The sequence below is a fragment of the Channa argus genome, chromosome 5 (genome assembly GCF_033026475.1).
Source record: "Channa argus isolate prfri chromosome 5, Channa argus male v1.0, whole genome shotgun sequence".
Lineage (NCBI taxonomy): Eukaryota > Metazoa > Chordata > Actinopteri > Anabantiformes > Channidae > Channa > Channa argus.
In genome coordinates, this window is record NC_090201.1 from 6,710,898 (window position 1) to 6,849,889 (window position 138,992).

The 138,992-nt window shown below is 39.1% G+C and overlaps 14 protein-coding genes across 21 annotated transcripts in view; 1 reads left to right on the top strand and 13 right to left on the bottom strand.

Moving 5' to 3' along the window:
• Positions 1-7,904: 7,904 nt before the first annotated feature.
• mst1rb (macrophage stimulating 1 receptor b) lies at positions 7,905-22,651 on the bottom strand. The gene is made up of 21 exons (XM_067506075.1): positions 22,486-22,651; positions 18,882-20,188; positions 16,584-16,760; positions 16,328-16,450; positions 15,716-15,886; positions 15,446-15,606; positions 14,700-14,835; positions 14,463-14,599; positions 13,956-14,135; positions 13,720-13,819; positions 13,414-13,632; positions 13,175-13,321; positions 12,221-12,374; positions 11,999-12,079; positions 11,668-11,880; positions 11,465-11,545; positions 11,125-11,306; positions 10,905-11,014; positions 10,593-10,758; positions 10,186-10,322; positions 7,905-9,037 (listed from the first exon to the last, which is right to left on the bottom strand). Exons 2-21 carry the CDS (start codon positions 20,085-20,087, stop codon positions 8,824-8,826), a joined length of 4,095 nt encoding a protein of 1,364 aa, XP_067362176.1. The 5' UTR covers positions 20,088-20,188; positions 22,486-22,651; the 3' UTR covers positions 7,905-8,823.
• Positions 22,652-23,088: 437 nt separating this feature from the next.
• On the bottom strand, positions 23,089-28,144 carry mon1a (MON1 secretory trafficking family member A). Its single transcript, XM_067505623.1, has 6 exons — positions 28,041-28,144; positions 27,443-27,593; positions 25,384-25,764; positions 24,524-25,289; positions 24,237-24,384; positions 23,089-24,016 (listed from the first exon to the last, which is right to left on the bottom strand). Exons 2-6 carry the CDS (start codon positions 27,564-27,566, stop codon positions 23,876-23,878), a joined length of 1,560 nt encoding a protein of 519 aa, XP_067361724.1. The 5' UTR covers positions 27,567-27,593; positions 28,041-28,144; the 3' UTR covers positions 23,089-23,875.
• Positions 28,145-28,659: 515 nt separating this feature from the next.
• On the top strand, positions 28,660-33,745 carry traip (TRAF-interacting protein). The gene is made up of 16 exons (XM_067505972.1): positions 28,660-28,828; positions 29,075-29,193; positions 29,283-29,340; positions 29,430-29,510; positions 29,733-29,772; positions 29,861-29,988; positions 30,422-30,516; positions 30,746-30,859; positions 31,354-31,441; positions 31,532-31,621; positions 31,701-31,789; positions 31,909-32,064; positions 32,215-32,257; positions 32,359-32,463; positions 32,558-32,608; positions 33,115-33,745. Exons 2-16 carry the CDS (start codon positions 29,096-29,098, stop codon positions 33,220-33,222), a joined length of 1,344 nt encoding a protein of 447 aa, XP_067362073.1. The 5' UTR covers positions 28,660-28,828; positions 29,075-29,095; the 3' UTR covers positions 33,223-33,745.
• Positions 33,746-34,010: 265 nt separating this feature from the next.
• grm6b (glutamate receptor, metabotropic 6b) lies at positions 34,011-49,229 on the bottom strand. Its single transcript, XM_067506053.1, has 11 exons — positions 48,721-49,229; positions 47,033-47,624; positions 44,166-44,382; positions 42,964-43,099; positions 42,680-42,834; positions 42,248-42,388; positions 41,943-42,143; positions 41,068-41,207; positions 40,125-40,748; positions 37,273-37,584; positions 34,011-35,243 (listed from the first exon to the last, which is right to left on the bottom strand). The coding sequence occupies exons 2-11, from the start codon at positions 47,567-47,569 to the stop codon at positions 35,004-35,006; spliced, it is 2,703 nt and encodes a 900-aa protein (XP_067362154.1). The 5' UTR covers positions 47,570-47,624; positions 48,721-49,229; the 3' UTR covers positions 34,011-35,003.
• Positions 49,230-49,777: 548 nt separating this feature from the next.
• On the bottom strand, positions 49,778-53,706 carry comtb (catechol-O-methyltransferase b). The gene is made up of 6 exons (XM_067505792.1): positions 53,575-53,706; positions 52,366-52,537; positions 50,625-50,742; positions 50,325-50,518; positions 50,112-50,243; positions 49,778-50,033 (listed from the first exon to the last, which is right to left on the bottom strand). Coding segments are annotated over exons 1-6 (798 nt in total). The 5' UTR covers positions 53,577-53,706; the 3' UTR covers positions 49,778-49,853.
• Positions 53,707-54,396: 690 nt separating this feature from the next.
• LOC137128093 (SRSF protein kinase 3-like) lies at positions 54,397-59,910 on the bottom strand. Of its 2 annotated transcripts, none has more exons than XM_067505791.1 (15): positions 59,771-59,910; positions 58,524-58,818; positions 58,332-58,440; positions 57,948-58,035; positions 57,735-57,822; positions 57,433-57,539; positions 57,151-57,316; positions 56,987-57,012; positions 56,841-56,897; positions 56,139-56,505; positions 55,907-56,004; positions 55,217-55,324; positions 55,025-55,094; positions 54,851-54,943; positions 54,397-54,581 (listed from the first exon to the last, which is right to left on the bottom strand). In XM_067505791.1, the coding sequence occupies exons 2-15, from the start codon at positions 58,741-58,743 to the stop codon at positions 54,397-54,399; spliced, it is 1,782 nt and encodes a 593-aa protein (XP_067361892.1). In that variant the 5' UTR covers positions 58,744-58,818; positions 59,771-59,910. The 2 variants fall into 2 exon arrangements, with proteins under 2 accessions (XP_067361892.1, XP_067361891.1); XM_067505790.1 differs by having other exon boundaries at positions 56,987-57,024.
• Positions 59,911-60,629: 719 nt separating this feature from the next.
• Positions 60,630-75,749, bottom strand: ccdc120b (coiled-coil domain containing 120b). 2 transcript variants are annotated; one of them, XM_067504077.1, is made up of 11 exons: positions 75,330-75,749; positions 68,164-68,320; positions 67,981-68,078; positions 66,736-66,866; positions 66,111-66,212; positions 65,895-66,015; positions 65,676-65,735; positions 65,098-65,251; positions 64,918-65,019; positions 63,550-64,584; positions 60,630-62,971 (listed from the first exon to the last, which is right to left on the bottom strand). In XM_067504077.1, the coding sequence occupies exons 3-11, from the start codon at positions 68,027-68,029 to the stop codon at positions 62,875-62,877; spliced, it is 1,851 nt and encodes a 616-aa protein (XP_067360178.1). In that variant the 5' UTR covers positions 68,030-68,078; positions 68,164-68,320; positions 75,330-75,749; the 3' UTR covers positions 60,630-62,874. The 2 variants fall into 2 exon arrangements, with proteins under 2 accessions (XP_067360178.1, XP_067360179.1); XM_067504078.1 differs by lacking the exon at positions 64,918-65,019.
• Positions 75,750-77,591: 1,842 nt separating this feature from the next.
• Positions 77,592-89,767, bottom strand: mbd1b (methyl-CpG binding domain protein 1b). 5 transcript variants are annotated; one of them, XM_067504072.1, is made up of 16 exons: positions 89,569-89,767; positions 88,380-88,930; positions 87,898-88,038; positions 86,495-86,636; positions 86,125-86,411; positions 85,945-86,027; positions 85,785-85,828; positions 85,403-85,543; positions 85,220-85,303; positions 84,967-84,987; positions 84,784-84,876; positions 81,417-81,854; positions 81,185-81,265; positions 80,989-81,069; positions 78,590-78,727; positions 77,592-78,501 (listed from the first exon to the last, which is right to left on the bottom strand). In XM_067504072.1, exons 2-16 carry the CDS (start codon positions 88,739-88,741, stop codon positions 78,028-78,030), a joined length of 2,610 nt encoding a protein of 869 aa, XP_067360173.1. In that variant the 5' UTR covers positions 88,742-88,930; positions 89,569-89,767; the 3' UTR covers positions 77,592-78,027. The 5 variants fall into 5 exon arrangements, with proteins under 5 accessions (XP_067360173.1, XP_067360174.1, XP_067360177.1 ...); XM_067504073.1 differs by lacking the exon at positions 89,569-89,767 and adding an exon at positions 89,363-89,494; XM_067504076.1 differs by lacking the exon at positions 89,569-89,767 and having other exon boundaries at positions 81,417-81,593; positions 81,693-81,854; positions 88,380-89,479.
• A 637-nt stretch (positions 89,768-90,404) lies between these two features.
• cxxc1b (CXXC finger protein 1b) lies at positions 90,405-96,094 on the bottom strand. The gene is made up of 14 exons (XM_067504079.1): positions 95,949-96,094; positions 95,106-95,221; positions 94,904-95,004; positions 94,683-94,819; positions 93,864-94,019; positions 93,514-93,660; positions 93,304-93,411; positions 92,992-93,170; positions 92,258-92,465; positions 91,978-92,088; positions 91,830-91,879; positions 91,656-91,752; positions 91,400-91,552; positions 90,405-90,824 (listed from the first exon to the last, which is right to left on the bottom strand). The coding sequence occupies exons 1-14, from the start codon at positions 95,949-95,951 to the stop codon at positions 90,678-90,680; spliced, it is 1,713 nt and encodes a 570-aa protein (XP_067360180.1). The 5' UTR covers positions 95,952-96,094; the 3' UTR covers positions 90,405-90,677.
• A 3,699-nt stretch (positions 96,095-99,793) lies between these two features.
• tfe3b (transcription factor binding to IGHM enhancer 3b) lies at positions 99,794-108,031 on the bottom strand. The gene is made up of 9 exons (XM_067505109.1): positions 107,872-108,031; positions 105,801-106,026; positions 105,479-105,703; positions 104,894-104,989; positions 103,433-103,544; positions 103,279-103,335; positions 102,940-103,015; positions 102,632-102,779; positions 99,794-102,058 (listed from the first exon to the last, which is right to left on the bottom strand). The coding sequence occupies exons 2-9, from the start codon at positions 105,990-105,992 to the stop codon at positions 101,612-101,614; spliced, it is 1,353 nt and encodes a 450-aa protein (XP_067361210.1). The 5' UTR covers positions 105,993-106,026; positions 107,872-108,031; the 3' UTR covers positions 99,794-101,611.
• Positions 108,032-108,310: 279 nt separating this feature from the next.
• Positions 108,311-115,067, bottom strand: gnl3l (G protein nucleolar 3 like). Of its 2 annotated transcripts, none has more exons than XM_067505759.1 (15): positions 114,977-115,067; positions 114,839-114,882; positions 112,722-112,832; positions 112,498-112,614; positions 112,316-112,399; positions 112,048-112,183; positions 110,806-110,909; positions 110,536-110,680; positions 110,363-110,450; positions 110,105-110,282; positions 109,876-110,018; positions 109,651-109,787; positions 109,114-109,280; positions 108,815-108,989; positions 108,311-108,431 (listed from the first exon to the last, which is right to left on the bottom strand). In XM_067505759.1, exons 1-15 carry the CDS (start codon positions 114,987-114,989, stop codon positions 108,364-108,366), a joined length of 1,710 nt encoding a protein of 569 aa, XP_067361860.1. In that variant the 5' UTR covers positions 114,990-115,067; the 3' UTR covers positions 108,311-108,363. The 2 variants fall into 2 exon arrangements, with proteins under 2 accessions (XP_067361860.1, XP_067361859.1); XM_067505758.1 differs by having other exon boundaries at positions 110,536-110,710.
• A 1,901-nt stretch (positions 115,068-116,968) lies between these two features.
• On the bottom strand, positions 116,969-118,736 carry LOC137128089 (red-sensitive opsin-like). Its single transcript, XM_067505781.1, has 6 exons — positions 118,634-118,736; positions 118,058-118,354; positions 117,787-117,955; positions 117,491-117,656; positions 117,165-117,404; positions 116,969-117,067 (listed from the first exon to the last, which is right to left on the bottom strand). Exons 1-6 carry the CDS (start codon positions 118,734-118,736, stop codon positions 116,969-116,971), a joined length of 1,074 nt encoding a protein of 357 aa, XP_067361882.1.
• A 5,787-nt stretch (positions 118,737-124,523) lies between these two features.
• opn1lw1 (opsin 1 (cone pigments), long-wave-sensitive, 1) lies at positions 124,524-127,543 on the bottom strand. The gene is made up of 6 exons (XM_067505776.1): positions 127,413-127,543; positions 126,369-126,665; positions 126,103-126,271; positions 125,046-125,211; positions 124,720-124,959; positions 124,524-124,622 (listed from the first exon to the last, which is right to left on the bottom strand). The coding sequence occupies exons 1-6, from the start codon at positions 127,513-127,515 to the stop codon at positions 124,524-124,526; spliced, it is 1,074 nt and encodes a 357-aa protein (XP_067361877.1). The 5' UTR covers positions 127,516-127,543.
• Positions 127,544-136,460: 8,917 nt separating this feature from the next.
• LOC137127927 (blue-sensitive opsin-like) overlaps positions 136,461-138,992 on the bottom strand; it is a 2,626-nt gene continuing 94 nt past the window's right edge. Inside the window, exons 1-5 of the mRNA XM_067505497.1 lie at positions 138,562-138,992; positions 137,758-137,926; positions 137,514-137,679; positions 137,139-137,378; positions 136,461-136,852 (exon numbers count right to left, since the gene is read on the bottom strand). The exon at positions 138,562-138,992 is cut by the window's right edge and continues 94 nt beyond it. Of these exons, the coding sequence (XP_067361598.1) occupies positions 136,745-136,852; positions 137,139-137,378; positions 137,514-137,679; positions 137,758-137,926; positions 138,562-138,943 (1,065 nt within the window). The 5' untranslated portion in view covers positions 138,944-138,992 and the 3' untranslated portion in view covers positions 136,461-136,744. The remainder of the gene's footprint in view (positions 136,853-137,138; positions 137,379-137,513; positions 137,680-137,757; positions 137,927-138,561) is intronic.

Below are 138,992 nucleotides of genomic sequence, written 5' to 3' on the forward strand. Positions count from 1 at the left end.
GCTTAGTAAAGAAAGGACATCTTTTACATTGTGCTGTTTTTACTCGTGTTAAGTAGTGATATGCAGCTAAACCAGGTGGAGACATCAACCTGGGACACGGCTGGATCCACAAAACCCTGAAGTGCTGAGGCCTCTTGTCGGCCTTGCTCATAACAGTTGACACCTTTGTGGAATGAGTCAGATCTTGGTCATTGTTGAAACACCACAAGTCTTGTTTGTCCCACATCGGGAAATCATGGGGAACAGCTCAGACAAACAAGAATCCAGCTCTGCACCTCACTTTTAGTTGGAACAAGCAGATACCTGTACATGTAAGAGGCCTAAAATGGAACAAACCTTTAAAAAATTAACACAAATTAATTTTAACCATGCAGCACATCAGCAGAAAAAGTTTTGAATATTTTCAAACTGCAAGTCATGCAAAAGTGAATTGGGACTCACAGATAAAACCAAAAGGGATTTGGGGATCTTAACATATGAAGTGTGAACATTTATTAAAAGACTCTAATTTGGATTTTTTGGGGGGGTTTTTTTGTTTTTTTTTTAGCTCTGAGTGAGCTGCTTAAACTCCAATTTCCCCAAAAATATGATGTTATGTGGTTATAGGTGTTACAGGAGAAAAAGATCAGGTCGTGTGGAAAAGGTGGGGTACTGGTCTACACCAGAAATAAATTTAAAGACTCTGTGATTAAACTGGACTGTATTGGTTTAATATACATAATTTTAAATGTAGGGCTTTCAACTAAAATGTATTAAAATTTTCCAAAATATAAATTACAGCAAGTGCTAAAAGATCCAACTAGAATGACTTGAAATAGTAAAAAAAAGATTTTTCAAATAAACCAAAATGTACAATAAGTGAACAGGTCTGACTGATCATCACATGTCAAAGAAAGATTACAGATCTTATTTGTTTTGGACCCAGAGTCAATAGGCAACAAACAGGAATAACCATACAGAAAATGTCCCATTTTCAAAATGAGTCACCAAGCATGAATCTGGGGAATGTATTTAAAAACAAATCATTTAAATGTAAATAAGTAATGGTACTTTTTGATTAACACACCTGTGAATAAAATCCAGAAATGTACATGTCCTTCAAAAATAATAGGAGAAAACCACATTTACCCTGGATTCATCGTGATATTCGTCAGTTAATGAAAAAAGGGATCTTACATTAAAATAAGTCCATATTAACAAAAATGCAAACAGACTTATCTTTAAAGGATTAAGGAATTAAGTGGTTAATTACTTAAGAAAAGCAAAGTCAGCTTACTTCATGCATATGTTTGCTGACTCACAAGGTAATAGCTCACTTTTTTGGAAACATGTGAAAACACTAACCAATCACAAATTGCCAATCAGAAAGTAAAGTAATAATAAAATGAAATATGAATGGAAAGGTCAGTACTGGTGCTGTGGAAATTGCCAAAGAATTTAACACTTTCTCTGTTCAGTTATTAGAGAACCTTGCAGAAAATTTTTATTCTCATGTGATCTAGTGGGAGACTCAACTTCATATTTTCACATTACACACAAAATTGTTAAATTGGTGATCAACTAAATAGTTCAAAAGCTAGAGAAATATTTGGTTTGTTAACTTCCTTTAAAAAAAATGATTGGATTGTAGTCAACGGTGTTTGTTTTAACTGTGTAAAATCACCATTTTGAAAATGTAAACTGACATAATCATTAATGTCAAAGCAAAAACTCTTTTCAAAGACTTTTTCTTATCAGGCTGCAGAGCTGTATAGGTAGCTGGTTAATGCATCCAAAAGCTGACTGCGGACTTTCTGTGTGGAGACGTGCATGTTAGGTTAATTGGTGACTCTAAACTGCCTTTAGGTGTGAATGTGAGTGTGAATGGTTATACGTCTGTATATGTCTCTGCATTGGCCCTGAGATATAGTAAACTGGCGACCTATTAAGGATAAGTGGTTAAAGATGGTGGATTGGTGAATTAATGCCCTGCCCCTGATGTAATCTGTCAGTTGATACAAAGATGTGGAGGTGTAAAAACCAGAGGAGCAATAAGTGGAAACTGTAGAGTTCAAAGGTGCAGAACTACATTAGCTCAGGCATCTTTTTCAGTAAGGTTAGCTTTCTTGCTATATTGCTTTGTGTTTCAGTGTGTTTGTATGCGGCCTGTACACGTCATCAGTTGTTTAGTTGTAACTGGTTGGTTGTTGTATTGTCCCTAAAAGACTAATTAAATAAACTAAATAAATAAATTTGTGCAATTGAAAAAAAAGGGCAAACAAATTCCTCAGCCTCACTACTAATGAAAAAAATTCTAATAAAATTTTTACATATCTGTGCTGTGTTGTGTTCATGATAAATGCGATGAAAAGTTCCAAGTATTAAACCAAAATGAAGGTGCTACAACTACTCTTCATAACAACTCAGTATCATTTATCCAATATATTATGAAGGTTGTTATGTATTATGCAAAAACAAAACTCAATAATTATTTGCTAAGGTGAGATTTACTGTAGATGTTTGTTTTGTTTTTTTAAGCAATTCTTTGCATTTCACAACTTTAGCCTCACTGGCGCACAGGGTGGCGTCAGGTCCATCTGCAATACCTCAACTGATATTATTACTATTTTCCTGATTCTCAGAGTGCACTGAAGTCCACTAACCTTGATTTACACTAAATAGAAGTTAGTCTTGCCTTCAGAAAAACCTGAATTATTGAAAACCTGGATTCAAGGAAGTGCTAGAAACCAACCACAGGGATTTTTAGTTTATTCAAACATGATGATTTTGTTGCTGCTGCAGATGTTTTTTCATGGCACGTTGATTACTGCAAACATTCTGCTCCATTTCCTCCCAAATGGGTCCTGCAGATCAAGACCTAGGGGAGATGAGTTCCTCTACCAGTATACAGACTTCTGCCAGTCTTCCTACACTAATCCTTAAGATAATTTTGACTTCAACCTTGCCTTTTTGAATATTACATAAAGTAAGAGGAGGAGACTCTGATCAAGATCACAGTCAAATAATGTTATGTTTGCAGCTATGAATTATTCAAACAATACCTATTCTCATGTGGTCTTTGTCACGCTTTGCTTTCACTGTATTGCAGTTAATTTTTTTCACACATATCACACACAGTTCTAAAAGGTGCTAAAAAATAGATAGATTATTTCCATGCTGTTGTTCTAAGAACTATTTTCTGTTATCACATATAGCTTGGTTTGGAAGTGGAGATGCTGTAGATCCTCGAGTGCAGACAGCTCTACAGGTTGTGTGACTCAGAGAGCAAGTCAGACCAAGAGTCAACACAGTACACACTAAAGGGTTGGAGTTCACAATGATACAATAATATACTGTATTGCTCTGGATATCCGCCTATTTGAAACATTTTCCATTAATAAATGTGTTAATTTAAGTGTTTCCATGTTGTTAAATCATTCTTTATGTAATATTAACCCAGTTCCTAAATATGAGTTGCAGAGCTTGTTTCAGATGTAGCTATGGGTAACAAGATCAGAATGTAAATTGGGCTGCGTAAATTGTGGCGCAGGAAGGTAGAACGGTTGTCCGCCAATCTCACAGTTCAATCCCTCGCTCCTCCGGTCACATGTCAAAGTGTCCTTGAGCAAGACACTGAGCCCCAACTTAGTTGCTCCCGGTGAGTGTTGGCCAGCTGCATAGCAGCTCCCCCATCGGTGTATGAATGTGTGTGTGATTGTGAGTGTGAATGGGTAAATAAGAAGCAGTGTGAGTGCCAATAGGTAGAAAAGCGCTATATAAGTGCAGACCATTTAAATTATTGGTAAATTACTCAATTATTATTAGTTCAGCAGATATTTGAATTGTTGATTATGTCAATGTTCTTAACTATATGTTGATTATTACGTATGAAACATCAGGTTATCACCAGTTACAGCAGTTTATTCAGTGGAAAACATGTAGGTTTCCTATTGATGCCTCTGACAGCTGTTTAAATATTTAACTCACCTCATCATAACACACTATGGATTATCCTTACATTATCTGGAAACCATGAATGTCTAAATTTTCTGTCAATCCATGAAGCAAATGTGGCTACAGCTTTACAGGACGCGAAGTAAAAACTTTTCTGAAGTCACCATCCGCAAGGCCATGAATATCTGACACACATTTTATGACAATCCAGTCTTTGACTGAAGTAGTTGACCTACTGAGTGAACAACATTACCTGGAGTGACCCTCTAACATTACTAAAACATTTCCTGAGCTGTTTAAATAACATGTAAACATATCACACTGAGGCTGAAGGTCAGCATTTCAAGCTCATAGTCATTTTTGTGAAGTCAGTATTTTTATTTTTTTCTATCTGTGCAGCTACAGCAGGAGTTCGGCGGATTTTATTACACAGTTCAAACTGCTCTCCTGTTTACAATTTACTACTATGTGGGGGCAACTTAGAAGTCTGTCACAGCTTGATAAAGATTAATGGTGACAGGAAATCATTAATCTCTTTCTCCATTTTCAATCATGACATCTCAGCGAGTCCCACACAAAATGCCTTGGAGATGAGAACCAGGGGGGGGCGATCCAATCTTAATTTTAATTATTTTGATACGTAATGAAAAATAAGAGATGAGTTGAAAACTGCAGTGGGACCTTGTAAAATAAGTGCTTGTAAAATAAACTGATGACTGACTGATGACGAGACATGATATCTGACTGATAAGATATGATTTAATGAAATCAAGTTTAGACTAAATTTACTTGGATTTACATTTTTCATTTTGATGAGATACAAAAAGTGTATATGAAAATATCTGGAGATAGAAGGTTTTTTTTTTTTTACACTTTTCCCACTTTCTCTATTCAGTTTCTCCACAATCTATGCAAACTCCCTCCAGATGAAAAATAAAATAAGATAAAACATCAGCAGTATGCCTTGACTTGATACTCTACTTCCTGGGTATGAAAGTAAGACATGATGCTGTAAAATCAATAGCTTCTAACATCACTGTATTTCAGGCTCAGGTACTAGACCAATATGAGTTTGGCAGAGTGCATCTCCTCTCTGTTGTCAACATGGGCTGTGGAGAAGAAGTTTGATTTTTCTTCTCTGTGTAAAATAAAGATAAAAAAGATGTGTAAATTTTTAATGGCCTATATTAAAGATGCAGGCCAGATCTCTCAAGGGAGTCTCAAGTTTTTCCTCCCAGTACAGAACTGACATCGGCCTAACAACAGTTTGCACTCTTCAGTCTGCTGCAGCGTGTAGGCCTTCATTCAGCAAAGTCAGGCATAACTTCTCAGACACCAAGGTGCTAATGGATCCCCCATATCCATGGTACAATATTCCCTTAAGCAGAGTTGTTGTTGCACAGCACCATAACAAACCGGTCAGCATGAAAGGTCAGTTTCTAATGGCCAAAAGGTTTCAGGTTCAGACAAAACAACATATTTTCTATTTTAACGTTGAAATACAGTTTTTTGTTTTTTGTTTTTTTAATAAATAGGAAGATAGAGGCAGGTTTTGAATAGCCAGTGCATTCAATACGATGTTCCAAAGGGATCTATACTTAGTCCACTCTTTTTTTAAGTATGTGCCCCCGCTCAGCCACACAATGTGTACTTTCATCGCTATGTGGACAACACACAACTATTCATATTAATAGCACCCAGTGACCACAGCAGATGTTCAGGAAATTGGAAAGAAAAGTGGACCAAGCTAAAGATAAAATAACTAATGCCAATTCCAAAAAAAAACCAGGTGAACTTGGCAAAGCAGACTCAGTCTGAGGCAGAAGGCTGGGAGAGCATTTTTTTCATCATTCCTTAGATAATTATATAAGTCAGAGAATTAAAAGCATTGATTATGATAATAAAACTGCATTTCCCCACTTGAGAATTCACAAATGTTTTATTCTCATGAATGAACTATGGCGAAGCATTGGATGACCATAAAACGAAAAATGTGAAAAATTAAAACAGTCAATTAAATCAAATCATATATGTTTTAGCACATTGCACTGGCTTCCTATCTGTTTTGAGAAACTAGTTTAGAAACCTGTAAATGGTTCAGTACCATTGCTAATTTCTATCTTTATACTCTTTGCCATTACCTCAGGTCAATGAATGTGATAATGTACCAATGCCAAGGGTTAAAATTGTCATTGTTTTATCATAAAGAAGGACATTAATTTGATATTGGAATAGGACTTTGAACTAAACATTTGGGCTGCAAGCAAGATAAGTTGCCGTACCTAGTTCCTGCAACATACTTTAACCTGCAGTGTATGTTCAGAGGAAATCCTTAAGCACACAGGAAGCAACAATATGAAATATAGCAGTAAGAACTGAGGGCAGGCAGAGCTGGATGCACCAATAATGGTTGGTACTACAAAGATATTTTCTTTTATGTTTGCTGCTGAACCTAACAAAGACCATTAGGGCCCTTGGAAGGTGGAGTTTAACTTTGATAAATGATTTCTCTACAGCTCTTTTACTGTACTTGCCACTTATCACAGTTGTTTGTGGCTTAAAGTGCAGACTTTACTTTTTCGGGTGTGTTTAAGAGACTAAACAAGAACAATGTTGATTCTCAGCTGAAGTGTTTATGAATCTACCTATAATGTCACATTGACATTTTTATGAAAACATAAAAAAGACTGGGTTTCTAGTTTTCATGAAGTTGATCTTGCAGTCATAAAATAATCTGATTTGAATGAAGAAATAAAGACCTTTTTATAAATAAAGGTCTTTTTTGCTGTTTCTGGTGATAATCTTGCCTCGTTCCATAGGTTTTCTCACAGGACCAATTTTATGCCAGCTTCCAATGGAACAGAAAGAGCTCCCAGATTGGCTTTAGCACTTAGTTGTGAGAGTCTGCCATCATCACATAGCAATGACAATAATTAGCCTACCACTTTCAGAAAGTCTTGTTCAGATGGTCAAACTCACAGATTGCTTCCTCTCTCTCCAAACCTTTCACAGCACTTGAGCGCCAGTTATTTGCGTTCGCTCTGATGATGCTGACATTCAAAACATGCAGTAATGTATTTAAAGATAAATACACTTGTTTCATTATGATCATCCAGTATCAAATGCCAATATATTTATCATGGCACAAAATATAATATAATATAATATAAATTATAAGCAACACACAAAAAAAAAACAAAAAAAAAACACAGGGCTTAAACCATTAGTAGGGGAAGAGACCATCAGCGAGGGGATCATGGATGTCACACACACACACACACATTTTGACATCGTAAAGTTCTTTTGTTCTTGGCAACATGGAAAAAGAGAACATTTTAAGTTCCCTCTGGTTTTATTTCACTCGAGTTTTATTGTGGGGGAAAGTGTGCTTGTGGTGCATGTGCTGTATGTCTGTTTACAGCACAAGAACTTGCTACTGTATGTTGGTGAGACATTGGGTTTATTTTTTGGCCATTTTTCTAGCCCATTTGATAAAAATGCATTCATTTGATCCAGCCAAAGGAGCGAAGGCAGAACAAATGAAAAACGGAAAACACGCCTGCTTGATCTGTTGTGGTTGTGGTGATAGCCTATGTGGCGAGGGCTTACTGGTTCGTTTACCGAGATGAGAAAACAAGCTGGGTCATTCATGTGGCTGCTGCTACTGCAAAAATGATGAAGCCACCACACATAAAGACCACTGCATCTTTGTTTTCAGGAACATCTTCAGGAGCTAAACAGCGTGACACAGAGAACTTATGACAGAACGCTGACCTCTAGTGGAGAAGACCAACAAAACACTGTCAATTTAGACAGCAGCAGTAGAGACTTATGTTTCATTATGACATAAATGAAGTGCAAAGAGCAGTTTGCATATACTCTCATGTTTACTCAAAGTCCATAAGAACAAATCTATAAACAAATATGATAAACAACTATAAACAAACATTAAAACTTGAATTTGACTGAAATATGAATCAAAATATACAAAACAATGACTGCAAGGCAAAATAATTAACAAGCAAATGTAGGAATGTTGTACAAAAATAAATGTACAATGTACGGTAACAGTACAGTTTGCTGTATCTTGTAACAGAGAGCTGATGCTTTGCCTCTGTTGCAGAGATTATATAGATTTTCCTCCCATCAGACCTCTGTGTTCTGTGACTCCTCCTCAGTACCAAGGCAAACACTGTTAGATGTGTGAGTAAATGAAACGGACTAGATTTATGACCGCTGAGCGAGACAAAAGGGACCTCTAAGAAAGCCTGCCACAGTGTGACAACGCAAAAAGCGGGATAAAGGAATGGTTTGGAAATTAGTCAGATACAGATGATTATACAGTATGTAAAGACCATGACAGAGGGTTTTGGTCACCACAGTTTTTCTGTCTCATGACCAGGATGTAAGAAATGGGGGACAAGACAATGAGGGACTTCAACAGTCCCATTGTAAGTGAGCCGAGTCAGTGTCTTTCAAAAATATTTCGAATTTATATTCTAGTCACATATAAGCTTGTGGTTTTAACCCTGGCTGATTCAGCATAAACACTGTAATCTAATTAAGTGATAAGTGTTAAGAACAGGACTTATTTAACTTGCAAAACAAACTAGGGCTACAAACTAGATCAGATGTCTCCTGTTATCACTGAAATATAACACAAAATTTAATGTTGTGAGCAGTTTTAGTTTTGATGGCCAAATGCTGTTTCGAGCTAAATATTACCATAGAAACATAACTCCAATATGGCTGCAAACTATAAGAAGTATCTCTGTTTGTTTGTGGTAAAAGACACTGGTGTCACCTGGCTGAGGTTCCTTTGTGTTCTTGCTATTAGCACCAATACCAGTTTACAGATGAGAGAGTAGAAGATGTGAATCAGGAAGAAAACTAGTCTTCAGCATCTGTGGAGTCGTATTCGTCAGCAGATTCGGTGAGAGCAGGGTAGGGCTGTGGCTGATCCAGGTTGACATAAGTGACATTCAGACTGATGTAGTGCTCTCCTTCCAAGCCCGATAGAATAGTAGAGACGGCCGAAACCAATGTAGCAAAGCCGGGTCTCAACTCTGGATCAGGGTCCCAACACTGGAGCATGATGCTATACCTGGAAAACATGGATAAGTAAAGGGTTATTGTTTCATAGGTAATTCATGCAACATTATAATAATCTGTAATGATTTTTCATTTATGTGACGTTCTTGACTTTTACAAATAAAACATTTTTGCTCCCTTTAAGAAGTGGCAAGTAGGAGCTCGCGAGCCGGGGCGTGTTCGATCTGACTGAACATTACTCAGGAATAACTAACAGATAACCCGGGAACTAACTGGGAGTTATTAAGAAACAGTCGAACATATAATCACTGTCAAAACAACACAATTCTCATGTTTTTACACCAGCTTTTATACACATCACAAGTAATAGCATGTTTTAGAAGTGCACTTTATTATCTGTGTGTGATTGTGAGTGTGAATGGGTGAATGAGAAGCAATAGATATAGATATACATAAAAAAACGCCACATATGTGCAGACCATTTCCCAGTTACCATATCTTTGGACAGAGTCAGGGTAACTATATCCCTGTGTTTTAAAGTATTTATGCTCAGCTAAGCTAACCATCTGCTATTTTCAGTTTCATATCAAATGGAAAGCTCTGACTGTATCATCTTCTCATCCATCTTTTATTGAAACGTTTTTTTGTTTTTTTGTTTCTTCAAATGCCATTTTGTCCCTTCAAAGCCTAGAGTTGGCATTCTACATGGGTCCCTGGGTAACAATTTTCCATCAGCCCTTAACCCACATCGGATGTGGGCAGCGGGCCTTTGTGGAAAAGGTATAAATGGTTGATTTATTCTCCATCCTTCTTTAAGGCGGTGCGCTAAAGGGATTTGTTATTAAAGCAGTGAACATTTTTTGTCTTGTCCCTATTTGTGTGTGAGACGTACACATTAACTGCTAAACAACATTGCCTAACCGTGTTCGAACACCAAGTTGTGGACTATTTACACTTGTCACTCTACTAAGTGACAAATGGAAGTCTTTATTACTACTTGGATTTGATTTATAGTACTGTTTTTTTTCTGAGGCTAAATCTGTGTCAGTATTGATAAAATAGTTGTTCCATTAAAGCCCTTTATTCTGTCAACTTACACAATGGATTGACTGAATACAAAGTAAAAAAAAAAACACCACACTTTCAAAGTATTCTTTTCTCAAAGGGATCAATGTAATGCTGTTTATTCTGGCTACTTACAAGGGGTCGGGGCAGTACTGTGGCTGAGGGAGCCTTCGCCCCCTCAACAAGTAATGTGTTATGTCATAAGGATCCACTTCTGGGTAGGGGCTTGCTCCTCTGGTCAACATTTCCCACATCAGAACACCAAAGGACCACTGCATCAGGAGGGACACATAGTGAAACAATTGCTGTTAACTAGTGTGTTGTGGTAAAATCTAATTATTTTGTAAAATGGGTTCCAGTGTAAAAATGCCAAGCTAATTGAAAAATATAGGTTTGTAGCATATTGTGTAGTGTAATTTGCTTTTTGTTAAAATGGATTTTATAAGAGTTTTTAAAATGTGATTATTTTACCCGAAAAAGTTTTATTTTGTTATTTTGTGATTCACATTTATTCAGTAAGTAAATTAGTTTGATATGCTCACCACATCTGACTTGGAAGTGAATTTCTGTGTCTGCAGACTCTCAATGGCCATCCACTTGACAGGAAGCTTAGCCTTTCTGTGGTCCTGAACACTGTAATATTCCTTATCAAAAACATCTCTGGCCATGCCAAAGTCTGCTACCTTCACTGTATATGACTCATCCAGCCTAAAGACAGAAAATAAATATATATTTGTTGCATAACATTATATCTGAGTACTATGATATAATCATTTTAAACCCTGTCACAGAAGAACCCAGCACCGAGGGCAGTGAATAAATTAGTAAATTGTCTGAATAATTCGGTGACTCACATGCAGTTGCGCGCTGCAAGATCTCTGTGCACAAACTTCTTCTGGGCCAAATACTCCATCCCCTTGGCAACCTGCAGGCCGAAGCCAATCAGATCCTTAACGGTAGGATTCTAAACAAATCCCAAAAAACACTGAATTAAAGCGGTTGGTTAGTTAGTTAACAAATAGTTGTGCATAAATCAGCTTGTTAATTTCCGCTGTTTTAAAGCAGCTGCCGCACTCTTTTCTCGCATCGTATGAAGTGTCGCAGGTCCCCGTGTTTCATGTACGGCAGAACCACAAGAGGGAGTCCTTCCTGTGGCAGGAGGATGCCCAGCAAAGACAGCACATTGCTGTGGTGGAAACCCTTCATTATGATGCCTTCCTTCAGAAACTGCTCCACCTCCTCGACATCTGTTATTCCTGATCACACATATGCACATCAACACTATTTAACATAGACTTTAACAAGACATAAATTATGCACATAACATAAAGATGATGTATCTTGGATTCTTGTGCGGTTCTGATGCTCTTCTACAACAGGTTCAATTCGTATTCAAGAAGCTGATATTACTCACTATTCAAAGACTTGACAGCACAGTGTATTTCTCTGTTGTTGTGGTCTGTGAAGTAGCCATGATAGACAGTGCCAAAATGACCTTCAGCAAAAAGAAAGAAAAGAAAAAAGGAGAATGAGTGTGAGCTACTGCTGTTTCCTAAAAACATAACATTACATGCGACATTACCAGTTTTTTATTTCAAAGACAGTGGGGTTCATCACCTTTCCCTATAATCCGATGGTGCTGCACAATAAGCATCTCAGCAGGAATAAGAACATCCTTCACCTCCTCCAGCAACTCTGGCCTAAAACTGGAGATGGCAATATTTTCTGGAGGCATGAGGGGGGCAAGGGTAGATTCTATGCCACCTGCAGCATAGGTCAGACTGGGGAACATCACTGGACCTGCCAGGGGGGTGGGAGGACTCAGGGATACTACAAGCACAAGTGTAGAGAATATGGTTTATGGTAGTCCCAAAGGTATGTGTGTCACAAGCAAATGAGCAATACTGTATTAACGTGCAATATGATAAGTGCTTAGCTACGCAGCTACCTCTTCTGTAGTCCCCAGCGGGCGAGAGCTCCACGTTATTAATGCCAGCACTGTGAGCCAAACGGGTCTCTATCATGGAGGCTGAAAAGCATTTCACAACACTTTTTATTAATCATCAACCACAGAACAAGAAATGCATATCCCATGCAACACCAGAGATGTTCTAGTTGAAAGATTTGTGCAATTCATCCCAAACTGCTAACATAACAGAGGAGAGCCCACCTTTCTTCTTCTTCCTCAAGTGTTTCATGACAACAAAGGCAAGCACTGCTCCGGCTACCAGAGCCGCCAAGATCCCCAGAACAATCCCCATCATGTAGTGGTTGTTGACTCTCTTGACTGTGCCAACATTGTGGACCTGCCCGTTTATGGAGATCTGGAGAATAGAGTCCATAATACACAGCCACTAGCATTACTGCGTTGCTATGAGTCCTTTTCTTGTAACTGCCCCACCGTGAAAGCATAGGCTTAAACACTTTAAGCTGTTTACACAAGGCTGCCTGTATTTCTGTTGCACACCAGTGGCTTTAAATCTCTGATTCCTGTGTGTGAAAGCATACGGCAAACTGCCAAAAAATTTCAACATTTGCATGAGCTCCAACTGTATGATTTAAACCGAAGAAATTGCTCAAAAGAATAATTTGCTTTAAATGACTCAAACTTCTTCAAACACAGCACCCAAATCCATCGCGAACCAGTGTGACATATTTTTATCAGCTGTGGGCTGGTTGCACTTCTCAATTCAGTAAGGTTGACAATTTGCTACTGATTAACCTGAAAGATAACTAGATTTTGACACAGTATTTAAAGACTGTTTGACAGGTTGAGAAACAGGAAACAGCTAGCTTAGCTTAGCATGAGTAGAAGTAGGACTGCATTGACTGTGTGGAGACTGAGTGCAGATCTTACTGGAAAAACTCACTATTTAATAACTTGTATTCTATTTGTGCAACCTGCACAGAAACTGCAGTGTAAAAAGTTTTATTTATTTATTTTTTGATATTTCACCTTTAATATAAAAAGCCATTTTTGCTGTTATATGCTTATCCTCTAAAATGACTGCTGGTATTGATAATTTGCCAGACTGGGCCTACATACAAAATGTGTGATCTGGGGCCCCACATTGAATTTAAGTACATCAGTCAGTTCATCATCTTAATATGCAGACTGACTAACCTTCACTGGAAGCCCTTCACTGGGGATGGTCATGTTTTTGGGGATCCTGCAAGTGATTTCATTATCCAGGACTTTAGCATCGCAATCAACACCTGCTACAGTCATGATGATGGTCATACAGGAGCTCACCAGGTTCAGCTTTTGGTGCTAGACAGATGGGACATATAACAATTATTTTAAAAATCTAATCAAAATTTATAATTAATTCAAATGTCAATACCCTCGAAAGCAACCCTTACATGAAGTGACACTTCGTCAAACCTAGAGTACAAACTCAGCACATGTCCCTCTGTTTCAAATGGTATGGGTTCACCGTAAGGGTGATAGGAGAATTCTTTGTTCCAAAGTCCCAAAGCCCCGTCCATGTCAAAAGAGAGCTCTCCTTCCTCTGTCTCATCCCTGGAGAACACAGGGGTGATACACTCCATCCTGGTGGGCAAAGACTTGCCTATGCACTCCTGTACCAAAATAGTCAGGCACAACTGATTTAAATAGATTATTGTAAGAAATTACATATTTAATTTACATTATGTCAGATAATGTACCCTTGTCACAGGTTTCAGGTGGCTTTCGTTGGGTTTGAAGCGGACGATGGTGCGATAAACAGAATCAAGGTTCTCCCCTTCAATCACGATCTTTGACCCCCTACAGTTCAAATGGCAGAGATAGTTACATTTCCATCGTTGCTGGACAAAGACTATTATTTCCTCTTATAAATTTGTAATACCAATTTTTAACAATGAAAGACAGAAAGAGTGTGCTGGAGGTCTCACTGACCCACCTGTCAAAGCTACAGTCAGGCTGGACAGCTGTAACCTTTGGATTTTCTTTGTAGTAAAACACCTTTGTCGTGAGGACAGGAGACTTGTCAATAAAAACACTCAGAGGTACGTCCCTCACCTCTGACATGGGCTGAGACAGACAAATGATGGAGGAAACATTGCCCTTGGATTTTGTGACTCTGCAGAGACATTGAGATTTTTGAATCACATGCAAGGTGAAGATTATTAGATCGAAAACATGGTTTTATCATCTTCATTTTTATTTTCTGTGTTCAATAACATCTACACTGGCACCGTTTGCTTCTGATTTAGTCTTTGAATGCCAAAACATCTCAGCCAGTAGTTTCCCAAGGGCAGTTTTAAACACAAGTCAGAACAAGTTTGCCTAAAATGTCATGGTGAGAACTTGATCCGCTTAGAGCCGTCCTTGGAGTATCAAAAAAAGAAAAAAATTCCATGGCAATACAGATACGGAAATAATACAAAACTGAAAGGCAAACACTGACCTCTTTATAGGACAGGGCACGTCATTAAGAGTGACTCTCCTGGTCTTCCCAGCATCCAAGTAAGGTCCAGTCACTGTGATGAGTGTTCCCCCAACACGAGGCCCATAGTTTGGCTGAATTTCTGTGATGTTGGGAATCTGGAGGGATACAAGTGTTTCAATACTTAATGCATTAAATAGAGAGTAGTTTCAGCTTGTTTCAGTATGTTGCTGTGAGCATGACAATAGCTAAGGTTACCACAAATGTGAACCCTGGCACTTGTGCTTTCCCATCAATGGAGTAGCGTCCGTCCACCTTGCCCTCATGCACTTCCACCATAATGTTGAGGGGTTTGGACAGCTCACTGGTGCCGGAGCGAATCTTACACACCAAGCTAAAGACCAGCAAACAACAAAAACTAATACAGTTGCTGCAACCACATTGTCACTTTAATTTAATGTTGGATTAAAGTTGTTGGACTTCCATTCGTTCTATTCTCTCTGTGTTCCATCTGTGCTGCTAAAACAGGGCTGCTATGTTAAATCAGGCCACTGATTGGGAATGAGATTACCACTGTAGAATAAGTTTGTTGGTGAATCTACTAAGAGAAAAAAAAGCTCCTAAATGTGTTTGCACTTTTTAACCATGGTAATGCATTACTTCGCTTTTAGTTCAAGTCCTTTGTGCTAGTTTGCTCTATGTAACTGTAAAAGTAGAGATATTTTGACACCATCCACAAAAGCCATCACAGGGCACATAGAACATTTCAGGGTCACTTACTAAATATATATTATATTTCACCCATGTTCAACAGTACAGCATTTGAAAAGAGATTAAAAATCAGTAAAATCAGCCTCAGTCCTGAAGCTTCCAGGGAAAAAAATATAACCTTTTATATATTTTTTACAGCACATGATGATCCTAAGGTTGGAACTTTCCACATAATGAGTATAGCATGAACAGATTGTATGTGGAACCACATTGTCCCTTGCCTGCTCACTCACTGCGTGTTGTTGCTTTTGACTGGAAGTACAGTGCAGGCAGTTTGTCCCAGTCGGACTTGGTGGGTTCTGGACGTGATGGCAGGTCTTTGAGGTGACTGGAACTCCCAGCCACAGACCGTTAGCTCTGTTTGACCATCAGGTGGGGCAGTCCGTGGAAAGAACTGCATCAATAAAGCAGAATATGAATTGTCGTATGACCTTAACATAAAATGTTTCTATTAGTTGCACAGAGATTTTTATTTTTATTTTAAATTTCAGAACAAACCTCACCCCAGTGATCCCAGGCGGACAAGACTCATTCCTCCAGTAACTGTGACACTCGCTTTCCCATGAGCAGACACCAGAGCACCAGCCACAACCCATGAACTTAGGGGCTGTGAGACACATGGCGCAGGTCAGGAAGTGCTGACAGCCCGGCCCTTTCTGGGGCACCTGAATCATCTGACACAGACACAGGAGTTTCATTTTTTTCAATTGTGCACTTCAGTCTCAGCCACATAAGGTAACAGTCCTGCAATTCTTATGGGGGTGGGGTGGGGGGGGGGGTGGGGGGGGGTATGTAATTACTGGATTACCAGATTGGCTCAAACTACATAGACATATCAATACTGAATTTCTTTAGCAACGTATTCATTCATGGATCAGCAGGGTCAACCACATCACGGCATGCATTGGGCAGAAAGCAGGTCACCAGAGCATCAGGGGGGACATAAAGGGACACTCTCAACTCACTTGTAATGTCTCTGACCTACATTTCTTTGAAGTGCAGGGGAGAACAGGCAACCACAGAATGCTTCCACCATCAGATGGCAGTAGCATTATGCAACCGTATTAAAAGATTGTTTTATTCTTAATTAAAGACACTATAGACTATTTCTGTACCTTGTCTCCAACCACAAAGAGAAGATACTCTGATGAGTACACAGCAGCAATGGCCGAGACCCTCTTGTTCTCTACCAAGGAGTAATTGGCGAAGATGACAGGGCTAGATCTAGTCAACACAAGCTGCCACAACACAGACACAACATATGGTTATTAGGAGTGGATCATTTACATTGGTAAAAATGATGATCGTATCTAAATAATTGCATTATAATTTCTGATTAAAATAAAAAATATCTCTACGTGTGCTTCATACCTGTAGTAAGCGTCCAGTTGAGGTGCCAATATGAGCCACCGTCTTGTTCTCTATGGTTGTTACCAGCAGAGAGGTGAGCAGGACATTGGTCATCCGCCTGTTGAACAGGTCCACTCTGTAGTAGGGCTTTGACACCATGGTAGGATGGTCTCTGCAAGTAGCATTGTTCTCCATGCTCTAGCACCAAGGCCACGGGCAGCAGACAACACAGGAAAAAAAAAACTGGTTTATAAACTGGTTTATTAAACAATTTCTACTCAAGGTCAAGTATTGGAGAAAACAATCTCAACTAAAATTGATTCACTGGGTTTTTTTTTTTTCAAATGTTCTCATTATGATGAATGTGTAGGAAAGAGCTTGAGTTTTGTCGACCCATCATTATGTATTCCATTCTACACCAGATGACATCAACTGAATACATTCTTTAGTTCAGATGATGTCATCTGGAGGAGTTTAGAAGGAGCAGGTTGAACAAGACTATGACTTAAACAGTATGAGCAACAAAATCACAACATTGAAAAAGTAAATAACTTCTCCAGATTATGTGTCTAGGAGTTTTTCCAATAGAGGAAGAGACTTATTTTAACACATTAATTGCTGTATACACGCACTGACTAAACTAGAAGGATGCAAGGTGAACATTTGCGAAGTTCCCTTCTCTTCACCATATTCTATGACATTAAATATATATATATATATATATATATATATATATATATATATATATATATATAGAGAGAGAGAGAGAGAGAGAGAGAGAGAGAGAGAGGTCTATATATATATATATATATATATATATATATATATCCAGTTTTACACTGTGACCTTTCAGGTGGCAATTTTTCTTTGAATAGCAGTGTAAAGGTTTAAGAAACATTTTTTTCCTGTCTGAGCTGTATGATAATAGCTATAACCTCATTCCCCCTTAGCGTTTGTCAAATTTTTATACCACCAGTTGTCTTTTGAACAATTGTAACCATGTCGGCTCAACTTACCCAAATTTTGTTTTAAATGTTTTACGTATTTTCTCTTTTTTCGAGAAGATCTGACATGTTGTGAAGAGGATATGAATCCTTAATGAATGTTCATTAAAAGTTAAAAAGGACTGTTTTTTCACTAAATCACCACTAATTAAATCCACTCACTTTGATACCACAATCATGTCCGCAGCCTAAATAAGAAAAAGCCCCAACAGGTAGCCAGTAGCATCAATAATGAAAGCAGCTAGGAACAGTTACTGTAGCTGTAGCTCTGTCTAAAGGTACAAAATCCATCTACCAACACATCAACACATCTGTTCACTTATTAACATGTTTTATTTTGTTTTTTTAATATGTTTCCGCTCATTGCCGACTAAACTACAGGAAGTCACTGATCTCAGTCAAATCATTACACTGTAATGGCTGTAATTTTTTAATTCTGTTTTTAAATCAAACACAATATAACATGTGCAGCTAGGATCAAGAGGTGCTATTAGGCAGATATTATTTACTAGGAACAGAGCAAGTTTACTTGTTTTTAATCTTCAGCTAAGCTGAGCAACAATTTGCTTATCTCTCTGCAAGAAAACAATGAGTATATGCCAAAATGTTAAACTACTTCTTTTTATTTCAACATAAAAATAATTTTTAAACTCAACAATGAGGCACACAGATATATAACATGCGAGTATGGTGGTCTCTTTTCTGATGACACTGATTTCACTGCCTTTTATCTGACACTATAATCTGCAGACAGATTTATGTTGGTAAGAACACAATATTCACAAACTCTGAGGCATGATCAAACCTTTTGTGCATTTCACTGATAACTAGTGTTTGACTCAGTCTGCTTACTCCTGTCACTAAGTGTTGTTTTATTTAGTAAGTGTTTGAATAAGTGCTTAAACCGAAATAACGTAGCTACATAGAAAAGCACATGGCTAAGGTATATTACTTAAATAGTCATTATTATTTATTACCAGAACAAATATTCCAATGAGTCCCCTTTTACTTTACTCATTTGACGCTCCCCTATTAGTGATTCAGTGCAGAAAGGTAGATTTTCCATTCTCTATTTTTAGTCTGAGTCTAACAGGGAGTCATCCATTTCTGGAAATACATGTATGACACAGCATGTAAATCCACATATTGTATCTTTATGCTTTTCAGTCCTCCATGGATACATGTGCTTCTGTTCCTAACCTATTGGTTCTTTAAATAGTATTTGATATCAACCTGGGATTTGTTCCGTTAAATAAAAGCGGACATGAGAAGTAACAACTGTAATTCCTGTGTGTCACTGAAGTGTTATGCTCACCTCATGTGGACAGCTCTCACATGGCTGGAAATGGCAGAGTCCTCTGGAGAGCTGCTCGGGTCCAGACTCGCAGCAGTCATCCACCCCGTCAGCAATTGCTTTGTTTACATTGTCCATGGGGAAGGCACACAGGGCCGAATCATGCTCCGTGACCCCATTATCATCAGTGACAGCAAAAACCCCATAGAGGATGTCATCCTCCTCCTCCGCTCCTAACTCCTCTGCCAATTCCCTGCCTGCCTTGCCAAAGTGGGCTGCCTGGACCACGTTGTACACCACATCCTTGTAAGGCTCACTGGCTACATTCCTCCTCCGGCGTTTTGGTTCAAACCGACACTCGAGGATCAACTCACGGTACCTCTTCATTTCCCACTCATTCCGTGGAAGACGTCCCAGACGAGTCTGAAATGGAGATGAGTCCTGGTCAGGGCTTTCTCTCTGAACTGAGAGGAAGTAGACAAACTCCTGAGTGAAAAAGCTGTATACATATTCTATATGGTAGGTCCTACGTAGGCCAGGAAGGACAGTTAGGCTACGTACATCACTGTAGAAACCATCTTCAGTGGCCAGTGGTCGGCGAACTGATATAGACTTCCTACCATAACGCTGGGCCACGCTGTCATTGACAGTGGTTGCAACAAAGAAGTAAACTGTTTGACCCTCTTCCACCATAGTGACCTTGGTTCCAAGAGGGCTGGCCACACAGTCTGGACAGTAGGCCGCAGAGTTTGAATCCTTTCTAAACAAACACTTAGAGTGAGAGGGCGGCTCTCCATTTGAGTTCAGCTGGTGGAAATAGCACACACCATACTGAGAACTTCCACATGAATATAAATACATAAAAAGAGTATCCAACAATAAGATTTGATTGTTTGTGTCCTCCAGGAAGTTGGGATCCTTGTCAATGTGGCACAAATCACAGATGTGACACTTGGGGCTTCCCACAGGCCCAGTGTGGAGCTCCCACACCTTCTCCAAGCTTCTGTTCACAGCCTCAATCACATTCTGGGAGGCTACATACACCTCCTGGTAAAACGTGTTGTTGACAATGTTCTGAATGGAGCCCCGGGCCTGAAAGAAGGGCATAGTGTAAACCACAGAGTAGTTGACAGGACTCTGGACCAGGGATGGACAGTTGCCGAAGGCAAAGGCCAGCAGACTCTGGAACCAGATACATGTCCCCAACCATGTGGTCCAGTTGATCATCTCCACTCAGGGGTGCAAAAAGGACCACAAAAGAGATGATGTGGGGTTACCTCCAGATTTGATGTTGGTGCCAAAGCATCCTTGACACTAACGAATGGTACCTGAATGAAGGAAAATGGCAGTGTTAGAAGGGAAGTCCAGTAGCTCTGTCATGTCTGTTTGTGCAATACGAAGCTGAAGCCAGTAAATGGTTCACTTAGTATAAAGACTGGAAACAGTGACCATGATACAGCCAGACAACAGCAGAGAATCCAGAGAGTCACAATGCACCATTTATTGTATTGATTAAACACAGTGATATTTCAGTCATATTTCACAAACAGATATTTTGTAAAGTATGGGTGGAGATACCACTGCCCCTGATGACCTTTTAAGTGACCTCCATCCACAGAGGCTGATGGTGAGATGCAGCTGACAGCTTCAGAAAGAAATGTTGCTAGTAACATAGGTGAAGAAAGTAAATATCGCAATATCTGTCTATGTCCTGTTCTGAATCCTACATGATCCCAGATAAATATTGTGGTCTTTGTTTAGCCAAATGATAATAAATGATGTCATAAAGATAGAAATTTCCTCTGACTCACCACAAGCACTGACGGGAAACATTATACATAAACATAAACATAATGAAACTAATAGTTACGTTGGTAGTGCACAGAAGAGTAGATAGTGGATAAAACAATGTTTACTGTTCCTTCCTGCACAGGTCGTTCATATCTGGTCTTGTTTATTCTGCTTAATCTACTATCTCACTTTCTTTTCTCCAAGTATCACTCCAGATCCAAGTTAATGGCCTCAGTTTACCTTTATATGCACCAGTTTTCTGCAATAAGCATTTTTGTGAGTGTAGGTCATCTTTATCAATCTCTGCACACCAACCAAACAAACTGAACCATTTTTTAAAGTCTGAGCCTCGTCTTCCATCCTGGACAGACATTTGTTAGGTTGATCATTAACTAGACAAATCGGAATAAGGCTGTATTCAAGAGCCGCTGGCCTCTATACTTTGCATTCCTGTCACAACCACTACGTGCCTCCCACGGGGAAAGATGTGCACGGGCTGATGGTCATAAGACAACGTGTGCCTTTTTAGGTCCCAGGTGAAGAAGAAACTGCTCGCCTACTCGTGTCAGAGAATTTCCTCAACTCTGATTTTCTTATTTTGCAGCTGACAAACTCCATTTGTACCACAGGCAGCAACAATTTTTGCAATGCACAGTCATATGGAAACGTTGTATTTACATCAATAATTCATAGATGATGTGTTACATTTTAACATTCGCAGATCCATGTGAAACTGAGGTTAACATTAGCGAACATGGTTATACATAGTAATGGCACTGATTTACTTTTTTCATGTTCAGGGTAATAAAGCAAATGGTTGAAATTGACTTTCCATTCATTGTGGTATTTACAGGCCAGTCAGCATGCAGCTTTCTTATCAAAGGCAGCATACATTTATTCCCGGCTCTCTTGATTTATAACATTATGTAGTATTCTAAATGATTTAACCCCAAATTTACCCGGTGTTTAAGTTTATTTTTAACTTGGTGTGAATATGAATTGGCCTTCCTCACACAGCACAAAATTACTTAATTTAAACTTCATTTCTTACCCACAATGACCAGCTGTACCACTGTGAAAGGAATGCAGACATTATACTGGCTGCACTATGCAACCACTGGACACATGGTGCTGTGCAAGGAATCAACAGTCAAAACCCTAAGGACGCATGTGTGGACACAGTGGCAGGAAATAGAGCTCAAACCAGTAAAGAATTACCAGAGTCCACCAATGTGGAAAGATGTGAGGCCTGCTGTTACCTTATTTTGAAAAGTCTCTATTTACATGGGGAGGATTTCTTAGATTATTTGGAAATAATCTAAGATGAGCTCAAGCAGTCGGGGCAACATGGTTCAAGACCCAGGACAGTTCTATAATTTCTACTGTGTTTATGTTCTTTTTTATCTTTTCATTTAATCTTTTCTTTACATCCATATCTTTTTTTTTTTTTATCTTATCCTCAGTTTAGATTGTTTAGGTCGTTTGATTTAAGTTTCGTGGAGTCATACTAGCTTCAGTGCAAATGTAAAATGTGGAATTTGATTCCAACAGCTGTACAAAAGCTAAAATGTTAGTTATTTTTTCTCACTAGACGGAGTATTATTCCCTTGTATCATCAGTGTTCCACAAAGATTAAATTTATTTATTCGGATATAGATCATACAGATTACTTACATAATTTGTATTATTATAATCTCACAGCACATTTTTGTGCTGAGCAATAGCTGTTTATCTGTTGCTGCATGTTTTGCTATGTATATTTGCTATGTTTGCTAATCTGATGAAAGCATATGTGGGACATGCAGCTACTGATATTAATAAAAAAAAACCTTACCTGTACAGGTTAGTTACGGTCTTCGCCAGTAGTCACTGCCAGGTTCGCTCCTTGTAAAAGTAGCGCAGTGACTGATAATCTTTCCTTGGGCAGAAAGTAGATTAATTTCTGATAAAGTTATAGCCTGGGTGAACTCAGAAAGCGATGTAAAGTGTGTTAGTTTCCGATGTAACTAGTACTCGCTGTATGAATGTTTTTTTCCTGCCTTAGCGGTGTCCCAGCTCGCTCCTCCCCTCTCCGTTTTCATTCATCCGCGCAAAAAAATAAAAAAATTAAATAAAGCGTCGTCACGGTGCACTACATGATACTGGCTGATGCTGAAGTTTTCGTTCTGGCAAACTATTTAAAGCTCCCACTGTGGTAGGAACTAGAGACCTTGGAACTTTTTCAATCATGCCCCAAGTGCTGAGGTAACAAGCCACGATGTCTCCTGATGTCACAAACATAGAGCCTTGACAAACATACTATGGAAATTTTAAAAACTAAAGCAAATAAACAATGATTTATTTGTACTACAGTAAGAGGCAAATCCTTCCAGCAAAATCATATGCAAACGAACAGCAGTAAGCAAACATTAATGGTCAAATCAGGACCGACACAAAATCTGTTTTATAATTAGTTATTTATTTCTAATTTAATTATAAGGCATAAGGCATAATTAGAAGAGGCAGACAGTGGCATCAATGGATTCTGTATACAAATCCTATAAAATACAAAAAATCTTTATGATTGGACAAAAGCTGAAAAAAAAAACAATTTTCTTGTCATTAATATGCATTTTATGGTGAATGGACACTTGAAGATGGACATAACATTTAACAATTCATGTTAATACAAATAACTGAAAGCAGTAAACATGGTCCAGGCTCATGACCAAATTTCTAAGAGTGCAAATGCACAAATCAAACGCACGAGGTAAACTGATAACGGTTCATACAGTTTTTGGTCATTGCTTCGTAGTGAAAACAACTTGAATGTGGTTAGAGATTAGATAATTCATTCTTCTGCAGGTCTTAAGACATTTCCAGTATTTAAATGTTGGCAAAGTGGGTTTGTTACAGTAAAATGATCGTTTATGAAACAACATCGACAGCATGCAGACACCACTGTTTGTGTAGTTGTTATGTCACCAGTGGTGCTTTTGCTGCTTCCATTTGTTGCTGCTATCTAAATTAAAAGTTATAAAAATCGGGCCAGCTAAAATGCAGCTGGAGCATAATATGAATCCGTGAATTAGATCAGAGGACTGAGAAGCAAGAAATGCATAGCTTTGACATTAATACAGACTGTTTTTACAGCTTTTCCCACAAATGTGTCACCTAGCAGCACCAGGCCAGTTTGTGATCACAGTGACGCATTCTGTTTCAGCAGGTCATGCGACAGCGAGGACTCAGTATGTGAGAGGACTCAGGATGAAGAGGCGATCTTCTTCCTTCCTGATCCACTTCATCAATTTGTTGACAGCAGAGACTGCCAAGGCCTTGGTCCCCAACGGACTGAAGCAGAGGTAGAGCTCGAAGCCACTTGTCACCTGCAGCAAGGAAGGGAGAACAAGTCGAACGGCATGACATGAAACTAATGATGAAATTAATGATGAAAACTACATGTTGAGAGGCTCTAATAAGTGCAGAGTGTAACTTAACAACTTCATGCTGTGTGGTTTTTAGGGCAAATACGATGCACACTCTTTTGTGGTTAGGGTTTCGAAAGCAATGAAAATTGGGAAGTATGCCCTGCACTGCCAGACCCACCCATGCCAGCAGGTTTTCAGTTTCACTACAGCGGTAGAAGGAGCGGAGAGGTCTGGTTGGGTGGTGCAAGTGGCTGTGAAGATCCTGATATAACCCCATCAGCCTTTCCTGCTCTTCATCAGACTGATACAAGGCAGGAAACTCTGGACTGGAAGAAGAGAACATTTTTAAAAAGTTAATGTCAAAAAATATGAAGTGTTTGCCTTGTCAATGTTTTTGCAATGTTTGGCTTATGTCTTGATGCAAAAATAAATAAAGTTCAACACTTCAAATGACATGCTACCCACCTGGTGTATAGCCCTGAGCTCTTTGATTTATAGAGAAAGTGCCTGAGCTCCGGAATGCCGACTTGTGCTACAGAATAACTAGGACATTTAAGCGCATCCTTCAAGGCCTGGTAGGCACTTCGTTTACTCAGCCTCTCCAGGAACCGCTGTTTGCATTCAGACATGTTAAAAAAGTCCTCTCTGTCAGTTGAGACCAGGATGAGGCAGAGCTCAGATGTTGGCTCCAGGTAAGAAATGTGAGCGTGAAAAAATCCTGCAGTGTTGAACTTTGGCAGACAGATCGGTGTCCAGCCTTCACCCTCCCGAAAGGACGAGGAGGAGCCGACGAGGTTGAACACCAGGTGCAAGTCAATGTGGTGCAGGAACTGATCCTTTTTCCTCACCAGACAAACGAGGCGGTCCCCAGCCAGCAGAATGGAGAATACCAGGTTTTTTGCTTTGGCAGCCTGTAGGCTCACTGACACCACGTCCCTGGCAGAGCTTGCCAGAGGCAGGCAGGTGACAGCGCTGAGCAGCAGACCGGGGTCTCGGTCCAGACGATGCAGCAGGTTGTCGGTGAGGTACTCGGAGCCAGCCAGCAGGCGGCGCAGGTCGTAGTTCTGTTTGTGCTGGAAGATGTGGTTGAGCTGTGTGAGGGTGAGCAGGCTTACGATCTGGTAGTAGATGTAATGCAGCTCCCGCAGCAGCTCCTTGTCCGATTGACAGGTCTTAGACACACCCACCAAGACAAGAGGGCTCTTGGTAAGGAAAATTACCTTACAGCCATCTGACACAAAACATATTAACAGAGATACAATCAAATGCGCATTTTGTCCATTTCCTTTTAATTACAGTATATCAAAGCCAAAGAATATTCTGACCTGCATGAATAGAGCGGATGATGTTCTTGTCTGCTTCAACAACAGACACAAGGGCCATCATCACCCCCATAGTGCTGGACAGAGCCTCCTCTGTGCCGTAGCGGGTGTAGATTGGCTTTCCAGCCTCGCTCAGCACAAACACATGTTTTCTGTGACTCCTCCATGCATCACTTGACACATCCTCCTCCTTACACCTGCTCTCTGATGAAATGTTGCATTGCTCCTCAATGGATTTCTCCCCCACCAGCACTTTCAGCTCCTCTGCACATTCTCCTTCTGATTTGGCCAGTTCAGTGTCCCTCTCAGCTTCTTCCCCAGCTTCTCCAGCCAGATCCTCAAAGGACTGTGCATGGACGAACATAGCACTCCTCTGACCAGCACCTATATTAATGTCAGAATGAGGAAGTATACAATAAGGTCTGTTAGAGGATGTTTTTCTTTTTGGGATTGTTTTTCATCTGATGGGGGCAATCAGTGGTTCACCTCCCCTTAACCATGGGCAACACGCTGAACCCCAAGTTGCCTTTAGTGTGAGCTACTGACTTGTACGTCGCTTTGAATAAAAGCATCTGCTAAATGACTAATTATAAACAGAAAAGCACCACAGAGGAGAGATTTCGATGTTAATGTGCATTCCACAATACTTTTGGGTTTACAGAAGAAAAGGACTATCTGGCCTCGTTAGCAGACATTTTATTAACTTTCCCACCGCACAACCGCTTCCCTGACGTCCTTCTTAAGGGAACCATACAGAACCTTCTCCCATGGAATGAATAAGACAGTCCGGAATGACACTACATTAACATGGGCCAAAAAGAAAGAGGTAAAAAGCTTGCAAAGTATTCAGTATTGAGATGGACTTGTGAGTGTTTAGGTTTTGACGTTCAAATGTGCCAGACATGATTGCACACAGACATAAATTACCCCCTGACCAGAATAAGCTGTAATAACAGAGGTTTTATTTTTTCTATAAATGACCCTTTTATTAGTGACAAAAACAAGTTTAATTCTATTCTAGGCTGCCAATTTTCAGAGCAGCCACAGCAAGGGAAATTACCAGCCTCCGGCCACAGCTTATCAAATTTAGGGAGAGAGAATGCAGGAGAAGAATAGGACACATCTGGTAATGAGTCAGTTAGATAACACTGCAAATGTCCTGTTTATCTGCAGATTAGGAAGAGCAAACCCATGCAAAGTTGCATAATTTCTCCAGTCGGAGTGGGATTTGTTCAAGCTGAAAAAGACACGAGCTGGTGCCAGTGCATCTATAGAAGACTAAAAAAATCATATGATAAGGTTTTCTTTTTATTCTGCTGGTATGGCAAGGTATTGTTAATATTTTTTAACCATGCCAGCTATGAGGGACCATTACTGTACAGCCTACTCATACAGAAACCAAACTTAAATTGTATTCAGGTGCTCCTTGTCAAATTATTAGAATTTCTTATAACAAAAAACTGCCCTGAAATCAACAACAAAGAGGCACGCAAATTAAAAAATAAATACTGTATAATACTTACTGTTGGTATGTTCAGTATTTCTTCACAAACAGGATGTGCATGTTCATGCCATCTCATAACTAAAGACTTATAACTTCTTCCTTCTAGTTTTGTGTCCACATGTTGGCTCACAGCCATTGGTCAGCAGGAAGATAATATCAAGAAGCAGTCTTGACCCAAAAGAGTAGTTAGGTTTTAAAAAAGTTGTTCATTCCTTAAAATTAGAGTGTGCAACATTTCACATATATTTTGATAGAAATATGCTCCAAAGCTTTTCTTAATGACTACCTGGAGGGCAGTGCAGAGTGTTGAGCAGAACAGCAGTAAAGTTGTTTCAGCAGCACGGAGGAGGACTGGAGAAAGCACAGAGGACTGAGATTCAAATTAGAGCTAGCTTACGTTTTACTCTGGGAAATGACTATTGACGCTGTTCAATGGTTGCTTGATTTATGCAAATATAAAGACCACCGTGGATCAAACTGCTTTTAAAATGACACTGTAGGTCTGCCAGACTGACTCCTGACAATCTGCAGAAAGTGGAGAGTGTGGACCAGACTCACCTGGTTCAGTTCCCTCCACCAGACCTGGTGTGGGACTGTCTGCCCTCTCTGAGCGAAGGTGATCAGGAGGAGCCAGAGTGCCATTGTCCCATGATGCAGTTGCCCTCTGGGCCTCTGCGTCCATACTGCTACTGATGGCAGAAACATACACCTGACACGACAGACAGACAGACAGTTATGGGCCCAAAAGTCAAGAGATTTTGACTGGGACTATGACTGAATTATTCTGTTCCTGATATTGAGGGAATCCACATTGAGGTGAGTTTTTTTTTGAGAGAGAAGCTTCAGAGCTAAATATTTGTCTCACAACATGTAATGGCTGGTGTGAAATTTAATCAAGAAAACAAAACAAAAGACACTTTTGAAAGACTAACGTTTGTCCTTCGTGTTTACAACCTCATTCTTTATATAAATTAAGCCACATCTGTTTTCTTGTTCCCACCCTCCAAACACAAACATGACATGCTGATGAATTACACAGGCTACTGTGAATACTGACTTTAGCGGATAACTAATAAACAGTGTCTCAAGCTACCTGGCTCTGGTTTTACTACAGTTATTTTTACAAACAATCGTCAAATAGTTACACAATCATTACCTTTAATTTCCGGAGCTGTCTGCATTTGATCTTGGTCCTTCACGAGCTTGTCAACTTGCTGCAGACGGCAGAAGTAGCTACTTCTTCTTGCTAACCAACATTCCCGGAAATAGGAATTGTGGGATATGAAGTTCTATATCAGAAGACGGCTCTTTACCAACCGGTCTAAAACTGCTTCTATCATCATTATACATAGAAAATAATTTTATACATAATTTGAAACATTAGTAATTTACTGTGGTAGATTCATGACACATATTATATTATCTAATTTATGCTGTTATTAATAATCGACGGGATGCAGGCAATTACACGCGGTGCATTCGTGGTTCAAGCAACTATAATTGTTATTAAGATATTACTCCAAGATGATTACTGAAAATTCCAAATGTCCATTCTGAAAGTGCTGATTACTGATTATTATTATTTTTGTCATTTTTATCATCACATTATTCACATTTTGATATATGGATATATGAATGGAAATTAATTACTGAATTTAGCTTGTCAACAAAAGCTATGTCTTCACTTTTGGAAAACGTAATACTATCAAAAGTAACCACACTAGATACATTTAAAAGAACAAGAGTTACGTGAATGCAGCATAAGGGGCGGGATTCTACGTTTGAAAGTACAGCGGGGGAAACCGCAGTAATGGAGTGGTGTTTGTGATAGCTAGGGACGTCTGCTAATTCCACCACTGGTGGGTTAAAATGTCATTTTGTAGATGAGATTAGGGATGTTTGCTTTCATTACGAAGGACGGTACAGTAGCAACGTATTCATTTGGTATGTAATGACATCAAACACGTAGCTAGCTTTAACTGTTAATTTGGCGAAGCTAAATGTGAACGCGAAGGGCCAGTACGTGTTAGCTAACAATAACGTTAACGTTACGGCTTTAGCCAGGAGTTGTTAGCGTTACAAAAAGTTACATTTACATAAGTTCTATGAACACATGAAAACGTAGGCAAAATATAAGACTATTTGTACGTTAGGTGAATTGTTTAATACGGTTTATTATGTTAACAATAGGGTGATCCCTGTGATACTGAGATGCCTATACGAGCATATTGTACAATTTGCTCCGATTTCTTCGATCACTCCAAAGATGTTGCTGCCATCCACTGCGGACACACATTCCACTATGAATGGTAACTAGATACATCAAGTCAAATCAGTAACTCGTATCTTTCTGAGACATTTTGAAAGGCTAACTCTTCCCCTTCCACTCTCTTCTTAGTCTTCTTCAGTGGTTTCAGACAGCCCCGACAAAAACCTGTCCACAATGTAGGAAACAGGTATTTTGGCAAACAAACGCCACCAATCAGCTACAAACCGACTACAATCGCTCATTTAAAACACTGTTGTAACATAATTCTGTGTGTAGGTCAGCACTAGACACATCATCACCAAGCTGTACTTCGACATCGGTGGAGAGGAGGTAACTGCAGACCCGGAAAGCTTGCAGGTAACCTACAGCATCTGAACTGTTGGTCAGTATTAGTTTTTAAGTAGAGTAAGTAAAAACCTTGTTGAAATAGAGAGAGAGAGAGAGAGTTCACTCACTTATAACAATTGTGCCTTATAAGAAATATTTATGCTCAGATGTTAGTCCCTTTTATTAATATATTGGCCAGACTTGATTTGCAGTCATGTTTTTTGTTCTTGATGTGTTTCTGTCTTTTCTTAGAATGAGCTCGATCGAATGAAGGCCCTCTTAAGCTCTAAAGGTAATAAATAGAACTATGTTGTGATAATGGATGACCCTTGATTGTGAAATTTATGCAGCATTACGTCACCGTTTTGTTAAATTTATAGAGCGAGAATGGCGGGACAAACAGATGGTGATGGACAATATAAGCAACACTGTGGACAAGCAGAAGAGGGACCTGGACAGCATGAAGAAAGAGCTTAAGGAAAGGGACATGTTGTGCTCTGCTCTCCGAGTAAGCTGGCTGTTTTTCATTGATTAGACCTAAATAGTTAATGGTTGCTTATGTAGCGCTTTTATCTAAAGCACTTTACAATGTTGCTTCTCATTTACCCATTAACTCACACATTTACCCACCGATGACGGCTGCCTTGCAAGCTGTTCATCTGACCCAATTAGGGACCGGGAGTCAAACCACTGACCCTATGGTCTGGACAGCTGCCTTACCCACTGATCTATAGCTGTCCTAACCTACTGTCAATACTGACTCATCATATTAGGGATCTGGAAGTTGTGAAAGTCCATGTGAAATTATTCAACTTCAGTTCATAAAAATCTCAGAACATTTCACCAACCTACTTTTGTGTCTTTGTGTATATTACACAAAGGGATGAAGTTGTGTAATGTAATTATTTATTTATTGGATGTACTGTATAAACCACTGACAGAAACAAATGACATACCTGGAGACACAACAGAATGAACTCCAGACTGTCAAAGACGATGTCCGCAGACTCAGGACCAAAATGAAAACCTTTGAGAGGTAATGATTTTTAATTAGTGATGCATTTTATTGATCATGACATTGACTGTGCTCAACTGTGAAAATGTCAGATTAAGTAAATATAACCATTTATTTCAGCATTATTAACAATACATAGGCTAGTATGACAATATTCATATATTCTTAGTCCTGTTTTACTATTGTGTCTTCTTACATTCTTAAGGAAAGTCATAACCATGCTGCAATAACATTGCCTGTTTTTTCCCAGCCTGGACGTGCTGTTGCAGGGTCAGAGAGGAGAGGTGGAGTCCATGATCACAGATATGGGTGTCAGCCAGTCCGCTGTGGAGCAGCTCTCCATCTACTGCATCTCTCTGAAAAAGTAAGGAGCTAATGCATGTTTGTGTGTCACTAAGACTAAGGCTGGGCCATTCCAGCTTCGTGCTGACCTCCACTACATATAAGTTCGTTGACCACCAGTGTGAGCTTACCAGAGCTACACAGCAGTATGTAAAGTCATTCACATTACAATGATTTCATTCCACATATGACCATCGTAATAATACCTATTGATGTGAAATTATGACATTTTGCATTAGGAGCACTTTTACTACTTTAAGTACCTTTTACACGTCTGGACTTTTACATAAGTAACATATTGAATGCATAACTTTTAACAAAATATTTCTTCAGGTTCAGTGTAGTATTGATTATCTTACTTAAACTTACGTAAATGACCTTAATACTTCTTAGACCACTGGTGTAAGAAAGTGGTCTGAATGTAGGGGTGGCACAGAAAATATGTACAGGTGTTTGCAGTTTTTTTTAATGAATGCATTTATCCATTTTGTTTGTTTGTTTTTGTTTTTTGTACAGAGAGTACGACAATCTAAAAGGAAGCCTGAAATCTTCAAATGACATGTGTGAGAAGCTGAAGAGAGAAGTGCTCTCTTCAAACAACAAGGTACTGTAACTATGCTGTTAAGCCGCAAATCAACATCCAAACAAACTGAGTCACAAATTTGAAAACTGGAGTTTTTGTGTGTCATTTTAGTTACAAAAGGCCACTATGGAGGTGAATCAGACCAAAGAGGACATGAAGTCTCTCCAGAATGATCTGACCCATGCTGACAAAGAGATCTCTGTAAGATAGATTAATTACAAAAACATGCTTTGACTGCTGATATCAGAGAAATCCACAGTAATTTCTTTCCTCGCCACAGAGTCTGAAAAAGAAAGTGGAGTTTCTTCAAAAGACTCTAAGCACACCGACACGGACAAACGAAGCTCTTAGTCGGCTCGTCTTTGAAAGGTGTGTGAGAGAGTGGGTCTCTCCCACAGCCAGTCATTGGACTGAAATCTCCTCACACTTTAATGCATTTATGAAAACATAAGTCGCTTGCATTTACGGTTATGTCGCCTGCCTGACAGCCCAGCCCCGGTGGAGCTGAAGCAGCCTTGCCTCCGGCGGCCTGCAGAAAGTGAGGACATTGACCTCAACATGACTTATGACATCACTACACCAGACGACGTGGCCAAGAAACCAATGCACGCCCCGTCGAAGAAGATGCGTCTTGACCCTCTAGTGTGAGTTTTATGTGGCTCGGTTTGGAAAAGTCCATAATGTAATTGGATATAAGAAGGTTGTGGAGTTATGAGCCATGTCTTATTAATAGTGAGTGCATAAATTGTCTTAATCTGCTAATTTTTTTTTTTTGTAAAATTATTTGTTTTCAGAACTTCAAACTCCAAACACAATGATAAAAGTACTTTTAACAAGGTCAGTTTTAAACGTTGCTTCACAAGTTTTATTTTAAAATCTGTGGTCATTAATTTTTAGTTGTTTATTTTACTCTTTATTTTTATTTTTCTATACCTCAGGCTCGAGATGAGGATGGATCTATGGATCCTTTTTTAAGGAACTCCCTTCTCTTCAGAAAGAAGACTTTTGGTAGCATGTTGGATCCCCAGAGGAAGCCTGGAGTTGTATGTACAATACAATAATCTGCTGAAATCTTTTATTCAAATACATCATTTCTTCTTTTATTGTTTTGATGAAAGAAATATCTTCTCGTTTCAGGTGAAAACTGGTTATGACGGATTAGGAGGACGAACTAAATTCATCCAACCTGTATCCTTTTTGTTATTGTGAATATCTGTGTCAAAAGGTGTTAATTTGAATAAGTTAATCATTAAATTAGCTATTGGTGGTAGAGCTTTTTAAAGAGGGAAAGTGCTTACTGTCCACCTTAACGTGTCTGGATTTATTGGCCTAAATAAGAAGCCTCTTTGTTCTGTATTGCCACAGAGCCATTAAAAATTCAAGGTAAATATGAGAAACTCAAACTTTAAATTCAACAAAAAAAAACAATCTCTAAATAAATGTCATTAAATTACTTGACTTTGAATGAATGAATTTGTCGTCTTTGTTCTGGTGTGTGACCTTCATCCATGTGATGTGAAAGACGGCACCCAGGTCGAGATTGAACTGTCAAGCTCAAAATCAATGTCAGGATTGGCCACTTTTGTGTGTCAAATAAAGCCAAAATAAGTCCATCAACAAATTTTTACAGGAGTAAAATTACTAGACTAGAAATGTATTTATTCATTTATCCTTGACGGAGTTCTTCCCTCCAGTCTCCTTTATCCGAGATTCGCCCACTGATGAAAGCTAAAAAGAAAAAGGTGACCAGGCCTCCAGCCAAGATTGCCACTTGCCTGACCCTGGACAACTTCCTCCAGTAAATTTCATCTTCTCCTTCCTCAAAGGTCAAGATGCTTTATGTAAGGTAGCAAGTTGGTGCTGCTCTGATACAAAGAACCAGCCTGGCAGTATTTCTGCGTAGCACCAAACAGAACTTTTTGATCCAACTTTATTTAAAAGCAACAACTGAGCAGATACTCTGTGTTTTGTTTTTTTGTTTGTTTTTGTTGTTTTTTTTCAGGAAATCTGTCAACCTGATACATTTGTTTTTTGTATGATGATGTAAATTTGTGTAAAGACAATATATGTCCGTTTCTTTCGAAACTACTCTTTTAGTCATTGTGTGGGTGACACTCAAATGGCATTACTCTGTATTATGTCATTGATTGTCACTCAGGTCTAGGATGTAGGCCGCAAAATAGTTGTCTTTTTTTTGTGTGTGTGTGCATTTTGTTTTCCCTCAAAAATCTACAGGTGAATATACTATAGTTTTTTTAAAAATTATTTTTAACAGTCCTTCCAGGCTTAAAACCACCTCAAACAATAAACTATTTTTTTTATTAAGGTTTGTGTGGGTGTATTTTTTTTTTTTTTTTTTAATTCACAAATAATTAAGTTTGCTGTCCTCTAGAGGGCACTGAAACTTGTTTTCTCAAGTCATAACATGAATCTCACAGCCATAGAGCAATGTGTGGGGAAAATCCACTGCACATATTAACTGCTGAATACATTTGTGTTGAAAAGGCTGCACCAAGTATAGAAGGCAATCTTCAAGAAAAATGATAGTCCAAACACCTTTACTGACACCTGAGTTGCACATTGTGATCAAGTAAAACCAGCACACTGCAAATACGAGTGATACGTCATGCTAAATGAGTTTGTTGTGAAAGAGGAGCTTTTGTGGCACTAAATCAAATACAGCTATGAGTGATGCTTCCTGACAAAGTTGCCATGCATTAACATAACAGTAGCTTTTCTAAAATGTAGGCATGGTTCTGTAAAAGCAGACATTTGAGATGATGGCCTTTGTTTGACAAATAGAGGGAAATGCCATGAATTTTGCACTGTCCAGATGTTAAGAGTCCCAGTTGGATAATAAATATCCTCACTTTTTCTAATTTGAATACATAAATTAAGATGAAATCCAGCTCATACCATAATGATTGCATACATTAAGTAAACTCCTTTCTCTATTAGTGATTCGATGATGAACTTATCTGATATTAGTGATTACAGTTTAGTGATTATTCATACAAGTACCATCTCAGGGGTCCAATTTAAAAACTTCTTCCCCCAGTGAATTACAAGAAAAGTGCATGACACTCCATGCAAATAATATTTCAGAAAAATGTCTGTACACATAAAATACTATCCATGCGGTGCTTTTGGAGCCAGTAATGTTTCCTCAACCTGAGGAATTCTGTATACATTTTAATTTTTCAATAGGGCAGATATCTCTAACAACACCACCTTGTCAATTTGAGGTGAATATATAAATGATACAAAAAATAAATAATTTAATTTGGAATTTTGCTCAAAGTTTATTCAGGATGGCTCAGGTTTCTCTCTGTCCTTGTGAAAGTGTACTAAAGATCTGTCAGTTTTAAGAGTTTCTTTTTTGTTGTATTTTTGTTTTTGTTCGTTTGTTTTTTGTGCTTCAGTCCAACTTCAGTCCCTATTCAGTTTGAACGAAGTATGAAAAGAAACAACGTCCAGGAAAGTTTTTGCTGGTGTTTCAATCCATGTTTCAGTGTAAAAGGGAAGAAAAATTCAGCCACCTCAGTCTGGACTTTTGACATTACATAAAAACATTTTTGTCGTTTCACTGTGTCCTGTCTGCCTCAATCTTGGACTCTCCATTCTGTTTTTCACTGGACCTCTGGGACAGGTGAGTGGACACAGTGGCTGCTTGTACAATGGCTTTGAAGCTGCGTTTTCTCTTCTGGACATTCTGCTCTGGGTGGAAGATGATCACATACACCTTGGGGATATAGAGCATGCCCAGGGACACTGTCGCACTCAGACTCATGGACACTGTCAGGGTGGTGGTCTGTATGAACATCTGTGACAGAGACACATCAGGTGAGAAAAAGTATATGCACACCTGTAATCAGCTCATTTGAAATTTATTTCTGGTTTTCATTAATTCATTAATTATCCATCCATCTGCAGTTAATAATGTAGTTTATCTTCAATAACGGGTTGAAAAACGTACAGAGTACATAATGTAATATCCTAAGTTGTCCAAATGCAGTCTTTACAGTTTTCATTTTTCAGAATAGAAGGCCATATTTTTACCCTGATAAATAATTTATATCCTGGTACATGTAGTGAGGAAAGGAGGCTCTATCTTTGGACTTTGACCATGTCTACTTTTCACTGCTCTTGCTCCAATTGCATATCCAACAGTAATTGTGAGAATTGACTTCTACTGGGAACCGCCTCCAATAAATTATGCACTCATTATGCAAGCAAACTGTACAGACCATAAATAAGATATATTTATGTCATAAATAAAACATAAGATTCACACTATCCTCAGCAGCAGCACATAGTAGTATCTCACAGGCTCATACCCACACAGAGCATCTTTTTTATAATATGTTGAATTTCTATACATCCCTCTAAATCAACTATTCATTTCTTAAAGGAGGTGAGGTGAGTTACAGCTAAAGTTGAATATTTTTAAAGTAATTGCTAGACACAAGGCAAGTAGAGAGACTGGCTCTTTATGTAAATACAGACATCAAATTAATATCATCCTCCTACAGGTGGCTGTAGATATGAGAGGAGGATAACAGCCACTATTTCCTTTAAATGTTAGAGTCTATATTTAGCAATTTTGTAAGTGATGATTAATTAAACTTGAGGGCTGAATTGGGCTATGAGGGTCTCTATCATCCCTCACCTCATCTGACCTCCTTTCACCCCCCTCCCTTTTCCTAATTCACTTCATTTTCATTCACAGGAGGTGGAAAGACTTTGAGAGCACCTTAGGCTGTAATTGTTTAAGCCTGACCGATTCATAATACATCTCTCCATCAGTCAAAGTGCATCTCTACTTTTCAATATTTTCAATAGTTTTCCATCAGTCTCGCACTTTGTGACTAGACCACAAGCTAAATTAATCTTTAATTACAGTGGAGGAAGGACGTCCTGTAAGTACAGCAGGAGGAAAATATGAAATGACGGGCAACAAACTCAGATTTCACTTTGAGCATTTCAGGAATTCACGAGTTGTTTTACTATTAGTGTATCTTATTGAATATTTACGTCCCCACCAAACCCATTACTATGGAGTATTGACTTTACAAAACCTTATAACTACAAATAGGTAATTATACATGTAACCCATCCATTGATCATCTGCAACTGTTCTGGATGGCAGGGGAGCTGGGGCTTATTCCAGCTGTCATTGGACTGAATGCAGTGTATGCCCCTAGATAGGTCTTCAGTCTAACTCAGGGCCAACACAGAGAGGAACACACAGGAACATTTACACTCACCTTCCACCTTTGGGCAATTTAGACTCACCAATTAACCTATCATGCATATCTTTAGACTGCGAGAGGAAACTTAGGCAAGCACGGGGAGAACATGCAAACTTCAGGGATGCAGCCAGCCAGGTATTTAAACTAGGGACCTTCTAGCTGTGAAATGGCAGCGCTAACCACCGTTGTATCACTTGAATAATTACTTTATATTGTCAAGCTTTACAGTTCAGCAAAAGACAAACCCAGAACAGAAAATTAAGTAAATTAGTAATATAAGAGGATGTTGTGTGGTGTTGGGAATTGTGCGTAGCATTTATTCAGGATTTTTGAGAACTTTTTGATCAAAAACATGATTGTTCATGAAAATAATTGGCAGACTCGTTGATTATAAAATCCACTGGTTTGTTGCAGCGCTAGCCGAACAATCTTAGCTCAGGGTTTTTCTAAATGAACTACCGGGCAGATAGTGTTTCTGCCCGGTCATGGAAATGTAGATGCTTACAGTTTCTCAAACTCAAGTGGTTTAGAAGAGATAGTTTATTCTATAGTAGATTTCTCAAAGGTTCTTTAAAGTAAAAGAACCAGTAAAACGTGTACCTTTTCAGTCGACTGTGCTGTGCCAAAGAAGATGGGTACGAACGCCAGCCAGATAATGCAAGTGGTGTACATGGTAAAGCCAATGGGCTTGGCCTCGTTAAAAGTCTCAGGAACTCCTCTGCTCTTGATTGCGTAAACTGTGCAGGTGATCATCAGTACAATACTATAGCTCAGACAGAGCATGAGGGACAGGTCAGACATGTCACACTTGAGAACTCCACGAGCAAACTCTGGATTTGGAGGCTTCTGCTCTTCGTAGTCGATGGTGGTGTGGGGGGGCATTACACCAAACCAGATGAACACTCCAAGTAACTGCAGAGAACAAAGTGTTAGACTTATGCTAAGGATCTGTGTACAGTAAAAATCCCCCCCCCCCAAATGTATTTCAAATCAATGTATTTAAGGTCTAGTATACAAATCAGTCAATCAACCATAATCAGTATTGTTTTCAGAGTGAAAACAGTACTTTTACTTAAGTAAAAGATTTTCAAGTGGTTCTTTTAGGCCAATGCTTACACTTTTACACGAGTGTTGAGTTTGTGTAGTTCTACCCCATCTGCAGAAAGTTTATCACATTTTGCTGTGTATGGGGCTGTGTAGTTGCAGACTGCTCAGAGAGGCCATGCTGACCCTTGTCGCCTGTCACAATAAGAACACGAGTGGCAATGTTGTGGCTGATCAGTGTCCACAAGGTTGTAGTACAACCTACGACCTAGAACAACCCATTAAGGTCTGTGAAAAGGTTATTGAAAAGCAAAAGTCAGGGTATGGATACAAGAACATTTCCCAGTCACAGAGTATCTCTCGGAGTACGTTAAATTCATCATTATGATATGGAAGGAACTTGGCACAAGCATAAATCTGCTTAGAGCAGGCTGTCCTCAAAAACTGAATGACGGTGCATGGAGGGGATCAGTGAGGAGGTCTACAAAGACACCGTTGACTCTTCTGATGGGGCTACAAGCTTCAGCAGCTGAGATTGAAAAGATAATTAAAAGATGATTCCATCAATTTCTGCTTTTCAATAACTTTTTACCAGAGTTAAAGTGTTCTTTTGTCTTCATCATGTCGATTTTGAATAGGATGCGGATTCCCCAAGAACTTCCAGATACAAGTGTATTTATTTTACAATACTTAAATACATCCACTGCACTCAGTTGGTCTCCATTTAACTGACTGTGACGTTGGAAACCAATTGGTTGCACCACTTTTGATTTCGGAAAGTTATATTAAATGGTAAATCTTCTTCTTTTCCTTTCGGCTCTTCCCTTTCAGGAGTCGCCACAGCGAATCATCTGCCTCGACCTAACCCTGTCCTCTGCATCCTTTTCTCTAACACCAACTAACTTTATGTCCTCCCTCACTACATCCATAAATCTCCTCTTTGGTCTTCCTCTAGACCTCCTGCCTGGCAGCTCCAACCTCAGCATCATTCTACCTCTCTATTCACAGTTTCTCCTCTGAACATGTCCAAACCACCTCAATCTGGCCTCTCTGACTTTATCTCCAACACATCTAACATGAGCTGTCCCTCTGATGGACTCATTCCGGATCCTGTCCATCCTCTTCACTCCCAAAGAGAACCTCAACATCTTAAGCTCTGCTACCTCCAGCTCTGCCTCCTGTCTTTTCTTCAGTGTCACTGTCTCTAAGCCGAACAACATTGCTGGTCTCACCACCATCTTGAACACCTTTCCTTTCATTCTCGCTGATACTCTTTTATCACACAAAGCACCTGACACTTTTCTCCAGCCTTATCATCCTCTTCAACGCACTCCTCACTTCACTCTTACTAATCATTGCCACCTCCTGCTCCACACGAGTCACTTCTTCTACTCTTCGTTCTCTTTAGTTTTCCTCATTCATCAACTCCTCAAAGTTCTCCTTCCATCTTCCCATCACACTCCTGGCACCTGCCAATACATTTCCATCCTTATATTAATCACACTAACCTGCTGCACATCCTTCCCATCTCTATCTCTTTGTCTGGTCAACCTGTACAAATCCACCTCTCCCTCTTTAGTGTCCAACCTAGCACACAAGTCCTCATATGCTCTTTGTGTGGCCTTTGCCACCTCTACCTTCACCTTATGCTGCATCTCCCTGTACTCTTGTCTATACTCTTCAGTCCTCTCAGTGTCCCACTTCTTCTTAGCTAACCTCTTTGTCTCTATACACTCCTGAACTTCCTTGTTCCCCTGTCAAATCTCCTTGTCCACTTTCCTCTTTCCTAATGGCACACCAAGTACCCTCCTACCTGTCTCCCTGGTCACATTAGCTGTAGTGGTCCAGTCATCTGGAAGCACCTCCTGACCACCCAGAGCCTGTCTCAGCTCCTCCCTGAAAACAACACAAAATTCTTCCTTTTTCAACTTCCACCACTTCATCCTCTAATCTGCCTCCATCCTCTTCATCTTCCTCACCACCAGAGTCATTTTACACACCACCATCCTGTTGTCTGTCCACACTCTCCCCTACAAATACTTTACAGTCACTGATCTCTTTCAGATTACAACTTGAGCGCTTCTAGTTCCCCTCTTATATGTTACCATATGTTCCCGCCTCTTCTGGAAGAAGGTATTCACTACAGCCTTTTCCACCCATTTTGCAAAGTCTACCACCATCTTCTGCAATCCTGTCCTGAACACCAAACATGCCCATCACCTCTGTTGACCTCATCTACATGTCCATTTAAATCTGTACCAGTTACCACTCTCTCACCTCTGGGGATGCTCTGCATCACATTAAAGGGTAAATCTAATGTTGTAAATAATATAGAAGGTAAAAACATCAATGGGGGGTGATTCTGTTCTGTAGCCACTGTACGTGATGTGTGTGAAAGAAGCATTTACCTGCACTGAGATCAGTATAAAGGTGATAATCAGCTGAGAGGTGGGGCTGATGAACTTAGGAGGTGTGACCGACTTCTTGCCCTGTTCAAAGATCCGGTAGATGCGGTTGGTCTTGGTGAGCATGGCAGCATAGCTGATGCACATACCAAGCCCCAGCAGCAGCCTGCGGAAGGCGCACACAACCACACTGGGCTCTGCTATCATGAGGAATGTAATGAGGTAGATGAGGAAGATGCCTGTCAGCAACACGTAGCTGAGCTCTCTGCCAGAGGCCCGAACAATAGGTGTATCATTGAAGCGCACAAATGTGACAATGACTCCAGTGGTGGCCAGGATGCCCAGGATGGCAATAAAGACAGGGATGATGGCCCATGGAGAGCTCCATTCTAGCTTGATAATAGGAGTGGGCCTGCAGCCTGTGCGATTCTTAAAGGGCCTCATGTCGAATGGACACATGTCGCAGGTGAACTCATCCAGTAGGTACTGGTAGCCATCACAAAGCTCACAGTGCCAGCAGCAAGGAACACCTTTCACCATCTTTTTCCTCTCGCCAGGGTCACAAGGGAAGCTGCACACTGAATCAGGGGTCCTACGTTCACCACCTGACCATTGCATCTCTTCTGGCTATGGTGAAAGCACAAACACATAAAAATGGTTTCTCTTTAATTGGAGTACAACACAAATAGAATGAGCATACTTGATCAATTTATTAATATTGAAAAATAATGGAAAATACATTTTTCCTTCATCAGGAGATATTAGCAGAGAACATGTATACTATTCTCATGTATGAATGCTAACTATGTAGTTTGAGGTATCACATGATTAGGTGAAGTTTATCGTGAAGACAGGAAATGACTGGAAGACTGGAATATGAATATTTGACAAATGTAAAACTATTATTCGAAGTGTAGTCAAACGAACCAAAAGCAAATATATTTACATTGATTCGGAGGTGGTTTGTCCATTGGCCGATAGCCTTATAGCCAGCGCTGCTGACATTAGAGAGTTGATACTGGAAGATGTCATAGCGACCAGGAGCATCTCCATTCTCATTGAACATCACTCCAGTTCCTGCACTGCCTGTTCGATGGATATAGAGTTTTAATGATCTATGTACTATCAAAAAAGTGAAAAGGTAAGAGACAAGGAGTTCAGCCTCTCTAAGCTGGAGACATGCACTTGCATCTTTAGTGTAAAAAACTGCCCACACACAGTTGAATACAGTTGGTGTTTGCTTCCCTCAGTCTTGTGAAATCACGTGAAAGCTGAGTGCAGGATGCTCTTTAGTAAAGGCTCTCCTCCATGCGTACAGTCTTTCAGCGCACTTTGCTCTGTTGCCTTAACGTGACTGAATGTTCCCCTAAGGTCCCTGCAGGCACTCAATCATAACATTTTCCATACAAACCAAGGTCATCCACCAAAAGCAGAGCAGTAAATAGGATGCTTTCATAGAACACTTTTTCATTTTCCAAACTGTGACTTCTTCATGAAAGACGAGGATGAAAAGCGGGAGCGTTGTATACAGGAAAGAGCGAGGAGGCAGCCCTAGGGAGGGATGTGCTTTGAAGGAATGTGCTGTGTTCTGTAGCTTAGGTACATTAGCAGTAACATCCTCAAGCTGACCTCTCTTTTACTGTTTGCTTTTTTAAAATAGCTTCTTTACAAAACCTCTGGTGGAGATGGAAAGCAGACATGAAAACCCTACATAGATCCTCTGACAATTGAGGTTTCACAACAAATGTGAAAGACTTTTTTTTTTTACACTAACTTTGATAGAGAAAAGGGGAAAAACTACAGTCAAAGTCAAAAGCTCACCATTGAAGTTGACAGAGCGAATGTATTGGAGGAGCAACCGTCCTTCTACAGGGTCCATCTTCTCACAGAGACCCATGGACCCAGGACAGAGGTCCACATGCATGCTGTGTAAGGCGTGGGCCATAGCATACACCGCATCAATCACAAACTGCACTTTGCCCTCCTGTTCATACTGGGAGTCCTGGCTGATTCTTTCTTCACCTGGCCGAGAATAAATGTGTTGCAGAAGAAGATGATGATGATACAAAACTGCTCACTAAGGAATAAGGAGAATTTCTTCCCTCTATGTTTAACTGGTTTCATACCTGTACATTTCCTTCTACCTGGTTCGTATTTTACACCAGGGCGAGTTAATTTGCACTTGAATTCGTCCTCCCAGAATTCTGCAAACCAGATGTTCCTTCGGTTGTTTTCTAGAGACCTCGAAGTGAAGTACTGGTCAAAACCTGAATCATTTTACCAACAACAAAGCAAGGTTCATTTCTTTTTCACGAAAATGTCATGCTTTGAAATACAGCACTCTGATTGATTGTTTAGTGTTCAAACTGTGCTGAAAAGAAAATTAGCACAATGAAAGTGCATTGGAAGTGTAATTAGATTCATCAGTAATCAGTTTAATTCATTACATTACTCTCATCCATCAGTATAATATGTCACTATGACTATTGTAGATGTTTATGTTGCCTGCACTTGGTTTAAGCTAGACATAAAAATCAGATTGAAGAAACTGGGCGTACCATCAATGGAGGCCCTTTTTGGAAGGATGGTGACAGCTCCCTCTGCCACATCCTCCTGGTCTTCAATTGGGGAGTTTTTGGCCCCCCAACTATCAGAGCCAACAAACAAGAAGTGCCCTGTCAGGTTGGCTTTTTTGGCAGCCTGCAATACACGTCTGAAAAGGGACCAGTTATACTTCATTACAACACTTTCTGATTCCATGTGATTGAAAATCAGGAGACTAAAAGCACGTTTTTATCATCAGACTAATTATATTTTCAATCTCGTGCACAACTTCACTTACTTGATGTCATCTTCATTGGCAAAGATGATGACCCCACGAGCATTCGAAGTCTCCATCAGTCTCTTGATGATTTTGTCAAACTCCCCCGGTCTTGGTTCTCTGGGAATTTTTATAGACTGTGCAATACAGAGTCCTCCTGTATCAGAGAAATTCGAAATACTGAACATCAGTATCAACTTAAACCAACAAACGACAAGGAACCACAGACCATAGATCACTATGAGCAAGTATATACAGCAAGTAGTGATATTACATAAACAGATATTCATGTTCCCTTAAAGGATGAACAGCAGTCTATTGAAATTTCATATGCTTCCATTTTACTGTGTCAAGTAATTTAATTTATACTCAAATACCTTCAAAGCTAATGACAGCACTGGTGACATTCCACTAAGTAACAAATGTTAGCAAGCTAACATGCTAAACAAAGTAGATGGGCATAGGCAGCATTGTTGTTCTGACCACGTTAGCCTGTTGACATTAGCATTGTGATCGACGTTCTAGCCGCTAGCAGGTAACGTTATTGTTACACTCTTCGTGTTAGTGTGACACTAATACTGAAACAATTATTATCTAAATCACTATGAACAAGGTATAATAAATGATACTGTGTAACAACTTATTCAGCATGACTTTTTCTGTAGTAACACTAACAGCTTTGTGACTGACTGGTGCTAATATAAGTGTGCTTATACAATGGCAGTAATGTTATTGCTAATTAGCATTAAACAATAACCACAAACTTTGTAGGTAATTGGTTATAAATCAAAGTGCTGGAGAAATTAGGAAGCTAAGCAAAGTTATTACAACGTTTTCTGAAGGAAGTCTACATCTTTGTGGCCAAGTTCATGGCAGTTTATCTAATATGGTCCATGGTTATCTTTGCTACAAAGTGGTAAAGCAACCAAATCCCTAGTGTGGGAGACAAGAACATGCTGGTTCAACAGTGAGCTGTCAGAGATTGATGTACAACAGCTTATGTGTGAGATTTGAATCTGAATCCTAGTAACAGCATTTAAACCTTTAAACTTATATAAGTTGCTAAGATGGAGACCTCTATCCACCATGTTAGTCCTTGTGTATTAAGGGCTATTTCTGTCCTATTTTAGTCCTGTTTTTAATGAGTGAGTACATTCAGGCTCAATGAGTAATCCATTATTGTCAAAGCAGTGAATTCATTTTTACACAGCCAGACACACAACCTGCTTCTCTGGAAATCTGGAGGAAGGCGTCAACACCGCTTTCTCCATAGTTGCCCTCAGAGGCCAGTGTGGAGACGTAGTTCCAGCCCATGGCTTTGACGATGTCCACCATGGCCTGGGCCTGGTAGGAATCAGGAGGCACCACGCGGGAGAAGAATTCATAGCGGCTCTTGTCACTCAGCTCCGGGGCAGTGGAGGCATAGCTGATCTGGGGGATCTGAGGCACACGGATGGGTCAGTGGTGACAAAAGAGTCAGGTCGAGTGGAAAACATGAGCAACGCTGATTATTGGACATAAGGTAAAAAGAATGACAAGAAGATGCAGCGAACCGTGTCTGAAGGATGAGGCACCACTTACGGGCTCACGGGCAAAACCAAGAGTATCTAAATGTAGCCCTTGTGCATTAATACTGGCAAGTAGTGCATTAAAAATCCCAAAAATTAGACTATCATACAGAGTGTGCTCAGTAATTCTCCGAATTGAGGCAACTTCACAGTGCGATCTGCCCTGAGGATATAGCCAACGTCACAGGGAAATACAGATGGTAGGAACCACAGCTGGAAAGGCATTTGTTTAAAAAAAATAAATAAATGCATGAAAAGATTAATTTACTGGTGCACTACAACTTTAATGACACAGTTTATGTGGACAGTCTCAACGCTGACCCTGCTAACCCTGCTAATGTCAGTCCCTCAGCGTGGTTTGGGCCCTCTGGAGGGGATGAGGAGAGAAAGGTAGACACAAGGGGTAGTGAGGGGAGAAGGAGAGAAGAGCGAGAGAACCATTTCACAGATTATCTGGAAGGATTATATTGGTTTTAGTCAAATTATGTTAAGCACAGAGGGAGAGAAAGAGATCAAGAGACTAGAAAAAGGTTAACATTTCTCAGCTGTAAGCCATACAATACATTTAATTCTGATGGCCACATGCTGCTCACATTTGCTGCTCTATGTCAACCCCATCAAACTCAAATGTTCAAATGGACATCTTTGGTTTTAAAGAGCACATCTTTAGCCAAATCTAAACTCGGCTGTCAAGTTCACGGAGTAACATGTGTCCAGAAGAGCCTGTCCTCCGTGTCACCAGGGCAAATAAAATGTTTGCATATTTGACAAGAACAAGACGACAGATAATCCACTGCAAATTAATCCCATAGAAGCATATGGAGCAGTATGCTTTCTAAAATCAATGAGCCGTATCTGTAACACAAGTATCCCGCTACAGACCAGATGTGCTGATATCTCACCACAATCACAATCAAGTCAAGAAGCCGCAGCCACTAAAGAAGCATTTATTTTTAGGATATGGTAGTTTTTTTGTTTTTTTAAATGATAGTTGACAATGTCATATTAAGCAAGAAAATGATGTAATGTTATTTTTAAGTATGAAATATGCCTGCAGGAGTTTATTGATAAGTTGAAACTGAATTCATATTTTGACGCAGTTTTTTATGGTAAAGTTGCACAACAAAAATGTCCAAAGTGATGTTTAACAGTTGCAAATTTTGTAGATGCACATTAATGCACAATTTTATTTGCAATCGTTTATAAAAAGGAAAAAGCACTACTCACTTTCTTTAACTCTAGGTTCGTGTCATTTTCATTTTTCATTTCATGAAGGCTTTGTACAAAAAATGTGCACTGCAAAGCAGCACATATGGGTGGTAGGAGGAAATTGTCCATTTAGCTAAATCTACTCACACTGAATACTAGTTGCTCTTATCCTAGAACCAACGTCGTCCCTCATGGTCTATTTTCAGCCCAGGGTCCTGAGCTGCTGAGAGGGGCTTAGTGGAGGTTGGGATCTATAATTCTGTAGTTAACATCTGCCCTGTATGCAAGTCGCCCCTCCTTGGCTCTTATCCTCACTATGAAGAATGTTTTAATAAGTAGCATCCATCTAGGAAAATGTCTGATTTCCAGTTTAGCCCTGGCTGGTGTTTATTTTCAGATATTTCTCAATTTCTGGTGGACTATGTCAGTAAGTAGATGAGAGCATAATAGGACATAATGTGGGATTTACACAGACTCAGTGTCCCATCATTGCGACAAGCGGTGTAATCAATTATCAAAGGTTTAGATTAGTATGCAGAGGCCACCCATGACAATGGAATCACAATCCTGTAAAGTGTAAATCTACTATCAATCCAGAAATTCATTATTCAGATTGTTTTTTTTTAAATGACTGTTTTCAAAATAATATCAGGTTGAATATGTGTTAACTAAGTAAGATGTTATGTGTAATAATAAATTCAAATATCCAGCCAGAGTGAGGTGATTTTAAATTCAAGTAAATTCCATTACAGAACACCTCCTGCAGAAATAGACAGTGAAAATGTTAGTTAATGAATAAAATAAATGGCCATAATTTAATCTCAAAACCATACGAATGAGTGTGTGTTTAGATAAAAATATTCTGCTGCACAGTTTTAGGCACATGCCTCAATTTTCTTTGAAAATCGTTGTTTACCTCTGTGATTCACAACTTCTTTTGATGTTACCCCATAAAATGGAGCAAAATGTTCCCGTCTGAAATCAACCTGGAAATGTAGTTACGTGCTGTACTGAACCTCTTAACAATTCAGCAACCAGTTATAAGTATTTTTTTAAATGAGACAAATGCCAAAAACACACGTGATTCTCTAAGTTATTCTTCTCGTTACTTAAATCACCTTGGTTCTGATCAAATTTAGCGTAGGATGCCTATTAGGGGAATCCCTGATCATCAACCTTTATTTCCACCTTTCTGAGTAGATTAAAAAGAGAAAGCCGTGCGGGATAATGGTTTACTTAATGAAAAGAGAAACTGCCCTACATATTTGGCCCTTTCAGTGTTTAGTGCACGGAGAGGTTAAAGGAAATCTCACCGCAAACAGTCTGAGAACATTGGCCACCATGATGGACACCGAGCTGCCAGACGCCCCGATCACCCCAACCACCCTCTCAGGCTTTGGGATGATGGGAGGCTCTCCATTCGAGCAGCGTACGTCTGAGTTGTCCTTCTGAATGAGAGCCTGGACAAAAGTGAGCGACTGCTCCAGGGCGTAGGTGTCTCTAGAGCAGGTGTCCAGGATCCGGGCCCCCAGAGTGATGTTGGGCAGCAGGTCTGGGTCGCTGTTGATCTGATCCAAGGCGTACAGCATGGCCTCCAGTCGGTGTATACCCTTTTCTCTCTTGATCTCACCACAGGGCACCCCAGCGGGTCCTCGAGAGTGCATTGGGAACAGCCCGCCCAGGGTGATGTCGCCCTCGATTTTGATGGACTGGGTCTGGGTGCCCTGCTGGGCCCGTGAGTCTGGGCTGATACCCAGCAGCAAAACCCACAGCAGCCTAGACCATATCCTGTGTACAGATGGTGAACAGAGCCAGCAGCACCGATGGGAAGAGTGGGCCTTCAATGTCATGATGATGGCCAGCAAGGTACTCAGAGCACCGGGCCACTCCCTCTAACTTTGACACCTGGGGACAGTCAGAGCTGAGGATTTATGGACTGATTTTCATCTCGTTCACATTTTGTACATTTTCTATAATCATACGCTTTAACATTCCGAATACTTCACTGAAGCTTATGATTTTTAATCTCATTCATTAGATTAAAACTATCCACAAAATAAATGCTCTTACAACACTACATGAAATTAACGTACTTCTTATGAAAGCTCTTATACATATTTCCAGTACTTGTGTTAGACATATTTGTGGGGATGGGGGTTGAACATTGCACACAACATGAGACTGAAACTGAAGATCTGCCAATTACTCTGGTTTTGAGGAGGTCAATGCTAAAAGTAATTCTCTTATTAGGTTGCAATGTGTATTGGAGCAGTGGGACAAAATAGTTTTTTGTTAAAATGCCCCTGTGGTCTGGCATCTGTTTTTATGCAGTACTTTGCCACTAAGAGAATGTAAGAAAACAGCAAATATAACCTGTACACATGTGTACTGTACAATAAAAGGCTGAAGAGAGGATTTTAGGCAGCATGCGAGATGACACAGAGTGAATATTGAAAGCTTTTATCATGAAGAGCTGAGACACGATGATGGAAAACACTATAAATTTTGCAGAGCAGAAAACATCAACTGAACCTTCCCAGCATTTCATGCTCCGAAAGCTGCAGCAAGGTAATTATATCTGCATGAGAATGAAAGAATGCACAGTAATATATTGTCCTCAAAAGACGTAAAATCGAATTACTTGGAGTGTAGATTTATTGAAGGTTTCCGGGTAGAATTTGGGGACTATCAAATCTCTCAAAAAATCATTTTTGAATGAAATTATGTGTAACTTAAATAGCCATGAATACAGATTTACATTATTTTAAATTGTCACCTATACACATGCTTAAAGTATATTAGTACACTGTATATTTCAGTTTATCTGCACTCCACTTATGATGTTTGATTTATGAAAATCATATAAAAACATTCACAAAATCAACAAAATGAAAACATTATTGCAAACAACTGCTGCAATTAAGCATTTTCCTCTTTTGAGAAGACTCTGGTACAGTGGCGTGCACGTAGAGAAATTCCTTCACGTAACGGCACCACTTACCTGCCCATGCTTCATCAACCAGTCCTAATTTTATCCATCACATGTTTTCTTTCACCCAGGCCTCTATCCATGGTCCACAATGTGATTATATACCTAGAGACAAAGCTCTCTGCTCTTCACCAAAGTAAATCCTCTATCATCTCAGACAGCTGCTGTGCACTCTCAGGAATAACACACTAAAACAGACTAAAAAAACACTGGTTTAAAAAGTAAATAGGTGGGATCTGTGCGGACAAAATGAAAACACAGATTTTTGACACTTAAGACTATAGTAAAATAACAGAATCCTGGAAAAGTGGAGAAAAAACTGCAACGTTACTGCAATGAGATTCCACAAATCACTGCCAAATCCCTTAAAAGCTCTCTCTCTCTCTCTCTCTCGCTCCCTTTTTCTCTCTCTCGTGCTCTTTCTTTTTCCTCTATGTGCATCTCTGTCCATGCAGTCGCCCTCCACCACCATCACCACCTCCTCCACTCCTTCACTCCTTCACTCCCTCACTCTGTGTCAATCTAATGAACCCTCTCCTCGCTCGCTCTCTCAGCACACTAATGGCCACAGATTGGGATTATCATGCAAGCGTCTGTGAAGAAAGCACTATAGGTGGACAGGGCCGTGTTTTTTTTCATATAACTGAACCAAATGGTAGAACCCCCCCCCCATATGATGGAAGATTAGATGAGCAGCTATTTGATTCATCCTCTCTCTCTCATACGCACACAGCCTCTTTCACACACCTGTCTACACTTGCACATTGGTGGAGAATTTCAGAGCAGAAAATAGGTTTGTGCACCACAGAATGCGGCTGGATTAGATTTATTATTAATCTGACTGGATGCTCTTGGAAGAGCAGCCCCTGGATCAGTTTGCAGCTCATCATCTGTCAATTACAGATGCTTGTATCACTAGTGCCGCCTACTGTACCATTATGGAAAGAGAGCACCGAGTACTGAGACTTTTTTCAGGTGGTTTTATGAAAAATAAAGCACACAGCACTATATTTTTAGTTTTTTCCTTTACTTGTTATTTTAATTCCAAGTTAACATGTTAAAAAAAAACAGGTGTAACACCTAATTTCAACAGAGGTTAGGTAGTATTTATGTAAAAGCTAAAACTTGTTAAAAAAAAAAAAAAACTAGCCTAGGAAGACAGATTTCTCCAAGCCATCCTCCACTTTGGTGTACTCCAGGTGAGACTTGAAGTACTGGCTTTTGTATCGTGGGCTGTTACGGACGTACTCTAGGTAGTCGGGCGTTCCAGGACAGATGACGTTATCAGCCAGCAAGACACTGCCTCTCCTGAGGAGGCCACACTCCTGATTCAAAGATATAAAAAATTATTGTCATGGTAGGGTATAGTGCGATATGTCTTAAAATGAGTATTACCAACTTGCCTCCATCAGTTTCGTGTCAGGAAGGTAGCGATCCTTCCAGTGATCCAGGAAAACAAAATCAAATGTTTTAATCCCAAACTGCTCCTTCATTTTGGGAATCCAGTCCCCAGATGCCCCTTCAACTAACTGGACCTAGAAAGAAGAAACACACTGACTTTTACACATGGTTTAATCCAATATAGTTTCACTTTGTGGAAAGATGGCGGGCTTTACCTTGTCCTCTAGTCCTGCCCAAGCAATGACCTGACGAGCAATCGCAGCAAAGTCTGGGTTAAATTCAAGAGTGATGAGCTTGGCATGAGGGGGCAACAGACTGGCAATTCGCACTGTGGAGTATCCACAGTAGGTCCCCAGCTCCAGAACAGTGCCTGGGTTTACCTCAGACACTACAGAGTCCAGAATGCAGCCTGTATTCAAAGACAGAAATAGATAAACACAAATAAAACCTAACACAAATACCAAAACATAAAATTGTAATGGGTTTATACTGGAAATCATGTGAAAAATCTCTACCTTTCTCATCCCCCACATTCATGGCCCACTCTTTGTGTATGCAGAACTGATCAATGGCTTTGACCACGCTGTGAGGGTGTCCTCTAGTGGCATTCTTCTGAACTGCATCCAGGAGCCTCTGAACGGAGAAAGAAACCGAGCATTAGTAAGCTATTACAATATACACTTCTTCTCGAATTACAATGCACTTTAAAGCGTGGATATGGCAATATCCACCCTTCTTCCATCATGTGTGTCCTAGTAGTATCATTTTTATTATAGGATTTATTTGTGCAGCCAGCATCTGTTCTCCATGTGTCCATGTAGATGTGCACACTACTACCTTTAATAAAACTTTAATCAAACACTGCACTCAAGGAAAAAAAGGAGTTTAATAAACAAGTGCTGATTTAGGGATGCAAAGAGCTCAACATATCATATGTTGACCAAGGGAGACAATGACATGGATGCAAATATTTTTCTTAGTAGTCTGATCCATATTTCTTGCTCACACACATCAGTTTCCTGTCAGCAGATCCCTACTCAGACCTGACTACGGGTCTGTGTGAGTTCACACAGCACCAAGTAGTAGGTGGTGGTGGAAAGTGACTTCCCTTACTTTTTGAATCAAATACTGTGCTTTTACTCCCCTACATTTGTTTCAGAATCAGGTTAGCGATACAAAATACAAAACAATCCAATCATCCTAAATTCAAAACATAGGATGATCAGAACAGTGTATCACGATCCATTGTTCACAGTGATAAGAACATCAATGCATCAATAATATTAGTCCAACAACATCATTTTTGTTGATCTGAAACAAGTCATTCTGTGTAAAGAATAATTTTATTTTTGGCCTTTCAAGTAGTTTTTGTTATTGTAACATGTTTTTACTGCTACGTACAAAGTATTTCTATACAGTGGGAGTCTAGTAGTAGACAAGTGTTGAAATTAGTTTAGGGGCAATATTTGTTATAGTCCTCATACTTTTTGTGGGGGGGTGGGGGGGTTGGTGCCTCGGAACCACATTGGCAGGGCCTTTAGTGATGAACATTGCTGATTGGTCAAATAATGCACAGCATCTCGAACACCTGGTTTATTTCTAAGCCAGCTGGACACAGAGTGGTTTTGTTTTGCTTGCTACAGAAAAGCTGCACTGTAGATTATAGCTGCAATGGTTATTTTTCATTTCAAGCGCTGATGTTGATAATCAGGGCTTAAACCGAATTCTCTTAGAGTGTGGAAAGAAATCTTAGTTTTTACTTTTTACACACAGGCTGCTGCTGAATAAATGCTACAGTAGTACCACATTCTGATCGAAAGATAAAAAGGCCTGAAGTCTTTTGTTTGCTCAGGGGCAGACAATAAAAAAACAGATGGATGGTTAAAATGGATTTAGCTGTTTGTAACAATGTATGTCCATTGCATGTATGGGTGTGGCTCTTCTTTGGTGGTGGGTTCATGGGGTGGACTTTGTCTTCTTTACATTGTATGTTGTAAACCCATGACATGATACCATGATACAAAGGTTACATTTTCTACTGCAGTTTACAGATTACGAATAACAACATTACAGATACGTACACATGTACTAAAGTGTCGTTTACATTTGTGCTATGTGTATGTAGCTACTTCTTCATGACTATGTCCCCTGACAGCATGAATCCCATGATTATGGACAGTCAGCTCTGTAGCACCACATCACATCAGTGTGATGTCAGGGTTTCTCTTGAGAGAGGTGTCTATAGTGAAGGCACACCTGTGGACGAGTGGACTGGGTCAGTGTGTCCATCATCTGCTCCAAAATGACATCATACCAAAGTAGGGCCAGTCCTGCATGATACTGCACAGCGGCTGGGATAACCCATCTACACAGAGCATATAGAAGAGCTGCTCCACCAGCGCAACTGTAAAGAAGCGTCAGCCACATCCTGCAACCAACAAAGAGCATAAGAGTCAATTCAACGTGATGGTATGGTGCTGCATTATGGAAGGAGGATGGGATAAATGAACCAGAGACACACATCTGCATGAGATAAATGGAAACCCTCACTCTACCTCTCCCTTTGTGTTGGTATAATGAGATGGGTATTTACTATGCAGTGTCTGCAATATTGTTACTGCTCCTGTTTTCATTATCAGCTACTAACTCACACACATCTAAGCTGATGCCACTGTGGGGTATCTTTTAATATCAGCTCCAATAAGCACTAGAAAAAAAGACCACATTTTGTGTGCAGCTTTCCCTCCACTCTCAGAAGCAATTCGTTTGTTTAGATATCTCAAGTACAGATGAAGTAGGAAGAAGGAGGAGAAAAAGCACAGCCAGAATTCTAAACAAGCGCTCTTTCTGTGGGAAAGCAGCGAAAAGCGTGACTGGAAACGAGTCCACCTTGCACTAAAAATGCAAGTATGAAAAGGCAATGGTGAGGTAATTCCTTTTGATTTGCAGTTTGAGTTGCATGGCAACTGTGTGGGGGTTAAGAGCCGTGTCACAAAAGGCAGAGCACTAGGACTTTGACCTTTACTTTAGTTTCATCCCAACATCCAAAAGGAGAATCACAAACTGACATGCAGAAGAGTCTTGGCATGCTCTTTTATTTATTATTTGTACAATAAAAGCTAAAAAATTCAAAGTTGTCATATAAAAGAACAGAAAGACAGGAATATAATATTGTCACAATATCTAAAATCAGTTTGTTATTAAATATATGGTATTGGTGGTAAATGTTACATGACAGAGGAGTGTGACAGAAATGTCCATCTGCCACTAAATCTAACCTTCATTCTCCCTAATTTCCCAATGCTACATGTGCACACACACTTCAGGCCAAAACAGGAATTAAAATCAGCAGCACGCTCTCTTCATCATCACAACACTTGTTAGGCACACACACACACACACACACACACACTAATAACACCTCTTTAATTCTCTCATTAAAATCTAACAGAAAATGAGACTTACATGTGTGGGCAGGTGGCACTCCCTGTGTTCTCCTCACCTCCTCACGCTGCTAGAGGAAAATCCAGTGAGTTGTCTAACATATGCCCGCCTTTACGTGAGACTAACTCCTCCCTCCTTATCCTTCCATCCCCCTCTCGTAGGGGGATGGAAGCATGCAGGGAATACATAACAGGTAAAATCTCAGTGCTTGCACACACTCGTGGACTGCAAAAAGGGGATAATCTTCTCTTAGCATCTATTGGTTTATTAGTGTTTATTCTTAGTGCAGTTTGAACCACTGCTGTTAATTATGTGAAGAGTGTGTGTTGTTAAAACTTTTAAATTAGCGAGTAATTACAACCTTAAACGTTCTTGTTTACTATTCCCCCTAATATGTAATCAAAATGAAGTTGCTGTTTGTTTTTAATATACAGTATATCTCAAAAATGATAGAATAGTTAGTTGTAAACTTTTTCATTTATTTGAATGAATATTTGTCCTTTTTTTCTTACTTCAACTGTCAAGGAAGTAGCGAAAGGAGAATACACTTTATAACTCAAGAGCTGTGTGTGAAGGCACTTTTCCAGTAAGATGAATTTTTTCTTTGGTCATTGCTGTGCTTTAATTAGATGTGAATGCCATGAAAATACTCAAAGACCTAGCAACGAAACTGGGAAAAGGTCCTTAGTCAGACTAATAAATATTGATGAAAGCTTTGCTCATGATGCCAGCACCAGACTATTGCCCAAGCTGACCAAGTCCCATGTCATGTTCAATGTGTCAGTCTGCTCCTGAACAGAGAGCTAATCCACTGGGTCCTAAACAAGACAGGACCGGTGTGGTCTAGGAGACAATCCAAGGGTGTTTTAGACACTGGGCAGCTGTGGCTCTTTTCTCTGGCAGCAGTTCCAACATGGTCAAGAGAAACGAGCTGAACTGGGCGGCTTCCTCCCTCGGCCACTCGTACTTCTCCAGCAGAATTTCAAACAAGCTCCATGGCTTGAGCTTTGAGATGTGCCGCAATAGTCCTGGACAAAGTAAGAAAGCAGACAATGCACCACAGCTACAGATAAAGGAATTTTATTTGTTTATTTATTTTTCTTTTCTTTTTTATTATTTTCTCATATTTAGATAGAATAATGTTTTGCAAATACATTATTTATACAAGATTGGTGATAAATCACAGTCAGTATGTGTGAGGGGGCTCTCCTTTAAAGTATAAAGTACTATAATAACGAAAAACCCATTATGCTGACTATTGGCACACTAACTAAGCCTATATGTCAGATGCCTTTACCTTTATGGTTGAAGTATCGTTTGGAATTTCTCCCTGAGAGGGCAAATTGGGATGGGAGGGGTCCCAGCAGCTCAATGATGTGAGCGATATGATCTGTGCAGATACATAGATAACGTATTATCAGCACACTTAGTAAAATCTAAACCAAAAACTCATGCACTAAACAGACCAAACCTTCCTCTCGTGAGAATGTGGCTCCTGATTGGGGGTCAAACAGATAGTCCCCTGTGGCCAGCTCAAAAGCCTACAAACACACAAAGGCCCAAAATATGGTCATAATAAATCTAGAAGTCATTATGCTGGAATGAAACATTATCAATAATAAGAGATGGGGAAAATCCTGATCTGTGCAGGTGCTCATCTCACCATGCAGGCCGTGCTCCAGATATCGGCTGGCGTGTCATAGTCAGCACCAATTAAGACCTCCACAGAGCGGTACTGACATGTCTGGATGTCTTCAGTAAAGTGCTTGTGCTGACAGGAACAGAGATAACATTTAATGTCTCACTATAAAAGTCACATCAGCTACAATGGTTGGTCCTCTGAGCTAAATGTTAACATCATCGTGCTTACATCACTAACATGCTGGTGTTCAAATTGTATGTTGATCATATTTACCTTCTGAGCTCAGAATGTCAGCATTTTCTGATTAGCACATGGCACAAGGTACAGCTTAGGCTGCTGACAGCGGTGTGAGCAGAGTTTTATGTAGCATTATTTGATTAATCGCAGTGTGCTGGAAAAATAAAATTTCGACCTAACAGTAGAGCTGGATGAAGAACACAGGATCATCAAACGTTTGTCCAGTTCATCATGGGAGGACAATAATGTTTGTACCGAAATTATGGACCATCAAATCAATCATGCAATCATTGCTTTAAAACTACGACATATGTCAGCTGTGTTTGACACTGGAGGGTGGTTAGTGTAATATGGCAGTGTGCTCTACAGAATTGGCCTGTCGTATTATGTTGTGTTGCAAAAAAAAAAAAGAGCTGTGTAAGGAAGGTTCACAGGTTTCACAGGATTTGTTTGCATGTTGAGTCAATAGCTCACCACCCAGCAGGCATTGCCCAGGTCGGCAATTTTGATGATAACTTTATCAGCATTCTGAGGCTTCAGTAAGTCCAGATGGGCATCTGATTCACTGTCACCTAAAACACAAAGAGTTTGACAGCTAAGAAGCTCAGATTAAGATAAAGTTTGAGTGGCCTAATTATACTAGATAGCTAGAGTACAGATTGCTGTTAACAGTAAACATTTAGTAAATATTTATATATAGACTAACCACAGAGAGAGGACAGTGACGGTGGTGGCAGCTCCCTGTCTGCAGTCTGTTGCAATAAAATTGAGCTAGAACCTAAGACAGGCGCATCTGTGTTGAAGCGTGTCCACGAGCAGATCGAATCTCTGTGGCTGTGTGGAGCTGAGCCAAGTCCATCTTCTAACAGCAGAGTCTTTCTCCTTAACGTGAGGTCGGGACCTATGAGCTTAGAATGACAGGTGGTACTACGGGTGCTAGAGGGAGGAGTGACATCAGAGAATGACACGTGAGGTTTGTCTCTTTGTTTGTGGTCTGATGTGCCTTCCTGACCTCGTCGACTCCTGTCTTTCAAAGTCAGCCTTTTTATCGGGCTCCCAGAGAACTTGCTGGACTGCATGGATCAGAGGTCAGTAAGAAGTGATAAAAAGTTTTTGCTATTTTGCTTAAACATCACCACTTCAAGCCTTTGTTGGAAATGCAGCAAACCATGCAAATTAAAGCAGATATGTGTAGGATTTGGTAATGAAAATAGCTAGTGCCACCATCCTCTCAAATCTTCTCAACCATCAAACAAAAACGCTGTTTAGGAATGTGATATGTAGTTGTTAAATGTCTGTTGCCCTGCCCTTAGTAATTTCACATCACCTAGTATGCTCAAGGTGTTAGGTATTGCCAAGATGCAATTAAGAAGCTCAAGTGCAGAGACAAACACAACATCCATCTTACCCACTCCCCAAGAGTGTGGAAAACTCCGGTCAGCTTCCCCAGCAAGTTGGACAAACTCTTACACAGTCATAGCAGAAAGTCTAATCATAAGGTGATTGTAACAGAAACATAAATTATGGCAATAAGAAAGAAATGAGCGCACTCACCTGCTTCTCTGTAAGGCCTCGGTTTCCTGGCAGAACATCTGTACATGAAAGAGGGCACAAAGATAGTACAAACATATGCCTGAATTGTTTAATATAGACATATTGCACAGATTAATAATATCAAACCTATGTGTGACTAACTGCGTGCAACCAGCATCATTAACCTGTGGAGCTGGTGATAGCAGAAGAAGGAGGCAGCTGCCAAAGCTTGGTTTCAGTCGCCAGTTTCTGAATATAGACATGGTCCACTCTCAGGAGGATGTTTTCTGGCTTAATGTCTGTGTGGATAATCTTGCATTTTGTGTGCAAGTAATCTAGACCCTGCAGAACCTGTGATATTAAATGAAAAGTGACTCAGTGGCAATATTAAAGATATTCTGATCACAAAAAGACCTCCGTTACTGATGAAACAGAAGGGAGAGCATTGAATACGTGTTACGTGGCACCTGTCTGAGAATGTTCTTAATGCAGGGCAAAGGGAGACCAGCATAGTTGGACTTGACAATCCACCGCAGCAGCTGGGGGCCCAGCACCTCCAGGACCATGCACACATCTAATGAGCAGTTAAGGACACAGTTTCATTTAATGCAGCTTTGATATTTACAGTTTGTATTGACATTTGGAGACATCTGGCTAAAACACATCATGGATTCTGAAAGGAGTGGATAGAAAAGCTACAGTACAGCTGCACCACAGGCTGCATAGGAAGTGACTGTTGTAAGACACTTCATGTCTCTTGAAAGGATACGCTCTCCATTCACTCCAGAGATCCTGAAGTCATCAATCAGTTGCACTATTCTCTCACGCGTTGGATCTTTGGGGTCACTGTTTCTTACCTGATCATCAAATATTCAGCATATCACAACCACTTGTGTAATGTAAACCACAGACCACTAAAATTAAATAAATCCACGAATAAACATAAAGACAAGAAAACAGAAATGGCACATAGCACACTGACACATTTGAGAAGTTTGATCTCATCCAGTGCCGTCTCTGTAAATGTTTGAGCACTCTTCACCACCTTCAGAGCCACAAAACACCTCTTCCTGCCAGTAAATGATAGTGCATGTTAGCCCCTACTGTGTTGACATATTATATTATATGACATTATATATATATATATATATATATATATATATATATATATATATATATATATATATATATATATATTATTGTTTATATATATATATATATATATATATATATATATATATATATATATATATATATATATATATATATATATATATATATATATATATATATATATATATATATATATATATATAATTTTATAATAACCATAATATGTTCTTTATATAAAGTGAGAAGTACTTACACCATATCCCAGCAGAGCCACACAGTAGAGAAGTGGCCCCATCCCAACTTTTTAATGACTTGGTAACGGTCAACAAAAATCTCTCCAATCTCAACAGGATAATAACCACCTGCACACAACACAATGTACCAACTACATTACAGAAAAGGCACAAAAGCGTGTGTTGGTGTTTGTTTCTAGGGTTCTACCTACCAATGCTATAGTCTGCAGGATTCTCCTGCTGCTCGTCATAGGACCCCAGAGGCTCAGGTATCTGTACAGCTGGAGGGCAGAGGGCATGTTTGCTGGGCAGCTGGGAGGATTTAGGACTCCCTGCTGTATCTGGGGAGAAGTGAGGGCTGGATTTGGCGGGTGGATTAGAGGAGTTAGCTGGAAGAAGTGCTGATATAGCGGCAGCATATGACGACGACATGTCTAAGTGGCTCCTGATGAGTTTGCGTACAGCTGAAGAGATGAGCCTAGATGACAGCAGCACTCGGGAAGAGCTCTACAATAAAAAGCGTGTTTACTTTCAAAAATGGTCATCAAAAATCATTTCCACATATCTGATCGGGTCTTTGTCAGTCACTGGTTGCAGTAGGCTGGTTGTGTAGGCAATGACATTTCAAAAGGGCCAGTGAATGTGTGTGATTATTTTTAGCTAGATGATTGGCATGTCAACGTAAATAGCTCCTGACACTGGCCTGGCTGCAACTAAACTCTCCCTGATATTACACAAACTCCAGCAGTGTGGGCATTGCCTGCCAGTTCAATTTAAATAGTGTCCTTTAAAGCAACTAGGTGATCAGAAGAATAAAGCCTTACAGATAGCTCTCAGTAACTGGTTTTTATTTTTTTTATTACTATTTTTTTTCTATTTTACTACTTTCCAGAACGGGGCTGTGAGGAGGCACCGATGTCTTCAAGCGATCAAGTCATCCGACATCAAAAGGACATTTAAGAAAATACCTACGTTGTAGCGGTACTTCAGAATAAGAGTGTACAGGGCACAATGCTTAAACAGTATCCACTTAACGTTAACTGGTTAACAGTTTAGCTGCTAAATTGTTTACTACTATTGTTTAATATTTTTTGTTTTGTTTTATGCTGTTGGATATTTTAAATCGTTAAAAACTTTACTAAACCCTTTGGAGAAATATGGCAATAGTCTAACTACAAATTAAACTGCAATGAATATATGTAATGTATTTTTCCTGCACTCTTTCTTAGTTAGCTCGTGTGATGTTTGTAATACTTGTTATGTTAAATGCATTTTGAAAACTACCGCTTGCCATTTCTCAGGTAGCTTTATTTTGAAGGTTTCTGCAGGAAGTTTAGTGTATTTCAGCGATGTACTCGAAAAAGTTTATTACATGTTTCTGTAACGATGAGACAAAACCCAGCGTGCCTCATTCGCTCGTTAAAAATACCCAGCAGCATTAGAGGAGCTGTTTACTTACCTCTGTGAGTTATGGTTCTTAATATTCTTAACGGGAAAGTCGATGGAGACCCTCGGCCCGCGCGCCTTGCTGCTCCGCTCCGTGTGTCTGAAGAGCAGGCAGGTCCAGGAATAGCAGACTGCTGTTGCTGCTGCTGCTGCTCGGTGTGTTTCTGATAACATTTATCACTCAGTAGCTACCAACTCTATTTCAGAGGTCATCAGGAGGCCAATCATGCGTTTATTTACTGTGTATTATTTATTTTATCTTTGACCTAATTGGAAATTGAAAAGAAACAACAAAGACGACAATAGGGTGGAAAGATAGTTCACTCTTATATTACTACTGTAGTATTTACTTATTGTAATTCTGTGGGTTCATTTACTTTCGTACAGTGGTGGAAAGTACTGTAATTCAGTACATTTTCATGTATCTGTACTTTACTTAAGTAAATGTAATCGTGGCTATGTTGACCTTTACTCTGCCACAGTACATACTTTCAGTAAAATATCAGTCATGTAGTTACTTAGTTTTACTTAAGCAGAAATGTCAGTGCATTATTGTTAGTGTATTTGTACTTTTACTTTTTACAGGTTTTGAGTACTTCATCCACCACTGCTCTTGTGAAGCAATACTGCAGTCACAAGATAAAGAGATTTCATTTAACAACCACAGTAAAAGCGTAATATTTACCACACACACAGGTCTTATCCACCAACTCAAGTGCTTTGTTGCACCTTCCTGGTGGTAAAGGGCATTGTTATAATATTCATCATTATTCTTTATTACACTTAAATAGAAAAATACCCAGGTCAGTGTTAATCTTATTAGCCTGATGGAAAACAGGACATGTTACTGGTTTTACAATAAACATGCATTTGACACATTCTTTGCTGATTTCTCTATGACACTTTATTTATTAGAATGAATGTACAATCTCATACACAAAGTATAGGGTGAGTCTATTTAGCCTTATTGTAAATGCCTTTTATAAAGAGAGTGAAAGGAAAAAAACTGCTGCACGCAAATATCTAAAAGGAAAAACTCAGATAGAAGAATAGATAGAAGAATCAGATAGTAAAACATCACACGGCAGAATGAAATGGCTTTAACACATATTACCATTTCCTGCACTGATGAGAAAGGGCTACATTAGATAGCTACAAATGTTATAGGGTTATAAATATAATATAGTTTAATAAATTTGCTTTAGAGATAAATTTATATAATTTATTTTTGACTTACAGAGTACATAATATGAAAAATACATTTATGACCCCCAGTGCACAGCAGTTTGGTCTTTGATTTCAGGTATTAACCAGGTGGAAGAAAGTCTATGAATCTGGATACTTGAGAGGATGTGAACAGACGACATCACTTAGGACTTACGTAAAAAAATACAGTCAGAAGAGTCAAAAGATGGCCAGTACATTGAATGGAGAAAAAAAATCCTTAAAAAAAAAACACATTAAATTTATTTTACACCAAGACAATTATTTTCAGTTTCCATGAGGATTTTATTTCTTATTCTAAAGCTTATACTTTAAGATCTTTAGCAAAAACTAATCAGATTTAAAAAAAAAAATCTAAACAATACACACACAAAACAAACACATGAAATGAGATTAAATTCTTACAAGTAAAAAAATCAACCTGCATGAATTCTCACAGACAAATTTACTGGTATGAGACCTGCTCACACCGTTAGTCAGTAATGCAGCAGCCCTACTCTGCTCACACCATAACCACACTGTTTACAACCAATTAAGTAGTGCTCACTTATGGGTATAAGTAGCAGGGGAGGTTACTGTGATTAACTACTTATTGTGTGTTTGGTTTGAAAAATTACTTTGTTAGTATGGGAATAAAATATCATCTTAAAAACTCAGTATAATGCACACTATATACATGCTAATACTTAGATTCACTTTCAGCAGATGTTGACAAAACTCACTTCCTTAATTTTGCCCCAGTTTAAACTCTGTCTAAAGCTTCCTAGTTCCTGTCATCTCTCATATTGACAATTTCATTGGGAATTAAGGCTTAAGATGTCCCTAAAGTGCTCTGTATGACACTCATATCCCCCACAACTAAATGCTGAAAAAAGAGCAATCGTAAAAGTAAATATTCAGTCATACAGTCATGTGCTACTGCCATACAGTAGGTCACGAAAGCCCTCTGGGTTTTGTTTCTAAAACTAGTTTAATTGTTCAGGTAAGGTCAGTGCAGAGAAAGCTACATTTATCAGCCAGCACCGAACATAATCTAGAAAACACTATCTATATGACATCATCCCAAAAACCCTAATTTAGTGACATCGTGAACTGATGTTATTATATCATTAAGTTCAAATAGCCTTAATGCTAGCATTTCCGATCATTAGCAAGCACTTTAAAGAACCATGGTTTAGTTTTGATATTAAAACATGTAGGCACTCCCGTCCACTACACCAGTATGCTACAGTTTATGGCCAGTTTCATTTATCAAACAGAAAAATACAAATGGCTGTGAAATGAGGACAGAAGCATGTTTTCTACAGTTTACAAATGCACATTCACCGGCATGTATTAATCATTTTTAAATGACATGAGTTCATATAACATCTTTGTATATCGCTTGATTAATGAGCAATAAATTACCTCCTTTAATATAACTGTTCTTTATATCTCAGAAGATACAAAATAATGATTTAAAGTTGTATATATTGTGTAAAAAAGTATATCTTGGGATCCTTTTCAGAGTTATTAGGAAGAATTTTACTGCTTATGTTGAACCAGATATATTGATATATGTAGTACAGCAGGACTATATTGTAGCTAGATACTCTGTAAGTCGACTCCAGTGCAACATACACATAAGAACACTGAGAGAAGTACGTCTTGTTGGGGTCAGTCATAACACAGAGAACTTGCCAAGGCTTTTTCACACTGTACAGCTACAGTTGTTGAGGTTTTCCAGTCTCTTTCTGCTGAGGTGGCCATGTTTTGCTTTGCTGTTGAGGTCGCAATGTGTCAAATTGTCTGTGTGACTATGAGAGTCCAAGTGTGAGGCTACAGTGTTTTTGCTCGTATCCTGTAGAGTGTGTTTGTGTGAGTGTGTGTGTATGTGTGTGTGTTGGGCTGGCTTTAGACTAGGGTGCCTGGGTCTGGACTGGTCTCCTTTTGGGTCATCTCTTGCATCTGTGATTGAGGGGCCTCCTGATAGAGGGAGAACTCCATCGACCTGTTGGGAAGGCAATACAAATCAATAAAGCTCTCTGCAAACAGGGCAAGCACTGAATGGTGAAACTACACTGAGAATAAATCTCGAAAATGATGGAAAAACAGCTGTGATAATTAAAGGGTCTGTATAATGCATGTTTACACTGGGCTGTAAATGTTCCATGTGGGCCAAAGGAGACGCATCACAGAAGCCTCTGTGATAATCTGAATGAGGGGGATTTTGATCAAGATACAATCAAGAATCAAGAGCCTGGATGTTGGCACAAAGCAGGCAGCAGATTGAGAATATGCTGACCATGCAAAGAAATAAAAAAATCAAAACAAAAATAAAATAACCGTAATAGTAAAAGTCACAAGATGATAGATGGAGTGGTTATGGTCTGTATGAGTGAGAGTAATGGCAAGATCCTCCACTGGAAGAATTACTGCCAGCTTCCCCTGAGAAAGACGTTTGTGAACATGCGTGTTAGTATTTGCAATTCAGTAAAACTGTACCCGGTAATATATGTAGATGAATGTAGGCATGTCTTATAGGTCACAGAGACAGACATAAATCACTAAGATAAAAAAGGTAAGGACCTTCCGTGTAGTGGGTGACCGTGGAAGCTTGCTGACTGGGGAATCTGCGGCCTGTGGAGATTGGCTGCTTCACCTTGAACAGACTGGGCCTGGTGCACCAATGGGTGGGGGTGTGAGAGGCGAGAGATTCCTGCTTCGTGGCCTTTTGAAGTGGCGGGAGGATAGCCAAGGGCGTTTCTTAGGTACCAGTCCCTCAGTCCCTCCAGAGCCAGGGCTTTATGTAGGCTTCTGGTTGAGTCTTCTGGAGTGGGAAGAGAAAACTGTGGGGGTCTGCGACTGAAGGAGGGGCCAGAAAGTTCAGTCTGGTAGGGGTGCAGGTTGGGTATGGAGGATGTGGTGGTGCCCGAGGCAGGAAGGGGTGACTCATATGCTGATAGAAAGATGGCATCCTGGGGATGTTGCAAAGGAATAAATGGACCACAAGATTTGGTTCTAGTGACTTTGACCCTGCGGAGCTCAGCTTGGGACCCTCGCAGGACCATGGGGCTGTAAGGAGGTGCAGCACTGGGGAGGTGCACCTGGGAATGAGAAAAGCCATTGGAATGAGGAGGCACTGCCGCTGTGGAAGACCGAGGAGAGGCCATGTCCTGCCAGATCCTGCCTGTGGACTGGAACAGTTGGTGCTGCACCTGCATCCTCTGCTGTTTTCCCCAGATATAGTCCATTAATAGCTCATTGTAGCCCCCACCAGCCCCTCTGCCACCCATAGAAAGACGCATTTTGGCCTGTTCAACAGAGCCATCTGCATCTCTTTCAGGGCTGCCTAGGTGAATGCTTCGCAGCTTTCCATCAGTCAGCGTCTCTGAGCTCTTGTAGGGTCCACCTCTGTGAGGCATCCCATTTCTGGGAGCAGGGTCATCGGGGAGACTAGATCTATCCAGCAGGGCCTCTGAGCTGTTACTGCGCCTGGCTCGGGAGCTGTACGGGCAGCCTCTGCGGTCAGACGAGGAGCCCTCTTGGGCCAGCGGAATCATATATGGCACATCCAAACTGCCAGACCACTGCTTCATCGCATTACCACCTGACACATCTGACCTAAAGCCAAGATGAGAGTACAACAGCTCTTATTAGGAGAGGAATCAGAGGACTGTGGATAAAGAATAAGTGAAAGCTATTTTATTCAAAACCATGTAAGTGCATTTCTCAGAAAATCATTTAAGACTGGCCAAAGTATGTACCCCTCAAGACCAAACGACAAGCTTGTGCCCTTGCTGGTAGCCAAGTATGACACTTATCGTTGTTACAGCCGTAATTCTGTCTTCATTCAACAAGGGATTAAGCCAGTTCTAGTTACACAGTTATCATAGTGGGAGCTAGCTGTAGCTCCTTTCCTTCATCAGACGGAAGCAGCACAGTATCACAGATTACCTGATGTGAACACTGATTGGCGCTGTTCGGGCCAAGAGAGGAGTAGCTGGAACACTTCTACCTTCAGCATTAGATGCACTTCTTGGTAAAGAGTGAGTTGGGCTGTAAGAAGCAGTACAAGAGGATATGGATAATGCAGTTCATATGCAGACTGTGCTGTAGTCATTTTAGGATTAGTACCTAACGGAGCTTGTGACGGAGTTGCGGCGTGTCCTCATCTCGTAGTAAATCTCAACTGGAGACAGTTTCCTGCTGATCCTGTGGTCAGGGCTGCCCACGGTCAGCCGAGGCTGAGACAGGGAGCGTTGGTCAGCCCCCACACTCGGAGAAGACTCTTTAGAGAGAAGAAAAACAGACCATTTATCATTCTATAAAGCTTAGTCTTCGTCAGAGTACTCCGGTTTCCTCCCACTTTCCAATGGTTTGGCATCTTGTGTTCAGGTCCACCTGGGGACATTGCTACATGTTGTGTCCCTTCTCTTCTCCCTTGTTTTCTGACAAACTTTACTTTAAACATTATAAAACAAAGACAAAATAAATGCCCCAAAGAGTTGGGGTCATAACACTAGAAGTGCCGTAAATCCTCATAAGTGAGTGATGTATTGTGAATATGAAAAGAACAATGCGGGCAAGTTTTTTTTTTTTCAGCTGTTTCAATTGTCTCGTCTTTCAGCTGAAGTCAGATATGAATGTATAAAACACTATATTCACCCGAGGCAGAGAGTGGCTCAAAGACAGTTTGTATACGGTTGTCTCACCATTGTCATGGGAAGTTGAATCTGACATGGAGCTGGTACTCTCTGACATGACAGTGTCCTCTGCAAGATAACAAGCACTCGAGTCACGGACAATGCAGCATGACATCTCGAAAAAAATCTTTGTACAAAGAGAAATGCTTTTTCAAAAGGCTAAAATAGAAATAGCAGTGTGGTTGGTTTTCATTGCGTTGGAGTGCTTTTTGCGTTGTGTAATTATACCTGTGTGACACCCACGATGAACTGTCCTCTTGCTATTAGGGACATTTCGGTCTGACTCTGAGTGTCTGTACAGAGCACCAGTAAAGATGGCTTTCATCTGCTTTCTTTGAGCAGCCTCATCCTGCAGCCAGAGACAGCCGGCCGTGTTAGACCACAAGTACACACAGCATTACAGCTGCTGCTTTAACACAATTGATATTCAAGGTATTGACTTACCTCTGCCTTTGCATTGGGCACTAGGCCAGCTCTGCGCTGCACCACTGGGGGATTCTCTCCCGTCTCCAGGGGGAACGCACGTGGCAGCTTCCCAGTCAGCTCCTGTAGAGGACATTCATTAGACTCCAGTTAGTAAAATCCTCCTTGCTAGCAAAGTATTACAAAAAATTACACCACTTAACCGATTATTCTAAATCTCAATAAACCCAACCTATAAATGGATTACCACACTGAAATGGATATGCCAGAATTAATATTCCTTTCATCAATTATTTCTAAAGCAGAAAAAGAATAACTCGGGCTTAAATCACATACAGTCACAAAAGAAAAGACAACTTGCATGCAAATAACAGGCATACAGAGAGTGAGTCACAATTCTACATCCAGCATCTAAACACACAGATGTGTTAAAAAGCTGTTGATAAAATTGATGAGGTAGCTATATAGTAATCAAGCAAACAAGGTGCCAGTTCCAACAGGATAAGTTTTCTTTGTTGTGTTGTGAATGAAGGATATTCTGTAATGAACAAAATCCCTTTAGTAATACAATATAAACCCTTTTATAGACAGTTCATGTTGTATTTTGAACCTCGTATGCTTTAAAAGTGAAGTGAGAGTTACTCACTGCCTCTTGCAAACAGACTAGTTTGAGCTCCCCCACTCTGGTGTTAAGAAGAGCCTCCAGGGCCTGCTTCCTTTCTTGTAAAGCTGCGATCCTCTCCGCCTGCAGCTTGCTGTCCTGGCTGCCTTGAACATCTTCACAACACAGAGAATATACAATAAAGCATTTCCAGAAAGTCTCGATGGTAATAAGGCTGGTAACGTTCTATATTTTTTACCGTCAATTCAGGGTATTTTGCAGCAACACTAAACCAACACAAAACTGATCCTACAGAAAGTATTGTGGTGTGTGTTTGAGTGTGTGTGTGTGTGTGTGTGTGTGTGTGTGTGTGTGTGTGTGTGTGTGTGTGTGTGTGTGTGCATGCGCATGTATCTAAAGCCTGATAAATCTCACTCCGCTGAGCTAAAGAGGTCAGTTGTTTTCTAAAACCCATTTAAGACACATCAGTGAGCTCACACTGTGGTCGACATGTTCATGTAGTTTCCATCTGTTTTAGTAAACTTGTGAACACTTAAAAAACAAAATGTTATATTTATGACCCATTTTAAATACTGGGCTTGGTGGTGAGACAGAGACAGAGTAGTCTTGAGTTTTTTTGAGAGACGACAAAAGGGCAGTTAATGGTTTTCACATCTGCATGTGAAGGGCTCTGTGTTGGTCAGTGTGGTGTACATTTACATTTCTTTATTATTTAAATTAGCACAAAAGCTATTCTTCTTGCTGCCAGGGGGTGGACAGATACTCTCTAGCTTCTTCGTATGCATTCATAGCCAAGCAAAAACCATAAAATAACCTTAATAGGTTTGTGGTTTTTGTATTTCTTGAGATGAGATTTATTGACCATAAGAAAAATCTAGAAGAATCCAAATTTCTCCATAAAAAACACAACAACGGCTAAACCTGTGGAACTAAGATGTGAAGAACTAAAAAACAACTTGTATTAAATGCATTTTTTCCAAAATGTTTCTACTGATTCCCACCTTGTTTCTATCTGTGATGTCTATTCACTATTGCTCATTGTGCTCATTGTTCAGATATCTGACTGCTTTGTTGAGAGTATGTGAACAAAAGGCCTTCACGCATACAACTGTTTATTTAGCTGCCCGCTCTTTGGAGAAAAAAAAAAGACTTATTTTACTTCCTTTGAACTGTCAAAGAAAAAAAACACAAGCTGGAAGATTTGCATTTCAGGCTTGTCTGGACAAGAACTTACATGACTTCACACTGTGAGACATCGTTATTACTCACCAGGAGACCCCAAACCCATGGATGTGATCAGGTGTCCTTTGACCTCCATGTGATGTGATCCTGGGGACTGTAAAACTTGCTCCCAGCAACGGCCTCACCTGATGAAAAAGCAGTTGAGGTTTAACCGCAGCTGAGATGCTTTAACAGAGTCTGCTTGTGTTTAGATGTCCTTTTCTTTCTAACCTTGCAGTATCAGCCATGTGTTTTCTTGATGTGTGGAGCCAACGGTTGCATTTTTATCAGGTCAGCAGTAGATAAGCATCGGTATCTTCTAGATCAGATGAAGCTACCATGTGGGGGAGACACTGCACCTCTGCTTAGGAATATCTAGAGCAAAATCCTTGATGATTGAAAAAGATTAACAATAACCTTAATCAGCATGAGAATACTACATCAATAATTTTTGTTTTCTGTGAAACTAAAATATAAATAAGTCATGCAGGTCTTTTTTACTGTAAAAATACTTTTTTTTATTCTATTATTTTATTTCTGTCACTGTGGAAGGAGGGATTGCAAATAAGACTTTTATTGTACGTTGTAAGTCCTATGTTCATTTTGTTCATATGACAATAAATCTCTTCAATCTTGACACCAAACACAGTTTAAATCAATCTGTCAGTCTATTACCAGGTTAGCACCCTCTTCACTAAAATTGGTATAAACCCAGATTATCCCAGATACAAACAAATCCATTATAAATGTGCATTCAGACAGTTTGATATTCAAGATTTAGAAAACATGACAAGTTTAACAAAAGTCTAACTTAACTTACAATTTAAGGCATTTTGAAAGTGAAAAATATCGACTCACTAAAATTAGCTCTCAGATTTAATTAGCAACCAATTCATTTGCAGCGAGACCGAAATAAGAGAAACATTAATAATGTATGGAGAGAAACGGAGAGCAGAAAAACTGGTTTTATATCTCCATAGCTCAGTAGCTACTGCTACAAATTGGGGGGAGCTAAAGGAGCAAAGCCCAAAGCAAAGTGATGGAATAAATAGCGGAGGCAAGGAATAAATGCAATGTTCAGGAGAGTTTCCTCTTTGCCGCTGTCATAAATATTGAGGTCTAAATGAAATTCGCTTTGTGTAATTCTTCAAAATCTCTATATCTCTACCTATTGGGTCATGTTCCCTAAAACTGAATGTAGCACTTTTTCTGATTCTAGGAAAGAAATACAGCATTTCCTCAAATGTAGCATGTGATCAATGTTACATGTGCACATTTCTTCACATAATGGAGGTTCATTACAAACAAAGCCTCTTCCCTAATCCCCAATGGAGACTTGACATCCAAAAATAGCAATAGCGTTTTCTGCCAAAAGCCTCTCACTCAACACTGCTAACAAATTGCTGCCATAAACAAGCATCCTGCTGTCTCTTTGCCAGTCGAGTAAATCATAAAATGACTCCATTCAACCCACAAATCTAGATGCAAAGCCTCAAGGGATAAATCAAAATTACACATCCTAAGTCTGCTTCTGCCAGCATCACATCTTTGAAAAGGAAATATTTATTTATCAGTTGGTTTGGGCAGCTGTCTCTCCCAAAGCTCTGATTAAAACAGTTTTGGGTTTTTTTTTTGGGTGGGGGGGGGGGTCTGTAGGAGTTAGCATACAGTTTTCCTCACTGAAATAGCACAGAGGAGCAGGCTTGCATTGTGTGAAGCCATACTTGAAATACTTTTATTGTTTGTGTTGGCTCCTGTCCTGGATCTGAACCAGCAACTGCTGTTTGCTCCTGTATGTGTGAAAACCACCAGTATGCTTGACGTCCCCCTGACAGACTAGTAGAAAGCTTTCACACAAACAAATGACTGAAGGCCCTTTCAAACATGAACTCTAGAGAATGTCAAGAGGTTCAGGTCCCGGCATTGACTGGAGATTCCCTTTGGGAGATAGTCCGTCTGAGATGCGTTCTCACTTGTGAAGAAATACAATTGTAATTGGGCATGGGGTGGTGCTTGGGCACATTGAGTAGGGGGCAGAACATGACCCAAAAACAAAGCTGCGTTACATAGATGTAAGTAACCGGGTTAAAAATCAGTTTTCTCGGGCACTTGGGTAAAGGTGTTCATATGCACTTAAGTAACCTGGTTACAGGACCAATGCATGCAGAAAAAAGGTGACCTGATTTTCCCTGCACCCTGGACTTATTTTAGAAGCCTGGCGCAAAGATTTTAACTGTATAATTGAGTTATCTCTCTCTCTCTCTCTCTCTCTCCCTCTCTCTCTCTGCGTGTGTGCTCGTGTCGCAGCAGAGTGACAGCGCGCGGGGAGAGAAAGGAAAGACACAGCTGATCCACAACAGTCTGAATGCTACAAACCCACGATGGGAAGTGACTTATTTTGAATTCTAAGAGAGACTTTGTGTAAATACAAATTTCTGTCAGACCCTACGCGGACTTTGTTCTTAAAATGAGGCGGCATCGGCCTGTTAAGTCCTTAACGATATCAACGTGCATTCATTCTTTCGCTCAGCTGCGTGCAGCTTACTGTCTGCAGCCTGTTGTAACGCACATGCGCACTTGGAGAAAGACGATTAGAAACCTGGTTACGCGTATACATAGCAGAGTAATCGGGGTTTTCCGAAATAAATCTACCCATACACTGATGTCAGTAACCAGGTTTCCCGTTTACATTAAACTTAAGACAGTCGCAGGAAAAGGACGTCATCAACAAACCCACTCACTCAAGGTGAATCCTCCGGAGAATTACCTCCTCTATTTACAATGAGCTCAGGTGGTAAACGCCCAAGTCTGTTGGCCCTAAGTATCAGGACAGGCGTTTTAATATCAGGTGTTTGCGTTCACACATACACCCACCCCAGAGAAAGTCTGGAAAATGTCTGAATAAGATATGGCTGCTGCTCAGACAAAAAGCTCATCACCTGAAACCTGTTAGATGAAACCGATGCCATGATGTCCAGACTTTAAGTTAATCTAATATACTAAGAGAAAGTAAATGTAGCTTCGTGTCTGTGTTCTGTTGAACATTAGAACAGAGATTAAATCAAGTGCGAGAAGCAGTCCAGGCAGAGATGTTTGGCATTTATCTGGATTGTTGCTGGGCAGCTAATTACTGGAGCCAAAAGGCTGCCATGCTACTTAAGAATGGCTTTGTCCAGAAAGCAAAAACATTTGCTTGGAAACCTCTGATTTAGATGCTATGCTTTTCACTAACTACTCAAACACATGATGTTTAGATCTTTTAACATTAGTGCTCTTGATTAACTAACTGCTTAAATTCTTTATCATACCGGGTGTAGTACAACAACACAATGTAATGTTGGAAGGAAAAAAAATGTAATTAGCCATAGATCCCAACCCTGTGGTTCCTACTGTATGTGTACAGTGGGCAACCAGGCTCTGGATGGTGGTGCAGCAGTTTGAACATTAGTGTAGCATTTACTTTTATCCCCCAATAATAACTACTGTTTAGCAAAGGTTACACTGTTGTACTCTAGTGTAACAAACAAGGCTTTTATGTTGAAAAAATAAATGCAAAAATGGCTGTTGCTTTTCTAAATAACAGAAAAACAATTTAATAGCAAGTTAGCACCAAGAGTTATAATGGCCAAACTAAAACAGAAATGGGGACATCTGCAGAAAGAAAAGTTTCAGTGCAGATGAAACGGAGAAAAAGACAAAGAGAGACATCTCAAAAGAGAAAAGGAGCCACAATCTGAAAAAAAAAAAAATCTCTGCAAAGTGCGAGACAAATGGAGACACAATATATACTCCCCTCCCCCATTGGCCATAAATGCAAGCATTGCTTTAGGGAATGAGGGAACAGAGAGAATCAGCTGCAACAGGTCACTGAGTGTAACCACTGAATTAAAAAAAATAACACACCTGAGAAGATCAGTTGTCTCTGGTTTATGTCCGTTGCTAACTGCTTAAACATCTGTTGCACAGATGTGTGCAGAGGTACAGGTACAAAAACGAAAGACACCATCACATTCCAGAAAGCAGTCTGTAGGAGAGATGGCAGGACAATTGAAGAATCAGATAAACACACGCTCACAAAGAGCAGCATCAAAGGCAGGATCAGAGAAGATATGGATGCGAAAGATAGGAATGCAACCCAATCATAAAACACATGTTGACTAAGCATGTGGCACGAGATGAGGGGTTGGGCTCTGGGTGGTGGTATAGATAGCACTTTGGGAGCCATGTTGATTAAAACATGAGCTATGCAATGAGAGGGAGCTGCCCCTGTGCAGTGTGCATCACACGAATGCAAATCAGCGAGCAGTTTAATATTCAAGTCTGACAGGCTAAACACTGAAGCCTGTAAGGTAAATCCAATCCTAACGTGCCCTCACAAGGAACTACACTGCTCTTCCTTCAGCTGAGAAGTCATACGTATCAGATCATAATATCCGTAGCACAATTAAATTCCTACAGGCAATGGTTTTCAATCCCGTTTCCTCTTCCCTTGATAAACACGATGGGTGAAAAAGATTTGCTCGCTGTGCTGTCATCTTTCATCTGGCCCAAGACTCTTGGGAACAGGCTCCCGTTGTCAGCAGTATTTATGTAACAGATAAAGTATATAATCATGACATACAGCTCACTGTGTCTTAATATGTTACAGTAGATGTTTCTGCAACTACCACAAGTCTGTGGTGATGGCCAGTGGTTGCTTAATATGTTTGTTACTCTCTTTCAACAGACAGCAGGGAGCATCTGTGATGTAAAAGAGCAGCTGAAATGTCGCCTCCAGCTCACTATGGACAGGTGAAGCTGGCAGGCCTCGTGTTGACTGTTGGTGTTGACACAGCTGCTGTGGTTGTAAACTTACACACGGTAACCAGACAGAGAGCTACAACTGTGCATCTTCTGTTAGACAAGCACAAAGGTGCCACAGCTGTTTCTGAGGACTCAAAAAGTAGCCCAGTGTTGTTACAGAATGAGGCGACCCAGGACAACACTTCTGTTTTTTTCAGTGATGCGTTTAACCTCTGAACCTTGTTTGTTTAATGGTAAAACAACAGCAATGTGACCTTTGTCTGCACGCTCTCACTGCCATTTCATCGGCAGACTTTAACCACGTTACACACCCATTAGGGCGATGTGAGGATGAGGATGAGGAATGAACATGTCAACATCCAAATGTTTTTAATCAAAAGAAAATAAACACAGGTCTGAGAAAACGCTGATTTCAGAAAGTCAGCTGATTGAGTGCACAGGATCTACAACTCAACTACCTCCACCTGACTAACGCCACCTAAAGAAATAAGAATGGCTTCAGAAACATAAGGTGACCCCTTCCCCTTTCCCCACACTAAAATGATCTTTTCTTGCACTCTGGTTTGTACCACACTTACCGGGACACAGCAAGGCTTAGCTTGGACTGACCAATTGTGCGGTGCAACATTTCTCTTTCGTGGCCTTGACGCTCAACTTTGCCCGTTTGACACAACTACTGCGGGTGAAACAATGCAATCTCTGTTATTGTTATCTATCTGGATTCTGAAGTGTGTGGAGTAATGAAGAAAGGAATGTGGCTCTCAGCTTTCAAGAGGATTACTTCTATACTTCTTCTGCTCTTGTTACACCGGGAGGGATTTCTGTATGTATACCACTGTCGTTTTTATGTTCCACTGTGGCTGTAATCCGCTTTGTTGATTTTAGAGCGAGTTCGGAGCTGCTTACGATGTGCAGCCACAGCCATGCATTTGCATTCTTTATTATACATGTATTACAGCCATATCTGATTTCTTTGTGCTGTCATGCTGTTTAGAACTGAGGACCCATGGGTGAATTCTCTATACTATCTGTATTGAATTCTCTCTGCTGTACTATCTGTGGCACTACTGCTCTGGTGGTTGATGAGGTCTGGGACTTGGTTCTCTGCAGCTCAAACACTAAGATACTTCAGATAATAAAACTATATCTTCATTTTAAATCCATGAAAATTTTGTTTTAAAAGGGCTTTCTGAAAGGTCCTGCATCTAAATTAAGAGGTGACTGAGTGACTTTTCACACTCCCCACTAAACCTGCATGTTTGTCAGTCAACTACTACTGAACCAGATGCTCGAATTGTATCACTTTATGTCTTAAGGGCATCATAAAAGTAGTACTGCCAACCTAATGTGACAAAATGGCAAACAAGGTGTTTTGCATTTGAACTAATCTGGGTCAAGGTCCATTTTGATGGTGTCTAATTGAATGTTAACACTCAAAGTAGCATTAATACAACAAGGAGTACTTCATGGGAAAGCAGATTGCCAACGAAAAAGCGATTCATTCTGAAGACAACTGTAAGGGGGTGAAAACAAACATCAACATGTGTCAAAATCCCCCTGATCAAGACAATATGAATGGTTTCCAATCTTGCCCTCAAATAAAACAGCCACATGAAACTTTTTTCTCAAATGGCCTAATGATCCCTGAATCCAAAGCCCCTGTAATTGCAAGAGCCACCTAAAATATAACAATCAGCACTTTCGGAAATGCTTGGCAGCAAAAAGGAAAATCCTTTCTTTTTTTCTAAACAGTGAAGTGGTTCCCAGATACACCAAAAGGCGTAGTCACACTAAAATCACCCTTCACACACTGACTGACCTACACAACACATTTGGCTGAGTTTTTTCAAATGCAGGGAGAAATCCTTGCTCAGGAATCTGTTAATAATAGGGCTTAACATTGCTGCATGAGAACAAGCAGTATTTACTGAAAACAGTGAAATCAATCAAGGACCAGCAGACAGCAATAGCAGCGGCGTTTCTGCCTATTTAGTTCCTTAACAATGCAGCAACAGGGAGAAGTTCTACATTCCCAAGAAGCATGACACAGATTTTACTCAGTTTAAGCTGCACATCTAAATCCACGCAGATGCGGTTGCAATCCTGGCATCCCCTGCCTTTTCATTACCATGCCACACACCAAAAATGTTCCCGTTTACATGCACTGGGAGACAATACAAGCACAAATGAAAACAACAGATTGGATTCTGTTTTCATACAGTACATTTCATGTTGGCGTGGTATTTAGTGCAGGGGGTAGGGGAAGCATAAAGCATGTGTTCCCACACTAAGCCCGGCTTCTGAGGCTGCAATAGCAGTCATCCCGCATCTGCATCTTCATGCAGACGACTGAAACACGGCGGATTAATTAATGGAAGCAATAACATATCGCAGGTGTGTTGACACCATGACAAAACTAGATATTACGTTACCGTTAACACACGTCAGAATTATACATACAACAGAGAATAACGGGTTTAGAATAAGATATAATAGAAAACGAGCCAGTCTAAAGGTTTTGTTGATAGCACTTAGTTGATACGCCCATTCAGAATGAAAGGAGAAGGACATCTTGGAGCAGAATCCCCTCTTACCAGAGAGCATGACCGATGCCTTCGGTGGTGTCCATGGTCCTCTGTAACAAAACCCAGCCGAGAAAATTCATTCCAACCTGAGACCGCGGGACAAAATCCACCCCGAGATGCCGTTCAAATCAACAAAATGTTTTGGCAATGAGTAAGAGACGAAGCCCGCCTCTCGTTCATGGTGTCTCCGTTTCCCCAATTGTTATTCACCAGCAGCGTCGCGACCTCCGCTGCGTCGGAGCCCTGCGCATCCCAGCAGACCTGCTTCCAGAGAGAAGGACGCTTTCCCTTCCGCTCCGTGTCTCACACAGCCGACTGACTCACTCCAGCGCTGTCACAACAACGACGTCCCTCCCAGATGTGTCCATGTCTTCGGTGTGCGCCGCTTCATCGAGTCTCCCAAATGTTGTTATCCAGATGTTGCAAAGGCACGCGCACAATGACGCTGGAATAGTGACAACTAAAACGTGTGAGCGTGAAGTGACGCGTGTGGCGTCCCAGCGATTTTTTAATTGAAATATTTGAGAACAGGTGATGGAAATTCCTTACTTACATTTACTTTTCGAAAAATGAAAATAAAAAAATAAAAAAAAGGTATATTATAAGCAGCCATCAGCACAGTTTACATAAGAGTTCACAATATGTGCTTTATACAATTACATACATTACAAATATATAATTAATATATATATTATACCAAATACATAGGGTATATATTGAAATTAGTAACATTTAACAACTGTTTCTTTTGTCGCTTTCACTTATCAGTGCACGTTAGCAGAATTTTAGATGTTAACATTAGTAACACAGTAAGATTTAAGACAATATGAAAACAACTGTATTGGCTGTGGTTTCCACTGAAACAATAAGAGCAGGCAGTGAAAATATAAAACCTCTGGCTTTGCCGGTTCTCTCAAGGGGTTTCAAAGTCAATCGGACATATTGATAGTGTGGTAAAAAGTTGGTTACCAAGAAAGGTTTATTTGCACACTGCCTTCAAAAATACAAAAACAGAAAATATGGAAAAAATTCAGTTTTAATTAAAAACATTAAATAACATTTTAAAGAACAGTTACACAATCCCATACATTTCAAAATTTGCACAATTACTTGAGGAAGCTGAGACCTCAAAAATAAATGTGACATATCTGAATGTATAAACTTTCACATCGTTTAAGTCATTGAGCTATTTGATACTGTCATAGAAAGGAGGATGGGAGAAATTTTGAGTTTTACATTTTTTTTTAAAAAACATCCATTAAAGGTAAATACAAATATTAACTACAAATGCTTTGAATAGGTTTAACACACTTCTAATAAAGAGAATATGGTCATTAGCAACATGAGTTTTGGTTAAATCAAGTTTCATTTGAGGATTTAGAAAATAGATTCCTCAGGCACAAACTAAAGTACGTTTACATCTACTGTGAATCCACCAGTAAAAAGCAACCACCAAAGTAAATGTATCCTTTTTAGATCTAGTTTTACAATGTCTGTTTTATACAATCCAATAATATTTTCAAACAACTTTACATGGCTTTAAAAGTATCCTTTTGTGATAACACTGAATGAATAAACGTGGGTGCAGTTAAGAGGTGTAATCTGAAAACTATCCAATAAGTTTTACTACATAAACAAAACAATAACACAAATAAAATAAATACATTGGGATATAAATAGTAAAATACTCCTAGATGTGCAGTAAATTTTTGAGGGAACCCTCATTTACCATACTGTGTTACATATATCCTCTGGCAATTAAAAAACCTAAGTGGCAATGAGTAACTCTGTCTTTGTCTCTGACATTTAGCTGCACCTGTTGATGCGACTCATGATGACTGACCTCTATGCTAAGCCCTTTTCAGTAGCCTGAATATGTTCTTCTATCTACTTCAATTGGTGCTTTCCAGTGACTTCATGGTAGCTTTTACACCAACTGGATATTGGTCTGATTATTTAGGCAAGTCATAGTAAAGAGGGCACTTTACACACTTTAATTTAATATATATTAATTGTTTGCAAAGCTACATCCAATAAAGGACGCATTGCATCTTCTACAGTGTCGTTTCAATTCCTTTATCCACATTAACTGGCACACACAACCATTTAGAGGTTTAAATGTTATGTTACTGCCAGTATTAGATAAAAATAAAAACACACCTTGACATGAAGCGCATCTAATGTAATGATGAATTTCTTACCTTTACTGTAATACAAAGTATATACGTACCATAACTTTGTGATGTCCAATAAAAAGATAAGAAGGTAAAATGCTAGTAAATTCAATTTTATTTCTGGGATGAGATGAGAAAAAAATCTGGATAAAAGGACCACTCAAAAGTGTATTAATGGTGAGAGGGTGAAGGTTACAGATTCCTCAAGTAAGAGCGTGGATTTATAAGGACCATACAGCGAGCTAATAGGTTTTAGCTCTACCCATCACATTGCTCCAACATTAACAGTCATACAATAAACACCCCCTCACCAACATAACATCTGAGAAGAAGCGCACCTGAATATTAACTCAACATATGGAATGCCTTTGGTGATTCTTCAAATAATTAAATGATACTATTAGTCCAGAGGTAAATCTGTGAAATGTTATAAATATTACCTAAGAAAGAACTGAACTTAAGAGGGAAACTGGCACTAAGTTGCACCAAAGAACCAGTTGTCTCCACTGTGATCAGAACCCTTTGTGCTGGAGTTAAAGCCCTTGCAGAGCTTGGCAGTTGCTACAAATGTACACATTCTTCTTAACCAAGAAGTCACACGTTGATGCCCGCTCCAGTATGACTGGGTTTTTAATAGATGATGGCTCTTTGGGGGCCAGTCCCTGGCACACACCGTACTTCTCCAGTCCCAAAAGAAGATTGACCACCTCAGTTACAGAAGTTAAGCGTGCTGGGTAGCTGTCGTACAGTGGATGGGTGGGGAGCAGTGGCTGTTTTTGGACAGTGACCTGATAGCAAAAGCCTGGGTCAATCAACACCATGGTATCAGTCATGCTGGACTGTTTAGAACACTGGATAAGCTGCAGCTGTGGGCCATCCACCATTATGGCATACCACAGAATTGGCAATACAGATGTGCGCAAGGATTGTAGCAGTTTCAGTAGCTGGTTTTCTACATCAACAGCGCTTCCTGCTGAGTTATCAGCCAAACTGAAGATCTGTGTGATCTGCAACAACAGGAGAACAACAAGAAGTACACAAAGGAATTTGCATTAACTATGGTTCAGAAAATTAAGATTTAAAGTCTCAACTTACCATAGGGAACTCCTCCTCCTCTTCTTCATCTTCATCTTCATCCTCTTCTTCTTCCTCCTGGTCTTCGTCAACATGCTTCTGACCACCTCTTCCTATATATGGTTTATCTGACTCCCATTTACTTTGCTGGTCATGGAACTGATATGGGTGAAATCATGAGTAATTACTTTTAGGAGAAACTCAGTATACAACTAAAATGTACAATTACAAACATCAAATCATTTTCTAAACTAAGTCAAAATTTTCACTCATGGTTCTTATCGGGCGAAGAAAGTACCTACTCTGAAGGATAATCTAAAAAGGTTTCTCAATATGGTGTTCTATGAACTATTTGAGGTGTGGAAAAAACAGTTCTAAGAACTAGGAAAAAGATCCTCCAAAAGCACCAATAGTTGCAAATGTATCAATTGTTTGTATTACATCAACTGACCATGTATCAAGCTGTGAATATAGAATCAAACAGCAGGCAAAAAGCTCTTAAGAGGGGAAATATTCTTGACTGGCTGAAACACACGACCCACAGGGTCAGTTGTCCAACTTCTGGTCCCTCCTGGCTATGTGTCAAAATGTCCTTGGGCAACCCACTGAACCCTAGGCTGCTCATGATGGGTCAGGTGACCACCTTGCATTAGCAAAGGCGTCATCGGTGTGTGAGTGTGTGAATGGGTGAATGAGAAGCAACACTTCAGCACCGTATGAGCAGTAAGAGGAGAAAACATTAGACTTACAAGCTCTGCCTCATAATTTATAGTCATTCTGTGAAAATGGACAGAAAAATACTACTGCTTGCTACTTTTACATCAACTCGAACATGGAGGTAACACAGAATAGAGCATTAAATGTGCTAGTTATGCAACAGTTATCAGAATAGAAAGACAAGGAAGAGCAGAGAAGATCAAGATGATTTAGAAGGACTTCCTTGCTGCTGAGATGAAAACAAGTTGGGGCCTTGACAGTCTCAAGGGTTTAGGATTAACCAATGATGAATGTTTTGCAAAAGATTCAGTCTTCTTTTTTTCTGCTCAATTTAAAATAAACCTCTTTATGTTTTAGCATTATCAGCATTCAAGACACTATGGCTGTTTCTCAAATCATCCCTTAATTACAATGTAGTGTGTACGCCATGCAAATCTAAAAGTAGTGTACATGGCATGTACTTTGTACTAACAATCCCACAATGCAAGGCTCGCTGTTTTAGTGATGAGAAAAATACCATTATAATTGAGAACCATCAAAATGTTCAGTATGTGAGTCTTAATTTTAAAGGCCATGCCTGCAAACAACATAAACAGCATTTTTGCATTTGCATCAACTACTGGGACTTGTGGCAAACACCACATAATGTCTAGAGCCACACCAACACACCCTGTGATTCATCTGGGGGAGCAGAAATTACAAATTCAAGCTGAGTAGCCACATATGGAAAACGTCTTTAAAATTATAGTTCAGATCCCAAAGTTTTCAAAAATACAAAATATGTCAGACAGATTTTGGAGGCAATGTCTACAAAACAATGCACAAGAGATCTTGAGTACATGGCACAGCTTTATTTATAAAATAGGAACAACCTGATCTATGATATATTTCAGTGAGAAATAGTATATTGTAACCGTACTCTTTCCTAGTAGGCAATAAAAGAAAAATAATTGAAAAAAGAAAATAATAGGTGCTTTTTCCCCTACTGCTTTCATAGGCTGAAAATATCAAGTGAAAGGAAAACTACCACAAGAACAAAGTGAAGGGCAGCCAGGAAGAGAGCAGTGACAAGTAAAGAGCAAACAGCTTGGCAGTGATAGCTTCTTTTCTAAGGAACTCAAATTCACTTTTGTCAATAGCCTGGTGCAAAGCGGTTAAGACGCACAACATATAATTGCAACATTCCTAGTTCTTTCAAGGGCCTTGGTTACATTTTATACGACTTTCTCTATGTCCTCAGGAGTCCCATCTGAATCTATAGTATCAAACCATTCCATGAAAATTACTTTTTACCAGTTACATCCCACTCCAGGAAAATTAAAGGCAACAGAAACATAAATCCCTAAATGAAAGGTGCAGATTGTCTCTTGTTTAAATCCTTGAAAAACAAGGTTGGATGCAGGCCTGGATTCACTGAGCAGAGCCACAGGCCAAGAACAGCATGACAACAGATATATAAAGAAATAGACAGTACAATGTTTTATTAAGGGAAGTGTAAACAGCAGGGCACAAGGGTTCACGATCAGTCAGATCCTTTTGCCATTATGCACTGTACAGCAAATATTTCTACACAATGAGCCAGAAAAATGCAACCATCTATTAGACATCTACAACTACCAAACACAAGACAGAACATATTTTTGATTGATGAGGAGAAAACTAGCATTGTTAGGAGAACAAAAGTGAAGAACGAATATACTTACTAGTTGAGAATTGCTATAGTTGCTGATGTGAGGGAATCTGTCAGACAGTCCATTCCTATGTCCATAGTCCAAATGATTTAGCTGCATAAAAAAAGAAAAAAAAAGAAAGAAAAAAGAAAACAAAAAAATTCTGAATTTCTGCTGCATTTAGACACTTTAATCTCAAGCATGTGCAGATTAGAATCTACTTTCAAACCTGCATAGATGAGTAGTTATTTTTCATATTCATCTCATAGATGTGTTTGCTACCACTGGCAGGCTCAGAACTCCAACTCATCTAAAAAAAAGAAAAAGTGACAAATTTTGAAGCTGCTTCTCAAATGTGGCGAAGGTCTCCTCACCAGAGGAGAGCAACTTTTTTTCAAAAACAATAAGCAAAGAGAAAACACTTAAAATTTTTATTTCATGCTTTATCATAGGGCACTCACTGCTTGGAAGTTACTGTCATCGTCTTCATTGTCGGTAAAGTCCAAGCTAACGTGTGAACCTTTTTTCTTGAAGTTTGACTTGCGACTGTATGTATAGTGAGGTCTGGGCCTGCCTGGCAGCCCTGGGCCATCTGGCCTGTAGTCACTTTGTCCCATCTGGAAGGGTAGCAAGTGTCTCTGCCAAACAGAAGTGCAGAAATAGTTAAAACCATCATTTTCACATCTCCACTGAAAGATACAAAACACATTATTAAAAGAAAACTGCTGGGGTCCGACCATTGCCTGTCTCTGACATTGCCGCAGACGACATTTCTGCCTCTTCTTGTTGCTGCCTCCGAATTTAGGTTTGTCTATACAGAAGTCACATGTGCCACAGTCTTTCCTGCAGAGACAGGCTTTGCATTCTCCACAGGAGCGTCGCTTCCGCTTCTTATGCCACTGTAAACAAGAATAATAAAGGGAATTAGCACAAATGAATGAGTGAACAAATTAATTAAAAATACAGAATTAGGGCCACTACACAACAATGCGCCTACACAAGACAAGGAGCATGAAAATGCTGCTCTTTGATTAAACTCAAATCCTTCTAGATAAACCTGCAGTTGCAATCAGAAATATTCAACCCCCCAAAGGTTGTGAGGATTTCTCAATTAACAATTTTTAGAGATTAAAATTCTGCTTTGGATGACTTCTTTATTAGCTGAGTGATACATGAAATCAACACAGAAAATGCACAATGTAGTATTGTGCAATGTTGTAATATTATTGTTTTTATGGCCTAAAGTGGAGTTGAACTATAATTAGGCCTTTGGGAACTTTATAATGATCCTTCATTTACTTAATCTATGATGCATATATGAAAAGGTATATGCATCATAGTGTATTCAATGTGAATTGCAACCATGGGAAAGAGAAAGGAGCTTTCACAAAAGCTGAGAGGAGATTATTTCATCACACCTGAAGGGCCTTGGGTATAAGAACATTTCCAAAAAATGGAACATTCCAAGAGACACCATTGGGAGCATTATAAGAAGTTTAAACTTATGGAACAACTGCAAACCTGCCTGGCCATGGAAGAAAGCCCAAGAATTCATCAAGGGCCCTTAGCAACTTAGTCAGGACAACTAAGAGAAAGCCCCATATGACTGCACCTACAGGATGACCTGACAAAGGCTGGTACAAGTGCTTCAGTGGAAACTATCAGGCGTGCACTGAATAAACAAGGACTTCATGGCTGGACTCCAAAACACACTCCACTCTTGACCACAAGGAACATCAAAAGACAACTAGAACATGCCAGTAGGAATTGGGATAAGACTACAGGGTTTTGGTAGAGTTCAATGGACTGATGAAACAAAGCTGTAACTGATGTGTGAAGGTGGGAGGTGGGAACGGGGTGGAGTCATCAGGATGCAACAATTATGACCCTAACACCCCTAATCCCCGAACACAGTCTCCTCCTCTGTTGAGAGAAGGATTCTCCGTGTGAACATAAATGGCCTCCCATACTCCTCTCTCATACCATCTGTCTTCTCTGTCCAAAATGTGTACATTGTCATCCTCAGACGAGTGTCCTATGTCCCTCAGGTATAGGTACACTGCTGATTCTGGCCCTGAAGTGTTGCTTCTCCTGTTTGGTTTCTCCAATGTGGAGCTCTGAGCACTCTTCACTGCACTGGACTGCATACACTACGTTGCTCTTCTTGTGTTTAGGTTTTTGGTCTTTTAGGTGGACGAGTCTTTGTCTCAGTGTGTTGGTGGGTTTGAAGTAAACAGGTATGTGGTGTTTTCTGTAGATCGTTTTGGGCTTCTCTGACACTCCAGCCACGTAAGGAATCACCAAGTTTTTCCCTTGAGTCTCTGCTCTGTCCGTCGTCCTTTTGTTGGATCTGGACAACATCCTGTTTAAGGCCCACTTAGGAGAAGCACAGACCTTGAGAGCTGTCCTCAGATGTCTATCCTCCTTATTTCTGGTTTCAGAGAAGGTGTGGGTGCTTTCTGCCCTGTGGTGCAGGGGGTGGGTGGGCGAGTCCAAACCGTAGGTACTGTCCCCCTGGGTTTAATGTAAATGTCTATTTCTAAGTTGCCACAAGTCCCAACGTTTACTGTGCAGTCCAGTCTGTTGTCATTGGTGTCCTCCCTGGTGAACTCAATGTTGATGTCAACTGCATTTATGTGGTCTGTAGAAGCCTGTAACTCCTGGATCTTGAGCTTTGCCCAGTTGTCATCTACACATCTGAACCAGTGGGTTGGTGCTGTCCTAGGGATGGAGTTGAGACCTTTCTTCTCCACTTCCTCTAGGTTGGCAACAATAGGTGATACTGGAGAACCCATGGCATAGCCATGTTTGTCTGTAGGGGTCACCTCTGTAGGTGAGGTATTGGGTTTTCAGACACAAGTCCAGAAGGGAGCAGATCTGATCTAGTTTGAGGTTGCTTCTTCTGTGCAGGGTGTTGTCCTCTTCTATTCTGTTCCTAACAAATGTCACAAAAGCTGAGAGGAGATTATTTCATCACACCTGAATGGCCTTGGGTATAAGAAGAGTTCCAAAAAATATGTCCATCGGTGGTGGGGATGCTGGTGAAGAGGGGAAGTGACATCAGAGGATACCATGGTTTCATCTGTATCCAGTTTAAGCTCTCTGACCATGGCTGTAAAATCCTCTGAGTTTTTTATATGGTGATCAGTGTCTCCAAATAACAGTGATAGGATGGAAAATGCTCCATAAAGTACTGAAGCTTTTTTTAAAATTATTATTTAATTATTATTATTAATTATTATTATTTAATGAGGTTTTTTTGTCATTTATTGTCATTATCTTTTTTACAAATCAGTATAATGTCTTTTAAAGTGAGGGGGTTGAATATTTCTGATTAAAACTAAAAGCAATAAATCCAATACAGAAATATCAAAGACATTCTTCTTTCGTTTTATTAAATTACACTAATTCTACTGAGTGGACTGGTAATAACATAATTTAGCATTTTCTTTTGTTGGGTTTTTGGAAATTCTGTTAAAATGTCAAATATTCTTGGATAAATACCTGGCACTGTGGATGTACCCACTTCAGTGTCCCCTTATAAAGTTTTAAAAACCTTGGAAGTGCTACCGATAACCACATCAGTTTCACATTTTTATTAGGGAAAGGACACAGACTGTATTTACTGAAATAGCAGGGAAGAATTACTTTAGAAGAATTACTACAAATTCTCATTTGCCCTTTAATTTTGTTAAGAAAAAAACCAAACAAAGCAGTATCACCCAGCAGTTGTGTTCTGTTTTTGTCAATGTGGGTTTACAGTTTCTACTGCAAATTCGGTTAAACTCTCTAGTACTTAACTTAAAAAAACAAAAAACAAAAACTCACATCATCGTCATCATCAGTTGACATGTCATCCTCGTCATCTACGTCCACATTGATTGAGAAATTCTCTGTGTCGCTACTTTTGAAACTTGGGTGCTGCGTCAATAAAACATTGTGAGTGAGAGTGGGGAAAGAGGCCAAGCAATCACATAGAATATTATGAATACAGGTGTTATATTTAGTTACCTGTGATTCTGCAATTTCACTCTGCAAAATAAAAAGTGTGAGAATGTAAATAAATCTTTCAGGGTTAAGAGTGTTAAAGCATCATTACTGTCTAGCACAAACACTGACTTAACAACCAAAGAACAGACAGTCCTTTAAATTTACCACAGAAGTATTGTGAAAAAACAGGGATTTCACTAGCATCTTGTGAGAGCAGCACACAGAACCAAACAAAGCAAACTTTAACAACTTAACAAACGAAAACATTTATTACATGAAAACTCATGCTTGTGTCATCCAGTGCTCCAGGAATGTCATCGTAAGACCTCTGCTGCAGGAAGGCTCCACTTCCAGGGTCCTGGAACATGCAAGACAAAAAAAAAAACCTGAATGTAAAGGCAACATAACAAAACACCAAGTACCACAATAAACAGCTGTCGTGCATCAGTCAGCTTACCTTGCGAATGGGACATATACATTTGCGCTTCCGGCATAAACGTTTCCGGGACTCTGGGCTCTGCAGTCCATGCTTGCAGTTGGCACACTGTCCACAATTTACTGTGTTGTGGCATCCGACACACTGCCCACACGGGATCCACTACAGGTAACACGAAAAGAAAGGAACATGATAAAACAATGATTCAAAGTTAATTGCAGGAGAACATTCAGGAAATTGAATATAAGGAATTATCTTTTTGTTATGCACCATTTATCCATGTGAGATTCAAAAACACAGTCAATATCATATGGCCCCATGGTCCCATGTTCAGCAATAGATTGTATGATAATGCTTTGGCTATTTAAAATGGATTAAAGCCTGTTGACAGACAATGCTTTACCTTTCTGAAACGAATCATTGGATGCTCTTTAGTCTTGGAGGCTGCTGAAAAATAGTTTAGAGTAAGATTAATGTAAGGTCTTCACTTTTACCCCTTAATTATTAATTTTTTTTTTTCTTTTTCCTGAAGCTATCTTTATAAAGCTGATAAACTGACAAACCCCAACAGGTGGGACAGCAGGGCCTTTTCCTCTGTTTGTCATACCATGTGCCCGTGAAGGAAATACCACATCGAGCACAGGCCCTGCAGAAAAATATAGTACTGCTCAGCCCAACCACCTGTGTCAGCCACACACAACTAAATGCTTATGATAAAATATGAACTGAAATAATGGGCTCACAGAGTGCTGTCCTCTGTTCCGATTTCTCCATTTATAGCGGGGAGGGGACGTGGTTTAGATGAACAAGGAAGGGGAAGTTTAATTTTTTCTTCCACAGGCTGGTCCTCAGTGCAGGTGATTAAGTTTGGCGTTTCCAATGTAGTGGGCGAGGACAGGCTTGTCTGATTGGAGGGGAAGTTTTTGGGTGTCATACTGGGAGTGAGCCTGTGGTGGGAATCAGGAGTGTCCGCCCCCTCTCCCCTCTCCATGAAGCTGGACTCGGAGGATGAACGCTCCCGCATCTTTTTCTACCAGATAAAAAAATAAGAGAAAGAACCCGTCAGTCATATGTAATTTCAAGATTTTTAAACATTTATGAAGAGCCCAATACCTTCATTCGGTTACGAACTCTTAGGGGTGGAGCTTCACCATCATAGAGCTTTCCTGACTTGTAGTCAAATGTTGACAAGTCCAGAATTCCCTCCAGCACTGAGGTTAGTTCTACCCTGCTTCTCACTCGATCACCTTGTGGACTGTAAAGGGAAAAAGAAAAAATAAAACAACAACATCAACACACAATTACACAGTGAAGGACTACAACTAGTAAAAGCTACACATCCTGTTGTTATCTAATAACGTGCATCTGTTTTTAAGGACCTAACAGAAGTTAGAAAAACAGTAACAAAAACTCCTGAAAATAAGTTCTGAGAGCCAATGTTAGACTGCTGAGCACAGCAAAAAAAAAAACGAGCTGCAAAGGGAGAATAAATAGCAATTAGTACACACTGTATTAATCCCCTTTTACACATTCATTGGAAAGACAGTGTTCTGAGTTTATCTGGAAGGGGTGTATGTGAACACTGTTCCTGAAAAAGTCAGGAACTCTTGACATTATCGAGACTTTATCCTTTGAGCCCCCAAGTACAATGTTCGTTTTATGTAAATAGCAAATAGGCGCGTTGATGATGTTTCTATCACTTGACTGCCAATATAGTAGAACCGTTTATTTTTTTATTTGCTCGGCTTCGATGTGCTGTTAACAGAACATTGTTTCCTACAGCCTCAGCTTTCTATCATGCTGTTCCTCCTGTGCGCACTAACGGTGCACTGAAATAAAGTCAGGTTTCTCCAGTGGGGATGCTTCTGACTCGGACGATGTCAAGCTGTGTGTTACATGTGTGAAATACAACGGATTTCATATGTTAAAACAGGCGTTAGAAACTTCAACATCGTGAGGTGAATACACACATAGTGGCCATTATTTAAGCCATTATTTAAGATACCATGCCTGTACAAACATTTAAAAAGCAAAACTTAAAAAAAAAAAGCTTAAAAAAAAAAAGCAATTCTACATTTCTGCCATAACTTCTACCTCTAATATTTCTAATCTAATATTTAGTTTCTGTTGAAATTGACATGAATGTGTCCATTACATGTTTAATACTGAGGCCATATTTAAATTTACTGTCGTTCTGTTCTTTATTTTAACGTACAGAAAACTGTTTCACATTGTTGTCTTCACAATTACATAAGGAGGCAGACTATTAGAAACGCCTCCGAATTGAATCCAGTTGAGAAGTACATCTCTACTGTAACTATGACCCATTGCTAAAACATATAACTGAATTAACACCTCTATGATAATGCCAACAGAATCTAAACATCATTAATGTAGATTTTATGTCAGAGCTGTTGTAATGTATTGCACAGGATTAATTAGTAAAGTGGAAAATGACTTAGCAAACAGAACTGTAGAGTGGGATTCCCTTTTAATTTTTACTAGACACTAATTACCTTAGGTAATATACATCCTTCTGGCCAATGCTGCTACCAGAGCGCCGAACCACTTCTTTGCGTTTCCACCCCTCTCCAAGTACTGGCCAGTCGACCCACCCCTCATCAGGATTTGATCGCTTACGGCGTGGGATGTGAAGACTGAATTTAAGAGGAGATGGAAAACACACATGTTCGGAGATTCTTTAAAAAGCAGCTGAAACAAAGATTTGATTTATTTTGCATAGGAAGCGTCTCTAAACATCAATATTTAACCTTTACCTTACATTTGAAAGGTGATCTTCTTATCAAGTTTTCAAGTGTAACCCGTTCACTTGTACTTAATAAATATACAGGCTAGTGATAAAAGTATAGAAATGTAAATCAGATTTTAACATATCTGTCTGAAAACAACAAGCTTAATAAAGGAAAGGCTTGAGTGGGAGAATATTGTAATATTACAACATGGCCAGAAAGTAAAAGAACATTACAAAAGAACTTACTGATATATCTTTTTGAAACCCTTCTCACTTTCTGCCACACTCTCGCTCCTTTCACTTTCTCCTGCCAGGCTTTCTTCTTCTGGATCATTCTTACCAACGCTATTGTCATCATCATCATCCTCAAGAGGCTCAAACCAGTCAACAGGCTCACCAGCAGCAGCATTATCTCCATCCTTCTTTGTCTCGTCAGGTGTTTGGTCTAACACTGCTGAGCTGAGATCTTCCTTGGTGTCAAGACTTTCACAGGGATCTGCTTCTGAGGTCTCTTCTGCTTCAGTGCGCTTCTCCTCTGTGCTTTTTTCCACATCTTTCTCCACAGGCTCTCTGCTAGAGACCGAGTCCTCAAGGGGTCCCTGGTTCATTGATGTACCAGTTTTAGGTTACAAACAGTCCAAAGTGTGAAGACCACTAAGAAATCCTCTATAGTCGATATCGCATCCCATTTGGTGTTTTCAAGCTGTCTTGAGTATTTAGCCTTTCGGTTCTAAGGTTATGGCAGGCAGATCAACAATCTGGACGTTTGACAAGTGTTCAGTGGTTAATGTCAGAGCCTAGAAAAAGTGGATATTGTTAATAAACGTTTAAAATGCCATGCACAAAATGTATTTAACGCTACCCCGATTGCTATAGTAACGCTAGCTTAACCAATGGGCCACTGATCTAATTAATGGCCGATGGCAAGAACAACGACCAGAGACCGGAAGTGTATAGTAACTTTCGTATTTCAAAAAAATACAATGCAAACTAACTTAAGGATCTAACTATTCGTCCCAACTCAGTCAATGCTAGAAGAGTTTTAGTGCATCCATGGTTGTTTAGCTAACTAGCACTGGTATGTAGCCATGTTATCAACAAACAGAGTGTAAGCAACACAAGCTAACTTAGCTAACCTCAACTGCTTGGTCTTTTAATATACATAACCAGAATTTCTAAACGCATAGTTTAGCAACACTTCACATAATACCAATACAACTAAACGTTACACTTAATTCGCTGGAGTAACGTTGGAAAGATTGAAAATGAAAGCCATAGTAACGTCAGCAAATGTAAGCTGCACCGCTCATCCTTGGTTCCTAGCAGGCTTCTGACCCACTATGCTGCTAATATTCCTCCAAGTTGAGAGTTTTGTACCGCTACCGGGTCACAAATGTTTGCGGTTTGGTGGGGCAACAAACAAACAAACACAAACCTTTGAGGACAATTCTCCAGATTCACAACACTGACCACCTGCCTTTAAAGATCCTGTATCTAACTAACAGGAATATCACGCAACGCAATCCAATGCACGGCCGTATGTCTCCAAAGATGCTAATCAGTCTCTTCAACGTCTTTCCATTCGGACACCACCAACATGAAGCTCCTGCTGCTGTCCCGACTGAACAATGCAAACTATTGATAAATCAACTTTATTGCAATTATATAAGCATTGCAAGTGGTCAAAACACTGACATATACCATTGTAACATTTATTCGGTTGCTGCCTTAACGTTAAAAAGCTACACGATCGTCAAAGTGCTAACGATTTTGACTAACTTTTACTTTACATTGTAAGTTACAGTTTGGGAACCATCGTCCATCATTAAATGAGTGAAATCACTTGTTTCTACCAGCGAGTTTTAGTTTTTCTCCTTACAGACTAACTCGTACCAAACAGTGTAAGTTTGTGAAGAACATTTGAAGGCAAGAGTACTCATAATTGTTTCATTTGCTGTTGAAAGACTTGGCAGAAAAACCAAACTTTTTAAAAAATAAAATCAAGACATATACCGCTATTCGGCTAAATAAAAAACAAAAAACAAAAACAACAACCTGTGTCACTTCTTAAATATGCAGTTAGAATATTAACTGTAATATTAAGTGTGTATTGCACATTACTATAACCTTAGATGTGTTACCTTACAGAATGCAAACCCTTTTTGCTGCATTTGACACAAAGATTGTTAATAATTAAGGCATCCTGTGTAGATTATGTGTAGGAAAAGCACGCATGCAATTACAGACACATACTCACACAGACGCTCCTGATCTGGAGCAAGTTTAATGCATTTATTCGGCTTGATCATAACAAACACAGCAGTTTTTAATCAGCAGTAATTCATGTACCACTAAGGAAAATATATATATCAATTCATCACTTAGTTATGATATAAATATTTTAAAATAATTATCTAGTTAGAAAACCAGTTTTCATCTGAATGGTAGTTCAGATGAAAAGTGAACTACCATACCTGAAGTTTAAACCCTCATTACTCAAGTCTCTTGCTATTTACAGTGTGGTACAGATTCAGACAAGGGCGACTATCTATCCTTGTTGGTACGGAGATCAATCGTCAAGGGGTCATGCTGAATAGTTTGGTGCAACATCAGCGCAAGAAGACCAGCTCTGTTTGTCATAGCAGTCCTGACATTACGCTCCTGTTCAAAGAGCTCGTCCAACTTGTACCACTGTGGGAGAAATTGAAAAAACAAAAAAAATAAAGAACAGGTTACTACAGAAGAACACTTTGCATTTCTAAATAAAATTATAATAATATAATTTTCTAAGTGAGATTATAAATTCAGCTCCTATTCTCTTTAGACACCATGACATGACAAGGCCCAAAGACACTTGGTTTTTCTGTCTTAAGCCCCACCCACCGGGGGGAACTGCCTCATTGTAAACAATGATAGTGTATTAAAGGACGGCCTTCACTGATTTTGAATTTGCTTATTTTACTTATACCAGTAAATAAACACAGTGGCCAGCACTTTACCTACAAACATATTTTAAAACAATTTCACATTAGCAATGACGAAGTGGCTCTTTTAAGAGTGGGAACTAGTCCCAAAAGGCCATATGTAACTGCAAGTGGAAGACATCAACACAAACCTTACTACAGCAAACTGGACCTCTTATAACACTTATTAAGGTGTAAATAGGCTTTGCTTCAAGCTTTGCTTTAAGAAGTTGTCAAATTTTTTTTTTTTTTCTAATTTCCAGTTCTTTAAAATTAAGTCAGTAGTCAAAACTCTGGACGTACCACCCTGACCCGTTCCAGGTCCACCTCTGCTCTCCTGAGCTTTTCCCAGTTGTAATGCTTGTTGCATTTCCTTTTGGAAACCTTGCAATAATCTCCAGTCAGCTCAAACACATTCTTCACCAGAGGACATCCGCACACCTCATCCACTGGGACCTGGACTCCACAAGAGTGGAACATCAGCACAAAACATGGAGGACTACACACAAAGGCTATTGAATCATAAAAAATATACAAAGGTTTAATGGCACCCACTGACCTTGGGATCTCTGGAGTGTTCTGGACACAAAACCTGAAGTCTCTTACAATATGTTTTGCTTTGAGGATTGTACACATCACAGAAAAGCCTGGTTGCTCTGCGGAGAGAAATACGTATCAGTAAAGCAACGAACCCAGAGAAATGTTGTCTGCTTTTAGATTTTAGTTTTCTTACCCTTCAATTCTTGTAGGGTACATGGATCCAAATGATGTCTGGCTCTCATACTGTGTAGATTATGATGGATGAAAAAACATCATAAAAATACTGTTAGCTGTACATTCATGGTTATAGGGAGAACCACAATTTAAAAAAAAATTATTACCTTTGCATAGCATCTCTCCATATGCCTCAGTGCAACTTTTGGATTAATAGGATGACTGCAAGAAACACAGAAAATCTGCAGGTCGGTATCCTCACTATCACCCTCGTTCACCTGCAAACAGAACAAAAGCAATTCATCACATAGTGTTGCTTAGATCTTCTGAAGATTCCAAGAAACAATAACTCAATTCCACAGCTGCTCTCGACAACAAATCATGAATCACTTGCACTACACAAGACTGTAACTAAATGGACAAGCATGCAGGCTCCTGCCAGCTCACCTCCTCATCCTGTTGAACTGCCTGTAACTTAGCCTTGGCGATGATGCCCTCCAATTCGTGGAAGCGTCGCTCCATCTCAGTAAGGCGCAAACGGGCATTCTGCTGCTCCCGGCGGATCCGCTCCAGCTGCTTTTTCCCATGCTCCTCTGCAATGCAAGGACTCTGTTGCCACTGTTGGATGCGCTGGGGCAGGATCTCGTAGATTCGGCTGAGGATTAAAATGCACAAAGGTGAATGCTTTTTCTGAATACTCGTCAAAACTCAACATAATAAGGATTTTCCTTTTATTTTAATTTCACTGGCTGTAAGAAGAGATATCAGAAAAAGTATCCATGAGACACATAACCAACAATAGGTGTTACAAACACAGATGAAGCAGAATAAATAATAATTTGTAGCACACAACAAACAGCACAACTTGTACTTGAAACACTGTGCCTGTTTTGAATTCTTCAAGCACTAGGTGGAGCTATCATACAATGTAATTTTAATACAAATGGGCTGCACTGTCAAGGCAAACAACTCTGGGTAGGGCTCTTAATATTAATCACAGAGGTATAGAATGTGTTTTCAGTTATTTTTTAAAAACACTCACTTACAAAGGACACACACAAAGAATTTTTTACAAGAGAACCGCAAGTAAAATTAGGTGTGGTCTATGTTTGATCTGAACATAAAATACTGGTTCGACCCTAATGATAATGCACTTATGCACAATGGGTAAAAGTTCTTACTTGGCTGCCAATTTCATGCCACAGTCCTCAGAGCAGTATTTGGAGCTGGGTCTTGCTGCCGCCACACAGCCTGGACCTAGACACTGACGCTGCCCTCCACTATCCCGCAAATCGGCTTTCTCACTGTGTCGACTTCTGTCTTTGTGCTTCTGTTTCTGTTTGTGGCGACGGGACTCCTTCTGAATAGTTAAAAAAATTTAAATTAAAAAAGTTCAGAGAAACAAATGTTACAAGATGTGTTATTACCATTTATTGTCAACATTTGGAAGAATTCCAAATCCAAATGTGTTGTATGATGAAAACAAATCTCACTTTCTTGTCAAACTTCTTTTCCCTTCTCTTGACATGCTTCACTTTCACAGCTTTCTTACGCATGACAGGACTAAAAGGCATCTCATCATCGTCATCACTGGCCCAATCCTGGTTAAAAAGGAGAATAAAAATTAAATGTTGTGATTGCGGAGGGTGTGTACAAAATTAGCATGTTTATATGTAGAAATATCATATCAGCTGTTCTGCTACCATCTTGTTAACAAGTCCAGCTGTTTTATACTGCTGGTAGAGCTCTGCTTCACTGTCATAGTCCTCAGAGTATCGTCTTCGTCTGTGGTAGGAATTGTCTCTCCTTTCTCGCAAAGAGAACTCCTCGTCCTTTACACGCAGCATTTTCTGTACATAACAACAAGCAACAGGTTGTACATTTTCCTACGTAGCCACAAGGGACTGCACAAACACATTAGTGATCAGGAGTGCTCAGAGGTTCAATGGGTGAAAAAGTGAGAGCTTTCAAGTTTTTCCATTTAAAAACAACAAAACAATGTTTTGCAAGGTAATGTGTGGAGGCAAAAAAAAACAGAGGTGAGGTGACTTACCCTGGCACGAACCTCACACTGCCTAAACCTGCACTTCTGTCTGATTTTGTTGGGGCCACCAAACTTTTTCATGTCCTTGCAGAAATCACACTGGGCACAGTCCTCAGTCCTTCTGCAGGGCTCACATTCCCCGCACATTCGGACTGAACGCTTAACCTGAGGAAAATTAAACAATGCACTGTATGAGCCCTGATGATTTAACATCCTTTTACATTCTCTTCATTAACATACACTCATTTATCAATTTAGTACACCTAACTGTAACTAATGCAGCTTAATACAAAACAATGGAAATATCCGTGAGTGTCATACAATATAGCAACACAACATACCTCCCCCAAAATGATCATACAGTTAAGTCAACACCCCTCTAAAACAATTTCAATAAAAGAACAAACATTAGAGTGTTGTGTTAGAGTGCATTAATGTAACTAGGTGTACCTGGTAAACTGTCAACTGGTTGTCATGCTTAAATACCGACAGATGTTAAAACAGTATTTGTTTTGACCACTTTCTTTTAAAAACATGATTATTGGGTAAAATATTATGTGCACACAAATAAGAGGCATAATCCAAGAAATCAAGGGCTTTTTGTAATTGAGTTGTTTCCAAAAATGTCAGAAAATCAAGAATAAATATAAAATCACAAAATAAAAGATATAAATACAAAAAATATCTATTACATTTTAAAATGTAATAGAATAGAAAAGTAAGTTGTTGTTCAACATTTCTGTAAGTAAAATCCTATAATGTGATTCTTCAAAGCATGTTTTTCATAATTTCTCCAAAACTAAATATTAAATCACAAATGCAAATTACTTTTGATCCACGCCTCTTTTCACTCTTATAGTCAGGAGTACTAGGGGTGCTGTACTGTCTTTCAGTTCTGTCAGACTCAGGTTCCTTCTCTCGACTTTTCTTTGATCTGTACTTAATTTCCAGGGAGGGGTTTTTATCTGGTTGAAAGAGAAAACACATAAGTGATGTTCTGGTTAGATTGTAATATGTTTAATGTTAAGCAAACAAGACTTCATCATCACCTCTGCATCTCACGCAGTACCACTCCCGGATTGCTTTGGCCATCTTCTCGGTGATATTAATGCAGTTGCCGTGGAACCACTCATTGCAGTTATCACAGCCACTGTCAGTGTGAATAGCAAATGTAGAAGATGTCTAAGCATCATTGCACCAATATGCAGAAATGGGGTGATTGAGATAACAGCACTGGTGTGATTGACTTACATCATGAAGCAGTTGATGTCTGGTTTTCGACAGATACAGTAAAGCGGTGCATTCTCCCCCTCCATGCTACTGGTCTCAGGCCCTGGGGTAGGGTCCATGTCAGACATATCACTGTCCTGAAAATACGCAAAGATAAATAGCTTAGCAGCTAGTAAATTAGCATTTGACTTTACAGAGTACCTGTGCTGTCAGACACACATTGCTGGACATTGACTGAATTCGTTCATTAGCACTGTTCTCCCTTTATCAAAGCACAATATGGCTGTTGCAATCACAATTTTTACTCTTTACTTTCAGTGCCTGTATTAGAAAATTCAAAATCAAAATGATTATTACCACAGATACAAAGACATGTCTAAGGTCTGAAACTAAGCTAAGCTAACAACATTGCACAAAAGTTACCATCAGCCATACCGTTTAATTTAGAAGAAAGATTTTGGCATTAAGGCAACATATCGAAGTTGGTCAGCCAACAGTTAGACAGCACCCACAGATTAGTCTACTTTAAGTTTGTGTGCTTTTTACAAAGTTAAGATTAAGCATTAACTAAAAGTAGCGTTAGCCCGAATTGTAGCATCCACTAAAATTACTTTTGCGGTAAAGTTGAAATATGACAGGTAGCTATCTTACGCGGCTACACCAAACGCGTACAAAGCTGTCAATTCAGATTTATATGTGTGGTATTTAAAATTAATAAGACGTATATTTGGCCAAGTTGAACGACAACCAACGAGCTTGTTTATCGACATGAGCACTTCGGAAGGCCAGAAACGCAACGTAACCTACTTGTTAGGAAATTTAAGTTCTTTTATCTCGAATCAAATGTTATTTTATAATATTTACCATTTCGTGAAATTGGTATAGTCCTTGGTCGCACAGTATATACAATGGAAACCCGAGAAAAAAATAACACAAACAATGAACGAGTTAGCTCGTATCCTAGCGTTATGCTAAAGTTTTGTTGGTCGGTCTTCTTCTTTTCTTAAAGCAAATAATCCTCCAACTTCTCAATATCGCCACCTACCGGAGCTAAGGTGGAAATACAACATTCCTTCAGCGTTAGTTACACAGGTGGACTTTTCTTCTTCTACTTCTTCTTCTTCTTCTTCTTCTTCTTCTTCTTCTTCTTCTTCTTCTTCTTCTTCTTCCCCCTTTCAGGGGTCGCCACAGCGAATCATGTGCCTCCATCTAACCCTGTCCTCTGTATCCTCCTCTCTCACTACATCCACAGATCTCCTCTTTGGTCTTCCTCTATACCTCCTGCCTGGAAACTTCAACCTCAGCATCCCTCTACTGATATATTCACCATCTCTCCTCTGAACATGTACAAACTACCTTAATCTGGCCTCTCTGACTTTATCTCCAAAACATCTAACATGAGCTGTCCCTCTGATGTCCTCATTCCTGATCCTGTCCATCCTCGTCACTCCCAAAGAGAACCTCAACATCTTAAGCTCTGCTACCTCCAGCTCTGCCTCCTGTCTTTTTTCAGTGTCATTGTCTCTAAGCCGAACAACATCGCTGGTCTCACCACCGTCTTGAACAGCTTTTCCTTTCATTCTCGCTGATACTCTTTTATCACACAACACACCTGACACTTTTCTCAACCCGTTCCAAACTGCTTGCACTCGCCTCTTCACCTCTTTTCCACACTCTCCTTGGTTCTGAACCGTTGACCCTAAGTACTTAAAGTCCTGCACCTTCTTCACCTCTGCTCCCTGTAACCTCATCTTTCCACCTGGGTCCCTCTCATTCACACAGATGTATTCTGTCTTACTGCGGCTAAGCTTCATTCCTCTGTTTTCCAGAGCAGACCTCCACCTCTCTAGATTTTCCTCCACCTCCACAATCTGCAATATTGTCCGAGGAAGGAAATACTTGCATTCTACAGAATATACACAATACGTACAAATGTTGTAATCTGTTAAACTTTTTATTCATACACTGTCACTTTCAACTATTATAATTTTGAAACACGATACACTAGATATACACTAGTATACAAGAGTACTGCATTTTGTACTCTTGTATACTCATACAAACACTTGAAACAAAGCTTAATATTCTTCACACTTTTCACTGCTCAAGTCATATTTATTTCAAATTGTACATAATTTACAATAATAATTGTCTAAATAGAATATCTTTGTTTTGTCTTGATTTTTTTTTATTGGACACTGTTTTTATCATTATCCCTCCGTGTCATATTTTTGGAGAAATGCCAAGACACAGTCTTTTTTTTTGCTTGCATACTTAATAAGGATAATAAAACTGATTCTGAAATAAATATTTACAAAAACTGCAACATTAATCTAACCATTCTTGTTCTAGCTTTTACACATGCTCACACAGAGAGAGAAGAGAGAGAGGCTGTGAAAAAAAAACTGTTTTGTGATGCCGTTAAATCTTCACTGCTGACAGCTGACTGGCCACTGAAGAATATGTCTTCGATTAAGATTCAATGCTGAAGCCTCAACTTCTAAAATATGATCTGGTAAGTGCAATATTTTTGTTATAAAGCTTATATACAAAGCTTATATACAAACAAAAATTGGATATTCAACAATGAATCAGATTTAGATACATTTACAAGATTCCATGGCTCTGGATACTGATTCAGTTTATTAGATTAAAGATTTAAATTATATCTAAAATTGACATGATTTTACTTTGGATACTATTTACATCCCGTGTATTCTAATTCATTAGTCCATGCTTATCAAATGGTAGCAACTGAACGTATACTTTACATAGCTGAACACCATTAGTTTTTCTTATGGTCATTTTACTAAAATCTTACATTCATATGCTACTTAAGGTGAGTATTACTTGAATTAAATTAATTATTGATGACAGCAAAATAAGGATCACACATTCTCATATTACTGTTGGAATGCCTGTGTGCAACCTTTCATGTACATTATAAATGTTCAAATAGGGCATTAATAATAGATTAACTTCTCTGCAATTTTCAAACTGTCCACTCATCACTAACAACTATGAGACCTCAGCAATAGAATTGACTCTGAGCTGTGTGTGCATTCATATACTACAATGTTTGGAAGTAGAATAATTATTAAAGTAATACAAGAGATCGTGTCGTTCTTTACCATTTCAATTTTTTCTTGTCCTGAAGCAGATGAGACATTTAATTGGATCCCGTGACTGAATTGTGTTCATATGAATGAAAACATGGATGAGAGCCAAGAGAGCAAAATACAGTTCCATGACCCTAAAAACACAGATATTAAGTCTCCCATTGGAGCCGACAGCGTCACTGCAGGTATGTTAACCAACAACATATTAACTGTGAGTGATGGACTGCAGTTGTTTATGAATCTGTAACTTTGTTGTATAGTAAAAAATCTGTATGATTTCTGTCTCTTGATGTGCAGAACTCTTGAGTGAAGTCACCAGTTTTTCAAGGCAGATCTCCACTGAGGATACTGACATGTCTTTGACGGAAATCTCTGTGCATGCAAACAAAATCACAGGTACCTTTTTCTCGATGACCTATAACAATTATGGAAAGAATATTCACATCTTTTACGTCAAATCAACATGATCTATTACAATTACAATTATGCATCCTGCTATAAACACTAGAAAAATTTACAGCAAAAACATATTTCATGTATGAAGAGCTCTCATTATGCAGAATGAACCCAAATGATGTGACATTATGTTACTGGGTTGTTTTTATACACGAACTGCTGTAAATAGATCACCTGTTAATAAGATAATGGTCACTTACTACTTTTATACTGTGAGGTTGTTTATTTCATTCAATCTTAAAACGCACTCATGTAAAATGTAAAACCTCGATCCTCACAGTAACTAGCTGTATAAATGTAGTGGAGTAAGAAATACAGTGTCAGACGTTAAAGCATAGTTGAGTGTAAAACAGCATAATAGATAAACTAGCTGTATTTAGGCAAAGTACTCGATAAAAAATATATTGTGATCGCTTCAGACAACTGTGTAATAATGGCAGACAGAAGCAGATTTAATGATTTGTTCATTTTTGTATCTGGTGCAGAGATTTCAGATGAATCCAACCCAAAACGTGGAGTGACTAGGACAGTGTCCATCTGTAGCCCAAGCTCTGTAGCTGAAGAGCAGCCAAAACCTCTGTGTACCCTGCTGCCTTCCTCCATGGAGACATGTGCAGTCTATGGAGGGAGTCATTCATTCACATCAATCAGCAGGAGTCAAAGTCTTCAAACCACAAAGGTCAACACCGAGCCAGATGGAGAGGGTGAGCAAACTAAAGTGTTGTGTTGCTGATTGATCGTCCTTTAATGTGCACTGAGACAGTTATCCTATCTTGCTTTATTTCTTCCTTGCTACCTTTCTTATCTATTTGAGACCTTTGTGCTGCAATCCTGTTGGCCTGCCTCTTCTGCCATCCACTGGACTGTCTCTTGGCCACAATGAGAGCGTGTAACGAGTGTGTCTGGTCACTCTGCTCCTCCCTGTGTGGCTGTGAGTCCACTGCCCTGCAGCCTCTCGTGGACATCACACACCACTGTGACCTCTGTAGATGTCTGGGTGTCCGCTGCTTCCTGTCTGACTGTCCCATTTGCGACATCTGCCTCCAGGCCACAGAGTGCCTGGACCTTGCTATGGAAATCTCTCAAATGCTTTATCACTAATGCTGCCTACCAGCAAATAATCACATCCAGACATAAACCAATAGGCATTATTTATTTGTTAAAATCTTCTGCAAGTCAACAAGACACAATTGTAAATTGTATGGTTAACAGTCATTGTTAGCACTCAAATTTATATGTCAGGATAAGACGTGGTTTGTTATATACTATTTTGGAGTATGATTACGTATGAGCAGGAAAAGGCTGACTTTACGTTCTTCCTCTTGTGGAATAGTACAATTTTCGGCACTGAGTAATGAAGTACAGCTGCTGTTAGCTCAAAAACAAATTACTTTGGTGTTCAGAAGGAACAGGACATTTTAAAACCTTATCACCCTCAATCAGTGGCAAACAATACTATCATCGAAAGGTTCAGATGCATTGGGATAATTTGTTTTTGTGTAACCACAGCTAAAAGAAAAGTTGAAAAATTAGGTGTATCAATAACTTGGAGGCTGTTTTGTAAGGAAAAATACAGTACGTCAGTGTAAAAAAAAAACTATACACATAGGCAGGTACACATTCACTAAATGCACATAAAGTTGTGTTAAACAACTAACAAACCGAAAGCCTTCCTAGAACAATAACTGTGGATTCCACACAACAAACCTTATTATTACAGAAGTGAGGCTAGTGGTTGGTTTAAAATAAGGTCAAAAACCCTCACAGTTCACACTACATTTAGCAATAATGCTAACGCTAAATATTAAATACACCGATCAGGTGTCGTTGATGTTGTGGCTGATCAGTGTATATCGTTTTTGATCATCCAAAAATGCCACAATCTTGGCAGAATATGCTAACCAATAAAATCAGTGATCACCAAAGTAAACAGAGACAATCACTGACAAGACACATCAGTCAGGAGAAACTACTTATCAAACTACTTTTCAGGTATCAAAAAATATGTAATGACCAACAGTACTATTACAAAAGGATAAATGTCTTCCATTTCAAATGATTCAGTGAATATATTCAAAAATAAAATGCTGATTTGTAAATTGTTACTCCTCCAGCTACTCTGGAAGAACTCCTGCTTTGGCTAACTAGCTACAGCAGCAAGTGATTTTCTACTGCTTTCAATGTTTATTACAAATACATGCAACCTGGGCAATAGCTGTCCACTGTGTGTAATAGTAGTAGAAACAGACAAAAGCTCTCATAAAATGCATAGACTGCCATAAAATAAGGTGCAATATAATTGCCCAAAATAAAATATTCTTATATACAATATGCAGTAAATATTTCACAATGTGCCAATTCATTTTACACAGATCCCTTCTGTAGCTGCTGGTGAAACAAACATGGATGAGCATGCAATTGCTATGAACAAACCCTGATTCCAGTCAGTTGAAAAAACAAAACAAAAAACAAACAAATATATATCTATATATATCTATATTTATATATATCTATCTATACTGTATGTCTGCATCACTTATTAGATTAGTTATGAAAAGGAAAACTCGGTTTTCTACAAATAAGCATACGATAAATCCAAGCAAACATTTTATCCCTAGTACATCTCTGAAGAAAATCCTAAATTATTCAACAATGTATTATGTATTTAATGCTAATCCCGTGACCCTATTGTACAATACTCTGTTTTTGTAAGATTGCATTTATAAAGCCAGATATAATATTCTGACCTGCTCCAAACAGGAATAATTAGGTTTGTATGGCAAAATAAAAAGAGGCAACATTTATGTTAATTCTGATCTTAATATTAGCTTGTTTTGCATTTCTAAGTTCAGTTCTACAGTCCTATAAATAGACTTATGATATCAAAGGATAGACTGCACTCCTCGACTTTCATGTCCATACCCACAGACACTGACTACCACACAGGGTTCATCAGAAGTCTTCCTCCATTTCAAGGCTGCTCCTGCGACTGCTGGTTTTAGAGGCACCTGGTGACAAAGGAGAAAAGAGCGGCTCAGCCATTCTCTCTGGAGACAAGGTGCATCCCTCATCCATAAGAATGTCTCCCAAACCGACATCAGGGTAGAGTGCCGATGCTGAGGTGTCTTCGAGCTCGGCGAAGCTCAGGCTGCCCAGGTCCAGGGGGCTGCTGAGGGTGACTCCTGCAGGAGAGTCAGAGGAAGGCGGGGACAAAAAGGAAGCTGGCAGACCCTGTCCAATGGCTCCAAGACTCAGCAGGTTTGGAGTGGAAGCTCCTCCGGCACTGGGAGGCAGAGACTGGCTGCTTTGTGGGACTGTCTGCTGCTGTAGCAGCGAGGGATCAGAGGAGATGCTGGTAGAGGTAGACAGACCATGTAGCCGTGCCTGCATTTCCAGCTCCTGCAAAGAACAGCACCACATTTAATTTCCAAGGGGATGTATGCATTTTGCACGTGTTACTCTATAATAAACCTTTAAAAAGTACATTTAGGGTTTGTCAACTACATATTTTTTCATAGCCTGAAATATCACCTATTCACCAGATTGTTAGGCACTTCCACTAACAAATCTCACCTAGTTAAGTTTTACATTATATTGTTTGCGTGCAAACCAATTTGGTTTATACTTAAAAAAAACATACAGCATTTGAACAAACAAAATGTTTTCCTTCCTACTGCCTTATAATTGCCTGGGACACAGCTCCTTTCATTTAATAAGACACGCCCAGGCATCAACATAAATTTCAGTCAAACACACACGATAACATACAGTTAGTGATAATGTTCTAAATACCTTGTCTAATAAATATTGTTGTGTTGTAGCATGTGCATCCTGGTTGAGCACAAGAAACAACCTTCACGGTATGTAGCCAAATGTAACTGCTACGCCTGGTCAAGCAATACATACAGCATGTGTTGTATTACAAGTCTTGGATATTCCACCTTCTAACACAGCTGAACACCAAACACGAACCTGGATGCGTAACATGAGACTGTGGTTTGCCTGCTCTAGCTTCTTCTGTCGCATCTCGATGTCCTTCGCTCTCTGCTGCTCCTTCTGTAACTTCCTAATGTAGTCTACAGAAGCTTTCAGAATGGTGCCTTTATTCCAACGCATCTCACTGTCATCAATGTGACATGACACAACAATGTGGAGGCAATGAAGAGAAGGAAAAATCGTTATTGTTTTACTACACAACAGTTGGAGACACTCAAAATTCACATTATATGTGTTATTCAGCAGAATATAAGGAATTTCCTAACAAAGCAGACACCACTTACGGATCACTTGACTTGGGTATCAGAGTACCTAGCTCTTTTATACGGTCATTGATGTTGAATCTCCGCCTCCTCTCAACTGTACACAAGCATAAATGAAGAGGCAGTGAGGGAACACAACGACACATAGGTTTAACTCTAACAATTACTGTTGTCACTAAACAAGCATTATTTGGTATACATGCAGATCAAGATCAAACAGGTTGTCCTGGGGTTAAACAGTCAAAAAGTCCTTAAACATGTAGCTTTTCTAGATGTCACATATAATCCATCTCTGTTTGTTATGTTTCTACATTCATATGAGCCATAGGAGTACAAGTGATCAAAATAAAATTCACTTACTGAGGTTATGGTTGTCTTTCTTTTGCCTTTCTTTTAATAGTGCTTTGGCATCTGTATCTGAAATAAAAAAGTGTATCAGTGTATTTATGTTATATGGCGTTTAAAAAACAAAAACAAAAACAAAAAAACCTCATGTATAAGTAAGTTATTGCACCTGTAATTTCCCTTTTAATTTTTGGAAGATCAGCAGGGCAGGAGTTGCTGACAGTGAGAGTAGGTGCTGCCATTCCAGGGCTATTATATACATCCAACAGGTTTCCTGGAAGCTATAGAAAAATACATACTCAAAACATAAATAAATCATAAACCATCATAAGTCACCAATTGCCAAAAACCCGCAAGCAAATATGTAAAAAGGATGTCTTCCCCAATCCTGCTTGTTCTAAACCAACCTGTTTCTTGAACTTAAAATAGAATAAGAGCTGTTTTTTTGTGCCATCTAATAATTGCTACTACATGCTGCACATTGGCCCAAATTATTTAAAAACATCTGTATTGGCAAATCCTGATCCTTCTTTGATATTACTGTACTGGTGCCGTTCTTAACTTCGCTTCTCTTCTTTCTGTCCCACTCTAGTGGAAAGGTGTGATCTGCTCACACAGCGTGGAGAAGAGCAGAGAGGAGGCTATATTATATTTGAAATGAGCACATGCAAAATATCTGCCAGTACTGAACCAACACCAGAGGGTTATCAAACAGCTGTTAAATGGACAGAAACATGCAAAAAATGCAACGCTTCTCATTTCATCCACCCTCCACTCATTGAAGTTTTTCCCAACTCTAAACTAGTAATAGTGTACATTCAATGCCACTGGTTGAGCCTGGCTAACACTGTATGTATAGATTTAGAGGTAGAGATTGTCCAGCTTAAAAGCTCAAGCCAGACTGAAAGAAAACACAAATTAGAATACATGAATTTCTCATGGGGGACAGAGGCAAAGGCAACACTGATGCCTTTTGGAACAAATTTCATTATAAGTTCTGACTTGCCATCAGAAAATACCCAGTATAAGAAAGGTTAAATTGGGATTGATGCTAGAAAAACAAACTTACAAATTTAAACACAATTTCATTAAACTAATTCTGTTTATATAATACAAACAAAATGTCATTTTAAGACACATTAACAACAATACCTAGTGCAATTTCAATGGGACAAACTGAAAAAAAAAAAACAACACACACAGAGCAGTTACCTCACTTTTTCGATTTTCCTCCAACAGCATGACCATAATTCCCATTTTGTGTTTGGCAGAAAATATCAAGTTTTGTTTGATTTTAGAAATCCCGTAGTTAACCTGCCAGCTTTAAAATGTGCCTGTTTTATGAACACAATGCACTCTGTTCTGCTCTTCCCTGTCTTGTATCCTCCCATAGCTTTACCCCACCCAGGCAGCACTTCTATGATGAATAGTAGGTGAGTGTCAGAAATGTATATTTACTCACAACAACTTGAAACTTTCATACATGAAAGACTATTTACATAAAAACACTATTGAGTATAAACATTATTTGTACCACACATGTGGTACAAATAATGTAACTCTGTCACTGTAAAATTCAAGAAAAAATTCAAACTCATTTGCAAAAAAAAAAAAACTTTAGTAATAATACCGTGCTAGGCAACTGAAGACCCGAGTCAATCAACGTTATGATGTCATCATTAAAACTGGATTCGAGACTAATGATGTCGTCGATCACATCGTCAATCTAGATAAAGAAGATCAGAGAAACACAGTAGTGTGACATTAATCAACATGCATTTATACAGTATAGTTTCCTTTTTTATTTAAACCATCTGAAAAGACTGAATGCTTAGACTAAACCTATTTAATGTATTGTATTTAATGTAATGCAATCTATACGAATCTGAGGGGTCTTATTTCAAAGACAGAGGTGTGCAGGAGAGCCGGTATGGTTAAACAGTAGGTGCAGTATTTAACATCATATTGTGACATCAGGCCAAAGAGGGGAATGACAAAAGGCATGCATCAGCACACTGGGACCTTTGGGCACATTATTACAGAACAAACAAAAAGTAATTAGGTAAGAAGTGAGCAGAAGGCTAAACTTTTAACTTCTTTAAAAATGCACTGTAGGTTTGCAGAACAGCAAGAAGTATTACAAGGCGGTGTAGTAGGCTGGACGAGCAAACTAAAGCATTTAAACCACTGGTATTAAGACAGGAATTTTCCATACTTCCTCCTTGTTGGAGCCAATGTTAAGCAGAGCCATAGGACTGTTGGGGGCACTGCTGGCAGTGGTTACAACTTCAGGGGCAGAACTGGACTGCGGCAAGGGTGATACGCCCAGCGTCTGAGTGACGGCCTTGTTGCCCAGAGTGGTGGAAAGGTACTGCTTCACCTGTTGCCTCTGTGCCTGCTGGATGTGGTATTTGGTTGGGTTCTCCAAGTGGGTCTGTACCTATTAATTTAAACACTTGTTAATGGACTGTGCTCTGTAATAAACTCACTGAATAAAGAAAACAAGTGATTAACGTGCACGAAAAGGAAGCTCTTACTTTCAGCACCTCCACTGGCACCTGTGCTGGAGGGGGTCTTGCAGCATTTGGGGGCAGTGTGACAGAGATCGCTGGAGTGGAGTCAGAGGCTCGGAGCTGAGAGGCAGAGGCCTGCTGCTGGGCCTCACGTCTCTCCTGCTCCTGGGCTTGTTCTCGCATCAGCTGCTGCCGCAGCAACACACGTGACGACATGGCTGAGGAAATATATCCAGATCTAGGGATGGAGCTGCAAAGAAGTGTTATATATAGTTAAGATCAGTATTTTAGACTCTGTAATGCCACTTAAATAAAAAATGGACCATAAATAGACAACGCTGTTTAGATTATACAACAAAACCAGTGCTATTATAGTTAACTGGGATTGAAAGAAAATATTAAAAATAGAATCAAATATACAATAAAGACAAATAAACGTATATACCATGTTTCAAAATGAACTAAAACTACATAAAAATGTCACTAACAAAAATGCTTAAATTACGTAAAAATCACTTGAGTTCTGCAGGATAAAGGGCCGTTTTTTCTCTTGTGAGGCCCTGTTGAATTTGATCCAGTGTGTGTCCCTGCTTACACAGCATTTGTAGAGTTCATTTTTTTGAAAGTATCTAAGAGCTGTTAGTCAACACAAAACGGGCACAAAGATACATTTTAACGTTACAGGGTGGATATTGCGTAAGTCTCTCCTTTTCATTTTTATTTGGCTCAGATCAGATAGGTTCTCTACTCTCAGACCTGACAGTGTTTCTATAGTGCTGCCCAGAACCTAAAGAGAAATAAATAGCAAAGACAAATAAACAAGTAAAAAAGTTTGAAAAGTTTACTGTAGTAGTTTCAACAGTTCTGTTGAAACTGAAAAGCTACAGTAAGGTAAATTGGAAGTTTGGAAAGGGAACCAGTTTCTCAAAACTGCTGACTTACTTCCGGAAGGCTCCATTGTTTTTCCCCCACAAAAGTGTGAATATGAAACATCTAAGAGCAAGACACAGTCAAAGCGATGACACCTCACAGATCAAGTTGCCAACATCCTGCATTTCAAAATAGCTTTCCACACTGGCTGTTACTGAACCTACTGCTAAGCTCAAGCTGATGTATCATTTCATATGTGCTGATGGTGTAAAGACAGGAAGGGAGATGGCTCAACACGTTGCACTGAATGTAGCTAATGAGGTGAAGCATAACTTTATAAAGAAACTACAGGATCATGTGCCCACAACCCATTGCTTACATTTCGTTTATGCATAAAGAAATGTCTGATGATTGACACCTTGCTGAGTTCTTACTATATATTACTAACAAGGAACCTGGCCAGGTCAGATCATTGTTTAACTATTACTATCTGGCAAAAAGCACAATCAAGAAACTTTGCTGTGAACAAAGCAGGCGTCAGATACACATCTGCATCCTTGAATCGTCCTGTTCACTTTTGACATAACGTTACCACGCTTACTAACCAGGTGGTTCTTGCGCAATTTTGTTGCGTTTTATGTATATAGTGTAGGCTCTGTAATGTTAGACTAATGGATGAGTTTTCTTAAAATTATTTCAGAACACGGTACAAGTTGTGTAACATGTGAGCGGCGTACATAACATTAGCTGTCTGTCAACATGGCTTCTTCCTGTGGGTCAGTATTATTGAATTAAAATGACAGTGGTCGAAGTGCGCTGACCAATTACAGTAAAACCCTGGTTTACTTTATGTCCCATTCATTTCTGGATAGTCCATTAACAGCTAAGTGCGTTTAGCGGATTTCGTAATCGCTATTTTCGCCTATTTGTAGCGTTATTGTAGCGCCGCGAGTTAGCGGAGTTCACTTGACAGCCCAGTGCTGTTCTGGGGCCCACGTCTGCGCACATTTACACGCTTTGTACGAACTTACCAGCAGCCAAAAGGAGGTAAGATAGTTAGAAATATATATTTGGAAGACAGTGGTATTTCAGCAGTAACCTAAAGATACAGTCGCGGCGAACTAAAAATAGGAAGTTGCATCTTAGCTAACGAGCTAGCCTGTCAGTTCCCCCTAACAGACATGACGCATAGCACTATTAAAAACAAACACAGATAAATCCGTACCGTAGTAATACACTTGTCTTGTGTAATCATATTCATAGATCCCCAAAGTCGTCCGCTTCCTTTGCCATTTCCCCGAGTCAGTGAACACGAGCTAACCACGGCGCTCAATACTGTTGTTTACCTCGGGCCGACGGGCTGAGGTCATCAGACGTCTATTACCCGGAACTTGTTGACAGCTCATACTGTAGTGTATTTTCAACACGGCCCTCGGCTGCAGGTGTGCGGCACGTTTGCTCCAGCTGCTCTGCTATTTTAATACAAACCAGCTCAGCTGCATCCGTAAAAAAAATTAAAAAAATGCTCATTGACGTTTGTAAGAGTCCAGCAATGGCTGAATTTTTATAACTAAAGGATATCTCCCAGCTACATTTTTACATGTGTACTGAGACACATTTAAGTGAAATCAAATACTAAAACCACACAAAGGCAAAACACAATGTATTTTTAATATTTTTTTTAATAATATATTCATATATTATTAATATTTAATAATCATCTGTCTGAAAATGAGAAGTCCATTGCAGATGTCAATGTGTCTGAGAGTTTGGTGGCAATTTTGTCTGCAGAAGAAAGAAACAGAAAAACAGATCAGGTTTACTTGCTGATTAATTATAATACATTTTAGATAAGAGAAAACAATGCAGTTAATTTCATAATGGAAATCTTTTTTGTGTCGGGAAAGGCTTCATCTCAGGTGTGTCAACAAAAATAATGCTGGAGTATATTTTATCTCCAAAAGGGTAAAGCCACAAATGGTCTTTAGCACTATTTATGTTTCTGTGTCAGTGAGAACTGAGTAAATCAAGTGAATTTGCCTTTTTCTGACAATGCTACCAATTAAGTTATATTAGAATACTATATAAGGAATGAAGGAATCGCACCATGAACGCACCACACTACTAAGAAATTGAAGAACAACATTAATCTGGGCACATATACAAACCAGCTCTTTTCTGTTGCCTTTTCTTTTTCTTGCTGGCAGCCAGAAGTGCCTGGCCCTGCTGCAGAGGATCTACATTCAAGATATCATTCAAATCTGGAGCCCTGGATGCAGCATCATTTGCAGGCAAGTCAGTCTTTAACTTCTGTGATTTTATCTCCACTGTCATGGGTCCAAACTTTTTTAAGCGAGAATAACATCAGAAATAAAGAGTGAGTCAAATAAACCATTTTACAATCATTAGGGGTGTAGCATATTGTAATTCAGTCAAAACTTAGTGTTAGCACAGTGTTGTTTCTAACCTCTGGGTCCTGGTCGTCCTCCATAAATTCTGTTTCGTCTTTTGATTCTGGTTCTTCCACTGACTGTCTTTCTATTTCCAGGTCAGATGGAGCTTCACTCTGACCACCTTGTGTCATTCCAGTGGTTTCCATGCAGAATCCCATTTGTACGTCAGGATAAAATGAATCTAAAACACAGTCATATCATTCAAATCCAGATATGCAGCAACTATTGTTTAAATAGGGTGTTGTCAAAACAAATAAGACAACATGAAGAGATCAATATAATCTTAGGAACCACCCACCTTCCTATTCTCTAAATTCATGTATCTGTGATATTTTTTTAAACCAGTGCCAACATGGACAAAGCATGTTTAAAAGCCAATGCTGAAAAAACATTTTCTCATTTCAATTCAGAGGTGTCTAGCCATGCAGATTATTTAAATTTATCTTCTGAGAGCTTCAGATCCCACCAAACAATACTAAAGGTGATTTCTGGGAATTATTTTAAGTAAAAATCATTTTGTTCTGTGTGTGTTCTTTGACCATTTAACGTACCTGCAAGAACCTCCTGATTTCCTTTTTCAAGCTCATCCCAGTCAAAAGCTTTCCCCATCTCGGTAACAATTTCAGCACTGACATGTGTGGGGAGGGTGTGCGTTTCTGGAGGATGCGTGAAGTAGGTGATCCTTCCTCTAAATAACATTACATACTCAAATTAACACACTGCATAATTCACTTGATTGTCATTCATAATGTTATCAATTCTGACATTGTACACACCCTGTCCAATCCGTTAACACACTCTTTGCTGCTTTATCAGTGTCAGGCAGTCCTCCCTTTCTTAGCTTGCCTTGGCGTCGAGCAAGCAATGCCAAAAACTCCAAAGCAGTGTGAAAGTCTGGAACACCATAGTGCTCCATGATCTGTACATCCAGCATTATTAGTATAATGGTGTTGAGAGACACAACGTGGCAACAGAAATATTACTCGCAAGGATGAGATGACAAACCTGTGCCTTGTTGCAGCGTCGCAGGATGGCTTCAACAGGTGGAAGGGGATCTACGAGCTGTTCAATTTTCACACAGTTACGAAGAATCATTGCTGCGTCAGTCGTTGAAGTTGCCATGACGATGCCAGGGCAGTCCAGAAGCTTGATATGTTTGTCCAAATGCACCTCTTGAAGACACCTAAATCCCACAGACCCATGAGCAAAACCAAAAAAAAAAAAAAAAAAAACCTCCACTGAAACAACTTATTGAACACTTACTTAGTAACTCCAGGTGTGGCTCCAACACTGCACGCCCGTGCCCGCTTCAGACTATTGATCAAACTACTCTTTCCCACATTAGGAAAACCTACAAAAACAGCAATGAGAATTTTTTTTTTTAATAATTTCAAATTATAAACAAAAAAAAGCTTTTTAATGAATCAAGTGCTTACCTACAACACCTACAGTGATGGCTGTCTTTATGTCTAGGTTGCGGCAGTAGTTGCCGAGTAGTTTCATTAAACAGTCTGCACCAACACATGCGCTGCTGTTGAGGAGCTCTGTGGTGGCTTGTGTCACTGGAACATTGCTGCGTTTCTGGCCATAGCAGAAGACAGAGGTAAAACACTGGAGTGTTTATGTAAAACTGTTTTCTTGTGTAGTTTTAAGCATTTGAGACACACACATTTTTACACTGACAAAACAAATAATTAACTTCATACCAAGTTTTTGTTCTGTTGTTGAGTAGATGCTTTGAAAGCTACTGTGGGAAACTCATTACGAAGGTACTTAATCCACTTTTCCACTATTTCCTTTGACACCAGATCTATAATCAAGAAAAAAACAAAGCAATTCCAAAGGGTCAAAAAATTGATTAATTGTCAAAAAATCCCACGAAACCTAAAGCCTAAAACCAATAATAAATGTATGTTACTTAGTATTAACATCTAATTTTTAATTTTGCATCTGTGCCATAGCCATTTTCTGCTGTGCAAAATCTATTAAAAATACACCAGTGAACCACACCTATTTGCTGAGTGACAGTAGTTTTTAACAGCTATACAGTAACAACGGACATCTCTTTCACACCATCCTGAGGTCAATGTGTATGCTTGACAACATAGTTCACAATGTAAAAATTCACCATCTGCTCTAACCTTTCAAATTTACAAACTTAACAGTCTCCCATTCATTGTACCATTCTCTTTCCCCTTCCTTGACATTGCTAAGCATTGATTACAGATAGTAAATTTATTGTGGAGGCTAACATATGTTCATATTTGGGGTACTTGATACTTCTCACTATCAATTGATGGGTTAACTTAGTGTCAGCTTTCTCCCTGGGACTCACCTTGCTTAGCATGTCTGTTGTATGTGCTGTTCTGAATTCACTCAGTCGTAAAAGTACGCTTCTTTGAATCAGTCCCAAGCTATACACTCACTGTAAAAACAGCCACTTGTCAAAGCACGTGCAGTGACCCCTGCTTTACAGGAACTGCTCTCGAGAGAACATGAAAGTAATGGTCGTTATTAGTCTGTGAAATTGTTTACAGATAAACCACAGTGCCCCTATTTTTTGAAATAAAGAAACATGTCACACAGCTATAAGATGTGACTCATTGATGTGTGTTTAATAGCTTCCAGACAACAATGGAGGTCTACAGCACAGGCAAATAAGGTGAATCCGGCATTAGTTACACAACTAATACTTAGCAAGATACATTTAGTGTTGGTTTTTGTCTTTAAGAAATTCACTGACCTTAAATATATAAGGATAACAAACCATGTTCTTTCATTAAACCATTAAATATTTAGCACAAAAACATTGGTGCATTTTTTTTTTTTTTTGGATTTAGTAACCTTTATTTACCAGACAGATCTGGTGCGCTGGATATGCAAGAAGTACTTTGTTATCCAATCAAATATACAGAAAGATAGGCAATAATGCTAATTTGATAACTTACCAATTTTATTAAGGACTAAAACAATCTTCTTGTTTGTCCCACTTTGAATGACTGCCTGCTCCACCTGAGGACACCGGCAGCCAAGAGGGTCACGTGCATCCAAAACCTCCAAAATTACATCTGCGGCCTCTACTACCTTATAAAATAAAAACACAACAGCTGCTTGGTTTATGGAAGCATGTAATTAATGTGAAAAAAGAAGGGGGGGGGGGGGGAGTAGTTACTTTATCAAATATGTTCCAGTTTGTGAAATGTATAAGGGATGTACCTTTTTGAATTCTCTGTAATATGCCTTTCTTGAATTCTCATTTTCAAAATTAACATGCTTCTCTAAACTCTGCAGCTCAGTCTCCTGTGAACGGAAAGCAGAAACCAGAAATCACCACAATTAGCATAGTAGGCAGTCACTCTAACGGAGTCCACTTCCACTGACATTAGCTGACATTTTACCCTCTGCTCAAACTCTCTTTGTCGCTGTAGGATGTCACTCTGAAAGCTTTGCAAGTTCCTCCTCTTCATCATCTCTCGCTCTCTAGACATTTTCTGCTTTTCTTGGAGGTCTTGGAGCTAAGTAGGGAAGATAATATTAGATACAATGGTTTACCTTAAAAAAATAATAATTTAATAATGTAACCTTGAATCCAAGTACAGACATGATATTCAAACATATTTACCCTTTGCTTCCTGATTTCTTCAGGCCTTCTTTGATCTTTGACATGCTGCACAGTTGACTGCTCTGTAGTCTTTGTCCTCCCTGATGAATCACCCTTTTGTCCATCTTTAACCTGGAGTCAAATGTTGCATAATAATGTATTTTGTGTAGTCATTACATACCATCTCAATATAACCGTATTACCACCACATATATGAGGCTTTGTAAAGGCTTAAAGAGTGTGTTTTTCCAGTTAGGGTGGCTTATAAATACCTGCACAGTAACTCTGACTACACTGTAAGAAAGTGTACAAAACTTGTTCTGAGCAAATAAACTGCAGTTGTTCCACTAAGCTAAACTGAGTTGGTATTTTTTTTTTTTTAAAGGAACAGTCTGTATAAAATAAAGTTTACTCATTGTATTCCTCTGACAGCCCCTTGCCAGCAGTAGTGCAGTAAAACCAGTGTGACACTTTGCTCTTGAGAAGTAAGAAGCTGGAGGGATGAAGGGAATTAATTTGAAAGTAAATTTATACTTTGAAGATTCAACAGCTGGAATAATTTATTTTGGGATTAAATCAATTGATAAAATATAGCTCCCAGTTTGCATTTCAGAGTAGGGAATTAGAGAAACCTGATTTCTGTTGGAGAACGCCGATTTCATTGCCACGTACACATATAACTAGGTTTCCAATCAGCTTTTTCCAACTGTGCATGTGCGTAACAAAAGGCTGCAGAGAAGTACCTTGTAGAAGTCTAAATAAGACACTTTCCCCTCGCTGATTTTATTTTTTGAAATTCTCTTTGTGGATGGGCTGCGTGTATCTCCCACTTTTTCACTCAAAATTATGAAGCATCATTTTCTGTCACTATACAGTTAAAATATGTGCACCACGCTTATATTAGAGGTGGAGGAAATATCAGGTTAGTCTTGCTCCATGTATGTTTGTGTATCCAGTAACCAGATTAGTTAAGTGTGTGTAAACACCGTTCCTTGATTACCTGAGAAAGCTCATTTCTCTGAGTACCTTTGTTATGCATATAAACGCAGTCATTGACATAAATACACAGTTTGAAGAGACACTTATTTTATCTATTTGGAGTCGAAAGAAAAATGGACCAAAAAAAGAGTTTTAAAAAGTGCAATAAATGCATAGTGATTCTAAAAATCAATGAGCAATTTTGTGTGATTCAGATTTTTGCCATAATTTTGTAGCCCTACAAGAAATAGTCACATTTGTAACGCAACACAAAGTTAAGGAAGATTATCAAACAGAAAAAGGCATTTGCTTCTTCTCATGGAGATTTATTATATACATTATATATATTATTTTATTATACTGTCTAAACTGAAACACTGAGATTCTTAGTTAAGCAAATACATTATGAAGAAAAAACATAGTTGCATTTTTAACAAACATGCATTACCAATGAGGTTTGAACACACATAGTTCATACAGCACAGCCATTTCAGTTGTTTCCAAAATAAATAAATAGCATTTAGATTAGCTTCTTCATTTGTCCATTGAGGTTGGTGGGGTTGGGTACAAGTCAGGTGGTTTCCACAGACCATGTTGTCGACAGCAGGTTTATAAGTAACCACAGATTTTTCCTGAGACCGAGAATATTACCATCTAATTCTAAAACATATGCATAAACACAGAGATGATCTGGCCAAATAATTTACCATACAGATGTAAATTAGCAGATTTGACTGTGCTGGGGGAGACTTAACATTAATGGCTTTTGGGATTTAGTGTCCATCATCTATGACAATCAGATAAGCCTTTTCTTTGTTTACAACCACATCATGTGTTGTCTGCCATTAACAAGCTTCAACCTCACAAAGCATCTATCTTGCCCTATTTGAAGGTCATCAGTTTTCCCGAAGACATATTTATACAGTATGTTATACAGATTTTAATGCCACTATTTAATTTCACTTTAGGCCTCATATGCCCTTACTGTTGCTCACATTTTCAAACAAAGACACGTGTCTGACACAAATCCTTTCTGTTTTCAAAGGCTAGGTTAAGTTATATATGAGCAACAACAGAGGATGGTCAGCGGTTAGCACAGTCACCATTGCAGCCAAAACAACAGGAGTAAAGTTAAGTAACGTTAGCAGGGCGCCGTTTACCTTAAATTTGCCGAGGAAGCCGAGACGTTTGGCTCGCTTTTGTTCTGTAAAATGTAAAAATAACGTCAGTGTCCATTTAAAACGCCCAATTTTATTTAATGACTACCTGACATTCGTCAAAACCTATCAAATACGTACTAGCTTTGGACATTTCTTCTCCGACTTCACGGTTCACGTGTGCGACTACAGGGTGGAAATGCGCTTTCTCTGACGTCACCTAAAACATCCGCCTAATTGTCAAAATAAAAGAGCTCGGCCAACCAATTCAACGTTTTCCATTGTTACATTTTTTCTTTCACGAAAAAAAATAACAACGTATGACAATTTAGTGTAAACTACAACATTTAGAAGGGGCCAACCGATCAACCAATCAATAAATAATTATCAACTGCTGGTGGCATTAAAATAGTTGAGGGATCACTAAAAATAAAACATCCAAGTGTGCGGCAACTCTGCAGTTAACTCTATCACATCTTTGTTGTGAGAAAACATTAATCTACTACTGGTGTTAACCTTGGCCTCTTCCTGATTCTGCCCTCTAATACCTTTAATTTATTTTACAGAGGGTTGTTGTACAACAGTACACACAGTACATGGGGTAGACTATTGCACAATTTAGTATTCATATCCTAAAAGCACAGTCCCCCTTGAGCAAACAGTCAACCAAGATGAGCTTGTTGAAGAGGTCCCAAAGAGGACAAGAAGTCACAGGTTGTGTCATGTTTAGAGAACTGCTTAAGATCACTGTAGGCACTTTCTTGTTACAAGGCCCAAAGCAATGTAGTAGATAGTGGGTCCTGGGGTCACAAGATCTACAAGAAGGTGCAATAAAAGGGTTTTATAGCTTCACAACTGACATCTTCAGATAACCAAGAAAGGGACAAGAATGATGACTGTCAACTGCGTGCACCTGGTTTCTTCAGTCATGTTTTGTGAGGGTGGTTCCTGTTTTGGGTTTGAGTATAAATAGAAGGGGTTTGAGAGATACAAGTCAGAAGAGACCAACATCCATATGTTCTTCTCCATGCCGGCATGTATTAAACTGAGATGGTTCATCACGCTGACTTTAGTAACACTTGACTAAGGAGAGAGACAAATTTCTATCACACTGGTCAGAAAGCTTGAGTTCTCTAGAGGGTGAGTGGGATGTAAAAGCTGACCCGTTAAGTTGCTAAAAAAACCTATTAGTAGCATTTTGGGCATGCACAGAAAAGTGTGAGGTCTCGCTGACATTACAGTAATTGATTCATAACTTTACTTCAAGGTTGAAATAAAGGCACTTTCTCAAAATTAGTAAAAGACAGAAATAGCTTGTCTGACTCCCAATATTCAACTGCTGAAAACAGAACTCAACTTGCTATGCACTTAAATCTTTATTATTTCATTTTTTTGCACTTGCATGTCATGAATCAGAAACACTTCTTTCTCATGGCACTTTGCTTTAATATTTTCTCCTTGACTGATTTTATTCTTGCCTTGTACATCACTTGTAAGTTGCTTTGGATAAAAGTGTAATTTGTAATGTATCATTATGAGACAGAAATCCAGGGAAGGCTCCAATCTGCTAGCCCACTGATCCTCTGTTGAGATCCTACTAACTATAGACACATGCTAATGCTATGGTTTTTAGTTCCATGTCATGTAAATTAATAACTTAATACTTAATATAGACATGTAAGACATCTAAAAAAAACATGTATTTGGAACCCTGAGTAGTGAATGGAAACTAAAAAATTTATGTTTTATGTTCACAAAATAATATATCCAGACAACCTCGTTTTGAAGCTGTATTGCATCAAATGTCTTAGCAAAAAAAAGGACCTGGACCAACTAACATTATAAAGACTATATGCATGTCTCTCCTACACTGAATACTTGCAATAGGAGGCCATTGGTATATGTATAATGTTTTGTGCTGGAGAAACTAAAATAATTGTCACACAAAAAACACTAAATTTCAACCTTTTTTAGTTCAATTTGCGTTTATTTGCTTTATGTGCTTTTTTTCCTTTTTTATATTTGCAAGAAATCTATACTTTTTCTAAAAATTGAGATAAAGAAAAAAAATACATAATATCTGTACAAGTTATAATGGTTCTCAGTTTTTTCCAAAATGGAGAACACAAAGCTTTATGCAGGAGCCACGGAGGAAACCTCTGTCTTTGATGTAGATACTTCAGAACCATCATCCACTTGTTTGCCAAAAAGCTGCATGATGCATGAACGGAACTGATAGAGAGAGAATACAAACGTGTGATAAATGTAAACCAAACACATCTGATTTATAAAGAAAGTTGCTCACTGCGACACTGTGACTGGTGCTCACCTGTCGGTTCATGAAGACATAGATGACTGGGTTGTAGATGGTGGCGCTCTTGGCAAAGTATGCAGGCATGGCAGCAGCCAGAGGATGGAAGGCATATCCAGGGTTAGCCGCAGCAAAGCAGACAAAAAAGGTGTAAGGTCCCCAGCAGAAACAGTACACTCCAATCATGACAACGACCATTCTGGACACTTCTCTCTCAGCTTTCTGGGTTGATTCAGATTCCTTCTGCTGTATGGCAACCTGTGATCGACAAGTCAACACTGGTAGAGTCTGCTTGGCTTTAACTACTTTATGCATGGAATAAAAGTGCAGGTGACAGCACTTACAGCACGGATAGCCATCCAGACAGCAAGATAGCACAAGATGATGACCCCCAGGGGAATTATACAACATGTAATCATAAGAGTAATCATGTAGGACTGACATCCAGGGTCTTCATTTCCACTGAATACATCAGGTCCACAGGAGGTCTTCAGTCCATGAGGCCAGTATCTGGCACAAGAAAGTGTTCAGTTTTTAGTTCATCTTCCAACGCTCAAAGTTTTTTTCCCACTTATTGTCTTCACCATTGCATGTATAACTGTACATTATATTAGTAGTATTAAAAAAATCAGCAGGCTACCTGCTCCAGCCAAATATAGGAGGAGCACACCATATTGCCGACCAGATCCAGGAGAAGATAATTCCAGCTGAGGCCCATTTAGCATCAAACTTGGTGTTTCCAAAAGGTTTGCACACAACAATCCATCTCTCCCAGGAGATGATGGCCAGAGACCATAGACCAGTGATGCCTATATTAAAAGGTAATTAATCATTTATAATTTTAGACATAGATAAGTAAGTACAACTTCTTTCCCCTTTTCCGTTAAAGAGAATGAAAAGTGACCACTTACCACAGACTGAGACAACATAGCCCTCAAAGATGCACATGGGGTGACCCAGAATGAAGTAACCAAAAAACTGGTTGCATACACTGATGGTGCTGGCAAAAACAGTCTCCGCAAGATCAGCAACTGCGAGATTGACCAAGATCCAGTTCAGAGGATGACGGAGTTTCTTGAATTTTGCTGTGGCCACTAAAACGAGACCGTTGGTGAAGACTGATGCGACGACCACAATAAACATCCAGAGTGTTGCAACATGGTAAATCCAGCGAGGGGCAATGTGGTAATTTGGACCTTCAAAGGGACCTAGAAACCGAAGTAATCACATAGGTCTTTGAAGAAAAACATTACACTACTTTCTCATTTAATTATAGCTTATGTGTAAGTTAATAACTGACTGACTTACAAAGCTTTGTTAAATTTGTGCTAGGCAGCCAGCCTTTGGTTGATTCTTGGGTGGTTGTTTATGCTTTAATTATTTTTCATTAATTCACACAACTCAAACTAAAACTTTTTTACAATTCACTGAAATAATCAACACGCCCAGCAAATCATTAAAAAATATATAAAATAACAACACTCTACCTTTAGTGTGATTGGCGTTAGTGTAGACGAACATAGACTCTCTCGTTGTATCTTCATGGTGTCGCCTGGCAGCAAATACCTGCTTTCCCCACTCTTCTGCCATTCTGATCTTAGAAGGAGGCTCTCAGCTGTCAGCCTTTTTTTGTCACTTGCAACCTCCTTAGGTGACTGATGCCACACATCTGACATTAGCTTTTATACTTGTGTTTTTGACCCCTGATAGGATTAGTTGCCATGCCGCTTGGCAGAAAAACTTAACCACAGAGCAATAAAGTTATTTACTGTAATTAAGCAAAACTTAATTAGGTTAAGACAGAAAATAGGATAAGATTAATCTTGTTTAGCAGTGAATTTCCACCCGCTCAGTTAAAATTTGTACTACTGGTGTGGTTACTTTATCTGATAGAAATTAGGCTGTATTTACAAAGTTTTAAAATACATTTTATTAGAACATTGTTACTGAAATGATTTTCTAAAGCTCAGTGATAAAGATATGGTGTTATTTGTTAATAGGTTGCTGCATATTTGTCAAGACTATATATTTAATGTAAATGTCAATAACATATTCACAACCTATTTGACATACACAGCATGTTTGTTTTCCACCATAATAGTCAATCTTACAATAAAAACTCCTCCTATTATGAAAACCTTTTATGGTTTGGTCAAGGTACTTTATTAAGTCAGGTACAGATGTTGGTCTACTTTAATTCAGCAAGAGGGGCTGTGGTGGCTGTAGCTCAGTTGGTAAGGCTGTCAACGGACCACAGGGTCAGGGGTTCGATCATTGGTCAAGGCTACGTGTTGAAGTGTCCTTGACCGAGACACAGAACCCCAAGTTGCTCCCGATGGGTCTGATGAGCACCTTGTATAGCGGTCACCACCATCGTTGTGTGAATGTGTGTGTGTGTGTGTGTGTGTCAATGGGTGAATGAGAAGCAACATTGGAAAATGCTTTGGATAATGACACAATATAAGTCCACAGTGACTTCAGACACAATGTATTAATTTATATTTAACCAATGCAGCAGTCTTTTCCCTAAACTGCTGTTGCCTTAAACACAACCACAGACAGGACACTGGATCAAAACCCATCATACTTTTGATTTGAAGATATAGAAATAATAAGAGATCGAAAAAACTTTACTTGTGTTTTCTCTGATATTTTTATTTCAGTTTCTAAATGCTTCCAATTGTATGTATACATTTGGAACACACATACATACACACATATGTGTGTGTGTTGCCTTAAACACATGTGTGTGTGTGTGTGTGTGTGTGTGTGTGTGTGTGTGTGTGTGTGTGTGTGTGTGTGTGAAAATCAATGCATGATTTAAAGTTAATTTTCTAAATTACAAAAAACCTAATTCTTTACAAGCACAGAATGTGACAGGTATGCTGTGGACCTTGGTGGAGACAAAAGGACAAACAAGTCTTAAAGCTTAATTGGACAAGTATAAGTTCTACAGATGGGACACTGATAGTCTCAGGTAGTGACGTGATAAGACACCTTTAACTCCTCCAATTAGAGGGCTCACTGCAGTAAATGTCACATTAGAGAATGTCCTACTTAATGAATTTCATCGCAGTTCTCATCCTATCAGACACATCCGATTGGATGAAATCACAGAAAAGACTGAACCTCTGTGCCCTACTGTTATACGTGACCTAAGCAACATTAAAAAAACAATTAGATTATAATTTTATGACATAGTTCTGGTGGTTTGTCTATTGTGGTCCTTTTGGTAATGAAATCACGTAAATAACAAGCCGTGTAAATGTTAATGAACAATTAGTAAAAATAAATTTTTATCTATTGTATGTTATTGAAAATACTTAAGATTGCAAATTAGTACTGAACTAGTAGAGTATTGAAGTAAACAACGTTAGAAAATCCATTTTAAAAATAAAAATAATAAAGTGAAATAATCATTTTTGTCTCTTTTAAATACCTAGGGCGTAACATAAGGAGTTTTTATTTTAAGGCTGACATATTTTGCTGGAAAACAAACATGTTGTCTACTTCAAATATGTTTTTAATATGTTTTTGACATTTACATTAAATATAGAATGTTCACAAGTATGCAACAACTTATTAACAAATAACAACATATCTTTAACACTGTGCTATTAGAAAATGATTTTAGTCACACTGTTCTTATAAAATGTATTTAAAACTAGTCTAGTCCAGTTTACAAACTTGCAAGGCAGAAGTGAAATATATTTCCCTTTTAGGAGAAGTTAGGTTATCTTAGCAATAACTAAGACAGGAAATAATCTGTCCGTAAATAAGCATATTTACACAAATGATTTTGCACATGTTATTTGTTAGCTAGTTAGCTTTCAGGGACTGTTAAGACAAATGTCATTACCATATGGAAAAAGTGACATTTAGCAAATATATAGACCAAGAATCATTAAAATTAAGGGGAAAATCACATAAACTTTAACTTACCAGCAAACTTGAACAGACAACATACAGTATAGTGTACAGAATAAAGCAATATGCGCATCAGGTGATTTCAATTTCATCTCATTTGATTTTATAATATTGATCAACTGGTGGAGAGCTTTAATTTCATACAGTATGTATGAAAATTTCTGCAGACCTATAAATTTGACCGAACAATGGATGATAAAGTTCTCTGTATGTGGGTGGTAACATAATATCTCATTGTGTCTCTTGTTCGTTTGTTAGTTTCATTAGAAATGTTGGGAGTGTGGACTGTGTTTGTTTCTTTCTTGTACTTGATAGTTTAAAATGTCCCTCAATGTCCATAAAACTGTGACATTGTCTCAGCCTCAGCAACCTCGGAGAACAGAGAATCAGTGAGCTCCATGGTGTGGTTGTTACTTTACTCCAATTAAAGGGTTCGCTGCAGGAAAAGTACCTGTGTACCTAAAGACTGTTTTCACTGTTTTGGTAATATGCAAATTACTGATAAAAATGTGTCTCTTTAGCTTAAGGTTATGTTTCTATTAAGGATAAAAAATACTATTAATCAACATTATTAATAATATTGAAGCATGATTATTTTGGTGAACCCATCTTTTCTTTTGGAGCCACAAACACGGGAACATTTTCCCTAATGTTCACCAGACAAAGTAAATGAATAACCTCTGTGACCCTGTAGACCACCAGGCTGAGAACATGATGACTTTTCAAATGTTTTGTCAAGAAGTTAGATACAGACATTGTGACACTTTAAGATTGACTGTAATAAAACTGATGAACATTCATGTAACTTTCATGTAAAAAATGTGTTCAGTTCTTAAGTTAATGATCAAATAACTGCAAAACTTAAGTTGTACTTTGTGTTTAATTTGGCCATGCATTACTTTTTTAATTTAAGGGTTATTTAGCTAGTAATTCCTTAAAATAATTAGGGCAAAATTTGTATTTTAATAGATTTGTAATTGTATTTGTATAATAGAATGTAGCTTGCTTGATTAAACACTCTCACATATTTTTAAACCTAATTACCATAGTAGAAGTTACTTAGGTGCGTAGCAGCTGTCATTTCCCCTTGTTTTGGTACCTTAGACCATGTAGGTAAAGACTTCACATCCCTGCAGACATAATCAGATTAGAGGGCAACCTCAGGTTGTTCCATGAAATCAATTAAGTCCATTACCTCCGGCAAGTTCACTCCGCAACCTTTTAATCTCTGTGCAATGACAGTTCACTTCAGGAAAAGCAGAGGTTTGCCAAAGCTGCACTAATGGTTTAATCCGGTGCATCAGTGATTGTCTTAAGTACAGTTTCCTTATAGGAAACGGCCTCACACATTTGTTAAGAGCTCCACGTGGGACAAAGACTTCACCTGAGGAAACCCTGATGAACTGAAGAAATCTGTAAACTTTTCTTCTCTTTTACTTTATTTCTAAATCTGTTTGTATGCATGTTAGTATTTTAAAGTAGAATTATTTTTGCTGTACTTTAGATTCTGGCTTTCCCTATTTAAAATTACAGAGTTAATACTAGTTAATATTTTCTTATACCTCTTGCCATTTTCATGTGGTGCTATGATGTTTTGGGGGTAGGTCTGGAATTCCGCTAGTTCTGAACTATTCATGTTTGGTAAAAGTTCACTACTAGCAGAATTACCAACGATAATCTCTGTAACCACCATGTCCATATGTGAAATTCAGCTTTACATGCTTGCTATTTGAGCACCAGGTGGTCAACTTACGTAGTGTGTTAGTTTCTTAGTTTATTACACTTGTGTGAAGTGAACTGAATCCACCTTTGCTCATCCTACGATTGTGTGTTCACTTCACATCAGGTAATAATCTTTTTCAGGTTTGTGTGCATATTTTGTTAATCTCCTTTTAAAGAGATGATGACCAAAAACCCAGGTCCAAGCCGCTGTGAGAGTTATTCAGACCAAAATGTATACCTATGTCCATCATTTCCTGAAACTACTTGAAGCAAGTACCTTGAACCTTGCGGGCAAAAGGTAAGAAGAACTAACAGCTGCTCACTGTCTAAAGTTTGGATGACCTCAGGTTCAGCTTTCATGAAAAACTCCAGTTGTATCAGTTGTTGACATCTGCTGCCATTTGGAAAGAATTTGAATTAGTTGTTGTTTCTTGTATTAAAATGGTTTTTAAAGTTTGTATCAATTTCTTGAGATTTGAATGATGGGTATGGGAATATTTAAATATGTTTTTTTTTTAATAATTAACAGTGTAACTTGGCATATCTATTAATTTTTTTTTTGATGGTCAGCTATAGATAGAGAAACAAGATAGACCTCAAAAACGATCAGATGACTCTTCTGAAAATGAAGGGTACAGAGGCGTATCCTCTTTGTAGCAATACATTTTTGGCAATGAAAATTCTCTTAACGGCCCCTTAAATCTAGCTTAGCCTTCCTTTAACAAATAACAAGTGCAATGTCATTTGTGTAGATATGCTTATTTACGTCCAGATTGTTTCCTATCTTAGTTATTGTTCTCCAAAAAGAGAACTATATTTCACTTCTGCAAAGCAATTTTGTAAACTGTACCTTTTCGAATATGTTCTTCTAAAACCCAAATATCTAATACTTAACAGCAGAGTTTCAAGGAAATAAAAGTGAGCTGAAAAGATATTTCACCAACAGGAACAACACTATTAGCCCCAACAGTGAAAACGGAACATAGACATTTAAAGTTAGATACGTACATCGTGACCACCTGGGCGCCAGAAAAATTACGGACGGTTGTGGGAGGTTGAAAACCTCCATTCAGCTGCTCAGACATGATGATTCAGTTTGTTTTTAGAGCAACAAATTTGACCTATAGTTTCAACATTAGCATTTGGCATAAAGATGCAAGCAAAGCTAGGTAAAGCAAGAAGGATGATCAGATTTTAAATAAACACATTTTAGTTTGAACTCTGGAAATCATGCACTTTCTCATCCCAAGTGTAGGACAATGACAATCAATGCGGGTTATCTTGGAAAGCTAATTCTCAGGATGAATCCCTATTTCGCTTAAGCCCTTTTGCCACTGTACATTTTTGGCACAACCTCCGACCTGTTTTTTTTGTTTTTTCTCATAATAACATGCCCCTAGGTGTAAGTCTGCAGCTGCTCCATAACCCCACCAAGTTTTTTCTTAAGACATTAAAATTCTTAGTCTATTTGGTTAACTAGTAATACATTAAAAGTAACACAAGTGATAAGAAAATCACCAGAAGGAAAGTGTTAAATATGCTGATGTGTTTATGTTCATCTGAATAAAGACCAGTGATATAATGATTCATTTGTATTATGAATGTATTTTTGTGTTTTTTTTTCATTTGCCAGAAAGCTATATTTACTAAAAAAAGGGAAAAAATACATAATATCTGTACAAGTTATAATGGTTCTCAGTTTTTTTCCAAAATGGAGAACACAAAGCTTTATGCAGGAGCCACGGAGGAAACCTCTGTCTTTGATGTAGATACTTCAGAACCATCATCCACTTGTTTGCCAAAAAGCTGCATGATGCATGAACGGAACTGATAGAGAGAGAACACAAATGTGTGTTAAATTCAAACCAAACACATCTGATTTATAAAGAAAGTTGCTCACTGCGACACTGTGACTGGTGCTCACCTGTCGGTTCATGAAGACATAGATGACTGGGTTGTAGATGGTGGCGCTCTTGGCAAAGTATGCAGGCATGGCAGCAGCCAGAGGATGGAAGGCATATCCAGGGTTAGCCGCAGCAAAGCATGCAAAAAAGGTGTAAGGTCCCCAGCAGAAACAGTACGCTCCAATCATGACAACGACCATTCTGGACACTTCTCTCTCAGCTTTCTGGGTTGATTCAGATTCCTTCTGCTGCATGGCAACCTGTGATAGACAAGTCAACACTGTGAGAGTCTGCTTGGGTTTAACTACTTTATGATTTGAATAAAAGTGCAGGTGACAGCACTTACAGCACGGATAGCCAGCCAGACAGCAAGATAGCACAACACAATGATGGCCAGGGGAAGGAAACAACATGTAATCATAAGAGTAATCATGAAGGACTGGACTCCAGGATCTTCACTTCCACTGAATACATCTGGTCCACAGGAGGTCTTCAGTCCATGAGGCCAGTATCTGGTCCAAGAAAGTGTTCAGTTTTTAGTTTATCTTCCAAGGCTCAAAGTTTAGTTTATATATTCACCCTGATTGTCTTTATGTGATAATATTGCTTCAACGCTGATTCTTTTTAATGCCACAAATGTTTCTTAAGGTTCTCTTATGACTCATCTCTGCCTAATGGAGGAAGGGACGCAGCCCCTACAAATACACACACATTGGAGCTGCAGCTTGAATCTAATGAGACAGAGCCCAGCTGAGGTGAGACACGCAGGTGGATAAGTCTTTTTCTTTATCATATGCAAACATACTCAGCAGGTAATTTAATAAAACATCTGTCACTCACAAAGGCAAAAAGGTAAAGTCAGCTCTGCCTGCAGTGTGTTAACTATAGTGCGCTTGCCAAATTTCAAATTGCTACAAATATGCAAAAAACTGATTTGTTGCATAATTTAATAAATGAACAAGTTCTGATGGAGTCTGTCGGGCTTCACACTAAACCAGTCCCCCTTCCTTTGACCGGCTGTACCTGCTTAGAAGTCTACTACATGGGCGATAGAAGGATAAAAGAAATGTATGTGATTGATTAATATGTTTATTTTAAACCTCACCCTGTGATCATATCAGAACAATTTGTTACTTTATATAGATAAAAGTATAATTAGATACATAGAGGTATCAAGTTTGTTTGAAATGACTTAAACCTAAGGCCTAGGCCTCAAGTTTACTACAGTAAATTCGGATCAGATAAAATATCTGCAAATAATTTGTTATTAATCACAATTAATTGCAAACAGTCCGCAACTAAAAATTGTTGTTGTTCATTGGCAGCTCTCCTTAACTTTTGCATGTATTTATGTAGAGTATATAAGTAAGTAAAAAAAACAACAACAAAAAATACCAACAGACCTGCTCCAGCCGAATATAGGGGGAGCACACCATATCGCTGACCAGACCCAGGAGAAGATAATTCCAGCTGAGGCCCATTTAGCATCAAACTTGGTGTTTCCAAAAGGTTTACACACAACAATCCATCTCTCCCAGGAGATGATAGCCAGAGACCATAGACCAGTGATACCTATATTAAAAAGAATTAAAAAATTTATAATTTATATAATACATTCTCATCTCTTGTTCCACTTTTCCATTAAAGAGAAACAAATGTGACCCCTTACCACAGACTGAGACAACATAGCCCTCAAAGATGCACATGGGGTGACCCAGAATGAAGTAACCAAAAAACTGGTTGCATACACTAATGGTGCTGGCAAAAAGTGTCTCCGCAAGATCAGCAACTGCGAGATTGACCAAGATCCAGTTCAGAGGATGACGGAGTTTCTTGAATTTTGCTGTGGCCACTAAGACGAGACCGTTGGTGAAGACTGATGCGACGACCACAATAAACATCCAGAGTGTTGCAAGATTGTAACACCATCTAGGAGCAATGTGGTAATTGGGACCCTCAAAGGGATCTGGAAAAGAAGCAATCAGATATAATCTCACAATTTGGAAACATTGCTAAAAAGTAACATGAGCTCTTGTGAGACCAAATGTTCCTTATATCCTTTTGTCAAATCTAAATATACAAGGTAAAAATGCAGGAGACAAAGGGCAGAAATTACTTCTAAGGGAAATGTGGTAATGAAGACTTTATTGAAAGGATCTGAGAACATACTACCAAAGTGCATATTAATAATAGCTTACATCAATATTGTTTAACGTTGTTTCAGGACTTGAAGCGGACCTCAGTCCTTTGTGTAAAATAAAGCTCAGGGACTCTATGAGGTAAATTTATATTACTGTCTACAGGACAGCACAATGTCTTTTGTACAGTAACATTGTAACATTCAATGTGTTATAATTCCTGTACTAATAATTTAAAATAATAATAATAAAAAAAACTACCAACATTGAAAAAGAAAGATTAGAAAAAAAATGTATCTTTGAATCGTGGGCTACGTTTCGTCAAATATCTGTCTGTCAATGTGTAATTTCAATTAATAAAAATGATAAATTTGAACCATACTGAGTTTAGACATTTTCTGACATCTACCTTAAAGAATTAACAACCAACAGTTGAAATGTATTGTACATTGTACAACATATTGTGCGTAATGTATTTTACATTTTATCTCTAAGTCAGTTAAAGATTCACTAATAATACTAATAATACTAATACTAAACTCATTGAATTATTAAAAAGATAAATAACACTGTACCTCTGGTGTGATTGCTGTTTGTGTAGGCAAAGGCAGAGTCTCTTGTTGTATCTTCATGGTGTCGCCTGGCAGCAAATGCCTGCTTTCCCCACTCTTCTGCCATTCTGATCTTAGAAGGAGGCTCTCGGCTGTCAGCTTTTTTTGTCACTTGCAACCTCCTTGGGTGACTGATGCCAGACATCTGACTTCAGCTTTTATACTTGTGCTTCAGAGACCTCTTATAGGATTAGGTCAATGTGAAATTACAGCCATGGTTTGCAGTCTGGCACTGATACTGAGCAGCAAAGCAACTTATTTTGAACTGTAATTAAAACTATCAACTAATTAGGTTAAGACACAAAATGCCAGAATAATCTTGTTTGAAAGCGGATTTTTGTCAGCTGACTTAAACCAGGTTTGTTTGCAGTTCTTTTGACTAATAGATAAATGGACAATTTTTAACCATCATTTTCCTTCATCGAGTATTTTCATAGTCAGTACAGTCTATTTCTTAAAACTGCTGCAATTATAGAAAAGTAGAACAAATGTGTCCCCAATCATCTTTGAAGCCTTATAGCAAAGGAATACTTTGGTTGGTGAGGAAAAATTTTAATTCGTGAATACATTTTTAGAAAAGTAAAACAAACTGTACATGATGCTGTGATCTCGATAGTTTTACACGTGGACCCTGGTGGGCATGAGAGGGCAGCCAGGTCATAAAGAAGATTAATGGGGCAAATGGAGATCCACGGAAGACTGGCAATCACAGTTGACGTGTGAAAGAAGTAAGACACCTTTAATCCCTCCGGAAAAACAGTTCACTGGGTCTTTCAGTACTGCTTTGACCCTGAATATTACACCGTAATCCTCATGGCAAGGACAGTGTGGAAAGAGTAAAGCATCCTGTTTTGTGTTTACAGTACTCACGCAAAAGAAAAACACTACGGACGACATCGGGATGGAAGGCATGCACAGACTATTGGTCTGTTTATTAATTACTATAATTTATTCTAAAGCACACACTCGTTGGTGATGGGTAAAAAACAGTTGGTCCCTGGTTTTCATTTAGATTTTTTTGTTTAGTTATGAATTTAAATATAAAAAACACTGAGGCAGACATTTTTACCAAAGGTGGGTGACAGCTGTATCTGTGTTTTACGGATATTAACGGCCCTTAAGGGATTAGAACAGCCAGTGATTAGGAGATTGGCCTACTTAATGACTCCCTAATGGATGTTGATTTCTTTATTTGCTCAGCGAGCCTTTTGGCTGTTATAGTTGTTGTGAACAAGTGTTGCTTCCCGGTGTGATTAAAAACTCTGCCAATACAAGAGCTAGAACTGTAACTCAGTGAATTTGCAATGAAGATGAAAGGCGGATCACTGTAAGTAAAACATTTACAGCCAACAGTTTTCAATATCACTTTGTCTTCATCAGATTGAAAAATTCAAAACTGGAGCATTTGCAACTAGTATTATGAGACCTGGCGTCTCCAACGCGTCGCCCGTTTGACTGGTCACTCGTCAAACAAACGTACATGTATATCCAATCAAATTCAAAGTGTCCCGCCTCCGTCTTACACGAAAGGATTATTTGACGATTAGTTGTCAATGAAACAGTGCGCTGCTGTCAAGCTTGATGACTTTTGACTTTTTCTGGTATTACTGGAAACATTTGGAAACTCTGACGTCAGAGCACGTAAGGTTCTCACTCTTCTCAACGTGCAGCACGTGCTACCGTAGGCCCTTCCCACCTCCCCAAAGCGCTCACACGTGCTTCAGCCCTAGTGCAGCAGCCCCTCCCAGCTGGAGTCTGAGCCGGAGATGTTCACCCCTCTCGCTGCGTCCAGACTGCAAATGAAATGGATCTTGTGCCCATACCAGTAAGAGAATACAATAGAAAGAAATTCATGCAGACACAATAAGTGCAAAAAATACATACAAAGATATTTTTTGCAAGGTTTTAATGCACAATGTGAGTTGTGGACATCAACATTTTCTGAAGGTTCGGAAAAAAACAGCTTGTCAATTTGTTGGGGTTGAAATAAGCTATGAGAATAAATGTTACAAAACATGAGTAGCTCTCGGCCATTTTCATTTTGTAATAGGTTGGAGACCCCTGTTCTAGACCCTTAATTGTTGAATAATCCAAATTGTCAGTTTTGAATCAGTGTTAACTTCTACAGTTTGCTGTGAACATCCTCAGCTGTCATCATTTTTTATGTTGCCCAAGATGCTGAAGGAACCAAACCACAGCCCTGCAGACAGACCAATTGTTTTCGCCAAGGGCACCTACAGAATGTAAATTGATCACTGATTTTCTAAAGTCTACCAAAACTATCATTTTTTTTTGTGATACTACTATTGTTCTGATATGATGAGATTTAACATGTTCACTCCGTTTTGGCATTTATTTTATGGGAACCACAGGAGGCAACTTTTTGTATGGTAACAAATGAAATAAAATATAAAGACTTAAGTGGTAAGACTTTCAGGTAGAGATGAAGACTAACCACTGACTCGATTGATAGTAGGGTTAATTCAATAGGTATTTTTAGGATCACATTTTTTTAATTTTAGGACAAACCTTTTAGATAAATGCAGACAGTGGAGCCAGTTTGGCATGTAGTTTTCAACATGCATGTTTATCCTGGGATTGTAGAAGGAGCATTTTATTTAAAAATCTGATGCAAACAGATTTAAAAGTAAAATCGAGTTTCACTTTAGATTCATAGATTATATTTATGAGGAGATAACCAGAACCTTCTTGGACAACTTTGCAGGGGAAACTAACTGTTTAGTAATGTTTTCTCTCTCCTCAGCAATGATTTCCAGCTCCACTTTTTGTACCAGGCCAGGTGATATATATATATATATATATATATATTTATTATCTCTCTGCCTGAAACACCTGGCTCCCTTTTACATCTAGCTCCTTTTGAGGAAGCTTCACAATCCAAGCTCGCTCCTGATATCTGAGCTCCAGACCCTGTTTTAAAGGCTGAGCCCAGACACGTGATAGGTGAAACCTATTTTGGCTGCTTGTATTTGAGATCTTATTCTTTAGGTCATTACCCAGAGCTCATGACCATAGCGGATGGTTGGAACATAGACTAGTAAATGGAAAGCCCTGCCTTGAGGCTTAGCGCCCGCTTCACTGTTTCAGTGGTTAGGTACAATGTCTGCTTTACTACTGCTGGTGCGTCAATCTGCCTGTCAGCTCTTCTTTCCTGCCGTACCCATTGTCTTCCTTGGGAGACCCCTCCCCTTCTTCCGGAAGAAAGTGTTCACTACAGCCATGTCTATACCCTTGCAAAATCTACTACCATCTGTCCTTCTACGATCTGACCTAAAGACCAAATCTGCCCATCACATTCTCATTCCCTCTTTTCCCCTCATCAGCACGTCCAGTAAAATCTGCAACCAATCAATCCTTCTCATCTAACTCACATCCTACCTGTGGGGCATGAACACTAACAACATTGAACATCACAACTTAAATTTCCAGCGTCAGACTCATCACCCTGTGTAACTTTCTTTTCACTTCTAGAACATTACTCCCAAACTCGTCTTCCAGGATAACGCCAACTCCATTTCTCCTCCTATCTGACCCATGGTAAGACAACTTGAACCCTGCTCCTAAGCTTCTAGCCTTGCTACCTTTCCACCTGGTCTCCTGCACACACAGTGTATCCACCTTCCTTCTCTGCATCATGTCAACCAACTCTCTAGCCTTCCCTCTCATAGTCCCAACATTCAAAGTCCCTGCTGTCAGTCCTACATACTTTAACATATAGCCGGGGCTGGGAATGGAAGCACTAACCCTGTGGTTCGTGGACAACTGCCTTATCAACTGAGCTACACCCACCCCCAACTGTAAGTATCGCTATACTATTGTAGAAATACCCCATCACAAGGCCTATATATGTATTGAAAAGCAAAAATATATCAAACGTAATATAAAAACTAAAAATATTGTTCTGTAGTAAAATGACAGCTGCTATTAACATATTATTATATATGTCATTATCACATTGTTAATATGCAACAATGCATAGGCAGTTATTTACATTTATGCAACAGCTTGATTTAGTGAGAGTAGTGGCTACTTTTATACAGTTACATAGTTTTTGTCAGAAAACCCACAAAAGGTCATAAGATAAGTCAGAGGTGGTACTAGTGTTTGTATGGTGTTAACAGTTCAAGCAAAGAAACACTTTCCCTTTAAAACTCTCATATGGCTCATTTCTAAAAAACTGAAATGTATTTTTTATAATTTGTTTAGCAGAAAACACAACTGTGGTAAACTATTGAATACATATTAAATTTTTTAGAAGAGTTAATTGACCAAAAAATACGTTTGCTAGTGCTGGTAATGCTTTATCAATTAATAAAATTTACTTACTGACTATAAAAAAGAAACAATTTTAGTACCTCATTCCCATAATCATTATCCACTGGACTGTTACCACTGACATCCTGAACCTACAGAAAACACGATTAATACTAAGTTTTCATAACTTCTCACTGATGAAGAGATGGAATAAAAAATGTACTAATGACATAAACTTTGCTTAACAGTGTTTTTCTAGTAAGTAAATGGTAAATGGTCTGCACGTATGTGGCGCTTCTCATTCACCCATTCACACTCACAATCACATACAATCGCATACCAAGTAGCTGGTCAACACTCACCGGGAGCAACTAAGTTGGGGTTCAATGTCTTGCAAGAGGACACTTCGACATTTGACTGAAGGAGACACGGATCGAATCAACAACTGTGGGATTGGTGGGCGACCGCTCTACCTCCTGGGACACAGTCGCCCAGCAAAGTAGTGGTGTTTATTCATGGCCATAAGCATACCACCAATAAATGAAAAACATAAACAGTGGTTATGACACTTCCGAGGATGATCCACACTTTATTGTGAGCTGCATTAAAATCACTTGGTTCAAACTGTGCTATCATCAGGTTTGCAGTACTCCAGGAGTATTTTTATTTAACTTGGTTAATGACATACCTGTTAGTTAGGGCTGTGCTTATAGGGAAAAAGTTTGAATTTAAAAAAAGGTCTTTATACACCATTGAAGAGAATGTGTTAATAAGCCAGCAACAAACGATACAACAACAACAACAATAAGCAAAGTTGTCTGTCTGTGTATGTCTCTCTATGGCCCTGAGATAGACTGGGTCTGGGTCCCGTGTGTACCCCGCCTCTCGCCCTATTTACGGATAATAGATGGATGCATGGATGGACATACTGGGAGACTCTTCACCATCTTGGTCACCAGCATCAGTGGGTTTCTCCCCCTAAGCTGCATCTCCAGCACCACTTAAAAAAATATTTTTTTATATGAATATTATCAGGCTCCTAAAATCTGGAAGTCTGTTTTACAGTCTGGAGGAGCCTAATTATACTAAATGAAAAAAGTGTTGTTTTCTTTACATGAAATTCCAATTCGGTCAAATTCTAGCCCACTTGGCAGAGCAGCAGTTACTTCATCTTACCCATTTGGATTTAGACCTAAGCATTCTACTGAAATAGCAAATTGTACGCTTCATTTGATCACAGTAAGAGGGTAATGAGATTAATGAAAAAGGTTACGCCTGCACACTAACTCCACGCCAGAGATGTTTCCCAATATGACAATGATTTGATGCAGTTTGGATCTTTTTCAAAATATATTGTAAAAAAAATGGGTATGACCACACCTGGCATCATTATTATTATTTTTGGGGGCCTATAAGTGTCTACACTTATAGGCTTTTTAGCCCACACATGTAAACTCTTTTGTACAGTTAGCCCCAGCTTACAGCGAGAGAACCCACTGCTTACCCCCCAAAAAATCATTTCATCTGGAAAAGCTCCCCAAAAAGGCTTTTTAACAGTGTTCAGCTGCGAATTAGCTACATTATTTACACGTGAGGACGAGTGCTACAGTACATTTGGTCAGATTAATTTAACACAAGGTCAATGTCTCTCTCATTCAGTCCTTTGGACTGTGACCCCTGAGGCTGCTGCAAACGCGTGAAGTACTATAATTTTGCTTTTGGGCAACAAATGATGAGGATTCAGGGAATACCTTCAGATTTTAAGTGACTGTTGTCAAACAGCTACCTATAGGACCCCAGTGGGTGCTTCAAAAGCCTCAAAGGTCCAGCATTGCCTGTGCAAGAGCTTCTTTCTTCTAGCCAGTCATAAAATTGACACTTAGATGAATCTGACACTGTAAAAACAAACAGTATCTTGTTTAAGGCCACGTAAAATACCAACAGTAGCAGTTTCTCCCTTTGTAGAGTTGTTGAACCATTAACCGGATTCCTCTTGCCACAGTGAAATGCAGGTGAAGTTTTCTCATGTCCCAGCAACTAAAGACGATTATGCGGACAACTCAGGTTCTTCCACAAAACCGATTAACACAGGACATTACTTAAGGCATGCTTACTATAATCTCTCCGGAATGACAGTTCACCTCAGGAAAAGCAAAGGTTAATCAAATCAGCTACTGTAGTTTATTTTAATCCTTTAACTCCTTGGCCTTCTCCGGTTTACATCTTGCATAGATAGCTGACTCGCCGATTTGATAAGAACTTCATGTGGGACATGGACTACACACCAAGATGAGGATGGATCTCAAAACAGAGGGAGTCTGTAAACTTTTTTCTACCTCCCACTATTTCCATATATAAAATACTGAATGTTTAGCCGAGGTTATTGAGTAATATTAATTTAAACAGAATTTTGAAAGAGTGTTTTGCTTTCATGACCTTAATGGAGATTCACAAATCATCCGTGGGGTGGAGCAGGTAATATATGATGTTTCTCTACCCCTCTTGACTGCTATTTTCACATGGTGCTGTGATGTTTTGAGTGTAGGTCTGGAATTCCGCTAGTTCTGAACTATTCATGTTTGGTAAAAGTTCACTACTAGCAGAACTCGGATTTGCTCTCGACTACCGACGAGAATCTTTGTGATCACCATGGAGGGAAAGTCTGGCATACACTCTCCCTTTTGGAATAGCAGATGGTCCGCGCAGGTAGTAAGAGTTAATAGCCATACATAATTACTCTGCTGTGAAGTAAACCGTGTCCTCTTTTGCTGCTCATGATGGCGTGTTCACTTCACATCAGGTAATATTTCTGTTCTCAGGTTTGTGTGCATATGTTCTTAAATGTTTTTGTTCCTCTTTTGCTTTTTCCCAGCAATACAGATAATCCACAGTGGCATAAAACCCTCACAAAATTGTGTCAGCAGGATGGCAGCCAGACGCCATGTAAGCACTCATTTAATATTGAACGTTTTGCATATTTTCAAAATTGACTGCGTGTTTGTTGGTTTGTCATATCCGTGTAAAATTTCAGTGATGAACATTATCCAAAAGGTATCAAAAACAGTCCTGAGAAAGAGGTTTTAAAAACATTCTCATACAATTTAGTGCCCTTTCACATAGCTTTTTGTCCAGTGCCATCAGAGACGCTTGTGTAAGTACTTACATTTCCCAAATGGCTAATCCCATTCATCCAACCCTCTTTAACTCATTGTGTTAAAGCATTTGAAATACAATTGTATTGCATAGAAAATATTTAAATGGTCAGCTGTTTATCATATTAATTAAATAAACTGGACTTCTATGGTATTACAATTTGTCAAACAGAAAATTGTGGGGTTTGAAGTAAAAAGCCTGTAGATGAGTGTGTGTTGGTTCTCCCCAGAACTCAGGTAGAGCTTTTAAGTCTCTGCTTGGTGAGTAAATCTAACTGCAGTGTTAGAATCACTGACAAATTACCTCAAATCAAAAAGCAAATTAAAAACATTTACATTGGGCACTGACCACCATGTATTTGTGATCCACAGTACAGTAAACTTCGTATGGACGTTGCCGTCTCACTGCCAGTTCAATTAGCAAATATGGCGCCATCTGATGGCAGATTGTTAAACATGCAACATATTTTCCACAACAGTGGCATCGGATATTTTTCACGTTAGAATTAATTAACTAATCATCCCGAAGAAAAGTGTGACTGTTCTTCTCATTTGAAAGAACTACGGATCAATTCCTGTGGTGTGAAAAGTGTTTTGGCACCAACACAGGTACAAGTACACAAAGTCAATACTGCAAAGTTAGTAAAAGTGCAAGGATTTACCTAAAAATACTTCACTACATGTAAGATTTTACTCAAGTAAAAGCTTGTATAGGAACTTAAGTTTACCTGAAGTACAAAAGTAAAGGTACTCAACTAGGAAAACATTGTGATATCGTACATTTTGGGGGGCTGGAACTGGCTCTTTGTTTATTGTTTTCCCTTAAATTTGAAAATGACACAATAATAATAATCATTATCATCATGTCATTATAATCAACAATATTGAGTTTGATGCTGATAATATTAAATATTGCAGTCTAGTGATAGTGACAAGTTTTTAAAGGTGCAAAATTGCAGTAGTTTATTTTAAAAAGGAGTCATAGGTCTCTGTTTGACGTTTAGAACAAAACAAGCAGTTGGTAAAGGTGGGGCTGATTTTAACCACTTTATGTCCAGACAGGTGATAATTCATTTTATGTATTAATACATTACCATTTACATTACATTATCATTTACATACATTGTCATTTGAACCATTTATTGGGTCATTGTTTTTTATAGGAATCTAAATCTGCAAAAATGAACCAGTAACACAAGATATAAAATGAATGTTGTAGGGTATTTTCTTTGACTTCTAGGGGAGCAAAAGTCACATAAAATGGAAATACATCAGTATTGTAAAACATTTACTGGTTTACTGGTATTATTGAATTGCATTTGGGGTCCTGGCTTTTTCCTTATAATCTCAGAAACCTGGATAAAGTTAATCCAGGGTTTTCTTAGTGTAGGCTAATGTGTTCAATAACTTCAATGTGAGAAATATAAGCTTTCATGTTGCAAGTCAAAATGTTTATTAAACCTTTATTGAAAATATATAAGTTTTAATATGCACACAAAACCTGACACAGCACATCCAGTACATGTTTTAAAACTCATTCACATTTTCAATTAATCACAATTATTCCCTTGCAAAGTTATTTAAGTGATGACTACTGTGGGTTTCGTGTGAACTGATTCTTTATCGAGAACTGAATACTTTTTGATTTCAGGACAAATTAAAAGAATAAAAGAACATTTTAGGCATGTGCTGTATAAATACATTGAATAAGACAAAGACATTATTATTGGCATCATTTATTTTTTTAAACATGTTTTCTTTGCAAATAACTCTTTTATCTGTAACAATATTATAATTACAATTGTCATTCCATGTGTCCATTCAGTCCTGTTTACAACACAATAGTCATCTGAAATAACTCCAAACAACCTAAGCCGGTCTAACTTTGGAGACTTCAGTGACTGACTGGCTTGATGATGATGACTCATCCTCATCCTCAGCACTCATTCCCAGCATCTTTCTTATACATGAGCGGAACTAAAAGGGATAGAGAAAAAAAATACATTTTTTGCTGAGGGTAGTACATTTCTTTTTTCATATACAATTTAATATCAGTATGAGTTTAGCAATGTATCTAATGTCTAAAGATGATTGTCCAAATGATCCAAATAAATAAAAAACTTAAATGAGATCTCTCACTGATGGAACAAACTGTTAGCTTTCACAGTATTCCAATAAAATGTGTTTCTCTGTGTTTGTCACTTGATTTGCATTTAGTATAACGATTGTGTCTAGTGACAGCACTTTCTGAAAATGAACTCACCTGTTTATTGAAGATGACATAGATAATCGGGTTGTAGACTGTGGCAGATTTAGAGAGGACAGAGGGTATGGTGGCCAGTCTCACATCGAAGGGCTCCCCACGGTTGCTTATAGCCCAAAGTGCAAAGCACACATAAGGTCCGAAGCACAACAGAAAAGCGAACACCATGACAACCACCATCCTGGTCACCTCCTTCTCTGCCTTTTGGGTGGAGGCAGACTCTGCTTGGGCCTTTGCTGCCTGTTGACAGAGAAGGAAAGTGGTTTTGAGGAAGGCACGTAATTGTGGAATCTGGTAAGATTACGGCTGTTGTACAAAAGATCATATAATAAACCTAATGACACAGCAGTGGAAAACCTGAGAAATGTTGCCTACCGATTTCAGCATAAATAGCAGCTGTGAGTAGCAGAAAATAATGGTACTGAAAGGAACGGCAAAGCAAAAGCCAAGGAGGAACATCACATAGCTCTCGTTGTTAAACTTGTTGTTAGTTGTATACCAGTCTGGTGCACAGGAGCACTGCAGGCCTTCTGGGATAAACCTGGAAGAGAAGCCAATGATTTAGCACATCAGTAATAAATAAATGAAACTGTTGTGGGCTGGATGTTTACATACTGACCTACTCCATCCAACCATAGGAGGAGTTGCGGCACACAAAGCACAGACCCAAGTCAGCCCACAGCCAGCTATAGCATGGTTAGCTCTGAAGTTAAAGTTCCCAAGTGGCTTGCAGACAACCAGCCATCTTTCAAAAGCTATCACAGCAAGAGACCAGAGGCTCACCATGCCTGGAATAAGTCAGAAACGAATAAAGATTTACAGTACCTGCAACATACAAGATCACGTATTTGTAATGAAGATTACCATGTATTAAACTGGCATTTAAATGCCTTAAATACAAGCATGAAACATTTCGTATTTGTAGCCTGCCAGTTGTAGCAGCTATCATTTGAGAAATTAAATAGACTGAAATTCCATCAAAACCTTTCAGGGTTTCTCATGAGAAGATCTAATGTTTTTAGTTCCTAGATGGAGGAAACGTGTCTAATCTTCTGCTTTAGGATCTTAGGCTACAATCAGCTTCATTAGGAACTAGAAGGATTTAAAAGCTATAAATCAGTTTAAGTCTTAAACAGTAGGCAAATGCAAAGATGTTGAACTGACTATTTAAAAAACCTTTTTGTAGCACAATCTAAGATAGAACAAATCTAAAACCATGCAAATATTTCTTTAGTCGAATCTTCTGCATTTGTTCCAGTGGCTTCAGATATTTTAAATGCACTTGAAATAATTGTGTGTATTCAAGTAGAAATAACTTGACATCATAAAAACAAAGGACCCCAGGAGTTCCTATGTAGCTCATGACCCCTCCCCCCTCCCCATTTTACTTGGAATTGATTTTCAAACATTTTAAGCTCCTTACCGCCAATACATGCTGCAAATGCATCAATCTTGCACCAGAGTGGACCAAGAACCACGTATCTGAAGACAAAGCAGTAGGAGGTGGGGGCGAATGCCACAATGTCGGCGAGCAGGTTTGCCACAGCCATGTTCACCAGAATGTAGTTCAGATGAGACTGGAGCTTCTTATATTTAATAGTACATGCAACGGTGAGCCCATTGATGAATGTTCCAGCCACAGATACGAATAACATGAATGCTGCCATAGCATAGAAAAACCCCCGACTCGCTATGTGATCCTGGGGGACCAGGTACGGACTAAAAGCTGTTATGTTGTTAGTGTTAGGAGGCACGGGGAGCCAGAAGTCATCTGGGAACTCGATGGGATGTGGATTTCCCCTCATTGTCCTCAGGTTATGTGTCAAATACAAAATCACTGATTAAAAAAGTTTT

What these genes read in the sequence shown, in the direction of transcription:
- cxxc1b (XM_067504079.1), bottom strand. An exon ending in TACCCTACAAGAATTGAAGG is followed by an intron (nt 91,753 to 91,829) that starts GTAAGAAAACTA and finishes TTCTCTCCGCAG; the next exon opens with AGCAACCAGGCTTTTCTGTG. An exon ending in AACACTCCAGAGATCCCAAG is followed by an intron (nt 91,553 to 91,655) that starts GTCAGTGGGTGC and finishes TGTGGAGTCCAG; the next exon opens with GTCCCAGTGGATGAGGTGTG.
- comtb (XM_067505792.1), bottom strand. An exon ending in CCCAGTCCACTCGTCCACAG is followed by an intron (nt 50,743 to 52,365) that starts GTGTGCCTTCAC and finishes TTCTCCGTTCAG; the next exon opens with AGGCTCCTGGATGCAGTTCA. An exon ending in GAATGTGGGGGATGAGAAAG is followed by an intron (nt 50,519 to 50,624) that starts GTAGAGATTTTT and finishes CTTTGAATACAG; the next exon opens with GCTGCATTCTGGACTCTGTA.
- gnl3l (XM_067505758.1), bottom strand. An exon ending in TTTAGTCCTTAATAAAATTG is followed by an intron (nt 110,910 to 112,047) that starts GTAAGTTATCAA and finishes TCTTGATTATAG; the next exon opens with ATCTGGTGTCAAAGGAAATA. An exon ending in CATCACTGTAGGTGTTGTAG is followed by an intron (nt 110,451 to 110,535) that starts GTAAGCACTTGA and finishes CTGTTTTTGTAG; the next exon opens with GTTTTCCTAATGTGGGAAAG.
- mst1rb (XM_067506075.1), bottom strand. Translation starts at nt 20,087, where the DNA reads ATGATCAACTGGACCACATGGTTGGGGACATGTATCTGGTTCCAGAGT. An exon ending in ACCTGAAACCTGTGACAAGG is followed by an intron (nt 13,633 to 13,719) that starts GTACATTATCTG and finishes ATTTTGGTACAG; the next exon opens with GAGTGCATAGGCAAGTCTTT. An exon ending in CTTGCAGCGCGCAACTGCAT is followed by an intron (nt 10,759 to 10,904) that starts GTGAGTCACCGA and finishes TTCTGTCTTTAG; the next exon opens with GCTGGATGAGTCATATACAG.
- opn1lw1 (XM_067505776.1), bottom strand. Translation starts at nt 127,515, where the DNA reads ATGGCAGAAGAGTGGGGAAAGCAGGCATTTGCTGCCAGGCGACACCAT. An exon ending in AAACAGCAATCACACCAGAG is followed by an intron (nt 126,666 to 127,412) that starts GTACAGTGTTAT and finishes CTTCTTTTCCAG; the next exon opens with ATCCCTTTGAGGGTCCCAAT. An exon ending in CTATGTTGTCTCAGTCTGTG is followed by an intron (nt 126,272 to 126,368) that starts GTAAGGGGTCAC and finishes TTTTTAATATAG; the next exon opens with GTATCACTGGTCTATGGTCT.
- mbd1b (XM_067504072.1), bottom strand. Translation starts at nt 88,741, where the DNA reads ATGAACCAGGGACCCCTTGAGGACTCGGTCTCTAGCAGAGAGCCTGTG. An exon ending in ACACAAGCATGAGTTTTCAT is followed by an intron (nt 84,988 to 85,219) that starts GTAATAAATGTT and finishes TTTATTTTGCAG; the next exon opens with AGTGAAATTGCAGAATCACA. An exon ending in ATAACTACTCATCTATGCAG is followed by an intron (nt 81,070 to 81,184) that starts GTTTGAAAGTAG and finishes TTTTTTATGCAG; the next exon opens with CTAAATCATTTGGACTATGG.
- LOC137128093 (XM_067505790.1), bottom strand. Translation starts at nt 58,743, where the DNA reads ATGTCGTCGTCATATGCTGCCGCTATATCAGCACTTCTTCCAGCTAAC. An exon ending in AGATCAAACTTCTCAAATGT is followed by an intron (nt 57,823 to 57,947) that starts GTCAGTGTGCTA and finishes TTTGATGATCAG; the next exon opens with GTAAGAAACAGTGACCCCAA. An exon ending in ACGATACTTCAACCATAAAG is followed by an intron (nt 54,582 to 54,850) that starts GTAAAGGCATCT and finishes TACTTTGTCCAG; the next exon opens with GACTATTGCGGCACATCTCA.
- LOC137128089 (XM_067505781.1), bottom strand. Translation starts at nt 118,736, where the DNA reads ATGGCAGAAGAGTGGGGAAAGCAGGTATTTGCTGCCAGGCGACACCAT. An exon ending in TCTGGATGGCTATCCGTGCT is followed by an intron (nt 117,405 to 117,490) that starts GTAAGTGCTGTC and finishes TGTCGATCACAG; the next exon opens with GTTGCCATACAGCAGAAGGA. An exon ending in ATGTCTTCATGAACCGACAG is followed by an intron (nt 117,068 to 117,164) that starts GTGAGCACCAGT and finishes TCTCTCTATCAG; the next exon opens with TTCCGTTCATGCATCATGCA.
- ccdc120b (XM_067504077.1), bottom strand. Translation starts at nt 68,029, where the DNA reads ATGGAGGTCAAAGGACACCTGATCACATCCATGGGTTTGGGGTCTCCT. An exon ending in TAGTCTGTTTGCAAGAGGCA is followed by an intron (nt 66,213 to 66,735) that starts GTGAGTAACTCT and finishes TGTCCTCTACAG; the next exon opens with GAGCTGACTGGGAAGCTGCC. An exon ending in CCAATCAGTGTTCACATCAG is followed by an intron (nt 64,585 to 64,917) that starts GTAATCTGTGAT and finishes TCTTGGCTTTAG; the next exon opens with GTCAGATGTGTCAGGTGGTA.
- traip (XM_067505972.1), top strand. Translation starts at nt 29,096, where the DNA reads ATGCCTATACGAGCATATTGTACAATTTGCTCCGATTTCTTCGATCAC. An exon ending in CACACATTCCACTATGAATG is followed by an intron (nt 29,194 to 29,282) that starts GTAACTAGATAC and finishes CTCTCTTCTTAG; the next exon opens with TCTTCTTCAGTGGTTTCAGA. An exon ending in CCCAGAGGAAGCCTGGAGTT is followed by an intron (nt 32,464 to 32,557) that starts GTATGTACAATA and finishes TTCTCGTTTCAG; the next exon opens with GTGAAAACTGGTTATGACGG.
- mon1a (XM_067505623.1), bottom strand. Translation starts at nt 27,566, where the DNA reads ATGGACGCAGAGGCCCAGAGGGCAACTGCATCATGGGACAATGGCACT. An exon ending in GGTGGAGGGAACTGAACCAG is followed by an intron (nt 25,765 to 27,442) that starts GTGAGTCTGGTC and finishes ACATTAATATAG; the next exon opens with GTGCTGGTCAGAGGAGTGCT. An exon ending in CTGAAAACCTGCTGGCATGG is followed by an intron (nt 24,017 to 24,236) that starts GTGGGTCTGGCA and finishes TCCTTGCTGCAG; the next exon opens with GTGACAAGTGGCTTCGAGCT.
- tfe3b (XM_067505109.1), bottom strand. Translation starts at nt 105,992, where the DNA reads ATGTCGTCACGTGTGTTGCTGCGGCAGCAGCTGATGCGAGAACAAGCC. An exon ending in GTCTTCAGTTGCCTAGCACG is followed by an intron (nt 103,545 to 104,893) that starts GTATTATTACTA and finishes ATTTTTCTATAG; the next exon opens with CTTCCAGGAAACCTGTTGGA. An exon ending in AATTAAAAGGGAAATTACAG is followed by an intron (nt 103,336 to 103,432) that starts GTGCAATAACTT and finishes TTTTTATTTCAG; the next exon opens with ATACAGATGCCAAAGCACTA.
- grm6b (XM_067506053.1), bottom strand. Translation starts at nt 47,569, where the DNA reads ATGACATTGAAGGCCCACTCTTCCCATCGGTGCTGCTGGCTCTGTTCA. An exon ending in GCCAATGAAGATGACATCAA is followed by an intron (nt 42,835 to 42,963) that starts GTAAGTGAAGTT and finishes GTCCCTTTTCAG; the next exon opens with ACGTGTATTGCAGGCTGCCA. An exon ending in TTATACTGATCTCAGTGCAG is followed by an intron (nt 37,585 to 40,124) that starts GTAAATGCTTCT and finishes TGTTCTCTGCAG; the next exon opens with TTACTTGGAGTGTTCATCTG.